This window comes from Chelonoidis abingdonii, chromosome 2, assembly GCF_003597395.2.
Source record: "Chelonoidis abingdonii isolate Lonesome George chromosome 2, CheloAbing_2.0, whole genome shotgun sequence".
Taxonomy (NCBI): Eukaryota; Metazoa; Chordata; order Testudines; family Testudinidae; genus Chelonoidis; species Chelonoidis abingdonii.
In genome coordinates, this window is record NC_133770.1 from 63972062 (window position 1) to 64092286 (window position 120225).

The 120225-nt window shown below is 42.4% G+C and overlaps 1 protein-coding gene across 7 annotated transcripts; it reads right to left on the bottom strand.

Annotated features, from left to right (window-relative positions):
• Positions 1-18131: 18131 nt before the first annotated feature.
• Positions 18132-114277, bottom strand: HYCC1 (hyccin PI4KA lipid kinase complex subunit 1). 7 transcript variants are annotated; one of them, XM_075062401.1, is made up of 15 exons: positions 107851-107914; positions 98831-98910; positions 98478-98574; positions 78996-79075; positions 77006-77094; positions 66981-67082; positions 61484-61663; positions 55173-55253; positions 54631-54746; positions 45485-45580; positions 36466-36582; positions 35527-35614; positions 34683-34842; positions 24157-24371; positions 23060-23159 (listed from the first exon to the last, which is right to left on the bottom strand). In XM_075062401.1, the coding sequence occupies exons 5-15, from the start codon at positions 77054-77056 to the stop codon at positions 23145-23147; spliced, it is 1221 nt and encodes a 406-aa protein (XP_074918502.1). In that variant the 5' UTR covers positions 77057-77094; positions 78996-79075; positions 98478-98574; positions 98831-98910; positions 107851-107914; the 3' UTR covers positions 23060-23144. The 7 variants fall into 7 exon arrangements, with proteins under 7 accessions (XP_074918499.1, XP_032647128.1, XP_032647130.1 ...); XM_075062398.1 differs by lacking the exons at positions 24157-24371; positions 78996-79075; positions 98478-98574; positions 107851-107914 and adding an exon at positions 114117-114201 and having other exon boundaries at positions 18132-23159; XM_032791237.2 differs by lacking the exons at positions 24157-24371; positions 98478-98574; positions 98831-98910; positions 107851-107914 and adding an exon at positions 79415-79465 and having other exon boundaries at positions 18132-23159.
• Between the last annotated feature and the right edge of the window lie 5948 nt (positions 114278-120225).

Consider the following 120225-nt stretch of genomic DNA (forward strand, 5'->3'; position numbering starts at 1 on the left):
GGGGAGTGCAGTGGCTGTAAAAGGGCTCACTTACAGGACAGCAGTGATTCTCAACCAGGGGTATGCGTACCCTGGGGGTATGAGAGGTCTTCCAGGGAGTACCTCAACTCCTCTAGTTTTATAACAGGCTACATAAAAAGCACTAGCGAAGTCAGCACAAACTAAAATTTCATACAGATGACTTGTTTATACTGCTCTCTTATACTATACACTGAAATATAAGTACAATATTTATATTTCAATTGATTTATTTTATCATTATATGGTAAAAATGAGAAAATTCAGTACTAGTGTGCTGTGACACTTCTGTATTTTTATGTTTGATTTTGTAAACAAGTAGTTTTTAAGTGAGGTGAAACTTGGGGGGATACAATACAAATCAGACTCCTGAAGGGGGTGCAGTAATCAGGAAAGGTTGCGAGACCCTGTAGTACAGCAAGACAGATAGGGACTTCCAATAATGCTAAGGAACTCCATTAGGTTTGGCCAAAGCACCAGGGAAAGTGAATGCGATGTGACAGTCAAAGGCAGAAAGGAGACTAAGTACTTACATCAGAATTCACTGCAACGTAGTTCTGCTTGGAAGAGGGAGGCAAAGTCCATGTCTTCATTGGACTGAGAACAATGTTCGCAGAACCACTTTAAAGGAGGTGTTTAAGCAGGTTCACGCTAACTTGATTTTAACAATTTAGTTGAACTTTTAGCTAGGACACAAGAGAATTGCACCACTTATAATGTAGCTGTTTGGACATAAAAACACACAGACATCAAAAAAGCTCAAACAGATGAGAGGCAGGTGCCAAGACAAGACATACCTCTTGACAAACACAGAAGAGATGAAGAGACATTCCATCTCATCTGTCCTCAGGAATGAAGTATACGTAATGAGAGTACTTTAAGCTCTTGCTGCCTTTGCTTGGCTGCTCTGTAGGGTAGGGCACAAGTACCCTACTGGCCCTCCCACTGATGTGAGGAGTTACTGAGAAGACTGGGTGTTTTTGCAATCCCTCCCCATAGCACTAATTCATATGTCTGAAACACATGAACTAAGCCTCAAAATACCTCCATGCAAGAGGAAGCATTACTAGATCCATTTTACAGATAGGTAGAATGAGGCCTAGAGGGGTTAAACAATTTCACAGTTTCATAGATTTTAAGGCCAGAAAGGATCATTAGATCACTTAGTCTGGCCTCCTGCATAAAAGGCTTCCAGTTATTCCTGTACTGAGCCCAATAACTTGTGTTTGACTAAAGCATATAATTTTCTCAAGGTAAGTGAATCAGCTACAGAGCAAGGAATACAACCCAGGAGTCCTGACTCCCAGGGTTCGAATAACTCGGTCCCCTTCATTTAAAAACAAAGGTCCTAATGAAACCACAGTTGGCTGCTGGCTCAGCAGATGAGGTGCCAGCTTTGGAGATCCATCAGAAGTAAAACCTTGTATTTTAAAATGTTTTAATAGTTTATTAGGAGTAACTGTAATTAAAATACCAGTGGGGAATTTTCAAATTGGTTTAATCAATCAATTAAATGAAATGCAAAAATAAGGTGGGTATATTTTATTATTATTAATCTAACTGAATATAAACACCCAACAAGTTTTAGGCACCTCACAAACTCACAATTTTATAGGGTTTTGTTAAAATTATTGGATTTTCTTTTTTCTCCACTTCTCCCCTCCTGCTCTTGCATTCTAATCCTGGCTCTGATACTGATAGGGGAAGGCCTCCAAGCACCAGCTAAGTATACCTCTACACTGCAGTTGGGAACAAGTCTCCCAGCCCAGGTAGACAGCATACTAAAAATAGCAGTATGGATCGTACTAGCCACCTGAGTTCAGACCCAGGGGGTGTCAGGTGGGCCTAAGAGCCTGAACTGACACCTAAGCAGCAGTGTCCACACTTATTTCTAGCATGCTAGTTTGAGCAGAGCTAGTGTGCTGTCCACCAGGCTGGGAGACTCAATCCCAGCTGCAATTTAAGTGCTATGAGAAGTGAAATTTGTGAGTCAGTCACTGGTATTCTGTCCTTTGACCCAGAATTGGACTAACACCCAGCATGGAGTGAGGTGCCATTGTGCTGGTGAAGGTGCCACTGTTCAGATGAGATTAAAAAGAGATCTTGTCCACTTCTGTTAATCAACATTTTCATCTTGCCCTTCCTAAGCACGGGGTTATTATCCCTAGTGTCCTGGCTGAATTCAAATTCAGATAATGACAGCTTGTCTTTCTGAAAACCTCCTGCAGTGGGACACAGTTCACACACATTTTAGTATTTTAACTTCTGCTTACCTGAGATAGATCTATTGCATTTCAGAAAGGTACATGGTTCAGCATTCAAAGCCAGCCTTACATCCTTGTTCTTTTCTATGGCTTCATGAGTTCTTACTATGATTTCACTAACAACTTTACAAAAACATCTTTTTCATCCTGTCGTGGTATGACCCCCACTCTGAACCTTAGAGTCCAAAAGATGGGGTACCCACATGAATTCCTCTAAGCTTAGTTACCAGTTTAGATCTTGTAGTGCTGCCACCAACCAGGACTTGGAGTGCCTGGTACACTCTGGACCCCCAGAACCTTCCCAGGGGACCCCAAGACCAGACCTCCTGGATCTTAACACAAGGAAAGTAAACCCTTTCCCCCACCGTTGCCTCTCCAAGGCTTTCTCTCCCTGGGTTACCCTGGAAGATCACTGTGATTCAAACTCCTTGAATCTTAAAACAGAGAGGAATGCACCTTCTCCCCTCCTCTTTTCCCCTCCCCTCTCTCTCCCTTTCTCCCACAAATTCCCTGGTGAGTACAGACTCAGTGCCCTTGAGCCTTAACAAGGGAAGAAATCAATCAGGTCTTAAAAAAGAAAAAGCTTTTAATAAAAGAAAGAAAAAAAGTAAAAGTTATCTCTGTAATCAAGATGTTAAATGTTACAGGGTCTTTCAGCTTATAGACATTAGAGAGAATCGTCCCCCCAGCATACATACAAATTAAAATCCTTCCAGCAAATTACACATTTGCAAATAAAGAAAACAATCAAAAAGACTAAACCGCCTTTCTACTTGTACTTACTATTTGAACAGAAAATTAGAGAGTCTGTAGGTACGTTTGGTCACTCTCCGATCCCAGAGAGAACAACAGACAAAGAAAAAACACAAAAACAAAGACTTCCCTCCACCGAGATTTGAAAGTATTTTGTCTCCTGATTGGTCCTCTTGTCAGGTGTTCTAGGTTCACTGTTTGTTAACCCTTTACAGGTGAAAGAGACATTAACCCTTAACTATCTGTTTATGACACATCCCAAGGCTGCCTGTACACAGACCATTTTCAGAAATGCTCAGACTAGGTCTTGAAGACAGCAGTAAAAAGCCTGTGGCCAATCTCCATCACTGCTATGTAATACTTGAGGGCTTCCATCACCAAAGTATCTGAGCACTTCACAGACATGAATGAAATCATCCCCACAACATCCCTGTTACAGGATTGTAATCCCCATTTTAACAGATGGGCAACTTCCGTACAGAAAGATTGCATGACTTACTCAAGATCCTAGGAAGTCTGTGGCAGAGCCAGGAATTGACTCCAGATCTGCCCCAGTGTCTTAATCACAAGAGCATCCTTTCTTGGATCTTCACTGATGTTAGACCAATGACAGGAGAATTTCTGAAAACATACAGAGTATACAAGATGAGAGAACAGGTGCAGGAGCAGCACCTCTGTACAATTTATCTAATAACTCAGAGCACTCAGCCACTTGTATAAAAGGGATTTAAAATGTTGGGGAATCAAGCATTATGAATGGTAGGGGCACTAATACATCAGCTACAGAACAGTATATGGCAAAGTGTCTGGTTTTTCCAAGATATTATCAAGTCTTGGGTGTGAGGCAAAATTTATTGCAGCTTTGACCAAACAGAAGAGAAGGAAAAGGGAGAGAGGAGATTTTAAGCTTGTTCCGTCATGCATCATTTATTAGAAACAGAATTTCAAGAATAAGTAGCTTAATTGTCTTAGAGGTTCCTGAAACAGAAAAACTGTTAGAGCAGGATTGTGTTCACACATATTTTGGGGACACCAGGAACCTAGATTCCTCACAGAAACTGTTTAATCTACCAAATTCCCACCAAAAAAACACCCCATCTCCACTATTCATTTTCTGTTATTAAGGGGCTAACTTTAAATTAGACCCTCTCCCAAAACACAAACAAAACATTTAAAGAAATGTTGATTGGTGTTAAAGATGTTCAGAGGACAATTTTGGCTAAGAGTTATTATCTTGGTACTGTTGCAAAGGTCCTTCCATTTGGTTTTAGTCATAAGTAATACTATTTTTGACCAAGAGAAAGTCAAGAATATAGTCAATGGACAAATAAGGTTACAATAGATGTACCCCCTAAGGCTGCTCACAGAAACCTTTTCTTTTTCAATTAATTTATTTATAGATAAGTATCCTAATATCAGTCACAAATGTACATACCACAGTGAGTAGGGTGCTCTCCAATGTGTACAATGCACTCAACAGAGAAAAGAAACCCTAGCCTAAAGAGCTCACAATTTAAAGACATTAACAGACACAATGTCATGAACAATATACATTGGCTTTACAGCTGGAATGTTTTGTGGAAAGGTGCCTTTTCAGTAGGAGGGGATTGAGGAAGTTTAAGCATTCATTGGAATAGTGTTCAAATGTTACGAGTGGCATGAAAGAGACAGAAAAGCTAGAACGAGCAAAGTAGAAAAAGAGAGCAATCAAGAAAGCAGCTTGGCAGAGTGTAGGTTGCTGGAGGTTGTGTAAAAGGAGATAACACTTTTTGTTGAACCTTGTAGCAAACAAGGCTACACTGGGCCAAGCCCAACTGCAAAAAGATGTCTTGTACTACTTGACCCGTCAAGGGCCACTCATGCCTCTGAGACCTGTCTGAGATAATCTGCCAGAATATTTGTCTCCCCTGCTAAATGCTAGGCCACCAGATAGACCTTGTGAAGGATACACTAGTACCGTAGATGGGTTACTTGGCCAGATAACTGGAAGAATGAGCACCCCCATCACGTTTGTTCATGTATTGTCCATTGCTGCCTGAAACAACTTTCCCCTCTCTATGAGAGCATACCATACTTGTATCAACGAATGGTCAAGTCAACCAAATGGCTCTCAACTCCAACACATTCAGATGCATGCTCTTTTCCTGAAAAGCCCAGTGACCTTTGATTGTAAAATGATCCAAATGTGCTCCACATCTATTGTTGGATGCACCTGAAGTTATCATGACCAATGATGAAGGGGATTGAAAAGGACACTTCTGAGAACATTTAATCTGTCTGTTCACCACCTCAACAAATTTAGAATGTTTTGAGATATGGTGACAAACATTTGAACAGTGTCTAGATTGGGTGTGTAGACTTGAGCTCTACTGCTGCATTTGCCTTATTCTGAGAGGAGCAAAAGTGGTAGCGAGCATCAAATACAGGAGACCTGGGAAAACCATCACTTTCCAGGTTTGACGGGTTCAAATTTGAAAAAACAGCATGCTCAACTTTTAGAAACCTGTCCTCTGGAAGAAAGGCTTTCCTTGCTACAAAGTCCAAGTGTTTTGAATAAAAACCCTGACCACACTGATGTTTGGGTTCCCTCTTGACAGTTCCTATTTGGAGTAAATTCTGTACTTCTAAAAGTAGTCATGTGACGGTTCCCTGAAAAGGAAAGGTAGGGGGAAATTGAAAGGGAGCAATTTTTCAAACCTAATAGCATAGTTCTTCTCCATAACTTCTCGGGTCCATAAGTCCAATGTAATACGACCATTTGTTGTTGAATCAGGCTAGCCTGTCTCCAGATAAAGGAAGGGATGAGTCCTCACTGATTGGTCAATGACTCTCCAACCTCAATCAACTCTGAGGCCTGGTGTTCGAGGAAGACAGAGGATGGATCAGGTTGTTTCATCTTAGGGTTTTTTGTTTGGTTTGGTTTTTTTTTCTAACACTAACTATAACTAACTATCTCTATAAGAACTTATCTAAATATTTATCTAAAAGCTAATTCTTAACAGTTTTAGGGAGAAGTGCTAACATTCCCCCTTCCCTCCATCTTCAGCCAAGGATGGTTGAGAGGGAACTGAAGGGCTTGGGTCGTACGCTTGCTACATGGAGCACCAACGGCACTGCAGGATGCCTACTGCACATGAGTGACCCTAACGGACACTGCTACCATAAATCTCCAATAGATTTATGTGATGCACCACCACCTGAAGTGAAGCACCCACAGGGATGGACACTACTAGAAGAAGAGCGGAGGATTGCTGAGCCATTATATCCCTATCAGATAAAACATCTCCTCTCCATCCATGAGGATGATTCAAAAAATTTTGTGGTGGAACCCATTAGGGTCATGGAGACCAGGACAGCCAGTCTCTTCAATAGCTAGGATCTGGAAACATACTCACAGGAGGAGAAGCAAAGGAGTGAGGGAACTCAGGGTGAAGAGGCATGAACCAGGATGAATCAGGTCTCTTAACTCTCCCTTTATCCTTCTCTAAATGACGATCTGACCTCAGAATGTCTATGGACCACACTGACGACAACAATGGTACTGGATGGTGAAGAGAGATAAAAGATCAGAAAGATCTGACAGGGGACCCTGTAGGACAGGGGTTCTCAAACTGGGGGTCAGGACCCCTTGGGGGTTGTGAACTTATTATATGGGGGATCACAAGCTGCCAAACCCCGCTTTTCATCCAGCATTTATAATGGTGTTAAATATATAAAGTGTTTATAATTTATAAGGGGGTGGAGGGGTGTCACACTCAGAGGCTTGCTATGTGAAAGGGATCACCAGTACAAAAGTTTGAGAACCACTGCTGTAGGAGTCTTAGGAAGCATGGATGGATTTTGAGAAAGACAATCTCCTCTACTCTTCTCCCCTCTTCAGGTGAAGATGCAGACCTCAGAACCCACAATGCCAGTCTTTTCCTCAGCACCATCTGCCTCTGACTCAGCTGTAAGGAATGTTCAGACTCATACCAACCACTAATGTAAAAGTCCTCTTTGGATCCAAGGATGTTCCCAGTACAGGAGCAGAGGACTGAGCCAGTCCCACAGACCTGAGAAGTATCAGATCCAGAGAAATATTCAGCTCCACAGCTCCAGTCTTCGAAGTTGAACCCAGAACTGACTTGGGTTTCAGAGTTGGAACCACATAGTCCATGACAGAGTCAGACAGATCCTATAAGTCTGACATAAGGGACCTGGCACTGCAAATGGTAGCTGTCTGCCTTCCCTTGCCTTCTTCCCCAGAACTGATGGAGAACTAATGATGTGATTCTAGGACCTTTAGCAGGGAGACAGCCTTTTCCCACCAACAGTGTTTTCGAAGCCTTGATGGCTTTAACAGAAGGATCTGGAGCCAGAATGGAGCCTAACATCCTGGAACGTTTGGGCGGCTTAGTCTTCCTAGCGGAAGCCACAGGAGCCAAATCCAGTATCTTAGGCTTTGGATCTGACATCCATCAGGAACTGGAGGGTTTAGCAGATAGAGCTTCCTTAAGAAGTATATTCTGCCTCTCTTTCCATGCTTTGAGTGTCCAGCAAATGGGACACCCAGAAATTGAATGACCTTCCCCCAGGCACTTCAGGCACCTAACATAGTTGTCTGATGCCAGGAAAACAGTTGGGCATGAAGCACATCTCTTAAATCCCAGCTTTTTCTTCAGTTCCACCATCCTACCAACTATATCTAAACTTATCAGTATGCTTAAACTATACTACACACTAAGAACTACAACAACTGAAACTATGAAAGGGATTGTCAATGGAAAATAAAGTGTGGATCCAAAGGGACTGGAGCGGTTCACCTCCATATGTTGCAGCAGTTAAAAGGAACTAAGGTGGTAGAAGGCACAGCACCTTGTTATATAGCCTTGCCCTCACAGGGTTACAAAATGCTGAGGGAAGAGGTAACCGTTGGTGTGAGAGTGCTCTAATGGGCACTTCTTGGAGAAGGTTCTACCATTAGATGCCACATGTGGCAATATGCAGAACCACGCAAAGAACTTTCTGTTATGCTGTATAGTGCATGCTTTTATTAGCGTGGGAGGGAGTAATTACAGGGACTGCAAATTTGATACTGAATGTCAAGACATATTCAAGCTATTTTATATCTCAAAATAGAACAAAGATTGTTCTACCTAATGTAGAATTTTCTGCTAAACATGAATTTATGGCATTACATACTTTATAAATGGTCCACATGGTAACTGAATTTGTTATTGCATCAAATCTAGCCTGGTTTTTGGGGAAAAGTGCTTCTTCACTTCTTCAGCATGGCTGGAATAGCACTAAAGCTGTGTTAGGATCCAACCCTTCAAATGCTTTCAGGTAGCTTTACTCACATAGCCTCATTGACTTAAATAGGTCTACTCCCACAAATATAATTACACCAGACCCTTGCTAGAATGCGGGATTTGGGATCCATGGCCACAACTGTGTTATATGCAAATTCACGCTATATAGATGCAAGTTCTAGCGAGGGTCTGGTATATAAGTAAGTATCTGCAGAAGAGGGGTTAAAATGAGTTGCTGAGTAATATTTGCTGAAAGAGTGGAGTGACACCTCTGTTACAATGCATTGACTGTTCACCATTTGTTGAGACAGCTTCAGGTAGACCTACAGAAGAAAAAGCAGTTAGTAACCTCTTGCAACTGTTATTCTTCAAGATGTGTTGCACATGTCCATTCCACTCTGGGGTGTTTGCATGCCACACACATAATCACCAGAAATTTTCCCCTCAGTGGTACCTATTGGGGTGGCTTGAGCACCCTCTGCTGCCACACACTACTGGTGTAGTGTGTATAAAGGGCCCAGCTGATCCCCAGGCCCCTCAGTTCCTTCTTCCCAGAAACTCTGATGTAAAGGGGTAGGAGGGCAGGTCATGGAATGGAGATGTGCTACACATCTAAAAGAACAACAGTAATGAAATCTTAGTAACTGTTTTTCTCCTACAAGTGATTGCACATGTGAACATAAGAATGGCCATAGTGGGTCAGACCAATGGTCCATCTAGCCCAGTATCCTGTCCTCCCACAGTGGCCAAGTCCAGGTGCCCCTGAGGGAATGAGCAGAGCAGGCAATCATTGAGTGATCCATCCTGTTGTCCATTCCCTGCTTCTGGCAAACAGAGGCTAGGGACACTCAGAGAATGAGATTTCATCTCTGACCCACCTTGGCTAATAGCCATTGATGAACCTGTCCTCCATGAATTTATCTAGTTCCTTCCTGAACCCTGTTATAGTCTTGGCCTTCACAGCATCCCCTTGCAACAAGTTCCACAGGTTGACAGTATTGTGTGACAAAATGCTTCCCTTTGTTGGTTTTAAACCCACTGCCTGTTAGTTTCATTCAGTGACCCCTGTTTCTTGTGTTATGTGAAGGTGTAAATAATTACTTATTTACTTTCTCAACACCAGTCAAGATTTTATAGACCTCTATCATAACCCCTCTTAGTCATCTCTTTTCCAAGCTGAAAGGTCCTAGTCTTTTTCATCTCTCCTCTTCTGGAAGCTGCTCCATATCCCTAATCATTTTTGCTGCCATTTTCTGTACCTTTTCCAATTCTGATAAATTTTTTAGATGGAGTGACCAGAACTGCATACAGTATTCAACTCTGTGCATTCCATTCTTGGTGACTCCCAAGCAGTAATATAAGTGGAGTGATCAGAGTTCACATACACAGACTGTAGGACAGCTCAAACAAATTTGGAATCATCTCTAGAGTACTGGGTGATGGCATAATGGGAGGAGAAAGTGTGCACCAACGACCAGGATGCTGCTTGACAAATGTCCTGGATAGGGAATCTGTGCTAGGAACACTTGAGTATGCATGCAATCTTGTGGAGTGAGCAATCAGCTCATCTGATGGCAAAATGCCTGCCAGATCGTAAGTGTGGATACAGGAAGCTAGCCAAGACAAAATTCTCTGTGAGGAGATTGGAAGACCTTTCATTTTGTCCACTATACCTTTGGAAGACCTTTCATTCTGTCCACGAACAGTTGGATGGACCATTGAAACAGTTTGGTCATGTGTAAGTAGAACACCCATGCTCATCTAATGATCAATGCGTGTAAGTGTTGCTCATCTCTATTTGAATGTGGTTTGGGGTAAAAAACAGGCAAGTAAATTGATTGTTATTTGAATCAATCTGAAACTACTTTAGAGAGAAAACTCTGATAAGGGCCTAAGTACACCTTATCTTTAAAGAAGACTGTATGGTAAATCAGATGTGAGAGCACACAGTTCAGGGACCCTTCTCTCAGAAGTGATAGCAATTAGGAAAACCACATTCCAGGAAAGGTGTAATAAGGAGCACATTGGAAAGGTTTAAATGGTGGTCCCATGAATGTAGACAAGACCAAGTTCAAGTCCCAAGGGGGAATGTGCTCCCTTAATTGACTATACAACCTTTCCAGGCCTTTAATTAATCTGATTGTCACATAATTAGGAAAAAAAACCAGAACAGTTATCCATGCAAGAGTGGAAAGCTGGTATTACTGCCAGGTGAACTTTGATAGAGGAAATTGCTAAGCCTTGTCGTTTCAGGTGTAGCAGTTATTCAACTATATGTTAGATGGATGAATGCATCAGTAAGACTCCAGTTTGACAAGTCAAGATAGAAAACCACTTTCATTTTGACAGGTAGATGGCCCTGGTGGAGGGCTTTCTGCTACTTGGTAAGACCTAGCAAACTCGCTCTGAGCAAGCCTGTTCTCTGGGATTCAGCCATGGAGCTTCCAGGTCATTAGATGAAAAGATTGTGGGTTCAGATGCAGCAGCTGACCCTGGTCTGGGGAGATTAGATCTGGGCAATGGTGGCAAGACTGACAATGCCACCTAGAGGTCCAGCAGAGTGGAGAACCAGGGTGGGCGAAACCACACTGGGGCTATTAATATAACCTGAGCATTGTCCCACTGGAATTTTAGAAACATTCTGTGTAGGAGTGGGACTGGGGGGGAAAAAGCATAGTAAAAGCTTCTCTCTCCAGGGTAGCAGGAAGGCATCTGTGATTGAACCTGGACTGTGGCCTTGCAGGGAGCAGAACTGATGATATTTTCACTTAGACTTGTTTGCAAAGAGGTCTATCTGGGGAGTCCCCTGCTTCTGGAAAATGCATCTGGTTACATTCGGGTGAAGACACCACTTGTGGTGACTCAAAAATGACCTGTTCAGGCAGTCTGCTAGGTTGTTCTGCCTCCTTGGAAGATAAGAGGCCACGAGATTGACTGAATGGGCTACACAAAATTCCCACAAGTGAACTACTTCCTGACAAAGGAGGGATGAGCAAACTCCTGTCTGCCTGTTGAGGTAAAAAACATAGCTGCGGTGTTGTCTGTAACAACAAACAAGTTTCTCCCTCTGCTATGAGATAGGAAAGGTGGGTGGGGTAATATCTTTTAAGGGACCAACTGCTGTTAGTCTCTCTCACCAACAGAATTTGGTCCAATAGAATGTATTACCTCACCCACTTTGTCTCTCTAATATTCTGGGACTGACCTGGCTACGGTTACACTGCACACAACAGTAGGAAAGCCTTATAGGCAAGACAAATTAACCTGAGTTCTCTGATGTTGATAGGAAGAAAGAGCTCCCGCAAGGACCAAAGACTCTGAGTTCAGAGGGGCCCCAGGTGAGCTCCCCACTCTAGAGCAGATACGTCTGAGACCAGAGTCATTGATGGTTGGGGTTGGAAACACCCATAAAAATGCTGAAAGGATCCAACCACCAATTCAGCAAAGTTAGAACCTGTAAATGTATTGTGAGCACAGTGTCCAGATGAAGATAGCTTGGCGAGCACACTGAGGCCAGCCACATCTGGAGGAGGTTGAGGTGCAGCCTCATGTGTTGTATTACGAACGTGCACAAGGCCATGTGCCCTAGGAGCCTCAGACCAGTGGTTCTCAAACATTTGTGCTGGTGACCCTTTCACACAGAAAGCTTCTGAGTTCACTTACACCCCCCCCATATTAAAAACACTTTTTAATATATTTAACACCCTATAAATGTGGGAAGCAAAGCAGGGTTTGGGGTGGAGGCTGACAGCTTGCAATCCCCCAGGTAATAGTCTCGCAACCTCCTGAGGTGTCCCAACCCCCAGTTTGAGAACCCTGCCTTAGACCATTTCAGGCCGTTGTGATTGGATGAAAGTTGAGGTCTGTCACTACAGATTGAACAGATTGTGGACTCTTGACTCTGGGAGAAATATTCTGGCCTGGGTAGAGTCCATCACCACCTCTATAAACAGTATCCTCTGTACTGAGCAGAGGGTGGACTGGTTTGCATTGATCAATAGGCCTAGGGCCTTGAATGTTGATTGAATGAGTCAAACACTGGATATAACCTTAGCTTTGGACCAGTAGACCTGCACTCCAATCTTCTCAGGAACGCTGCTACCATGGCCATACATTTTGGGAACAGCAGAGGCGCTGCAGACAGACCAAACTCAAGCACTGTGATCTAGTAATGCAAGTGCTTCACTATGAACCTGAGGCACTTTCTGTACCTTTGGTATATTGGCACATGAAAGTAGGCATCTCATATTGAAGATAGTGTACCAATCTCCAGGATCCAGACAGGGAACAATGGATGCCATGGGGACCATGCAAAACTGCAGCCAAGTCAGGCTCATCCAGAGAAGCTTGCAATGAAGCCCTTGCCACCAATTTTTCCTCATCCACTAGGGAGAACTTCCACCTAACATCTTCTGGCAGCATGTCTTCGAATTTTAGCAGGTCTTTTAAATTTTAGCACATTAAAGTCAGACCTGCCCAAAGTGCACACTGGTTTGCAATCCTGAGTCAGAACCACTGCCCTCTCCCACCAGGTAAAATAAACTTTCCGACTAAATAGGTCTAACTTTTTTGAGTCTTTTGATATTGGGGTTGTGCCCTGCTGCCCCTGCCTTTCCCTCTCCTTGGCAGCAGATGCTACCAGGGACCCAGGGTGGAGGGATAGGAGTAAAGGAACTCATAACCCTGGGCAGATACCTTATACTTGCATTCAGACCTTTTTGCAGTGGGGGAATGGATGCAGGGGTCTCCACAGCTCCTTAACTGGGTCAATAATTGCCTCATTCAGAGGCAGGGCCAATCTGGAAGGACCTGCAGTGGCTAAAATATTGACCAGGCAGCCAGAGGATTCTTTAAACTTCCTCCACCTGTATGCCCAGACTTAAGGCAATCCTCTAACAATTCTTGGTGTGCCTTATAGTTACCTAGGGGAGGTGATGTGCCCCCTCCTGCGACTGCCTTACCAGGGGAGGGGAAGAGGAGGCCAACACTGGCTGCGGATGCTCTTCCTCCATTTCTTGATCTGCAGGGTCCTGTTGAGCTGGCTTTTGATGTCCATTATCAGGCTTGGTGCCAGAGTCAGAAACAAGTAAAGTAAGTACCACACACCTTTTTGATGCCACTGAATAGAAGTACCTGGATTATGATCTGGAAATGGGGGGAAACCTCACTGATTCCAAAAGGGTCACTGAACAGCTATAGGCTCTCAATGACCTTCTGGCCAACCTCTCCATGGTACTTCTGTGACAGGATCCATGGAAGGGTAGAAACACCTAGAGGAGGTGTAGTCAGAGTTGCTCCAAGGATGGGAAATGTAGGACCCAGCCTCTGATTTGGAAGAAGCTGACTTTCCTTCTGCTGACCACAGAGGCACAGTTCTAGAAGGTGCTGGAGATCAGTGCCAAAGCAGAGAGACCTGCAGGGAAGCAAGCATCATGGGTTATCCCTTTGATGGTACTGAAGGACAAGCCTACATGAGGCTGGCAAGGTACCCAGCATTGTAGCAATCCTGCTGGTTCTCTTGTGTCTGCTGGCACTGATAGAATCAACTCTTGCACCGATACTGACACTGACAGAATCAGGATGTCCCTGCAACTGCAAACACCTCCAGTGGGGTTGGTACTGAGATAGTGTTGGTACTGTGTAGTGCTGTGGATGTGGAAGGAGCCCCTTCTGGCTCTGGACTCAACAGAACCTGCCTACGCACGGGATTCAATGGCACCACCTTCTGTGCTACTGAATAGATTGCACTCTACTCTTAACTCCATGCCTAGCAGACTTTGGAGCCAGGGATCTCCTGCTTTGAGTGGACTGCTTTTTGTGCCTCTTGGTAGGCACTGGGGATGGCACACTCCTGACAAACATTGAGGCACTCAGTGTCGAGTCTGACCGACATGGCTCAGATGGAGGTTTCAAGGCTGCCTCCACAAGTAGAAAATTTACCCTGGCTTCTACTCACAATCTTTCTTTGTGTGAGACTTAAAAATCCCTGCAAATTTGGCAACACTCCTCTGTATGAGCTTCCCCAAGGCACTTCAAGCAATTTGATTGTGGGTTGCTCATGGGCATAGCCTTATTGTAGGAAACACAGGGAAGCATCCCTCAGCACCAGGAATCAACCAAAACCCTCAAACAGGATAAAAACCTAACTAACTCAACAAACATTAAACTATTTACAATAAATAACAGGAGAATACAGGCCACTGAGCGCACCTGCAAAAGTAAGAGCAGGAGCTCCAGCAACTCTCACAGGCAGTGAGGCCTTGTCTACACTGTGGGAGGAGATCAATCTAATAACGTGAATAACATAATTGAAGTTGACGTACTAAGATCTCCTTACTGTGGGGTCCATACTATGCTGTGTTGACTGGAGACGCTCTCCTGTCGACTCCCCTTGCGCTTCTTGTTCAGATGGAGTACAGGAATTGACGGGAGACCTGCTAAATTGACCACCAATGCATCGATCCCCCTGTTAAATGTAGACAAGCCCTAAGGTGGCACAGAAGGGGCTCAGGGTTGGATGGGCCTATATACTGATGCCAGTGGCGCATAGCAGCAGAGAGCACTTGAGCTGCCCTGACGGGTAACACTGAGGGAAAATTTTCCGGTGACTGTACACAGGGCACATCCACATCCAAGAAGGGAATGCACATGTGCAATCAAACAGTATAACATGTATGCAACACTCAAATTGCACTGAATTGCTCCTTTGCTTAAAGGCCTTATCTACCTACAGCATGAGCAAGATCTGGAAGCAGCTCAGCAAACTTCCATTGTAGTGAAGTGGCCTTCAACAAGCTGCTGCAACCTGGAAAATGCAACAAGTTAAGCAGCTGCAGATTGTGAAGACTCTTGGGAGCTATTTAATCCAAGATCTATTTATAGATTTAATTATGAAAATCAAAGAGGTTTCTGTCATGTGTATATATATACATGAGTAACAGATTGTAATGTAAAAGTATGAATCCTTCTGGGTTTTAGAAAAGAGCAGCATGGCTGAATAAATTCACTACATCAGGCATGCACAACTCGTAAACAACGAGGGCCATATTACTCCAAAGAAAACAGCTGAGGGCCGAATACACACACACACCCCAGCGCTGCCAATCCACCGCCCAAGCACCGGGAAGGGGAAAGGGGGGAAGTGTGAAGGGACTGGATGCAACTGTCCAACACACAAACACAGGGGCCGTAGGGAGCCCCGAGGGGGGGAGAGAAACAATGTGATAGGGGCCGTGGAGGGGGAAGGTCCCTGGACCAGGGGAGGAGGCAGCAGTTGGGGCAGAATAGATGCAACACACATCTCTGTGTGACTGGCTGCCTACAGACAGTTCAACTGCCCACCCATCCCATCACTACAGAGACTGCCCTGGGAGCAACCAACACAGTAGCCGCCCCCCCCCACGCCCCGCCCCACCCCAACCGAAGGGGGGGGGGGTTGGGGAAAGGTCTTGGCCTAGTTCTCCCCCCCTCCCGTCCGAGATGCGGCTCAACCCCAGGCTGGGCACCCCCCCCCTTGCTCGGCACTTACCGACTCTGCCTCGTGCCTAGTGCTTCCTGCCTGAGCAGGCCCTGGAAGTGACACACCTGCTGTACACCAGGCGGGGGAAGCAGGAGACGGAGACGTGCGCTTCTGGCCATTACGGCGGTTGGAGTGCGACGCACGTGCAGGGCTGTGAGGTGGGGCTCCCCTTGGGCAAGGGGCGAACCCAGGGCTGGTGCAAGAATATTTTGCGCCCTAGGCAAAACTTCCACCTTGCGCCCCCCACCGCTGCGCACATCAGTTCATTGAGGGGCAAATCCCAACAAGACTTTATAGACCCCAGGGGCTGCTCCCCAGACCAGGTTCCCCTCCCACCCTTTGAACTCCCCTGGAGGGTGCACAGCCCCCCCGAGGCCTCTCCACCCCACACAGGTGGCCCCTGCCCCAAGTCCACTAACTGGCTTTGCCAGGCTTGGGCCGCTGCAACAGCTTGGCAGGGAGGAGCTGCTTTCCGGAGGCACCGGAGAGCCAGAGCATCCTGCTTGCGGCAGCAGCGAGCCTCAGCCATGGAGGAGCCGGCATGGTGCAGGGGGGCAGTAGCCCTGCAAAGATGGCAGCGTTGCTAGCGGGGAGCAGCCACGCCCCCCGCCCCTCCTGCCCAGGCTCCTTCAAGCTGCAGCAGATGCATGCAGGTGCCAGCCCCCCATGCCCCCACCCCCCAGCTGTCTCCTCACTGCACTTGGGCTCTGCAGCTCTCAAGAGTCTAAGCCACCACCGCCACTGCCCCTCCTGGAGCAGGCTCAGGGCTCCGCACCCCAGTGGGTCACAAGCCTGGGAGCCACAAAGCCTGAGCATGGTGAGGGGAAAGCCGGGGGTGTGTGCCCATGAGCCGCTGACCGCATGCATCTGCTGCAGCCTGCAGGAGCCCCGGGTGGGGGGGCGCTCTACAGGCTGCAGCCTGGGCAGGAGGGGCAGGGGGCATGGATGCTCCCTGCTAGCTGTGCCATCGCCTTTGCAGGGCTGCTGCCCCCCTGTGCCGCGCCGGCTCCTCCATCGCTGGGGCGCGCTGCCCATGTAAGTCGACACTCTGGCTCTTTGATGCCTCCGAAAGGCAGCTCCTCCCTGCCGAGCCAAGGCACCACTTTTTTAGGGTTACCATATTTCATCAATCAAAAAAAATGGATGGGGGAGAGCCCTGCCCCCACCCACTCCCTCCCACTTCCCACCCCCCTCAGAACCTCCAACCACCCCTGCTCCTTGTCCCCTGATTGCCCCCTCCTGAGACCCCCCCACCCTAACTGCCCCCCTAGGACTCTATCTCCTACCTGTCCCCTGGCTGCCCAAATCCTTATCCACACCCCTGCCCCCAGATAGACCCCTGGGACTCCCATGCCTCATCCAACCACTCCCCATCCCCTGACAGACCCCCCCACCCGAACTCCCGACCCATCCAGCCCTCCCCCTGCCCCGACAGCCTCCCTGAACTCCTACCCCATCCAACCCTCCTCCTGCTCCCTGACTCCCCCCAGGTCCCTTACCACCATGCCACTCCAGCCGCTGTGCTGTGATGCAGGGCTGAGGCAGGGGGAGGGGGCGGAGTGGGGGAGGGACTCTGCCTGCTGGAGGCCAATGGGAGCAGCTAAATCAGGTCCAGGTGCCCAATCAGTTGCACCGCACTCTGCATGAGGAGAAGGGAGGGGAGGAAGGAAAAATCCCAGACCGTTGCACCGGCCCTGGGCAAACCTGACAGCGCCACCATGCCACTTGCACACGGGCCGCACAGTGAGCCCACGCGGGCCACATGTTGTGCATGCCTGCACTACATCATAGTAAAGAAGTGAAGGTAACAAAATATTACATGGAATTATTTGGGTAGCAGCAGCACCTAAAGATTCCCCTCAAAATCAGGACCCCATTGGGATGGGTGCTGTCCAGATATGCAGGAAGCCACATCACACAGCTTCTGGCAGAGAACCACCTTCAGACCTGGGCATCCAGGCAACAACTGCTGCTCTTTGGCCACCCAGTTCTGAAGGAAGCACAGAAATGCATGGCAATACCGTGACACCCCCCCCACTCCAAAATAATTTTGCAACCCCTGCAACTCCCTTTTTGGTCAGGACCCCCAGCTTCAGAAATACTGGTCTCCTCCAACAAAATCTGTATAATATAAGGTAAAAGCAGACCAAAGGCCAGATTTCACGGTCCATGACATTTTTCATGGCCATGAATTTGGTTGGGCTCTAGTAATTGCACAGCTTGTGTGTTTCCTGAACAGTCAAGTGAAAAGTGCAGAGTACTAAAGTATTAATAAATGTATACAACTTGAAAAACAAAATTCCAGTTTGTTTATTCCAATAGCCAAAAATATTAAACACAAAACAATGCAAATTCATGGTTTATACTTTAGGAATATTAACTCTAGAGTACAATTTAAAACATATTTTACTACATAAAAAGTGAAACACTGCATTACCAAAATAGAAGACAGAAAAATAATCAAATAAACTATGCAAAACATTAAAAATATGAGGAAGTGTGGCACTTTCATTTAAACTTAGGCTTTCAAGTTAAGACGGAGAACACCTACAAACGGATGCAGTTATTCCATAGACCTGTGTTACTAAAAATATACATCTAGTCCACTGTTGCAGTCTTTCAGAAATGGAGTTACACAGATACAAAATCCAGTATGTTACACATCTATATACAGCATTTTAAACCTCAAAAATTAAACTATGACTAAAGAAATATTTGACATAATTCCTAAATTTGTAAATGCTAATCAAAAGGAGCCTGGTTCTCTCTAGAAAGGTGTTTTTTTTAAAAAAAGAATTACTTTTTCTAGCAATATGAACTCCAATAAACTTTCATAAATGTCAACAATTTCTCAAAAAAAATCACTACAGAACATAGCTGCACAAAGTGGTTAAAATGTATACAATCTTTGCACAAAACTGTCCTACTTCTAGACAACAGGAAGTAGTTGTTCACTGTTAATCTTTAGGTAATCAAATATTTTTATGTTAGATTTTGCTGTGTTAATGCAGCACTGAAAACATTTCCCTTTGATATAGTGAAATGGAGTTCAAACCTAAGTGTAAGCATTAGCTACTTTTTTCCTTTAGTACCACTTGAGTTTTTTGTTTTTAAATGGAGATTTTTTTTCTTCTGCAGATTATTATACACTTCTACTCCAATATCACGCGACCCGATATAACATGAATTTGGATATAACGTGGTAAAGCAGTGCTCCGTGGGGGCAGGGCTGCGCACTCCGGCAGATCAAAGCAAGTTCAATATGATGCACTTTCACCTATAACACGGTAAGACAGCGTTATATCGGGGTAGAGGTGTATTAAATGGTGGTAACCCCTGAAATGTATTCATTCAAAATTAACTACCATTGTACAATATAAGATGTAATTTCTTAAGACTACACTAACATTTACTTTAAAAAAAGAAAAAAACCATTCTCAATGCAAACGTGATTAATATAAAATTTAAAAACTCTCGAGATTCACTATATAACACTGTCTCCAAGTAGAAGTCTTGATGGGTATTTGGACAGTCTCAGACACGAAGCTAAACATACTTACTCCTAAAACTTTCCTGCAATTGTTTAAGTAATAGTTATAAGTTTAAATACTTATGGTTATAAAAAGGTTGTTAGAATAAAATTTCAGTATTGACAAGACCTAGGTTGTGGCAGTTACAAAAAATGACCTCAATGAACCAACTATATAGGTAGGCTTATAAAGACTTATGTACATAAAAGCTGCATGTGTAAGTAGAAGCAGTAGCCCTTTAGTATTAAGAAATCTTCCCTTTAAAATCACATTTACTTGAAAACCATAAAACCTCACATAAATTCTATTGTATAAGAGGAATGTGGGTTTTATCATTTTGTTTTAACATTTATTTAAGCCCAGGAAGAAATAAAACCAACAGCCAAAGTTAGAATGATTAAACATGCAAGATAAAACCAGTTTACCCTTTTAAAAAATACCATCTGATCTGTAGTTTGGAGAACAGTCAAGTGGCAGCTTTGTAAACATTAAAGTTACTCATTTGTATCCCTGGCATTTTAAATACACCTCTAAAAAAGACAGTTAATTCTGTTACTCTGTAGCTGCAAATTTAAATGGCTGGATCTTCCAGTACAGAAAAATCTTTTCTACCACTATTGAATCAAAAAGGGGTTTAACTACTATGGAGACAATTTAAAAAAATAAATAAATCACAATTTCTCTAGAAAAGAAATGACTTAAAATACTAATTTGTTCTTAAAGCTAATCGATGCTTAATACTGTCATGATAAAAAGTTTGCTGGAATTACAGTTTAAATCGATAAGTTATAAGTCAACTTAAAGGTATAGTTCAAGTAAAAGAATTTTAAAATTGTATTCCCCTCCTGCAAGGAAATCAGAGGAAGGCTGTGTGTTCTGCTTAGTGAGAGCTAGGAAAGGATCTTGTGCGAAACTCTAGTGGACATCCCTTCTTGGCCTCCCAGGAGGAATTTCAAGTTATGTTAAATGCATAATGTCTATTATGTAGACATTACCTAGTAATACCTTTTACCAGTTCCCCAATACTCTTCCACTGCCTGTGGTTTGGATGCTATCAATATGCAATGGCTGGAAATTAATAAAATTTAACACAGCATTGTCACCCCATTCTGAAAGGTGATTAAGAGGCTGCAGACAATGTACAATGAGAGCTTGTTTACATTTATTTGTGCTTTAGTTTTCAGTCAAATCAAATATCAGGGCAAAACTCAACTAGGGAAAGTCTAAAAAAGCGTTAGTCCTTGCTCCGTGTCATGAGGTCCTTTGACATTTTTGGCCTTAAAAAGGAACCTCGCCACAGAGATCAAAATACTCATGAATGGATATACATTAGACCTCTATTTTACTTTCTCCACTTGCCCTGCGAAAAGACCACACAGTTATACTATGTAAAGCACTCCCTCACTTCTCAAGGAGCGGTTATTGCCAGCTTCTCTTCTCCCCATTTGTGTGTAGCTTGCAATCAATAAGCATTGTTAAAGCTATAATCTCAGCTAATAAGATTTTTTAAAAAAACTGCTATAGTAACCGTAAAGAATGTTGATATTTTGTAGTTTCAAACTAGCAAAATAATGACATGACTTACATGTTACAACATAAATGAAAGTTACAACAACATTAAGTTACAACATAAATGAAATTAGTTATAAATCAGTTACAGTACAATTTCTCTTTGTGCTTGCAAGATTCTTGATTTGTACATGTCCTTTTGTAACAGTCTCTTAGTCTCATTCAAGAACAAACCTTATCTTTAAACACATTATTCCATTAAAATGATGTGCTTGATTCAATACAACAGGTGTCAAAATCAGCATAAACATACTGATACTGTAATTATGAACACATTTTCCAAAGAGTGATGAAAAATGCCGATAATGACTTTCTAATTAGTAGCTTTGTGCCTACTTCTGATGACTTAGATAAGAAACCAAAGTCACTGCATGTTCTGACAGAACACAGTGGCTTGGAGTGAGCAGGAGGGCAGCTTGGGAGGAGGACTTGCTCCTTTGTAATTCTGCATCCCTCTGCGCCACAGAAGAAATTGAAAGAAAAATCTATTTACTGTCTCTTTTTCCCAGCAGCTGAGTATCCTGGATCTTCAAATGTGGTTATGGGTAAAAAAATGTGACTAAACAGACTGGTATTACAGTCAATGCAGCTAGGGGAAACAGCAAGAAGCTTTTCTAGCTCACTCATCAGAACTGATCACAGAGTTCCAATTGAAGAATATTTGTTGCCAGTGAAAGCGTGAGCCAGAAAGAATTAAAAAAAGCCTTCCCTTTTAGACTCCACTTTAAGTTAACAGGACTGGTGGGAATTTTTTTTTTCTTTTGAACTGAGCATATCTGGTAACTCAGAATCAAACACAGAATCCAACCAGTGCTATTTTCAGTCACTTTTCTGAGTATTATGGAACTTTCATCACAGAAAACTCCTGTCCCCAGCAGAAGTTTGATCTGCCATTGTATGACTTTTGGAGCTAACTTTTCAACCAAGTGTTTAGAGAGACCTATCGTACACAAAACTCAGTTTGCATATACCCATATACTTACAAGAATATGCAACTCACGTGGTGGGCAAACATATTGGAGTTTGTGAATTAAGTCAGGTACATGCCAAGATTTCCCATTGTTATGAAAGTTTCCATTTAACACGGAACACTGAATTGGTACTTCTAGCTGTAGGTCGATAACAAAGTACATCTCTCACATTAACACATTTTCTCTGGCATGGTCTGCGATGCTGTGATTTTATTGTATGGACCTATTGCAATGTCATCCAAAATTTCTTTCTTGAGTCACAAACTCCTTCTAATAAGTAACTACTTTGAATCAGTGACTGAAATTTTCTAACAGCTACATCCTGAGAAAGAGGATCTCTTTGCTCTGCAGTCTATATTTTACAGACACATTCTGCCAGCCTGGCTAAACAGAGCCTGCCAATATTTGTTAACAATAGGAGGATGTAAATAATAGGAAGTGTAAGTGTAAAATCAAACCACTTAAGGAAAAAAAAAACCCTCTAGGCTATTAATAACAGTTGAAACAATGCAAAATAGTTAAAAATTGTAATCTAGACACACTGTCAAATGCAAGCCAAGCTCTAATGATATCAAGAATGTGGAGGGTTAGATTTTAAAAAGGGAAGATGGGGAGCACAGTGTATAACACTATCAACAGAATCTCCAGATTCCTTTTTCATACTAGGCAGTTTATCAGACATCAATCCGTTGACAGTGTTATGCTGATGCTAGGAGGTCGCTGCTGATTTGATTGTTTGTTTGAAATGGGAAGATCTATTCTTTCTGCTCCAGATATCAATTTTTCCTCTTGAAGACTACATGCTGAAAACCTATTTGCTTCAGTACCATTTCCACCACTACGGTTATTTGGAAGTGTGATACCGCTGACCTGCTCAAAGGATTTACTAAAAGCAGTAGTGGTAGTTCTAGCCAAACTATGACTGCCAGGCTTAGGTAGAGATTGGCTAGTAGTTAATGTCAGTCTCTTTAAAGACAGAAGATCTAAATTCTCACTCATGGCTCTCTGAGTTTGTTTTCGAGAAAAGTCTTCTTTGCAGGATTCCCCAGAAGCTTCTCTTTCTTTCCCCCCAACTTTGCTTCCTCCAGACCTTCGTTGGCTCTTCCCTAAAAGGATCTTGTTGCTGGTGTTGTTGCTGTTTGATAACGCTGATTGGCTTGTGCTAGAAGTAGCTCTAGAGTAAAACCCTTCATCAACCTCAGATACTTCTATCAGTTCTTCTGGAATTGCTAGATCAGTATTATCTATGTAAAGGAACAAGAAAAATGTTAATTAAAAGATGTTATTCATATTGTGATTAATTCAGATGTATACAGTTAGGCTTTGGCATTTTCAAACACGAAGCAATAAAGCAATAGAGTATGGAGCAAAGTAGAAAAATGTAAAACACTTACCTATTGCATTAAATTGTAGAAAATGATTCATTATGATTTAAATTGCATCAAGTTGCGTTTACTAAACCATAAGGCATGCCCGCATAATCTCATTTTGCAGTGATTTTGAAAAAAAGCAGTATTATTCATGCAAAAGATTAGGAACAGATCAGATAGAGACCACACAGAAAACTAAAAAGGTATAAATCCTATGATGTGCAAGTGCTTCTACATACTATTTGCAAAGCAAATCAATCATTAAGGTAGATTATCAATGCCACAAAATACCCATTATGGCTCCTGCAAGTTTAGAAAACCCAACAGTGTTTTAGTTTTACAACTGAAAGGTCACGTCTGCATTATCTGTTTGCCAGTATAACTAGGTTGGAAACTTAACACTGGAGTATGAATGTATCAACGTCATAAGGTGTTTCAAATGGTATAATAGGCGGGGCGGGGGGGGGGGGAATTGGTAAAGCGTACTGAAATGCTTTTTTGCATAAGTTTGAAATACTCCACTTTATTTCCTTGATAACTTTATTTGTAAATCCAACAAATATGCAAAATAAGCTCAAAGTGAAGAATAGGAAAGTATTTTCTGTCCATGTTGAGTCTCACAGTGTGGTTTCCCCAAGTTATGTCATCATTGTATGTGGCACAGACACAATAAGAAATGGTGTGTGCAGTGCATGCATTTGTGTTTTTATTAAATGACAACATGCAAATACAACAACTGCATACTGCAACTCTCCAAACATGCAGCAGTGACCCTTTCAATCAGTGGTACCTGAGAGTGCAGCTACAAAGTGCTCTGCTAAAACTGCACTCTGCCAGATGAGTTTATTCCATCCTCCATCATTTTTCTTACAGATTTTTGCCTCCTGATTTCTGGCATGCCTTTGCTGTCATTTCTAGGATCTGTAGCTGTTTCCTGCACACCCTGTATATGCTGAGAATCATTCTCTGCTAGTGCTCTGCTTTTTTCCCCATTCCCGGTTCTCTCTCCAGCCACATTTGTGACACTAATCTCAGGTATGACAAAGTTTCCCAATTCAGGAGCATCATTACCATTCTCTGGTTGTTCTAGAAATGAAGATGGATAAGGAAAATAAAAAAAAAGATGTCTGAAACAAAATCATGAAACAAACAACAAAACACAGAATTGGATGGCTGAAGCATTATGAAGTAAGCCACATGTTTGCATATTAACTTTTTGTTAATTAGCAGTATAAGTGAGGATGGAAAAGAATTACTCCATTTTTTTTAAAAAATGGACTTTCTTCCATGCTGTGCTATGCTCCCCTCCAATCTCCTTTCAATGTTAAAGCCCTGAAAGATGCTCATGAAACATGAGTTCTTGAAAATTCAGAATTACATGTTATTTTAGACATCAAAATTGAGTTTAGCTTTTTCCCCGTCAATTCACTTCTATGACCAGGTCTACACTACAGACCTGTATCAGCATAAATACATCACTCAGAGGTGTGAAAAATCCCCACTCGAGTGACACGGTTATACCAACTTAATCCCCTGTGTAGACAGCACTATGTTGACAGGAAAGCTCTCCAGGAAGACAAGCCCTATGACAATATTGTATCAACTGTACTAAGATGTAAAGAAAACCTTTGTTTTTAAAGTTACCTTTATAATTATCTCCACGTTAACCTGAAGTACTACCACATAGGAGCAGAGATTATGCTTTCAGTATGCACTGATATAGCACTCTATCTTGAATGTGGTTGAACTGAAACTCGTACTTCTTGAGAGCCAGACCAGCTTAGGTACAATTAGATTGCCACTTTATCTCTGCATTCTTTTTTAAGTCATTTTCAACTGGAACAAGTCTGCATAGTTAGGAAAACTTTCAAGTACATCAACTTAAAATTCATTTAACCTTTATATAAAATCTGCAAAGTAACACCTGCAAAAAGCTATGTAGGTGTAACATGGAATGTTTATTCTATAGACATTTGTATATCACATCCATCTCCATAGCATCTAAGCACTTTCCATTAGCACAATAAACATGTTGACCTCAGCCCAATTTCTGTTCTTATTTGAGGTTACAGTGAAGCTTGATTTATAGTATCCTTATCACTTCCATGTCAGACTGATCTCAAGTACTAGACAATTACATCACTACAGGATCAAACAGGTGAAGGTAGGCTATAAGGGAGAAACAGTTCATTGCAATGCTGGAGAATGATGGAAACAAGCTGAGGCACAAGTGATTATCTTAGTTTCAAGGTACTATAACTTGACTGATGGATGAGGAGGAGAAGAGAGCAAACAATACTAAATGCACAGCAACAGAGAGAGTGGGCCATCATTTAAAAAATAGTATGAGCATACTTTGACATTCCTGGATAGTTGAAGTAATGGTGGCAAAAATCAGTGATTGCTGCAGTTCTTGATACTATACGCATGAATAAAAATAGTACCATTGAACAGGAAAAGTGGTATTCTTCTATAGTAAAAAGGGACAGGAAGATCTTCAAAACCTAAAGTGCAATGGTGCATAAGTAGAGTTGGTCAAGAATTTTGACAAAACAATTTTTCATCAGAAAATGCCAATTTGTTAAAACCAAAATTTTTCACCGGAACTCATCAATTTTTGTGTTCATTCATCGGCAAAGGTTTCTTGAGTCCACGATGGAATTTTTAGGGGGCTTGGGAGAAGGGAAGAGAAAGAAACCCTCCCTAGAATAGCCAATAGCCCAGTGGTTAGGGAACTCACCAAGGATGAGGACAGTTCTTGCCTGATTCAGAGCAAGGACTTGAACTTTCATCTCTCACATTCAAGGTGAGTGCCCTAAACAGACCCACCCCTCCAGTTTTTTGTACAAAATTTTGAAAGGTATTGGTTTCACCTGAATGTAAACATTTTGCAATTGTGAACATTTTTGCAGAATGGAAAAACTGTTTTCCCACCAACCCTACGCACGAGGTACTTTACAGACAAATTCCTTCCCTGGAAAGTTTACTATCTAAAGTTAGATCCCAATAAATGAAGACCCATCAAGAGAGGTTAAGGGCAGAGAGTGAGAGAAATGTGAACCGGGGGGGGGGGGGGGGGGGACGAGGGAGGGAGAGGGAAAAACCTTTCAATCTTTACAATGTATAATGTAACAAACTACACTTCCAGCAACCTATCGGCATTATAAAAATCTTTAAAGAATTAGACCACAGATTTCCAAACTTTAAGACAATAAAAACATTCAGGAGTCAAATGGCTTTTCATCACCAGATCTACTATGAACTAGATTTTGTGATTAGGGGAAGCTACCAGGTCTAAACAGTCATTGGGTATCCATCATGAAAGTTTTTACCATCACATCTGTAACATACAAAAGCAAGCACAGGAAGAGAGAAAAATAATCTCTCCATGTATATAAATAGTAACAAACTTGACGAGAATGAAAAAAATCCAATGAAAGCATAGCAACAGCCAGAAAAGATAGCTCATCCCTACTCTGAAGTGCTTAATTTATTAGTGAAAAAGTTCTTTCAAAATCCTCAGGACTAAGTAAAGAATATCAATATTAAGAGTATTTGAGGTTTTAGAACAGCAAACAACAATTGTCTGTGCTGTAAGGTTTCTTTCAAACTTGTTGATATGAAGCCTACATATGAATATTGAAGGAACACTAATTTAGGGTAAATATATGAGTAAACACTGCAGTTGAAAGGACATGAAACCTGGTAAACATTCAGCTACTACATAGGTCTATTTGACCACAAGAGTCATCTGCTGGAAGGAATGGTTTGAAAGTAAGTCAAGTACCTGACAATTTACTACAATGGTGAAATGTTCCCAAGAACAACAACTTAATAGCCAAAGCCCCCCCCATGCTTCGCATGAGCAAACATCCAAAGGCCCTTTCTAATGGTTTAGGGGTTTGCCTGTATGTCAATGGCCAAAACAGTAACTTTTCCCATACTGCTTAACATGATATTTCACCACAGGCTGCCACTCTAAGGGAAGGGGCTTTAACACAGTACTACTGCAGATTGTGTTTTGGAATTCTCGAGGATGAAAGGGGTGTGTGTGTGTGGTTTATATTTTTTAGTATCTATATAGATATATATGCATGCCTATTGTCAAAATTTCAGCAGTGAAGACAAGTCTGATTTCAACACTTGTGGAAGGGATTAAGTAGGAAAACTTACTGTTCGGTTTCTTAGGAGTATGAGCTGAGGCACAAAGGTTACCTTCAAAGGGTGTGTCATAAACAGATAGTTAACGGTTAATGTCTCTTTTACCTGTAAAGGGTTAAGAAACTCAGTGAACCTGGCTGACACCTGACCAGAGGACCAATCGGGGGACAAGATAATTTCAAATCTCGATGGAGGGAAGTTTTTGTTTGTGCTGTTTTGTGTTGTTCGTTGTTCGCTCTTAGGGCTAAGAGGGATCAGACGTGCAACCAGATCTTTCTCCAATCTTTCTAAAACAGTCTCTCACATTCAAAATAGTAAGTACTAGTTAAAAAGGTGGATTAGGCTTATGTTTGTTTTCTTAACTTGTGAATGTGTATTTTGCTGGAAGGATATTTTTACCTCTGTTTGCTGTAACTTGTATCTTAGGCTGGGGGAGGGAGTCCCTCTAATCTATATAAGCTAAAGACCCTGTAAACATTTTCCATTCTAATTTTACAGAGATAATTTTTACTTTTTTCTTTCTTTAATTAAAAGCTTTCTTTTTAAGAACCTGATTAATTTTTTTCCTTGTTTAAGACCCAAGGGGGTTGGATCTGAACTCACCAGGGATTGGTGGGGGGAAAGCGGGGGGGAAGGTTAATTTCTCTCTGTCTTAAGATCCAAGGAGTTTGGATCAGTGTATCTCTCAGGGTAACCCAGGGCGGGGAAAGTGTGGGAGGGGGAAGGAGGGGGAATGGTTTATTTCTCTCTGTTTTAAGACCCAAGGGGTTTCGGTCTTGGGTCCCCCAGGGAAGGTTTTGGGGGACAGGGAGTATACCAGACACTGGAATTTCTGGTTGGTGGCAGCGCTATCAGATCTAAGCTAGGAATTAAGCTTACAAGGGTACATGCAGGTCCCCACTTTCTGGACGCCAAAGTTTAAAGTGGGAAACATACCTTGACAGGGTGTCTACTGTATTGTGTCTATTTTGGTTAACAAAGTTTTTTGATTAGAGCTAGTAATAATGAGAATAGGGAAGAAAGGTCACAAATGAACACCATATGGTACTAACTAATAAGGTGAACCAACTGCATTTCAACATGGCTTCACACCTCTGTACGTATGTAAAGCAGCAGGGAAGTCAGTTTTTTGCAGAGGCAATGCCTATTTTGGCCACAAAGCTCTGCCACATCTCATCTTTCATAGCTAAAAAACACCTTTAATGGTCTCTAATGGACATAAGGTACCTTAAAATTCTGTTTAAAATTGGCTGCATGTGCATGCTTAAGTATGTAGCCATTATGACAAAGCACTGGAAACACCAATTTAAACACACAGTTAGAATTCATTGATTGCTATAAATGAAAATACCACACATTTTCCAGATTTCAGCTGTGATTTAACAACTTATTTCCCTTCTCCCATCCGACCCAAAAAGCCAATTTTTACAGCTTTGGTTCAAATGACACTATTTAAGTCTATTCATTTGATGCCAAAGGAATTAATACATCTAATTGCCAAGAACATGGGATGAGGGGGGAAAAACACAACCTCTGAAGGATCACTCTGTAGTTTTTGGCATGCTAGATAGTAATTAATATGCCTAAGCATTATAAAACAAAACTGAACAAAAATATATTTAAAGCTACTATAAATTGTTTATTCTGCATCTATGACTCTACGATATGCTAGACAAGTGCTGCCAGAGATTTTATCCCATTTGCTTTCAATTTTCCTTTCTTCCTTAAATAATATATCCCTGTTTAAACAACTTTTAAATCTTACATAAGACATGCAATTTTCCTACTTTTTTTCTCTTCATGGTTGGAGACAGAAAAGCCCCTACATACCTGTAAGGACTGGTAATGCAAGACATTCTTTTGCCTTTAGGCTGATTATTTACAGGAAAACCAAGTCAATAGCAACAACAATAAAAAGCCAGACATGATCTGATGAACAGACGGTGGACTATGTCAGACAAAGATCAAGATATCTGTCTCCCAGAGGACAGGCTGATTAAGAGACCTTTAAGCTAGATACTCAGGGAAGATGGTTGGGAGATTTAATAATCTCCATGCCTCATTCTAATATTGAGCAGAAGGAAAAATCAAGTAAAAGAGAATGAACAGCAATGGAAAACAGAACAGAGGGTAGAAGAATGGACAACAAGAGAAAAGAGAGTGCCAATACCATTGACAGTAACAGTCAGATAGGCAACAGTGGCAGTAAAATGACTACCTATTCAGGTGAGGAATCTGGGTGAAGGCAAAAAGGAACAACTGAGATGGCTGTACACCACTGCAAGGAGTCTAAATAACAAAATGGAGGAACTAGAACTACTGGTGGAGGAAGTGAAACCACATATTATAGGGATAATGGAAACACTAGAATAATAGTAATGACTGGAAAACAGATATTGAAGGGCATATGCTATTCAGGAAAGACAGCTAAGAACAATGATATTTTTCTTCAATAAAGTAACATATAAATGTGACAATTATAATGAAAACTATTCACTAGATCTTCAGTGTCAATACAGAGATTGGGGTAATATTTCCAAGCCTGTTAAACAATATGCAGATCTTTCTCAAAAGACAGATTTTATTTATAGCACAGCAGTAAGTTATATTTTATACTGAAATTGGTATAGACAGGTTTACTTCAATGCAAATTTTCCACATTAGGCAACAATGCATTTTATTTTGAAATTTCACCCTGAGCCAGCTGAATTATGTAGCATAATTATTTTAAACTACACAGCTTTTCAGATGGTCTTATGTATCTCCATACGGTTTTCCCAGTTTTGGGGTTTAAGTGGTTTAACACATTATTCCCCACTGCTTTTCTCTTGTTTTAGTTTTGGAGTTGACTCTAATTCCAGTAAATCATTACATTATACATATCAACCTTCAGGTTACTTTTTTTTTTTTTTTTTTTTTTTTTTGTCAGAAGTCCATAATTCTCCAACTAAACTACTGTACTTGAATGCTCCCAGAAGTTTGTGAAGATTAGTCTGTACTAAAAGACATCATAATACCGTACTTCCATTCTAAGATTTCAAATTATTCCAAAATGTCTCCAGAGAACAGATCTTTCAGATCCTAACTGCATTTTCTTTTTAACTCATATGTTGGTAAGTTTTCCCTACAAGTATTCCAAAAACTGAAAGTTTTCATAAGATGGTGCACCTAACTATTGGTATTAGGAAGTTTGAGATGTCAGAAGTCAACCCATTTTCACAGAATCAGGGCCTGTGCTTTCAGTGTAAAGTGTTCATTGTGTAATGCATTTGACATCAGGAGCTAATAGCTGTAAACATCAGGAAATCCCCATCCTCTTGGATTCCTGCATAGAGAAAATTTTACTGGAGAGTCAAAGCCATTCTCCTCAAACAAATATAAAAGTAATTCACTGAAGTTCTTAGAACCATTTATCAGAATCTATATGATGCAGCCACCAGCAAGAACAAGATTTGGGGTAAATAGCACATTTTGATTAACTTACTCCACACACACTCACCCATAAATGGTCTACAGCAAAGAATAAATTTTCTTGAGATAGCAGCTTGTCAAAGTGTGTCATTTGTATTCCAAATACTTTTATACTGTGCAGTCCATTTAAATCCCTATTTTCTGCACCAAGACATCTAGCTTGTCAGTGTTTCTACTAAACAACAATAAACTAATCTCAAAACTCCTTTAATTTTTAAAAAACTGATATCAAGTTTCAGCTAAGACTTAACTTTGTATTCATGTCATGAGCAGGGATTCTCTGCATATTCTAGTAAGAGCCCCCAGACTAATATAAACAAGAGATGATGAATTCTAACAATATAGTCAATAAAGTAGCTTTCACTAACCCTCCCACTTCTTGCCACCAACTCAGATGTTCATCCTCGTTCAGACCATTCTCTCTCCACAACACATGTCCCTAAAGAAGGGCATTCTCATTTTCTCTCCCCACCTTCAGTATCTCTGATGACTTACTACATCTGCAGGTAGTTCATAAAACAAACAGCAGCCACCGCCTCCTACTCCCACGGGTGGGGCAGGTGGCTGCCTCTTCACATGTTGCTTCCATGGCTGAATATTCCAGGGGCAGCTGACAGAATGAGAGGGAGCAGGTAGACAGATGAATAGGTGATTTCAAAGCAGCTGCTATCCATCCCCGCACCACAAGAGAGAGACACTTCATGATAGTAAAGGGTAGGAGGTAGCAAGGTAGGAGATACGGCACATCCAATTCCTGACTGATGTTCTTGTTCTTACCTTCTACCCACAGGTCAGGAAAAAGTGAGGAAGCCCTTGGAGCCCTACTATTCCAAGTGTAATAGTAATATCTTTTTCAGGATTCTCTGGTCTATAAGCTCCTAATCACTGTAGGAGCTGTTGGTTCAAGATTTATGTCCAAAACCCAAACCTTATTCACCTCCTCAGAAGAAATTCATCAGGAATTAATAAGTCAGTTCCCACTGCAACACTACAGTTACTTCACAGTATTTTGATCTGTATAATGAGTTTGTCTACATCAAATTTGGAGAACGGTTCAAGCAAGTCTTTCCTCCACCCTCCTCCCAGAAAAGTACACTCCGACCCCTCAGAAAAAGCAGCAGCTGTAACGTTTGAGGGGTTTTTTTCCACTCTATATATTACATTTAATGGCCTGTTAAGAAAGCCTGCCCAGCCTGGATTTATGATTCAGGAAGAAATTCATGCTGTCCAATAGTCAGGGTTTTTGCTAGAATTTTTATAAATAACATTTTGGAAGTGAAGCTGACTGAAATTGGTATAATGCACAGAGCCTTTTCCATTTATAACCCCCCAAAAGCCTTGTCAGTCACTGAGCAGATATTTCAGATTCACTTTTGGCATACTGGAATGAGAGATGTCTAATGACAGGATATTAGGGACAACTAATCATTTTTGGCTGAAAAGTTTTGGCTACACAAGTTTATTCCAGGAGTGCAATTTTTCCTGTTAAATCATTTGGTGCCACCATCCAAAGTCTTAGTTTGTAGTTCCCTCCCTGAATCAAATGGAATCTTGGAAAGAATTTTTTTTTTTTTAAAGCCCTTATTTTTCTCCCAAGAGTTACCCATCATTCCTTGCTTGGGTCGCACTAGTTACTTAGAATTAGATTAATATTATGCTTCTCTCTATTAACTGTCACACCATCTCTCTTCATAAGTGAATAGCTTTTTCCATGTTTTACAGGAGTCTGTTTTTCTACTAACACTATCAAACCTCTTGCCTTACTGTTATCTGCTGCAGCAAATACTTGTCCCACCCAATGCCTCTTGAACTTCGCCATCTGTATGAAGCATGATCCCTGCAAGAAGGCAATACCAAAGCATGATTTTTGTAAGGACTGCAAGACCTTTATCTTTGCTGGATAGTCAGCACCTTTAAAATGCATGAAATAAGAATTATTAGTATTGGCCCATTATAATCCATGTTTTTATTTTGTGTTATCGAAAGTGATAAAGTAGAAGCAACAGGGGAGAGTTAAATTTGCCTTTAATTTCTCTCAGAAGGAATAACAGATCTACTGTCTGTGCTCTATGCTTCCCTGTATCAGTGAGTTTGAATTTGCAATATCAAAGCCACACAGAGGAGCAAGATTAAAGATAGCGTGACAACTGGCTAAACCATGCTCAGAGATGGTTTCTTGCTTAAAACACTGAGCCACGATTTGCTTGAGAGCTGCTGGCAAGCCCTTACTGATTTCAAGGAGATTCTGACAAGTCTTAGGCAGCAGCAGATCCTGCCTTACTTTCTTCCACTAATTAGAAAGGGCCAGTAGCCATTTTGCACACTGTAGGCTGATATACTACCTTGCATTACTATGACTTTAGTTAGTAATAACTATTGGAACTTATCTAAGCACGTGTCACCTCCACCACTAGCTATGACCCATAAATAGCCATGTCTTAGGACCATTGCACTCAACCTGTTTTCATTGATACTTTAACATTTTTCATGAAGAGGTTGATATAAAGTGGGCATTATTGTATGTCAAGGTAAATAAGCAAGAGTTATGTAGATTTAATCTTGCTTTAAAAACTAAACACCCCTACAAATTTGGATGTTATAATTTTTTTAAAAATCAGCACTTATCCAAGATCACTAGGTCATTTATCATTTTTTAAATAGCCTTGTAGTAATTTTGTTGCTAATTATACTGCCTATATAATAATGATACCTATTACAGTAATATACCAACACTGAGCCCATCCCAAAACAGTCAAAACAGCAATTAAAGATAAAGGATGACCATATTGTATAAGAGCCAATATTGATGATCTTCACCGGCTCTCAACCCAAGGCGGTAGTTACAAGGCCTTAGGCACAGCAAGTGATCAAGAGCACAGATCTGTGCTGGACTTGCTCTTCCTTCTCAGACTGGAGAAGAGGAATGCAGATAATGGACTACGGCAAAAACAGAAGCCTTAACACGCTGTTTTCTGCCAGCCCAGACTGGGCCTGATTAAAGACCTCTGATGAAGTTTTTTTTTAGCTTCTATTCTTTCATATTGATGATAATTAATACAATTGTAACATGACCATCTTCTCCCACTCTATACCCTGCCCAGCTTTCTTTGAACATTTTGCATGAAGGTTCTATGGGGAAAACATTACCTCTTTTAAATTACTTTGGTTATTGCAACTAATAATTGCTTCATTTTGGACACAAATCTGGGACACCCTGTAACAGATATTTGATATACTAATGCTTCCAGTTAAATAAATGGTATGTGTAACTTCTTTAGCTACAGATTCAAGAATTTTGTACAGTTCTACATTTCAAAATAAAAACAAAATTTTGAAGAACTGAATAGCTAAGGAGTGAAACAGATCAAATGTTCACTCAGAGCTACAGCAAGGAAACCTTTATTCCCCAGTCGGGAAAAAGGAATCTGTTACTGGCAGTTAAGTCTCAGTATATAATAGCTCACTCAATAGCACAGTGGCTCAAACATCCTACTGGGCAATACTCAATATCTAGTCAAATTCATAACACAGACCCAAGTGAGCTGCTAAGGCTGCTCTGTTCATACTCTTCAGAGAAAGATCCATGATATTGGATTTTTAAAGAGACTAATATATAGCAGCTTTCACCTCACTAACCAGAGACATTTTGGTTAAGATTAAATTAAATAGAAGATGTGTGCATTAGTGTTAGAATTTCAACTTTTTTTAAAAAAAATAGCTTTAATAAAAAAACATAACCTTTAATGTGTACAGTGTGTTTCTTACCATGTCTCTTCCATCTATGCCCCCTGATGGACATACTAGTCACAGCATTTCTTGATATTCTAGATGAAGTGGGGGTAATTTCAACCTGAATGCATCTTGTACCTTCTTTACTAGATTTCATGGCACCTTGAGGCAGTGAGGCCTTTATTGCATTAGCAACCTAGGGAGGAAAAATCTGGGTGAAGTTCTTATCAAGGTTTGAATTCTAACAGAAGTATTATTTACAGTAATTAGCAGGGATTTGGAGCATTCAAATTTTTGAATTGCTCTGCTCTGGCTCCACTCCAGCTCCGGGCAAAAACCTACTGGTCCATGCTCCAGCTCCAGGCTCCGCTTCAAAGCCCTGGTAATTAGAATATTTTTACAACTCTGGGAAAAATATAATACCACATGCCATCTGAGATCAGCTATGATGATAAGGTTCAAAGTAAGTATCAAAGATTAGACTAAAATCTGTTTGCAATTATGCCTTTATTTCCTGGTGGTTTGAAGTCTTAAATTAAGCAACCAGCACAATGCTTTAAACAGCTACTTTGATGGTAGTCTCCATTTAAAACAATGACTACTTACCACATACTTCATGGTGCTTTTGAGCCTCCCCCAAGGCTTTAAATTCTACTTTTCCATTGTTTGAGTGCACAAAGTAAAATTACTTTTTTGTGGGTGGGGGTGGGGGGAGGAGGAGTATTAAAAATGCATGCTTCCAAGCATCTTTAGCATAAGTAGGACACTGATGATTCCCTGTGGGCCTATGGTTCATTATAATGCTGCATCACCAGCATGATTTACAGTTTAGTAACTTTGTATCTAGATTTGTATAGAAAAATCCCAACATAATACCTACCAGCAGTGGTTCTGGATACAACTCCAGCTGAGCTCTATATAAAATGTCATCCATTGCTTTACGAGCTAGATCCCATTCTCCATTATAACTAGAAAAATTATAATTAAGTATGATTACCAAGTTTTATAAACTGCACCCTCATTTTTATATCAAGTAATAGCTGTCTCTTTCTCTCCTTGGTCACATTACCTTCAAACATTAACAATAACCTCATTTCTAAATAAGTTCAGGTGAATCATTAAACTTACTATTAATAAGAACAAAAAGTACAGGGAAAAAATTCTCTTATAAACAGATAGTTTTGACTTTTTAATTAAAGAAAAAAGAAATGCAAGTTTAAAAGCAGTTTGTTTATCCTACACTCCTGAGTGTTTAATTTTAGATAAACAGTCAACTAGTTGTTGCATTTTTGTCATGGAATTTCAATAGAAGTTGCACAGCTAATGTGCTGTCTGCTGTTCCACATTTTGAAAATTTACTAATGTTGTGAACAAGTCTATGGGATCAGTTATTTCAGTTAATACAACGTCATCAAAATTCAGTTAGTTTACCTGTGAACATTACTGGATGATAAGAGTGCTGAAGACAAAAGAAGCAATAATGTGGATGTGGCAAGAAAAAATTAAGATTGAAATAAATTCTCCAAAACTGGACCCCCATTTGTCACTTCTAAACATGAACATGTATGTGAGTAAGAATGGATATGGGATGAATAGATACACTTGTTGCAAATGGTTATTAAAAATATTCTGATATTAGTTCAATTTGCCAAGTGGAATTTTCCCCCTCAAATGGCATGCTTTATTGCAGCGTACAGAATTATTCTATTAGGAGAATATACTCCTAAACATAATTCTGCCAGTCATGAATTAACAGGTATGAAAGGACATCTGCGATAGAGTATACAAGTTAAGCTGTCATATGTTTTGGTAAACTTACAAGGCATAGTAAATCCCAGTTAGCATTTGCACCATGAATTCAGAAGAAACTGGAATCCTGCTATTTACTCCTTTATATTTTCTTACTTGTTGCCGAGGATATCCACAGACACAGATTCTAGAGAAACCATGCATTTGGCATTAGTACAGCTGTTAATTTAGATGACTCCATATCTAAAATATTACAACACTAAGAAGAGTTTACTATATGCCACAGCCAGAAATGCAAACCACAAAGTGAATCCATCCAGCAATCAATTTTTCTGAATTAAATCACTCTTACATATCCATTTTGAAAAATATATGCAAAATAAGCGTTCAAAATGCCCTCTACTGGTAGAGTATGAGCCCTTCATACTTCATTACACAAAAAAGAAATTTAAGTCACTCATGCTACAAGCATATAGCAAACAAAATACACAAGTATCAGATTACTCAGGATACTACACTTCTCAAAACACACACTAGTGAATCTACCATATGTTGCTCCTCATAAAATGAAATTACCTTTGCCAGTAGTGCAGCATATTACATGCTCTAAATTTACAAAGTTACTCTAAAAATGGTAAAAATCTTTTCTGCGTTGATGCAAGTTTTCAGTTAGATTCCATCACAGATTGTAACTTATGTGGCTTTTGTAGATCAAAAATGACAAACTTGACACACATAGTAAATCAATGAATATACATTAATAGACTTTTTTCAAAGACTAAAGGAATATAATATAATTTAACTGCAGTATTTTGTTCAAGTTTTGTTATGATGTCTTCCTCAAGGTGGAAACTGGAAGATATTAAAGATCAGAAACTAATTTTGAATTGTAATAATGAAATACTCTCTTAGCAGATACTTTATCCTTGTAACACTCCTCTGGTTTCTGTTTGCAGTTTACAGTAACTAGTACATCCATCTAACCTTTACTGCCAAAAACATAAGAAATGAATCAGACTGAGTCCAAAGATCTTCTATTCTTCAAGTGCCAATAGTTCTTTATAGATAGGAGGTCCTATGTTTTAATCCTAGTTCTGCCACTGACTTGCTGTGCATTCTTGGATATATCATTTCATCTCTCCGTGCCTCATTCTGCCACCTAGTATTTGTCATGCCTATTTGAAATTGTAAATTCTTTAGATGAAAAACTTCTCTCTCTCTCTGTATGTGATTGGGTTTCGAGGTACTACTGTCATACAACTATTGACTGAATGTTTCCCCTCAATCCTTAGAAAATGTGGAGATGTAGCAAAAAGATTCAATCTTATTCTTGTACAACCATCCCATCTTTACAAATCTCTATTCTTCAGACATCAATATTTTCTTCTTATGTTATAATTTTTTCTATGTTTACATAAAAATAATTCTAGCACCAGGCTCCCTGACATGGTCCATGGATATCCACAGATATAAAGCAGATATCCACAGATTCGCAGGACTCTAGATATAAAATTTGGATCCACATCCATCCACGATCCACAGACATGGTCCGTGGATATCCGCAGATTTGTGGGGCTCTAATTATGTGGCAGGAGTGATTGCATGCTGCATGAATTTTTACAGGTCTCCTACATGTCTGAAGAGGATTTTTGATCGTTTTGTTGGGGAATGAAGCTAATTTTACATTTAGTTATCCTTAAGTGTGTGGTGTCATGCCCCAAGTTTGTCTTGACATTGGTGATTATGAAAATTCATTTTGCTTTATAAGTGATCTGAGCAGTGTCTGGATCCACAGAGTTTCTATTTGGATTTTATGTGATTTAACAGATAGTCAATGAAGAGAAACAGTCAGAATGTGAACCCATAAATTAAACTGTATTTCTAAGTTCAGCAAACAGTCATGAGTTTTACTTCATGCTTCACAAAGTAAGAGACAGTCTTCTCATTTGAAGGGTATCCAACTGGCTGTGTTTTTCTGCATGTCTTCATCACTAGTAAACTTGACCCAACTAAGGTCTATAATACAATTACAACTAAACTAGTACACTGTAACACAGGTACATTGGGTCAACATTACTGGTGATAATGCATAAGTAGCAAAGAACACAACTTAGCCTTTAGATCCCAGGTGATTTAGCAAATAGAAAAAAAACAAAACATTTTTTCCTTAAAGTGCTCAACCATAGTGAAAAAACAATGCCAGGTTTAGTTATGCAGTTTAGTCTTACACATTCTACTTTTAGACAAATGCTGACTAGAAAATTTCCAAACAGGCAGTAATACAAATATTGTTAAAAAGTGTTTATGGGTTCCAGAAAAAAAAAATCCCACTTTTATAGTCCTATTTTCATCTTTGCAGGGCATAACCTAGAGTATTTTTCTGGTAACCTGAAAGTTTTCTTAACCAATAAATTCTTGCCTCTGATACTGGATACTCTAGATAAATAGCAATGAGGATAAGAGATGTAGAATTAGGAAAACTGAACTTTTCTTGTATATTTAAGGGTGTTTTCCTAGTCTCTATAGTTTATGAAATGGAAGACGTTGTAGGCTATAAGATATTCAGGGACTGGAGAAAAGGATTATGGAGTTGTTTTGTGGACTAAGTTATATGAGTATGCTAGCTAGATTTTCCACATTAGTGCTCTCAGTTACTACAGCAGAGGCATTTGTCATTTCTTCTGGATCCATTTTCCACCTCCTCTTTTGTTCCAGAAACTGAGTTTCCTTGGTAACAATGCTTGCTCTATTCTGGATCGGGCACTTCCTCGTGTCACTCACTCTGCCTTTCCATGTTCTTTTAAGGTTGCAAAGTCAAGCACTCAAAAGTTAGGAAATGACAGAATTTAGGCTGCCCTGAAACTTTAATTTGGTCCCTCATGTGTATAGATTAAAAACAGTCTAATTACATGACCCTGCTTCATTCTGTGCACAGGGAATGAAGTAGCTGTTCAACATTTTTATCATTATCCAGTCAATGGCCCATCTCCTTCTTACTACATGCCAGCCAAAGCCTGCAAAGAATGGTGAATGCTTGGGAAGATGGGCTACTGAGATCATATGCTGGGCCTGCGATAGGGGTTTGTCAGGAGAGCCTGACCCAGTTTCTCTCCCCTCTTGCCTCTGGAGTTCCACATGCAATGTGTTTTGCAGCTGCAGGAGAGACATGGGCCTGGCCTTAGATGAGAACCTGTTGCAAAATTTTGGCAGTATGCCAAAATAACTGAACCACCACAAGTGACAGAAGAGGAAAAATTATTTTCAAAAGTTTGTCTCAATTAAACCTGAAAGGAATTAAATGGGACAAAGCAGCAGCACTTCCCTGGTCTCGGTTTATCCCTGCCCAATTTCAAAAGTTTGCAGCAAACAGTGATATCTGAGCTTCTCAAACAAATGATGCAACCACTTATGATAGAATATGTTAGACACCACTTGGGGGTGATGCTCCCCCTATAATTAAGAGTCTGATTCAAGTAGCCTTGAGCTGTCAACTCTTGTTTGTTCAACTTACATAAAAATTAGTTCCCAGAGAACTAGATCCTGGTGTTGGGTTAAAAAATAACTGCACCACAGATCACTGCAAATGCTGTGGAATTTGCTTTAAACAAACTAGCACTCAAACTCAAAGCCAGGAATTCCAGAATGTCTGGAACTCAAGATTGAGAGAGGTCTATTTTCACTCTCTTGCATAAAGAGAGAATAAGATCTCTAAATCCTTGAGTAAGTTAGAGAGTTAAGTTGTTTTCAGGGGAGTACCCACAATCTGATAGCTCCCTCTTTCTTAAAGTTTGATTGCCTCATGCCCAGAGAAAGGCCTGAAGCAAGAGGGACTCTGAGGAAATCCTCTGACTCACTGTCTGTTCAAGTCCATGGTTTAATCATGGACAGCTTTATTAGATATGGGCACAATGGCCTTAGATCAGTCTGGAGCTAGGAGGATTAACTTCCATGCAAATATGGCAACGTTCTGCTAGACTGCCTAGAAAAAGCCCATATCAAGTCATGTGTTTGCCCCAGATTTCTTAAACCTTCCTGAACTACCTCCTTGCTTTTGTGTTTGTTTTGGAGGTCCATAGAAAGTCAAAGTTTGTCTTGTTTTCTATACATCTCCTTGTCTACCACAAGATTTCACATTTCCCCAGGCTCACCAGCAGGTTACTTTATTCAAACCACTGTACTTTTGATGCTTCCTGCTCTCCCATCGGTCAGTAATTCACAGAAGTTGTTTATTGCTGCCCCTTTATCTAAGTCCACAATGATTTCACTGTTGAAAAGGTTAGGTCAGTGCAACAAATAAAGTCAGTTAAAAATGAAATCCTCCATCAGATACTTGTCTGCCATAGCATACAACCCCCCAGTGGTCTATTTCTGTTGAGGCTCATGCATGGAATAGTTTTAAATGTTTTGCTTCTGACTGCATTCTGTGAACGGTCTGGATCTTCATGTCAACCTTCCTTTGAACAAAGATTTATTCCAGTCAAGTCTGCTTCTTCTCTTGAGTGCCAATTTTGGTATCTCTGCCTTGTCAACAAGCTCTAGTATTTTTGGATGTTCCTACGTATTGGAACTCGAGACACACTGAATGTCTCACCCATGAAGAGTATCTTTTTAAATCAGTGACAAACTTTTTAAAAGCCACATATATTTTCTTGAAATGAGAGATCTGACAGCTTGGTTTTGAAGGACAGTTCTGTGGAATTTTGATTTAGTTGGTGGGGAGGAACAGTGGACACACCTACCTTCTCCCTCCTCTTCACTGATACTATGCTCATCATTATAGCATCTCCATGCTTAATTCACATGCTCTCCTTCTAGCAGAGGCTTATGAGGCTATCGAACTTTAAGACAAACTGCTAATATTTTACATGACATCACAGAAGAGGCAGACGAACAAGACATTTTTGGCTAAGATCTTGCTCAAACTACTTGTTTCTGTTGCTGCAGAAACCAAAATAATCTCTGGCTCCCAGATGAAGCCTGCAGAAAAAGCCCCAAAGACTAACATTCATTTCAGAGAAGGAGGAAAGTATCAGTTTTTCTGTGTTAGGGGACTTTCAGTGTTGCCAGAGCTTCTCAGGCATGGTAGCTTCATTTCTTTGTGATCTTCCCATAATCTTGCATCTCTGTCAAAAGAACACATCAGGACTGGCAAGTACTAATTTTCCACCACGACCCACTAACTGCTCAACTCCATGTCTTCTGTATGTTGGTGCAAGGACTGAGCTAGCTCATGTGTCCCTATGATCAGTTCTTACTTCTGATGAGGATATAGTGGCCCAGTGACTACACATGATAGCGCCAGAGTGGTATTTTAGGTTCCCCGATGGTGCTTTTCTGCAGTGACATGCATAATGGCTGGAGTGGTGCTGGTGCTTCTCGCTGTTGCAGAGGTCCCACTTGAAGGCAATGTGTGTGTAGGGAGGGAGAAGGAATGCCTTTATATCAGGCTGTATGCATTATGGGCACTATGTAGGAGCAAGAGAAATATAGCTGATTGATTTACTCAATCAGTCTCCCTTATCTGAAGGTACAATCTTGGTGGTGGACTTTTTTCTCCCTCACAATCTCTCTTTTCCATCAAAATACATTGGTGACTGTTCCTTCCTTTATAGTTCAGGTAGCAGGGACCTTTAATATTTGGCTTCATTAAACCCTGGTTGCAGGAGCAAATACTGGCCTGGAGCTCTTGCAGATGTGAGCCATGTGATATACCTGGAAAGGCTAGACAGTCGCACATGAGATAATGAGTCCACAGGCTCAGATTTCAAGAGATGCCACCAACCCTCTGAGACCCAAGACCTATTTCATCTTTGCTCAGGACTCTCTCTGCCATGAAGTGTACTGATATTCCACTTGAGATAGAGTTGAGAGTCAGCAAGTCCCTTATATATAAAGATGACATCACAATACTTACACTCTATCTGATCTGGAACTTATGCTTGTTTGTTTTCCTTCAGTGCTTTTCCTAGATCAAGGCCTAGGGACTTCAGACAGACTTAAAAAGCATTCATTACCCACACTGTCCAATAAATGGTTTTAGAGTACATGTGACTGGGGTCCAGGGCTGTGAAATTAGATATACACTCTTTAGAGCAAGAACCACATCCAATTTTATTTATACAGCAGAGAAAATGGGGTCATAATCCCATAGGGGCCTCTGAGCGCCACAGCTGCCTCAGTGTGCATTCTCTAGCATACCCATAACTAATTTTTTAGTGGCTAGATGGTGACAGAACCATAGACAAGACTGATATCCATGGAGAGGATAAAGATGGAAACAATCTCCTTTTCTGAAGCATGACCTGTAGGATTGAGGTAGATTAGCAGGTTATTGTGGGAAAGTCTGTATTGCCATCATCCATCTTTCACATTTTTCTTGATCTAAAAAAGGTATATTTTGGAGACAAATATAAACGTACAATAACTGCAATGGCTATCACTTGCACTCTGCATGACACTTTGCATGTTGATTTCAGTATGCATTCAACAAGAAAGAAACCCAAAAGAGACTGTATCTTTGGATCATCAGAGCAAAAGATGAAAAAAGAGTCATGCTGAGACTCATGTACTCCTACTAGAACCAGCATTTGAGACAGGGAGTGGAGATTATGAAATAAGTTTCAGTGAACAATATGCTTATTTACCACTCAATAGCAGATGGCTGCTTGGTAACTCTAGAGTAGCAGTCTGAGACTAGACATATAGAAAGCTAACCAAATATGGTTAAAAGCAGAGATATTTGGTTAGAATGATTGGGATCATTAGCTTTATTGCAACACCAACTACCTATATTTTTTTAACTGGGAATAGCTTCCTTAGTATGCATACATCTATTTTATGGAATGATTACTGGTAATACATGAGTAAGCATAAGACCCTTACTCTGGAAAAATAACCAGACATTTGCTCTGATTTTCAACTACACTTATTTTTTTTTAAAAAGGTGTATTAGATTGAAAATAGAAATCTGTGATGCACTGTAACTGCTAAAATCATGAAAAGGCTTCCCAATCTAGCCACACATCTGATGCCAATATCACTCAGAACTCTAAATAGGTACCCTAGGCCAAGTTATTTTCTACCAAAAAAAATCGGCTAAAATGGAAAGAGCGGAGTAGCATTCCTCTGCTACGCAGGCCCAAAATAGAATAAAGATAATGAAAACAGAGGCATTCATTTCTGCTTCCACTATTACTAAAGGTATCTAAATAGAGAATTCTGTATATATAATAAAATCAAAGATTAGGTAAATTCACATAATTGATGTGCTGTCAGTGTTCTCTCTAATCTTGAGTTTGACCTTTGTAAACTGATATTGTTAAAGGTTTGTCATGGTGAATAGCAACAGTGTTACATTTCCAAATCTCTGATAAAAATAATTAACCTTTCTAAAATGGCTGTTCAGTGTAACTCAGACTTTTACCTTTATTTGGGCAGATCCTTCAGCAGAACCATATGAAATGGAAATGCCTAAGATATCCTGCTGATTCACTTAAAATGAGGGGAAAGGGAAGATTCTTTAGAGGGAATCCCACTACCTCTTCCACAGATCCTCCTCAGACCTAGATCATTACCAGATCCACATCCACAGACTTAAATGCACTGAAACATATCCTGGACCTCTTGTGTAAATCTCTTCCATTCCCCTGGTTACCTAAATTGCTTTCAGCCAGGAGATCTTTGGAAAGATTTATGGACTTGGAAGGTAGACTCTATGAGGGACTGAGAGAATTTAAGTCCTGCTATTACATAGTTCATGTTTATAGTTTTATAAGCATCAAAATGGACCATCATTCAGTACCCAAACTCACAGTGTTTATTCTGAAATGAACTTCGGTTTGCACCTTGCATCTGCAGCCACTCTATTTAGTTAACCTCAAGATAACTATCAAAACTTAATGAAGCAGGATAATCAATGCCTCACTTTCCTATGCAACTCTTAACTGCTACACATTTCTGAAACCTCCTCCTCAGGTCTCCCAGATACCACTACCATCTAGCAAGATGTCAGGTATACTTCTCCGAGTATAAAAGGATTTTTTATGGTACTTACAAAAAAGAAAAAGCATCCTAATCTTATTCCCTCAGGATAAAAACAGAACAAAAAAAACACAGAAACTCAAACCTTACAGCAATAGCTGCCCTTTTGAAGTTTGTGTGACAGTGCTTGAGATCTTTCAGTTAGTGACTAGTGGAAAAAATTGTTGTGTTATTGTTTATGGAATTTCAGGATTCTGGTTCTTGTTTTTAGCTGCACAAGAGAGTCACCCTATCCTTAACATCACCTCACTTCAAAGTTAGCCACAAGAAAAATTTGCAGGATTTGAGACAGGATGTTTGGATTTTACGAGAGTCATGTTGTTCATTGCATCTTCTTCACTGAGTTGTATATTTATTGTGGGGGAAAATGCAGGGCATTTCTTACACTTGAGCAAATATGTCTCAAGAGTTTTCAGGTGAATGACTGATTTAAGGTAAATATTTGAGTAACAAATTTATGAAGCAGGTTATCATTAAGCTTATACTACAAACATTCATAAAATGAGAAACAAGAAATAAAAAAAATTCAAAGAACTAATACACATTTGTCACATGTATTGCCACTTTCAATATCATGATAATTATAAGTTTTTTAGACTTCCCAAATCTTAGTAAAACAGACAGTCGAGTTCTCAGCTGTATAGCAACAAAACTGTAAAGCATCAAAACTCAGTTTAACAAACCTTGCAATAGGATACTAGTATTAAAGGAATATCAAAAAATAAATCACTTCTGACAATTTGTACCCAGTGCTTCAACAAAAAGTTACTACTATAACTAAGATTAGAAAAAAAAAATCTAGATTGTTTCATTGTTTCTCCTATTGATGAGTCTCATATAGTAAGAAGCGAAAGAAAAGCCATTTTAAAGTATAAACAATGTGACCATAAACCAAAACAATTTACAGAATGTTTCAGGGACTACAGGTGTTCTATATAACTGTTGTATTTTCAGGTATACTAGATGACAGTTTTAACTTCTTGTTTAAAACTGTCTGGACTTTACATTGCCTGTGTCCATTTAATATATTCAGTCTAAAGAAAGTTTACCTTGAGCAAATTTGACACAATGATTGAAGAGAGACTGCAGGCATGTAGCTTAAGGCAGCATTATAACACAGCAGGAGGAATGTCAGCACTTCAAACCTAAAGAAAAAAATATTCAAAATGATCAAAAACATAAGTTTAAAGTATCAACATATTTTAGTACTTTTCCCGTTTTAAAAGTGAATATAGAGAATAAGTTAAAATATGCCATGCCAGGAACCATACAAGAGATTCTACTATAAATAATACAAATTTACAGTATCGTAGAATCACAGAAACATAGGTTTAGAAGGGACATCAAGATGTGCTAAGGCAGAATCAAGTAAACATAGCACAACCCTGACAACTGTTTGTCCAACCTGTTATTAAAAATCTCCAGTGATGGGGATTCCACAACCTCCCTTGGAAGTCTATTCCAGAGCCTCACTATTGATCTAGTTTGACAGTTTTTCTTAATATCTAATTTAAATCTTCCTTGCTGAAGTTTCCATGACTGTTTATCCTATCTTCAGTTGACATGGAGAACAATTGATCACTGTCCTCCTTATACCAGCCCTAAATATATTTAAAGACTTATCAGGTCCCACCCCCATCTTCTATTCTCAAGACTAAACATGACCAGTTTTTTGTTTGGTTGGTTGGTTGGGGGGGTTTTTTTTGGTTTGGTTTTTTTTAAATAAACCTTTCCTCATAGATCAGGTTTTCTAAATGTTTTATAATTTTTGTTGCTCTTCTCCGGACTCTCTCCAGCTTTCCCATATTTTTCCCAAAGGGTGGCACCCAGAATTGGACACTATATTCCAGCTGAGGCCTCATCAGTGCCACATAGAGTGGGACAATTACCTCCTGTTTCTTACATACAACACTCCTGTTAATACACCCAGAATGATATTAGCCTTTTTCACAACTACAACATATGACTGATTCATTGAATTTGGGACCTACTCTAACCCCCAAGTCCTTCTCAGCAGCAGTATCAGCTATCAGTTATTCCCCATTTTGTAGATGTGCATTTGATTTTTCTTTAAGTGAAGTACTTTGCACTTCTATTAACTGAATTTCACCTTGTTGAATTCAGACTACAGTAGAACTTCAGAGTTACAGACACGTTGGTAATGGCACTTATCCATAACTCTGAAATGTTTGTAACTCTGAACAAAGTGCAGTTCGGGCTCCAGATCCACAGCTGATACTCCAGGCCAGGCTTCAGCAGCAGCTGAGCTCCCTATTCAGTGTGGACATGAGTTTGCAAACTTGTCTCCCTCCTCACCAGGGCTGTGGGTGAATACAGTGCGTCCCTCTCCCAACCAGGGGAAGGAGGTAAAAACAGCACATCCCTCTCCCAGCCAGGGGAGGGATAATGGGTGAAAATAGCACAGACACCAGCGCTGCTCCTGCTTTGCTGGTTCCAGCTGCATTTTGCTGGCAGCCAGCGTCTGCAGTAAGTGGCTGTCCTGCACATGGGTGTGGGATGGAGACAGGCAGCCCAGATGTGCCTATCTTTAAGATGCAATACAGGCACAATACAGTATTTGCTTCCTTCTCAACTCCCCCCGGCTGCTGCCTGATTGGTTACTTCCAGTTTCACATGGTGTCCAGTTGACCGGTCAGTCCATAAGAGAAAGTTACTCACCTTGCAGTAACTGAGGTTCTTTGAGATGTGTGTCCCTGTGGGTGTTCCACTCTAGGTGACGGTGCGTCCCAGCGCTGTCGATCAGAGATTTTTGACAGCAGTGCCTGGTTGGGGCGCACGCACCCAGATGGTATCTCCCGTCTAGTTGGAATCTTCCTGAGTGCTTGCACCCCACAACCTCCTCAGTTCCTTCTCTACTGTGGAGAGTCATCTCTGTACTCCAAAGTAGAGGGGAGGAGGGCGGGGAGTGGAGCACCCACAGGGACACACATCTCGAAGAACCTCAGTTACTGCAAGATGAGTAACTTTCTCTTCTTCTTCGAGTGCTGTCCCTGTGGGTGCTCCACTCTAGGTGAATGTGCAGCAGTACCCACTATGGTTGGTGGGACTTTGGAGATGCGGCAGGGAGTACTGAAGATAGTACTGTATGGCCTACTATTGCGACTGCCGTGGTGTCTTGCGTGAGAGCATAGTGTTTAGCAAAGGTGTGTTCAGATGACCATGTAGCCGCCTTGCAGATATCAGGGATGGGAACGTTGTGTAAGAAGGCAATGGATGCCGACATGGCTCTAGTGGAATGAGTTCTAATGTTGTCGGGCAGTTGAAGATTCTTCGCACGGTAACAGGATCTGATGCAGTCAGAGATCCACTTGGATAGACGTTGTTTAGAGATAGCCGTGTTCTTTGATCTCTCGGCAATGGAAACAAAGAGTCGTGGAGACCTGTGAAATGGTTTAGTCAGTTCTAAATAAAAGGCAATTGCTCTCCTCACGTCGAGAGTATGCAGGGTTGCATCCTGCGGAGTTTTGTGAGGTTTGGGATAGAAAGTAGGTAAGTATATAGGTTAGTTGAGGTGGAAGGTCGACACCACCTTAGGAAGAAATTTAGGATGTTGTCTCAAAGTGACTTTATCTTTGGAGAAGATTGTGTAGGGAGGGTGGGCCATGAGGGCACTCATTTCACCAACTCTCCTTGCTGATGTTATGGCAACTCAGAAAGCCACCTTCATGAACATATGGAGGTGAGAGGAGGTAGCCAACGGCTCAAATGGAGGTTTCATGACAGTATGAAGAACGAGGTTAAGATTTCATGTAGCCACTGTTGGATGAATTTCAGGGTAAAGATTTTGCAGGCCAGAGAGAAAGCGTTTAAAGGTGGGGTGTGTAAAGAGTGAGTACCCATCCAACAGGTCATGGAAGATGGTCAGCGCCGCCAGGTGCACTTTGATGGAGCTGAGCGAGAGTCTGTCCTGTTTTAGTTTCAGGAGGTAGTCTAGAATGTTAGGGAGGGTCACATTATTGGGTGCTAAACGTTTATGCGATCACCAAAGAGCGAAATGTCTCCACTTCTGAAGGTAGGTTTTATGAGTGGAGTCTCTCCTACTGTGCAAGAGGACATATTGGACCTGCTCGGAACAGGCCAATTCATGGGTTGGAACCATGAAGGAACCAGGCTGTGAGGTGGAGCTTTTGGAGCTGGGGGTGAAGGACTCGTCCTTTGTCCTGGTAAAGGAAGTCTGGGCTGTTGGGGAGAGCCCCTGGGTGACAGGAGGACATGTGGAGAAGGTAGGGGTACCCTGTCTGTCTTGGCCAAGCCGGGGCAATAAGGATGACCTGGGCCTTGTTGTCCGCGATCTTCCGAAGAACCCTGTGTAGTAGAGGGATAGGTGGGAAGGCGTACAGGAGGTAGTTGTTCCATGGGATGAAGAATGCATCCCCTAAGGATGCAGTCCCGAGTCCAGCCCTGGAGCAAAACAGGGGGTATTTTCGGTTTCGGGTCGTGGCGAAGAGATCTACCGACGGCGTGCCCCAGTGGGAGAAAAGCTGTTGGAGTACTGCGGGGTGCAGTTCCCATTCGTGTTCTGTCGAGAAGTGTCTGCTGAGTGTGTCCGCAGTAGTGTTGTGACAGCCTGGTAGGTAGGAAGCGATGATCTGTATTCGATGTCGTATGCACCAATTCCATAGTCGAATGGCTTCCATGCAGAGGGAATGTGATTGGGCACCCCCTTGTCTGTTTATGTAATACATACATGCTATGTTGTCTGTTAAAACTCGCAGGTATTTGTTCTTTATGAGGAGAAAAAAGTGAAGGCATGCTCTCCTCACTGCTCTGAGCTCTAAGAAATTTATGTGCAGATGTGTCTCTGATGCAGACCACCGGCCTTGTGCTCTGTGTTCCCCTAGATGTGCTCCCCAACCAATCAGGGAGGCGTCCATGGTGAACATGAGCGTTGGGGATCGTTGCTGGAAGGAAAACCCTGTGCAGAGGTTTTCTGGACTTGTCCACCATTGTAGGGAAGTTACAACATGGGGTGGAGGAGTTAGCAGCATCCCTAAGGGGTGTCTGCTGGGTTTGAAACTGGAGTTGAGCCAGCCCTGGAGGCATCTCATATGTAGCCTGACGTGTTGAACCATGAAGGTGGTAGCTGCCATGTGACCAAGGAGCTGTAGGCAGATTCTTGCTTGCGTCCTCGGACAAACAGAGAGCGTACGTATGAGCTGCGTGATAACGAGGAATCTGTTGTATGGGAGCGAGGCTCTGCTCTGGGTTGAGTCGAGATGAGCTCCAATGAATTCGATCTGTTGCGTGGGTATCAGGGTAGATTTTTGGATGTTTATTTGGAGGCCCAGGCTGTGAAAAAGGGAGATGGCGAAGCGCGTGGCTTGAAGTGTCTCGGCATAGGAGTCGCCCCTGATGAGACAATTGTCCAGGTAGGGGAAAAGTGTGACCCTGTGTTTGCAGAGGTGAGCCACAACCACGGCTAGGGTCTTGGAAAAAACTCTTGGAGCTGTGGAGAGTCCGAAAGGGAGAACTCTGTATTGGAAATGATCCTGACCGACTGTGAATTGGAGGAAGCGTCTGTGAGCTGGATGTATTATATATGGAAGTAAGCGTCTTGTAGGTCGAGGGCTGTGAACCAGTCCCCTTGATCCAATGCAGGTATTATTGTGCCCAGTGTGACCATCCTGAATCTTTGTGTCCTCACAAATTTGTTCAGTTGGTGTAGGTCTCATATAGCCCTCCATCCCCCGGTTTTCTTCTGCGTTAGAAAGTAATGGGAGTAGAACCCAGTCCCTTGATGTTGCGTCGGCACAGGTTCCACTGCGCCTAGTTGCAGAAGGTGTGCCACTTCTGTGCGAAGTAACTGCTCGTGAGAGGGGTCCCTGAAGAGGGACGGGGAAGGGGAAAGGGTAGGAGGGTAGGATATGAACGGGATGGAGTAACCGGTCTGAACTATTTTGAGGACCCAGCGGTCCTGTGTAATCCGCTGCCAAGCATGTTGGAAATACTGGAGGCGGTGGCCAAATGGACAAGTGGTGGAATCAAGGGGTGGTCATGTAGATCCTCGACCAAAGCTTCAAAACTGCTGTTTATTGTCTGGTGGACGGAAGGTGGTGGCTTGATTTTGATTTTGTCTGCGTTTGGGAGGTCTAGTATGATTCCTAGTTGTGTCGTATGGTCTGGATTGAGGACGATAGTACTGATGTGTGCGTGGTCTTTGGTAGGGTTGGTATCGTTGTCTCCTGGGAAGAGATGGATGAATGCCCAGGGTGCGCAGTGTCGCTCTCGAATCTTTCATGGTGTGGAGGAGTTCATCAGTTTTTTTCGAAAAGAGTTTGTCCTTATCAAAGGGGAGATCCTTCACTTTCGTCTGGAGCTCTTTAGGAATGCCTGACGCAGAGAGCTATGAGGATCTGCGCATAACCACAGCAGTTGCAGTGGTACGGGCTGCTGTGTCTGCCGTGTCTAAGGACGCCTGTAAGGCCGTTCTGGAGATCAGTTGTCCCTCAGACAGGATTGATTTGAAGTCTGCTCTTCTGTCCTCTGGGATGTATGAGGCAAATTCGAAAAGCTTATTGAAATCACAGCTGGCGAGGAGAGCAGAATAGTTTGCAATCCTGAATTGTAGTGTCGAGGATGTATAAACCTTGTGGCCCAGAACATCAAGGCATCTAAGGTCTTTGTCTTGCGGGGTAGGTCGATATTGTGACTGTTTGGTCCGCTGTGCAACTGCATCAATGACAAGAGAGTTCAGTGGTGGATGAGAAAATAGGAAGCTGCGTCCTTTGCAGGAACGTAGTATTTACGTTCGATCTTCTTACAAGTTGGTACTAGAGAAACTGAGGTTTGCCAGAGAATGTCAGCTGGCTCCATGAGTGCTTCGTTTATAGGGAGCGCGATTTTTGAGGGCGCACGGTTGAAGGATTTTGAGGAGTTTGTGCTGAGTCTCCTGAACCTCTTCTAAGGGGATATCCTGACTGAGTGCGACCCTCCTAAAAAGTTCTTGAAATTGTTTGCAGTCGTCCACGGTCTGTGGAGGTGGAGGGAGGATGGCTTCATCTGAGGCTAATGGAGAGTTAGGGTTAGGCAAGTCAGGATATGGTGCATAGCTCCCAGGCTGAGAAGGGGGCTCAGGCACCCTGGAAGTGGATGGAGCAGGAGATTGAGGCACCGAAGGAAGATGATTGGTAGGAGGATTCTGCCATGGGTACCACTGAGGCCAAGGCATGGGGTAGGAGGACCCAGGCATCGCCCACGGGGGACGGCAACGTAGGGAAACTGAGGCTGCTGAGCTTGAGCCGTAACCTGAGGCGGTAAAGGTGCCTATGGAGGAGAAGCAGGAGGGGAGAACTCCGCTTGCTGCTGTTGCTCAAGGTCACCGTCAGTGAAAGCCAGTTCAGGTGGAAAAAGTGGCATGTCAAGAAAGGAGTCTCCTGTATCTAGGAGCGGAGAGTGAGGCTCGAGTGGCACTAAAAGATCACTGAGTGAGAAGCTGTTGTTCCTGCTCCCTAGGTTGAGCTAAGCCTGCTCTCTGCTCTAGCTCTTTAGTAGGAGAGAGTGACAGAGTGTGTCCTGCTGTATTGAGCCTAGAGGTGCCCTGCAGGGGTCTGCTGCTGGTGCGCAGGCAGAAGAGTGGCTGGGTGCCGACGCTCTTCTCGGTGCCGAGGCTGATCGCGCTGTCGGCACCGCAGCTATTTTTGTTGCTGAGGCAGAGCATGCTGGCGGGACCGCGGCCGCTTTTGGCGCTGAAACTGACCAGGCTGCGAGTATTGCAGCCGTTTTGGGTGTCGGTGCCGAACGCGCTGCCGGCACCACAGCCGTTGCCGGTGCCAAGGAAGAATGTGGTGCCGGTGTTGAAGCCCCTCTCGGTGCCGAAGAGGAGTGAGTTGTCTGTGCCACAGTCATTTGCGGCGCTGAGGGGACCGAGTCAACAGATGCCTCGCCCGCGCGGGAGGTCTGGTCCCTGCCTCTAAGCTCTGTCAGAGCAGTTGCTGAGGCGTTAGAAGAGGTTGACGCAGCTGTCTTTCGTGCTGTCAGCACAGGAGGTAGGGATCTCGCCGGAGACCCCCTATCCCTGTTAGAGTCTCATTTGTGAGACTGCTGAGCTTCTTGCCTCCGCTCCAAGGAGGGTGAAGCAACACTCCCCACCAGTTCTGATCTGGCTGGGGAGCGTGTGGGAGTGGATTCTACCTTTCCCATCTCTGACAGCGGCTGCAGGGATTTTTCCATCATAATGATCTTGAGGAGCAGATCCCTGTCACGACGAGCTCTTGACTTGAGGCTCACACAATGGAGGCACTTCGCGGGGATATGGGTGTCCCCGAGGCACTTGACACAATGAGAGTGGCCATCTGACTGTGGCATGGAGTCCTGACAGGAGATGCATCTTTTGAAACCTGAAGCTCCTGGCATTATGAGTTAGAGATGGCCGAGGAGAGTGTCTCAGTGGGAGACAAGCCTGAGGGTTGGTTTTGTTTTTGTTTTTTTTGTAAACTAAGTAACTAACTATGTAACTATACTAAAGGAAGGGAAACAACTGGGAAGTAATTAATAATTATTTCTATGTTCTTTGTTACTGTTTCCTATAGAGATCAGGGAAGAGAAGGTTGCACTGCCCTGAGTCCCGTCTTCAGCCAAGGACGGTTGAGAAGGAACTGAGGAGGGTGTGGGGTGCATGCACTCAGGAAGATTCCAACTAGACGGGAGATACCATCTGGGTGCGTGCGCCCCAACCAGGCACTGCTACCGAAAATCTCCGATCGACTGCGCCAGGACGCACTGTCACCTAGAGTGGAGCACCCACAAGGACAGCACTCGAAGAAGAACTCTGGCATTCATATCTTTGAGGTTCTACTGTAATTCTCCAATTTGTCAAGGTTTATTTTTGTTTTTTAATTCTAATCCTGTTCTCCAAAGTGTTTGCAACCCCTCCTAGCTTGGCGTCATCTACAAGTTTTAGAAATTTACTCACCCCTCCAATATTAACAAAAATATTGGGTAGTACCAGACCCAGGACTGACCCTGAAGGACCTCACTAGATACATCCTTCCAGTTTGACAGAAAACCATTGATAACTGTACACTGAAAGTACAATCTTTCAACCATTTATGCACCTACCTATGGTAATTTAATCTAAACCACATTGCTCTAGTTTTCTTACGAGAATGTCATGTGGGACTGTCAAAAAAAATTACTAAAAATCAAAATATACTGCTTCTCTCCATTCATTAGGCCAGGAACCTTGTTAAAGAAGGAAATTAGATTGGTTTGGCATGACTTGTTCATGACAAATCCATGCTAATTCCTTACAAACATATTATTCCTCTAGGTGGTTACTAACTGATTTCTTCATAATTTGTTCCAGTATCTTTCCAGGTATCAAAGTCAGAGTGACTAACATAATTCCCTAAATCCTTTTTGCTCCCCTTTTTAAAGATTGGTTATTATGTTTGCCCTTCTCTAGACCTCTTGAACCTCACCTGTCCTCCATGAGTTTGCAAAGTAATTCTTAACAATTCCGAGATTGCTTCAGCTAGTTTCTTAAGTATCCTAGGATGAATTTCATCAGGCCCTGCCAACTTGACTACTCCTAATTCATCTAAATAATCTTTAATATGTTCTTTCCCTATTTTGTCTGAGTTTCTTCCTCCTTGTTAATATTAACTTTTGACTATCTGGTCACCAGTAACCTTTTTAGTGAAGACTGAAGCAAAATAAATACCTCAGTCTTCTTGATGTCATCAGTTATTAGCTCTCCTTCCCACTAAGTAGAGGACCTAAACTTTACTTCATCTTTCTCTTAATGTATTTAAATAATCTCTTCTTATTGCCTTTTTATGTCCCTTGCTAGGTGTAACTCATTTTGTGCCTTACTCTTTCTGATTTTATCACATAGTGACTTAGTAACATATATCATTAAAGCTGTAGACAGAAGCCATTAAATGGTTTAAAACTGCAAGTCAACGTTCTCTTCTTGTTGTGAAATGCAATACAAGTAGTATTTGCAAATCTAGATTAAGATGTTATTTTAAAAATATGCCTCCTGAAAGTATTTTAAACACATATGTCTAGTAACTAATTCCTGAGATTCTAAATTACCAAGATACCTATGTACTACAACTGTAAACTTAGACAATATTAGATGAAAAAGATGCCAGGATAACAAAACCAAAAATAATGAAGCTACTTTAACCATTTTTATGGATTTTCATGCAAGATCTTACTATAGTTTTACCTGTTTTGTGCTGTTAACATCTCTCTTTGAGGATGAGGTCCACTGTACACGACTCTGGACAAACCATGCTGGGATAAAGCTCCCTCCGTAAGAGCCATGGAACCAATGCTGGAAGGCTAAAGTAAACAGGTATTTGAATAAAGGATTCCAAACATTTGTCCTGTTAAAGTCTCATTACAAAGTGGAGTGAAAAACAGACAAAAAAGATGGAAAGTTGTACCTGTGCATACATTTTGAACCTACATAAATCTATCTGGCTGCTTTCTTATGTTATGTAATATAGCAACTGCCCTGAGATTAGGAGAAAAAGTTAGGAAACAAAGCTATGAAAAAGTTGGCACTTAAAATTGTTTTAAAAACAAGTTTAAATGTCCTCACTAGAAGACAATAGCCACAAAAGCTAAGCTTTGAAAAGTCAAGTGTGTTACTACATCATCATGTATAACAAACTGTTCACATTGCCTTCTTTAACTGGCCTCAGCATAAAAGGAAGCTATGCAGTCCATCTGGTAACAGCCATGCATTTGAGTAATTTCACTCACTTCATGATACACTGAAGGTTTGGACAAGGACGGAATTGTGAAACTCAGCACTTTACTATGCCCCTGTTTGTCAACTATTTCCTGTAAAACACAAAAGACATCAAGGGTTACAATATTAAAATGTTTATTGTGAAAATTAGAAGAGCTCAGTTAGCATGCAAGAAATGTTATATTCTAGGCGAAAACTCTGAATTAAATATCCTTATCGCACGGGTTCTCAAATGGGGGGTCGGGATCCCTCAGGGGGTCACGAGGTCATTACATGGGGGATCGCGAGCTGTCAACCTCCACCCCAAACTCCACTTGCTTCCAGCATTTATAATGGTGTTAAATATATTGAACAGTGTATTTAATTTATTAGGGGGGTTGCACTCAGAGGCTTGCAATGTGAAAGTGGTTGCCAGTAAAAAAAGTTTGAGACCCACTGCATTATCGGCTCTAGAATGCAAATAGTCAGCTAGAAGCTTAACGTAGCCTTGATATTTACCCAAAACTAAGTGTTCTTGGCTATTTTTGAATTCACTTAAAATAAAGACATTTGTTGGTATTTGTTAATTGATACATACTGGACATTCTTAATAGTGTACAAAAGAAATATACATTTCTATAAAGTCTGTTGCAAAATATTTGTCTTGAAATAGACATATAATTTTTTGATTTAACAGTATTATCCATTATTTTTAAAAGCTATACTGTACCTATTCTTTCCTACTATTGAGGAGTAAAGGCTGAAGGTGTCTAAACCTGCTAATAAAACCCCCTCCTCCACAGCATAATGATGGCTAATTGCATATTTAAAACACACTTTTAATAAGTTTTAAATCCAACTCCAGCCTAACATGATCTAACACTATGTGATAAATTATCTCTCAGAACATTTGCATAAGAAACCCAAAGTTTATTAGTACATATCTACACATGGGTGAGGGGGAAGGATCCTATAGAAACTATATCCATGGACACAAGGGTTCAAAGGGAATTACTTTCCTGCAAGATAAGACTTTCAGAGTAACAGGCATTTTATCCCTGCATCTTAGTGCATGATTAACAGAATGAGCAAAAAAGACGTGTTAACAATGCCACAAAGGAGCACTGGTCCACAGCACTTCAAAGCAAAGGCTTCAGAAATGGGAAACGTTGACGCAAACCTGACTGGAAGAGTGGGGGCAGAATCAACAAATGATACCCAACTGTGCTGTTGAAATCCACAGGAAAGAGAGAGCAATAGAGAATATAGCACAGCCAATATGATCATGAAGGACCTGGGACATTCAGGATGCAACAACATGTATACTCAGCAAGCAGTAATCTGGGACTGCCAGTCAGAGGCAGGCCTGACTTACATTCTACCCCAACTACTGCTCTCCTCAAGGGTCAAACACATCTAGGACTAGGGGATTTCAGTTTCACGTTAAGGTGCTAACATCCAGGAGTTAAAATTCTGCATAGATGGTATACTTAGAAAAAATATTTTCAGTTATGAACAATTTACCCCAACTTTTAGCTTTATATCTACGGATTCAGTCAGTAACATGGAATTCAGGACACAGAAGGCTGCTTAAAGCATGGAACATTTTCTAGATAATGGAATCCTTCAACATCAGAATTTATATCTCCAAAGACAGGAGCAGAGAGAAAGTTTAAGGAGAACTGGATTTTAAGATGGACAGATGGTTAGATTGGAGCAGATGAAACCTTACAGGTACACCGTTCTTTGGCCAGAATATAGCTACACAGCCCATCATTCTCCATGTCACCATGAATCCTTCAACTGTTGGCATTTCCTCATTCCCTGGCCAGGAGGCAAGAGTAATTGACTAGGAGTCTGGTCTCCACAAGCTTCCAATGGACCCATAATCATCTCAAGAAAGAGGCAGATGATTACGGCTCCCATAGTCAAACTGGTCCAGAGATAGAGTGGGGTGGAAACGGGAACCAGTCTCTGTGGCCAGAATAAGTAAAGCACCTCCTGCCAGACAAGTGTCACCTGAATTGTCTTTTCCAAGTACCCTACTTAGGACTGTCTGGGAAAGAGATAAAAGAAAACATACAAGAGAAGAACAGACTATTTGGGAGAATGCCTAGTACTTTGCTGTGCTCTCTCTGCCTGTACAGCATTATATGACCAAACTGATTATGCTAAAACCAGAATATCGATTGCGGTGCAATGTCTGCCTAGGATATACAAGAGCCTTTGGGTGCCAAAACTGTTTTAGTGAGCTTTTCCATGAGTGCTGGTAGACATGGTTATCCAATTGTCCACTTCTAGATTGATACTTCCTGTCTGAGAAAAAATTACCAGAGCCACTGAGATACTCCTCTGAAGCATTCATCCCCTTCTTGTTGCCCCAGAAATTTAGAACAGATAGACAAAGCCAGAAAGGAGTAACCATGAATAGATACAGTTTGACTACGGGAGCATCAAAGAATTCTTATCAGCCTTCCACAGTAGCAGTTGCTAAATCAGACACCACTGAACTATTCAGGACCTTGAATCACTTTTATATGCCCCGTGTGCCTCTACTCAACTCCAGTACCTAGTTCTTCTCAATGTGAGATGATATCAGTTTATTTTTCAGTTAACGTCACCTACATTTAAGACAATATTTCACGATACCAAGTACCATACAGATGCAGGCCTGGCCACACAATTTCCCTATCTGAATTGGGCCCATTCACACCAGAAAAAGGCCCAGAAGCACAGCAGGAAAACTGAACAATGAACTAAAACTCTGATCTATGAACTTTTTAACAAAATGAGGCAAGTGCACTAGCTCCTTAAGGAAGGAATTTACTTTCTCTCAACTTCTAAGGCATGTAAGCAATTGTCCAGGACTTAAATCACTGCTCAGTGTAACAGATGATGCACTTGCCTTTACACAACCCAAATCCTCATCTGTAGCAGTCCCATAGGGATCCATCATCTCCCCACATCCCATTCCATCTATATGAAGCCTTGAGGAGGGATTGTGAAACAGCCTGGTCTAAAATGTCTGCAAAATGCAGATCTTACCGACTTGTAATTCAAAAGCAAACAGCACCATTCTCCAGCTATAAAAAGGCTTGGCTGAGATCAGCCCCTGAAAGAGGAGCGGCTAGACTAAGCTAATTTGGAAAGACTGAGGTGATTTGGGATAGAGAAACATTTTGAAGAATTTTCTGTCTCTCACATATAACCCTCAGTTGAAGACATTTGTCTGCAGTGTGTTAAACAGTCAACACCCATTTTGTTCCCGCAGAACAGCCCATGGTGGGCCGGGCCGGGTTGTTTACCTGCTGCATCCACAGGTTCGGCCGAAAGCATCTCTCACTGGCCGCAGTTCGCTGCCCCAGGCCAATGGGAGCTGCTGGAAGCGGTGCAGCAGGTAAACAAACCAGACCGGCCTACGAGGGATTTTCGCTAAACAAGCAGCGTCCCAAGTTTGGGAAACACTGCCTCAGAAAATAGGAATTGTAATGTTGCCCAGGGTCTTGCCTGACAGTGACTAGTATCAGACACTTCGGAGGAAGGTATATGAAACGCTGGAGAATTACAGAGTAACATTTCCATAGGGGAAAATTCATCCTAGTCCCTGCCCCATCAGCTAATGGTGGGTTTATGCTGTAAAGCATGAGAGATTATCCCCTAGTTTATTTTATCTAGATGTTCTCATCCACATAAACAAAATCTTTCAATACTTCCTGAGTTTTTTTCTCAATAATATCTTGTGGCAATAAGTTCCACAGGTTCATTATGTAAAAATGAATGCCTCCCTTTCTAGAATTTTATGTTTGTAGCCTTTCAATTTCACCAAAAGAATACCTTTTCTTTATAATAAAAGGAGTGTGTGGATTTCTCTCTTCTCTATACCATGTATTATACCTTTATGTCTTCACTCTACATTAAAACAGTCTCAGTTTTTTCTAGTCTGACCCACATGGAAGTCTTTTCATAACTCTCATTTTTTTCACTCATCAGTAGACCCCTTTTATTTCTGCTTTACTTAAGATAGGTCAACTTGACCATTGTAAGGGTATAAAAAGGGATGACAGTTTCAGTACGTTCTATCCTATCCTTTGCACGTGTTGAAAATAAGGTTTTTTTGGACTACTGCTATAAGCATGAGTGGATGTTTCCATTTAAATGTCCACATGAACGTCCACATCTCATTCTTGAGTAGCTGCAGCTAGTTTAGAACCCAACAACACGTATGAGTAATTAAAGTCATTCCTTCCCGCATGCATTACCTTTCATTTGTCAACGCTTTCATCTGACATTCTGCCATCCACTCACCTAGCTGCTAGGTCTTTAAGTCTTGGTTACGGGTAACCAATTGGTCTAGTTATATGAATTTTAATGAAAATGATTCCCTGTACTACAGATAATTCTGTAAATTAAATATAAAACTAAGTTGGAAGCCAATAAGAATTGCTCACCTGAGGAGACTGATATTACCACTCCTTTGGTGAGGAAATTTTCAAGTGTTTTCAAGAAGTTCATTCCCCCCTCCCAAGAAATGAGAGCACTTAATACATAGGGATCATCAATGTTTGCATTACCCTACATGTCTTTTTTCCTGGCATTTTTTGAGAGCTTTAAAAAAATTAGCTGAAAGGACAAAAACAAGTGTCTAACAGCTCATTTCAATTATCTTTTGAACCACAGGATGCAGAGAAATATCCTGTTTGTTTTTAAAACACTACACAATACTTATGGCTCCATGAGTAACTGTGTGGGAGAGGGAGGAATAAGAAGTCAGCATCTGTAGGTTAGTGTTATTTCAGAATGTCTTGGGAAAAAATTTGGCAGACTCTCTCTCTTGGAGATTTATCTACCTTATCCTAATCCTTATTGCACCAAGCAGCTGGAAGATAGATGGAAACAGCAGACAGGGTTATATTAATAATTGAGAAACCTCTCTTAACTGACTATTCTAAAGAGATACGGTTGTGGATACAGCTTCAGGTTTTTCTTTCTGAAATGCAAGTGAGTGACGTTATCCTAGCAGGAGAACACAAAGCGTTATCCAGCTACACACCCTGGATGCCTGTGTTATCAGGGAAGCTAGTTCAAAATGAATCACAATTAAAGGCACAAACCCCGTGCAAGAGTCAATGATCCTGTCTGTGCAGGAGATTGTCTAGGAATGTTGTCCTCTTTTCAGCTGCAGTTAAGTCTGTGGAGATGCATGCATGCATTTAGCCTATTAGAGAGACAGCTGCACAAAACTCTCTAGAAGTTTGCATGAAAAAAACTCTTGAGCTGAACTTGTTTCACTACTTTCCCACAAAATGGGCACATCTATGCTTTCTTTTCGCCTCCCCTAATTTATCAGAATTTTAAATAAGCTCCCTTTCACAAAGCTGTCCTCTCCCTCATTGCACTGGTCTCTCTCCTAGAAAGTACAAGGAATTAGACTGGAGAAAATCCTGGAAGAGAAAACACTATGCTTTTAGACTACACACTCAGTGCAAGGCAGAGAAAGACTAGAAATAACAGGATAGGGAAGCAACCAGTGTATGTACTCCAAGTTCTGGTCCAAGTTCTGGGTGTGATGCAAGCAAAAAAAAAAAAAAATCGATTTGGATAGAGATAGGAATTGTTCATTGAAAAATAAGTTACTATTCTCATATTAGATATGAATAAGATCTCCACGTAAAAGTTCACAGCATAAAAAGAGATCAATGTAAGTCCCCAAGTGTCAACAATTTGACAATTTTCAGGTCCTTTATTTTTAAGAGCAACAGCACAGCTCCCCAAAGTAATCAGACCATCCTTAGAAACAAAAAACTGTCTCAAATACAGTGCCTCTGAAATACTTCCTGCTAAAAAGATTTGGCTAACCACGTTCTTTATCTGAATGTGAGGAAATTGGTTCTTTTCGCGTATCCCAACAACGATAGTTTAAAGTGTGAAGAGGAGACTGCTGGCAATTCCAAGACACATCTTTCAAAGAAAGAGGGAGGGAGGGAGACAGAAAACTGAAGACAACGATGTGATGACAAAAGGAGAGTTGATATGGAGCAGATTAAAGAAGGCATCTTCAGTGTGGATTTCAGGCTCTCAGCCTTTGCCCTAGGGTGCCAAATGGAGAGGGTGTAGCTTCTATAATTATAGGACTGGACTTGCTGATAATATATAAAGTTGCATTTTCAGCTGCATATAAGCGACATATATACGATTCCTAGAATAGAAACACACAGGCTCTTCATTTTTGTCTTGAAGGAAACCTTAGCTTGTTTACTCTCCACTCCAATATGAGAGTTCATCTGCTATCAAAAAAAGCCCACTACCATTTTAGGTATTTGAATAATTATATGCATATACAAACCAAGTTGTAAACTCCTAGGAGAAGTGCCTCTATGCAGCCACTGCTCTGCAGATCTCTGCTGGCTGAGACTGCCAGGTAACACCACATCAATTCTGGCAGAAACTGTAGGGTGAATCGTAGTAGTCGTTCCTCTCCACTCCGATAGAACTCAAAAAGCTGGTGACAAACTGGCTCTAGCAACTGGAATAATATAAAATGTGACTGTCAATAGAATAAAACCTGATCACAAGCTTTGTCTCCCTCTGCTCAGTAAGTATGAGGCCAAAATGTTAATTTTCAAAGCAGAAGTAACTGAACTTTTAACACATTATACATTAATTTCATGTGTTATGAAGCGACTGATAGAAGCTGGCTGAATCTTCCCTATACTCGCCTTCACCCTCCAGTCTGGCCCACTGAATAGGACAGAAGATTATACTTTTACCTGCAGGAGAATTCCAGTGGCTCCTTTCCTTCCTCCTTTGTTCCTCTCCAATCCCATAAAAGGGTTGGATGAAGGAGGATCTTGGTGAATATTTCCTATTCATCAGTGAGTAGTAGTAGTAGCAGCACAACAACAGGTAAAAACTTTCAAAACAATAGAAACCTAAGTATGAATACAGTACAGAATTCTCACTGAGTCAGCATATACAACTTTACTGCACAATCTAAGGAAAAGACTACAAAGAATTTCCTCCCCTACCCCCAAAATGATTAAAATTAGCACCATATGAAACAGACAGGGACTAAATTTTAAGAGGGCTGAGTCCTACACACAAAAAGTAAAAGATTCTGAATCTCTTATCTATGAGTAACGAGAGAAGAGGCTCTTCTCCTGGCTATAAAATAAAGATGCCTGTCCATCCTAAAGGAAACTGATTAGAAAATAGGTCCCTGATGCACCATATTAGTAGGCTTTGCACTACTGAGACTCTCCATGCAATTTATAACTCATTTTAACCAATTCCAGTTAGTACTTTTAACTAAACCAAGACAATTGCCATGATCACATTTGAGCAAGTTACTCATTCCTTAACTCTTGTAGGACAGAACAACCCCTGAGCAAATACTGCTGAGTTACTGAGCACCCACATACTTGGAGCATTAGTGTTTTCCCGGTCTCATGGGACCTTGTCTTTGGTGTATCTTACTGCAACGGAATGAACAATACACAATTCTATACACAATGCACAATAGTATATAAAAACTACACTACACATGCACAACCCAACAGTATTGGATTTAGATAGCCATGTGTTAAGGAAGTGTAGAGCCCAAGTTGTTACACATTCTAGTCCTCCTTGCCCAGTGGTGTAAATTCTGTCTGTAAGTTACTTGACAACTTTTTACTGTATATGATACTATTCCACTTTCTATCTTCAGAACATGGTCTCATGTGGAAAGGGTATCTGCCACAGAAAGGAGATTTTTGCACAGTTACTTCCCTGGGCTAAGACCAGAACAAAAGTAGTGAGTGTTAATTAGCTGCATGTTTCCTACACCACTATTCCATTCAGCGTTGAAACTATTTGCCATATCAAGCATCACTTCTGCAATATTCAATATTTAAATCAAAGACACGTTTCCATGTCGAGAAGCTGGCAATTATAGCAGGTTTCATTTTTCAGTGAATACATAACACAGTATGCAAGCTTCATGGCAGGATCAATTCCTTTAGTGGCACTGAATTTCCAATCCTCCATTTTTAAAAAGGAGATCCACTGCAGAGCACAAAATAACTACTGAAGATGAAAGAATGAATTTACTCAAATCATGCAATGCACAAAAAAACTGCAACATACCGCAGTTTTGTTTTACAGGATGAGATTTCCAAAAGCTTAAGGGAGTTAGGCATCCAATTCCCACTGAAAGTCAATAGAAGCTAAGTACCTAATTCCCGTGTGCGATTTTGAAAACCTCACCACTCATAATAGTTTGACTGATTAATTCCAATGCACAAAAATGGAAGTTTATTGGGTTTTCTATTGGAATGAAGGAATCTCACTGCTGATAATAACCAGGTAACTAGGCCATATAATATTCTGAAGTTATTATTAATATGCTGGACTCTTGGGAAAATGTTGAATATGGAGACTGATGCTGGTAGACCAGGTGACAGCTCTCGCCAAGGTTGTAGATCCCCCAGGTTCAACCTAGGTTAGTCCAAAAATGACAGTCAGTGCTGACAGATTACTACATCTGTCACCTTTTGGAACCATAGACTGTAACTCCTGTGTGTATATATGTTGCCTGCTTTAACCTGTAAATAAGTCTCTCATTCCTAGTTAATAAATCATTAGTTTACTATAGGAGTGGCTGCAAGCATCGTCTTTGGTGTGAGATCGGAGGTACAAACTGACCTGAGGTAAGTGACTGGTCTCTTGGGACTGGAAGCAACCTGAATATTTTGTGATTTTGGGAGTACAGCAACTCTTCATCACCGAGTCCAGCTTGCCTGGGTTGCAATATAGATTGGACTGACTGTGACTCCGTAGTAAAATGGTCAGAGTGCTTCAGGAGTTACATTTGTTACGTTCTATAAATAGATTTCACCAACTCAGCACCAGCAGTTTGGGGTGTCTGCCCTATTTTATGACAATCTGCCCTGAGGTCGGCACTCAACATTGTGAACCACTCCAGACACCGTGGAAGAGACCTTCTATTAACATTGTTGCACACAAATCAAAAACTGAAAACGTTCACCTGATTGACTGTCAGAAATGGATTCCAAGTCACCTAACTTCTGATTCTATATCATATTTGGCCACTACCGCAGCTTTGCTGGCATTCATTCACACACAAAAATACAAAAGTTATAATAACCCTAGAAAATGATGGGACCAAAATAATGCTGGGTATGAGACAGGGTGGTATTAGATTTCTATTGAGAAAGTAAATTCATCAGTAAAGTCACCACTGCATTACACACAGAGTCAGTCTTATAAACTCTGTCTCATCATAAGTCAGCTGCCTAAGTATTATTGAACATTTTTTTAACTCTGTCAAACACTGTGACAGAGATTCAGGATTACTGTAACTGTAATATGTGTAAACTGTGTACAGTCCATTGAAAATTACTTCTGCCTCTACCACTTAATTTCCATGTGATCTTCCTACTTTATAACGTCAGTGTGCTTGTAGAAGAGACTGCTGAGGAACCAGGCAGTATTTCTCTCCTCATTTAGCTATAGCCAAGGAAGAGGACACCACTGGACACGGAATACAAATCACCTCTGGTACAGATGATCTGTCAGAATCTAGAGTAGGGTGAGCACCAACAGATATTAGAAAATGAGGCCAAATTTCCAATCAATTTGGAAGCAGAATATTTATCTGAAGTTCCTGGGAACCTTGTCTTCTTCTCCAGCACATTAGTCCATGGTAAACCCCATTGTATTAGGTGAATAATGGAGGGAAAAAGAACTTATCTTACAGTAACTGTGGTTGAAGATGTTCTGTAACACATGGATCCCACTCTGTGCACATTCACCCCATGCACAGGAGATCGGAGTTTATTTAGCTAGCAGTACCTGTTGGGGGTGAGTATGCTCCCTGCGTGACCTCATGCTATCCCTCCCAAGGGCATAAATGCCAAAGCATTCAACTGCAAGTCATTTCCTTTGCTACCCAGAATCCCAGTAAGATTCAAGAGCTGCAGGAAAAGCTAGTGAGTATGGGATCCATGCATACAGAACAAAGAACAATCATGGTTACTGAAATGTAAGTAACAGTTCTCTGAGTATCTGTACACGTGGATCCCATCTTGGCGATTACCCAGCAATTAACTCCTCCAGGAGGTGGCAGCTAGGAGCTCATATAAACAATGACAGGCATACTAGAACTACTGAACAACTACTTGACAATCAAGAGACAATACAGTATCTAAGAAAACACAGGTTTTTCCATTTCACTGCCACAGGCAGTAAGAAAGAACTCTGTGACAGTTGAGGACGCTCCACTCTTTATACCAGGGGTTGGCAACCTTTCAGAAGTGGTGCGTCGAGTCTTAATTTATTCACTCTAATTTAAGGTTTTGTGTGCCAGTAACACATTTTAACGTTTTTAGAAGGTCTCCTTCTATAAATCTGTAATATATAACTAAAGTATGGTGGTATGTAAAGTAAATAAGGTTTTTAAAATGTTTAAGAAGCTTCATTTAAAATTAAATTAAAATGCAGAGGCCCCCGGACTGGTGGCCAGGACCCAGTCAGTGTGAGTGCCACTGAAAATCAGCTCACGTGCGGCCTTTGGCACGCGTGCCATAGGTTGCCTAAACCTGCTTTATACCCTCGGGAGGGATAGCATGATGGTATATAGGGATGTTTGACTGGCTCCAAGAACCACAGAGTGCTAAAATTTTAATGTTACATGAACCACAAAGATGTTTGTGTCTCACAGCACAGACCCAAGAAATTGTCATATTGGTATGCAAGTTGCCTGGAAGCACATACACACTGAAACACAGTCTCTCTTGCTTCAAGGAACTGCTTTGCATGAGAGCAGCCCTAAAAACACCAATTGCAAGCTGGACTAAGATGCAAGTTCAACAACCAGAACAAAAGGGTCCAAGGCGAGTTGATCCCTCATTCTTCCAAATTATATCCAGGGACATGGCTAAAGACCTCTCCAACTCCCAAGGATGTGTTTGTGACACTGTCTTTCCTTGTGCCACTATCAACTACAAGCATATTATTTTTTAGGATTCACGACTCCTAATTCCCTCGGGCCATTAGTTTCTTTCAAGAAGTCCAATGAGGAGTTTCTTTCCGAATTACAAGCTGCTTGAGATCTTCATTCTTATTGGAGAGTCCTTTTCTTTTACCCCACTCCTACTGAGTACCACATATTAATCCACTTTTATAGTAACACGATAAACTATAATTTTAGAGATTGCCATGCACTCAAGTGCATGGCAGTTAGATAAATGTCAAGCTCAATATTCAAAAGCTTTGGTAATTGAAACTTAAGGTCATATTTTAAAAAGTAAATTAACCAGAAGGAAGCTGCACAATCCTGAATGTAAACAAACACTTCCAATACATATTTTTATTTTTTGTTTAAGTCAATCACTGATGTTCTCACCTAAATTAAAAACTATGGAAACACCACAGCCAGTCACAGGCTTTAATATTCAATTGACTTTGAATCATGCCAGATTCTGAGATTATACAATTTGCCAATTCACTTTTTAATCCTATGACTGAGTCCTGAAGCACAGAAATGTGAACTATAAGACTATATATGGTCTGTGAGTAGTGAGACTGAAAAACTAATTGCATGGTATTATATCACTGCCAAAGAATGGATCATACCCATATTTTAACATTTTATTATGAGAGAACAGAGTCCTACTCAGATTCTAATCATAACTATTTGTATCATAAATAGTATTTGAACAACAAATGCGGCATGTGTGTGCGCTTTCGTGTGTGTGCGCTTTCGTATGTACGTGTTTTCATCCATGCATTCGTGGTCTGCTGCCACACCAAACTAAAATCTTAGAGATATGTGCACCTACCTCGCTCTGTGGCTCCCGGATAACTTTGTATAAAGATGAAACCAGAGAACTCTTGTCTTTCAAATTTGTAGCATAGTTAGAGATAGAAGCTTCTGGAAGGGTCTGAAACCAAACAAAAATATTTTTTTCTTTTAGATCATAACTGCAATATTTTATTGCCTGTGCATCGAAAGAAAGCCATTTTATTATGTCAGCTGGCTTTTCTGTTTTTACAACATTCTTTCAACTGCAATAGTATCCATTCACTAGTGTTTACTTTAGGAGACAATATGTTCCATGTACAAAAACAACATTTCTATATAATCTTTACAGTTTAATAAAATCCCAGTATTTAAGACAAACTGCTGGAAGGCAAGTTATTAAAAGTTACATTTTACCATTCCACAGCTTTGTACAGAATTTAATTGAATTGGGTGGAAAATACAGCTAACGGGCCACAATTTCATCACACGTTTACCCATCCTGAACAATGTCGAAAAAGAATAATCGGTTTAAAAGAGCAACAGGAACTGCAATTTTGAGATTGGGATAAGCATACAATCAGATGTGGTTTTTTGTTTTTGTTTTTTTTGTCTGCAATCAGCTATGGGTCCTCTGTTCCAGAGGATCAGAATATCTACAGCCATATGGAAGCTACAGGGTGCTCCGCCTTTTTTGGGGGGAAGGAGGGGGCGCACCAAATATGGGTCATTTGAGCATGCATGTCACCCTCTTTCCAGCACCAACCAGAGTTCTGACTGGCAAAGCTTACAAAGGTCTCTATTATGTTTTCAATAGTTTACTAACTTTTTCTGATAGAGCTGTTACACTTAAACTCATCATTCCTAGCTCTCATATAGTGCTTTCCATCCACAAAGCTCAAAGTCCTTCACAAAGGATGCAATCATAATCCTCATTTTACAGATGCGGAAACAGGCACAGAAATGATGTGATTTGTCCAAGATTACCCAGCAGGCAACAGAAAGAACCAGGAACAGAACTCAAATCTACTAAGTCCTAGTCTATTTCTCTGCCCATTAGGCAATAATGCCTCTCTAAACTGCAAAATAAGGAGTGTTGTTATAGAAAAAGACATTACAAATATGACCAAAACTATAGCTATATCTGAAACCATTTCTGGAAAAATACAGAAAAGCCAAGATTTTCAAAAATAGAAGTCTAAAGCTGCTCTTCTAAAAGACATATTTAGGCACCTAAATGAATGGCCTGATTTTCCAAAAGCAATGGATCTCCCAGAACCTTACATTTGATGCTCAGTACTTTTCAAAAATAAGGCCTCTAATTTAGGTGTCTAAATTTGGCTTTTAGGAGACTAGCTTTAGATTCGTGAAGATCTTATCATTGGAATATTACAAATTATACGATAAATAGACTGTTGAGAAGATTCAAGCAAGATATTTCATTTATGTACAGGGCGCCAATTCTCCAGAAGTGGTGTGTCCAAATCAAGTTAATCTACACTACCCATAAAAATAAGTCTGCAAACCTAGTTTCTTCCCTCCACTTCTCGTTTCAATGGAAAATTGCAACAACCATCTTGGTTTGAGGCATTATTCTAAGAATTACTAGAAAGTAGCAGTTAACAATCAAGGATGTTGTGTATTTACTGCCTTGGATTTGTTGGATACAAAATCTCAGCAAAATGAGGCCTAATACTAATCTACGTTGCTCCATAGTGCAGTAAAACATGACATTTCTGAACAGTATATAGCAGGGTTCAACTCCCCACTAGAAATATGCATATATTCAGGACAACTGAGGGACTTGCATTTTCTCCATGATACATAATATATATATAGTCTCATGGCAGGTGGTGGGAATAGTTGTGAATTTTCTGGACTACATCTGGAAGAATGCGTCTCCAGGCCATTACTTCACCCAGACCAGAAGATCAGATTTGGTTTAGTCTGAAAAGATAAGTAGTTGCCAACTGTAGGGTTTTGGTTTTGATAGATTTGTATAACAAAGGCCACCATAAAAATGTCAACAACTAATTCCTGATCCCCCTTTTTTGGGCTCTCCATGAGACTAGGGTCCTGAAAGCAAGTCAGAGTACCTCTTAGCATGGTGATGCCATTCAGTTACCCCATTGAAGCTGCAGCTTTTGTGGTACACCTCTACCTCAATATAACGCTGTTCTCAGGAGCCAAAAAATTTTACCACATTATAGGTGAAACCGCGTTATATCCAACTTGCTTTGATCCACCTGAGTGAGCAGCCCGGCCCCCCTGGAGCACTGCTTTACCGCGTTAAATCCAAATTTGTGTGATATCGGGTCACGTTATATCGAGGTAGAGGTGTAATTGTGACACTGGTCCTGGGTCATGGTGCACCACCTCATCAGAATAATTGGACTCATTTACTATTTTCAATTTATTATGTGTTCCCTGCGTCTGTTTACTACCTGAAACTTAACAGCAATACTTTACAGCCTGGTGGCATGTTACAAGGGGTTTGCCCTGAAGTTCTGACTACAGGAATTCTGATGTCTTCCCTGAAGGTACATCCAGACTACCCACCGTATCGGTGGGTAGCGATCAATTTTTTGGGGATCGATATATCGCGTCTCATCCAGACACGACATATCAATGCCCAAAAGCGCTCCCGTCGACTCCGGAATTCCAACGGAGCGAGCGGTGGTAGCGGAGTCGACGGGGGATCCGCGGACGTCAATCCCACACGGTGAGGACTAGAGGTAAGTCGATCTAAGATACTTCAACTTCAGCTACACTATTCACGTAGCTGAAGTCGTGTATCTTAGATCGATACCCCCCCCAGTGTAAACCAGCCCTGATGTGCGCACACGGCTTACCCATTTGCTGGAGTACCGGCTGAACAACGGTCTGCATGTGGTGCTCTCAGATGGGAGTGGTAAAATGGCAGCTCTTTGGTTAGCCATTGAAGCTGCTTTTACAACCGCTGGAGGCAAAGCTAATGAGGAAATAGTTGGTTTTAAGGGAATCTCGTGGCGGCCATTGTTCCCTTCAAAGGCATATTCTCCATAGTAAGGTCAGGTAGAGACAGTGAAAATACATGTAGGGAAGAAATTTTCAGAAAAACAGCACAAGAGGAAATTGCTGCTTCCCTCAAATACAGCACTGGGTCTGACACAAGACACTGCAATGTGCCAACAGGTAAAGCAGGAAACAGCAAAGGGATGGAGAGAAGTTAGCAGCTGCCTCTAAATCAATGATTTGAGCAAAAAAAAACCCTGAACGTCACCCCAGAATAAGACCACAAATATGAGAAGAGGATAATACTTGTTAAGTAAGTGAGGATAATACTTGTTAAGTAAGTAAGGTTCTTCTTCGAGTGATTGCTCATATCCATTCCAGGTAGGTGTGTGCGCGCCGCGTGCACAGCCATCGGAGAAACTTTTACCCTAGCAACACTCGGCGGGTCGGCTGGGCGCCCCCTGGAGTGGCGCCACCACGGCGCCGCATAAATACCCCAGCCGACCGGCCACCCTTCAGTTCCTTCTTACCGCCCGTGTCGGTCGTTGGAACAGTGGAGTGCAGTTTACCTGACCTCCGCATTTTCCCTAGCTAATCGCTCGTTTTCGTTCTTTGTTACTTAATCGTTCTTGTTTTGCATAGTTAATTAGTTTAGTGACAGTTTAAAGTTATAGTTGTTAGTGTATTTGTTAGTAATAGTTTTCGCGGGGTCTGGGGCTCTTCCCCTACCCCGCGCCCGGTACCGTAGCCATGCCTGGCTCGCCGGGCTTTAAGCAGTGTTCGGCCTGCAATAGGCCAATGCCGACAGGGATCCCCACGACTCCTGTCTTAAGTGCCTTGGGGAATCGCACTTATCTTCTAAGTGCCCCATTTGCAAGGCATTTAAGCCGCGCACGAAGAAGGAGCGGGACGCTAGACTCCGGCAGCTCCTTATGGAAGCGGCATTAGCTCCCTCGCCGGCACCGAGTACAAGCCAGCAAGTGAGTGACGCCGCCCCCTCGGCACCGAGCACGGTCAGCACCGCGAAGGCTCCTCGGCACCGGCCGCAGCCGACGCCGAAGGAAACCCCACGCCGCTCCCTCTCTCCGAGGTCGAAGTCGGCTAAGCCTCGGACGGGCTCCTCTACGCCCGCACCGCAGGCAGAGACTGCAACCAAGGCAGACCGCCCGGCACCGGCCCCGGTTGCGGCGCCGCCTAAACCGGCCCCGTTGACTCCAGCCCCACGAGGGCCGTCGAGTCCGGCGCCTGGAAGCTCCCCGGCACGGCCGTGGTCGAGCTAACCTTGCCTTCGACGCGGAGACTTTTTCAGCGGCAAGAGACCTCATTGCCCTGACGGACCCGGCACCTGCCCGTGCCTCGGCACCGCCGGTCCCTGTGACTCTCTCCAGAGGCAAGCCGCTCTTACCACGGCCGCCCTCTGTCACCGCTCCGGACGGCCGCCGCTCGAGGTCCCGCTCCCGTCGCCGCTCCACATCTCGGCGTCGCTCCCCTCCCGCCACAGCTCGCTTCGCACGGCACGCTCGCCTCGGCACCGCTCGCCATCGCGCGGCACCGCTCGCTCGCACCGCTCACCGTCGCGGCACCGCGCTCACCACGACGCCGGTCCGTCTCTCGCTCCCCGTCCCGCTATTCGCGGCACCGGTCGAGCTCCCGGCACCGCTACAGGGACCGTCGTTGTTCACGGAGCCGATCTCGCCATAAGGGCTCGAGGTCCCGGTCGACCCTCTGACCTCCCGGCACCGAGCTGGTCGCAGGTCCCGGTCAGGCTCGCGGGTACCGATACCCGTACCGGCACCGGTCCCCAAGACCCAGAGCTGCTCGATCTATTGGCACTTCGGTGCCCCACGTTTGCGGCTCCTCCGTGGCCGGCCGGTCAGGAGTCTGCCTCCTCGCAGGCCGGTAGTTACTATAGCCGGGACCGAGATACTGACATGGCGCGGGACTGTTTCAAGATGCACGTCCCCGGATGCAGGACAGCAGCAATGGCCTTTGGACACCCTGGGCATACCATCAAGCCCAGGTGCTCCCCTGGTCCCGGCCCCTACACTTTGCTTCGGAGCGCAGGGCGCTGGAAGCCACCGTGTCCCGCCCCTCCTCCGGCAGAGTCAGAGGACCATGTCATCCATCCTCCAGACTCCCCGGAGCATCTCGAGCAGGAACGGCCACAGGAGAGCACAGTGCCATTCAGGACCCACTCGTTCCCGGGATATCCTCCTCCTCTTCCCGGATGAGGCCGTGGCAGGGTCCTCTTCTTCGGGCCGCCGCCAATAGATCTGAGAGCCCACCAGGACCTTCTTCGCCGGGTAGCTCTCAACATAAACCTCCCGGTAGAGGAAGTGCCGGAGGTGGACGATCCGGTGGTCAGCATCCTGGCCGCTGACACCCCGACGCGTGTGGCCCTGCCATTTATCAGGACCATCCAGGCTGCTACTGATACCCTGTGGCAGACTCCAGCCTCGATTCCGCCAACGGCTAAAAGGGTGGAGAGGAGGTACATGGTGCCCTCCCGGGGGTACGAACACTTGTACGTCCACCCCTCCCCCTCCTCTTTAGTTGTACAATCTGTCAACGAAGGGAGCGCCACGGCCAACAGGCGCCTGCCCCGAAATCCAAAGAGGCTAGGCGGATGGACCTGCTAGGCCGTAAGGTGTACTCGGCAGGTGCCTTACAGCTCCGAGTGGCCAACCAGCAGGCTCTGTTGAGCCGCTACAACTTTAACACCTGGACGGAGGTTGGCCGCTTTACTGAGTTGCTGCCCCCGACTCGCGCCAGGAGTTCGCAGCTTTGTGGAGGAAGGCAAAAAGGTTGGCAGGACCTCCCTCCAAGCTTCCCTTGACGCGGCCGATTCGGCTGCCAGGACTGTAGCCTCAGGTATCACAATGAGGCGAATCTCCTGGCTCCAGGCCTCCAACCTGCCACCGGAGCTGCAGTACACCCTACAGGACTTACCCTTTGAGGGCCGGGGTTTGTTCTCGGACAAAACGGACCCTCGGCTGCAAAGCCTAAAAGACAACAGGGTGATCATGAGGTCCCTCGGGATGCACACCCCGTGACCCAACGTAGGACCCTTTAGGCCCCAACCCCGCCGCCCGTACTTTCCGCCTCGAAACCGGCAGGACTTCAACAGAGGCGAGGCCGGGGTGGGCGAAGGCGCCAGTCTGGCCCCACATGCGGGGCAGTCTCAAGGTCCCTCTAAGGCCCCACCCGGGCCCAAGGGCAATTTTTGAAGGTACGCCCCGGGGACGGTCTACCAGACTCAGTTCAGGATCCTTTTCCCCCTTTTCCAACCGCCTTTCCTACTTCCTTCCGGCGTGGTCACATCTTACTTCCGACCAGTGGGTGCTACGCACGGTGAAGCAAGGATACCACCTCCAGTTTGCTTCATCCCCGCCTTCCCACCCCCTTCCCGGTCCCTCTTCAGGGACCCCTCTCACGAGCAAATCCTCTGGCACGAGGTGCAATCTCTCCTCACGCAGGAGCCATAGAGGAAGTTCCGCTACCGAGAGGGGGAAGGGATTTTACTCCCGCTATTTCCTCATCCCAAGTCCAAGGGAGGCCTCCGACCGATTCTGGACTTGCGGGGACTCAACAAGTGGCTACGCAAGTTGAAGTTCCGCATGGTCTCCCTGGGAACTATTATCCCGTCTTGGATCCTGGAGACTGGTACGCCGCCCTCGACATGAAGGACGCGTACTTCCACATAGCGATTTCCCCCGCACAGGAAGTACCTTCGGTTCACAATCAACCAACACCACTTTCAATTCGCTGTCCTCCCTTTGGCCTGTCTACGGCCCAAGGGTCTTTACAAATGCATGGCAGTCGTCGCCGCCCACCTTCGCAGGCAGCAGATACATGTCTACCCGTATCTGGACGACTGGCTCATCAAAGGCGCGCCTCGCAAGCCCAAGTCCGTCATCACGTTTCCGTGATCACGGACCTCTTCGGCCGCTTGGGCCTCCTCCTCAATGCGGAGAAGTCCACTCTCATTCCAACACAGAGACTGGACTTCATAGGAGCGACCCTGGACTCCTCCCTCGCCAGAGCCTACTTACCGCAAGCCCGCTTCCTGGCGATCACTTCACTCATACGGCGCTTGCAAGCCGCTCATCTAACCTCAGCTCGCACCTGCCTCGCTCTTCTGGGCATATGGCTGCTGCATGCACTTATGTCACCAAGTACGCCAGGCTCCGCATGCGGCCCTTTCAGACGTGGCTCCACTCGGTCTTCCGCCCGCGCAGGACTCCATGGACGTGCTGCTCACGATCCCTCAGGTCCCCTACGCTCCCTCGACTGGTGGTTGGACCCGTCTCTGGTTTGTGCGGGATGCCATTTCATCCGCAGCAACCGTCACTAACCCTTACGACGGACGCGTCATCCCTCGGCTGGGGGCCCATCTAGGTCGCTTGCAGACCCAGGGCCGTTGGTCAGCCGACGAGCTCAACCTCATATCAACGTCCGGGAGAGCTGAGAGCCGTTCGTCTAGCCTGCCAGACATTCCAACAGCACCTTCGTGGCCGTTGTGTCTCCGTCTTTACGGACAACACAACGGCCATGTACTACATCAACAAGCAGGAGGGACCCGCTCGTCTCCCCTGTGTCTGGAGGCTATTCAACTGTGGGACTTCTGCATAGCCCTCCAGGTGGACCTGGTGGCATCCTTCCTCCAGGAGTCCGGAACACCCTGGCGGATCGGCTGAGCAGGTCCTTCCTCTGCCACGAGTGGTCGATCCGGCCGGACATCATTTACTCCGTCTTCCAGAGGTGGGGTTTCCCCTCGTAGACCTCTTCGCCTCCCACTCGAACAGGAAGTGCCAGGAGTTCTGCTCATTCCAGGGCCTCTCCCCCGGATCGCTGACGGACGCGTTCCTCCTGCCCTGGAACCACCGCCTGCTTTATGCCTTCCCTCCGTTTCCCTTGGTGCACAGGGTCCTGCTCAAGCTCCGCAGGGACAGTGCGCATCTTATCTTGATCGCGCCTGCGTGGCCCAGGCAACCCTGGTACACCACGCTCCTGGATCTGTCGGTAGCCGCTCCGATTCCCCTCCCCTGTGTCCCAGACCTGATCACACAGGACCACGGAGAGACTTCGTCACCCAGACCTGCGATCCCTCCACCTCACGGCGTGGCTCCTGCATGGCTGAACGCTGACGAGTTGCGCTGTTCCAATTCGGTGCAGCGCATCCTCCTTAGTAGCAGGAAGCCTTCCACCCGCCGGACGTATGTGGCCAAATGGACGCGCTTCACGGCCTGGTGCGCATCGCACGATGCTTCTCCCTTACAGGCGTCAATCCCGACAATCCTCGACTACCTCTGGCACCTTAAGCAGGAGGGGCCTGGCGACTTCCTCCTTAAGGTGCACCTGGCAGCGATATCCACCTTCCATCCGGGAGAGGGTGGTTACTCGTGTTTTCTCACCCAGTAGTCTCTCGCTTCATGAAGGGCCTGGAGCGTACTTATCCCCCCCGCTCGTCACCCAGCCCCCTCCTGGGACCTGAACTTGGTCCTAAACAGACTTATGTTACGCCCTTTGAGCCGCTTGCGACTTGTTCGCTTCTCTACCTTTCGTGGAAGACGGTGTTCTTGGTGGCGATCACCTCAGCACGCAGGGTCTCGGAGATCAGAGCCCTCACTGTGGACCCTCCGTACACTGTCTTCCATAAAGACAAGGTACAACTGCGACCTCATCCGGCATTCCTCCCTAAGGTGGTGTCTGCCTTCCATACTAGCCAGGACATCTTTCTCCCGTTTTCTTCCGAAGCCTCATGCTTCTCGGCGGGAACAGCAGCTTCACACCTTGGATGTGCGCAGAGCGCTAGCTTTCTATGTGGAAAGGACCAAGCCCTTCCGGAAGTCTCCGCAGCTCTTTGTGGCCGTTGCGGAGCGGATGAAAGGTCTGCCAGTCTCCTCCCAGAGGATTTCCTCTTGGGTCACGGCCTGTATTCGCACGTGCTACGCGCTAGCTCATGTTCCCCTCGGACGCCTTACAGCGCATTCCACCAGGGCGCAAGCTTCCTCAGCGGCCTTCCTGGCGCACGTGCCCATCCAAGAGATTTGCCGTGCTGCGACCTGGTCATCGGTCCATACTTTCGCCTCGCACTATGCGTTGGTACAACAGTCTCGAGACGACGCAGCCTTTGGAGTGGCGGTACTCCAGGCTGCCACGTCTCACTCCGACCCCTCCGCCTAGGTAAGGCTTGGGAATCACCTAACTGGAATGGATATGAGCAATCACTCGAAGAAGAAAACAAGGTTACTCACCTTTGTAACTGTTGTTCTTCGAGATGTGTTGCTCATATCCATTCCACACCCACCCTCCTTCCCCACTGTCGGAGTAGCCGGCAAGAAGGAACTGAAGGGTGGCCGGGTCGGCTGGGGTATTTATGCGGCGCCATGGTGGCGCCACTCTAGGGGGCGCCCAGCCGACCCGCTGAGTGTTGCTAGGGTAAAAGTTTCTCCGACGGCTGTGCACGCGGCGCGCACACAGCTATCTGGAATGGATATGAGCAACACATCTCGAAGAACAACAGTTACAAAGGTGAGTAACCCTGTTTTATCTTGCATAACACACAGCATTAAAATCTATAGCTAAAACCTTAGGTGAATCTTTGGGAGTTACTTTACATTCCAAACAGTAAGTGCTGTTGGTACATTCAAGAAGAGGGGTAAATTAAAATAAAATGCCTGGTATGGTAAGAACTTGATAAAAAATATACCGTTTTGGTGTAACACGAAAGCCTAGAGCTCTTCAGCTAAGAGTATTTAGTTGGTACACTAACATCAGATTTTTTAATCAGATTTTATCTATTTTATCTTACTGCATTGAAAGGTTATTCCTTTGTCCAAGCATGAATTTCATGGGGCTGTCATGTGCCAAACATAGCAGACAGTCCTGAATATGGCAAGAAAGGAAATTCAAGTCATACAGACTGAAATTCAACTGTCTTAAATTTATCTTGGGATTTTCTATAGCACCCATTTCAGCAGCAAGCACGAGCTTATCAGGTACTACTACTACTAAATAATACAATGCTTAAAAACGAAGTTTATTTCTAATGATCACACAATATATTACCTTGAACTCTGATAACCACTCCTCCACAACTCCTGTGTCCACAGCCAACATCTTTCCACATCTGATCTGAAACCTTCAACCTTAAATACCTGAACAAGAGACAAATGCTTGTTAAAAAGTGACAATTTAGGCATAGCATAAATCATTAAGTTGTTATTGCATTATAGAACACTTAGTCAGCTACCATAATTATAGAAGTGTTAATCTGGTATCTTGCTTTTTTAGCTCACTAACCTATCATATGTCAACATCAGCCCCAATATTTTTTACTCTGCCTCACAGATGCCAGCTGCTGAACACAAAATGGGAATATTCACCAGCAGCAGTTTACTGGATTCCAAAAAATTATGCACTGAGACGGGAAGTTTAATGAGTAATGACCATGGTCGATAAAAATCATTAAAAATGGATTTCAGATTTAAATCAGATATTTATTGCTTGAAGATGATATACTTCATTCTTTGGACTACTGTAAATAGATATGAAATGAAAGTTTCAAACTTTAAAGTATAAAGCTGTTTTCCTAACAACATTTAGGTTTACAGAAAAAAAAAAAAAAGAAGAGATTGGTTTAAATTTGTACATTATTCTTGTTTTGGATTTGTTCAAAGTCAGGACCTACACTAAGAATAACCTTTTCAAGGTTGTCTGACAGAGGTCCAAAGTAATTTACTCTTCAAGGTGATAACTACAGCACAAAGAAAATTTATTCAGCGACGCTCTTTCTACAGGATCTAGGGTGAGAAAACAAAAATGGTTTTGCAAAGATCTGTAGAAGCACATTCTATTTGCACAACTATGTGCCAATAAATATGTGTGAGAAGGCTGGTACCAGATCTCTTAAATTAATAACCCAAAGGACATAAGACCATTATCTTTAGGTAACTAAGACTTACCCTAATGGAGGTCTCCCATGAGAAAAATGAAGATTTGATAGATATTTGAAGCCAATTTTGGCAAAGGCCTGCATAACAATGTGAAGAAGTTTCCTAAAACCTTATAAACCATTATAATCAGAGAACATAAGACAGATATCAGAGGGGTAGCCATGTTAGTCACTCACGAAAGCTTATGCTCCAATACATCTGTTAGTCCATAAGGTGCCACCAGACTCTTTGTTGCTTTTTATAAGACAGATAGAAATTCAACTCATTCCTAAGAGCATTCATGTTGTTGGAGGTTCAGACTAGTTTCAGGCTGTAAACCCAAATCAGTGACTAAGAAAGTCATCAGGAATAAAGGAGATAGTTGAAAAACTGAGAACCTCGAGCCCTTTCAGTCTGCCATTTTTAATCCTAGAAAATAGTTGTCTGTGAAGCCAATACGGCATGACAGTATTACAGATGTTCTGTCTAGTCTTATTTTCTGAACTATTTTAGAAAATAAAGGAAACTAAATAATCACACATTAGTACAGTGATCTGTTTTCCACAGTCAGGAATGCTATTGTTGAGAGTGAGATATTTTACTTTCCAGTTCTAAACTACAAATTTAGCGAAAAAGTCATCTGGTGGAGAGATGATCATCCAATTTGTCTGCTGCCTGCCCATAACAACTGAACCAGCTGACATATGCCTTGAGCCGGGTACATTTTTTACCCTGACAGACAGGTCCTACTTCTCCATGATGAAAAGATTCTGAAGACCTTGTTGCTCATATTCATGTTCTTTGTTACTCCCTGACAGTTTATGTACATTTTTGTTGTCCACGTGTCGGTATCATTGTTGAACACAAGATGCATTGAATTCAACCATATGGAGTGTTTTGTGAAGCAGTGTTTCAACGTCATTACTAAGTGCTTTGGAGTCTTAAGAATCTCACGTTATCACCAAGGATGAAGAGTTATGGAGTGCTACATTTCTCATTAAATCTATATATGCATAATACCAATCAAGTAGTATGGACAACAAATATTTTAAGGAGACCACCTGAGAGAAAGAAAAAAGGATTAAAACTTACAATTTTAGGAATTAGAACAATGGGAGAATTACCAGATTATGTATCTCAATGACCTCCAAGATGGACAATACCAAGGATTTGTTCAGTAAAATGCTGATGAAGTTATTGGACTCTATAGAAAGAGAAATATTTTTAGAAGACACATTCATCAGAAGGGCATTCAATTAAAGAAAGATAAACCTAAAAGCCCAGATGGAAAAAGAGGGCAATCAAAGTTACATAACCTTGGACAACACTATAGGAAGTGATATGCCAAATGACATATGAATAGACAATGTTTCCCATTAATTACAGGGCAATTTCCCTTAGGAGATTTCTGACCCCCATTAAGGGCAGCACAACGAATTTGGGAGAGAATCCAATTTGCCCTGACTCAGAAGAGGCTTTTAGGTAATGACAGCAATAATCTTCTAAATCCACATCAGATTACAACATTCTGAAACGGCATTACCTCAGGATTCCTAAGGCTTTGAAGGAGCAGAGTGTTAGTAGCTGCAGAAATGGAGTTCTCTCTTTGAAGAGACTCAGGGCTGCTCTGGCTCACATGAAACACCTGAGAGGAGAAAAACTTTTTCCCTACAGATGCCAGCTATGTGGATAGTCTGCTGTGCTACTAAAGATAGCTGACAGAATGTGGTAGAGTGGTAAGCTAAGGCAGAACTCACTGATGGGTGCACAGGTCCAGCACACAGGTTAAGGTTGCCCTGAAGGGAAGATCAACAGGTTCTAGTTATTAACAGGCCAAGTCATCTGAAGTTTCCAGGAGATATACAGTGTGAATTTCCTCTTACAAAGTTCTCTGTGGGATGTATAAACTTCACTAGCTAACAATAAATAACTCAAAGCTTGGGCCTAAATTACAATGTTCCTTTAAAATGTTTATTGAAAGTCATTTATTGAAAGTCTGGTAAATTTACATGTCTATTTCCTCTGTGGCTACAATCACATGGATACAACTGCAGGATATGAGCTATAGTAAATACTTGAAGTTCTACATGCCTTATAAGCAAAAGAAATATTAAGTGGATAAGAAATTACGTACTACATTAAGAGAGTAATTTATCAAACTGAGTAAATTCTTAACTATGAAAGTTGGCTTAAAAGCAATTATTCAGAACAGTATGTATATTTTGAATAATATGGCAGAGCACTAGAAAGCATTCGAGAAGAAAAGGATGCTTCCAAGTTCAGCATACTTGATATTGATATTGTTATCAATATTCAGGAGCTACAGGAGTCTAGAAGTCCTGTAACTTATTAACGTAGCCTTCCAAGAGAAAGAACTTTGAGAACTGTCTTGAGAATTCAATATAAGCTACATGCTCTGCTCAGTTAATGCTTCAGAAGTCAAACCTCACTTTGATTAGAATCCCTTCAATGAGTGTGTGTGGAGGTGGGGGTTAGGGAGGAGAGGCATTTCTTTGTGCCAGATCTATTTTAGTTAAACAGATAAGGTGGGTGAGGTAATATCTTTTATTGGACCAGCCTGGTGACAGACGCACACTTTTGAGCTTACACAGAACTCTTCCTCAGGTCTGGGAAATTTACCTCAGAATGTCACAGCTAAATACATGGTGGAACAGATTGTTTGGCATAAGTAATTAACACATATTTCAAGGGATCATTCAAGGTGAAGTGACCTTTTAAAACCCCTCCAGTCATAGGGAGAAAAGGTGGGGGAGCAGCTGGGGACGGAGGTTATTAGTGGGTTATAGATTGTTATAAGCCATAAATCCAGTGTCTCTACTCAGTCCATGATTTAGTGTCTAGCAAAGTTATGAATTTAAATTTCCCATCCTCATCTTTTGAAAGTGTTGAGTAAGTTTCCTTTGAGGATGAGGACTGGTAAGTCAGATATAGAGTGATCACTTTGTAAAAAGTGTTCACCCACAGGTGATGTGGTGTTTGTGTCTCATCATTTTTCTGTGTTAGTTAATTCATAAGCATAGCGACTATCTGGTTTCACCCATGCAGTTGCTATCCGGGCATTTAGTGCACTGAATGAGGTACACCACATGCTGCGATAGGCATGTGTACAACCCTTGGATCTGGAAAGGTGTATTGACGGGGATGTTGGTCATTGTAATTAGAGGTGGATTGATGCACAGGCCCATGGGACCCATGCCAACTTGGGGGCACCACTAAGGAGCACCAGAACTTTTGAAAAGAAGTGGGAGGGGCCAACAATGCCAGAACTGTGGCTCTACCCATGCTCCTCTTCTTCCTCTCAGGGCCTTGCCCCCTAGCCAGGACAGAAGCCGGAGCTGGGCAATGGTAAGGCCACCCAGGAAGCCAGGGAAGGGTGAAAGAGGAGCCCCTGGTCAATGTCCCCACCCTGCAGTACAGGTCACTGCTGGTGGGACCCAGGGGCAGGGGCTCTGATCCAGCCTCCTGCCCCCTCCCTGCGACCTGCAGACATACTCTGCAGGGAGAAGAGGTCCTGCCCTGGCTGGGAGTCAGTGCAGGCAGTGAGGAGCTGGGCAGAAGGGCTCCTCTGGCAACGCTCCAGTTGCTATTGGCCCAGCCTCAACACCCACCACACTCTGCCCAGGCTTGCTCAGTGTCTCGCCCAGCTCCTGCTGCCCCCACTGGGTCCCATTGCTGCTAGGCTGCCCCCACTAGTCCCTCCTGCTCCCAGTCACAGCCCACCCCCACCACTGCCTAGGCTTTGTGCCCGAGTCAGCAATCCTGTGTAGACTACTGCTCCTGTCACCTCTGGCCAGAGGCCTGCAGTTTGCAGGGGGGGGGGGTGAGGGGGAGGCAATGCCTCTGCCTCACCCTCAAACTATGCTCATGCTGCCACCATTATACACCTGCCCGAGGCTACTGCACCCAAGTTAAAAAGTGGACAGCCATGCCAGCTCCACCCCTGACTCTGGTGTTCCTAGGCCCCCCGTGTGGGGGGGATCCAAATGTTTTGTGCCCATAGCCCCAGTAAATATTAATCTGCCTTTGATTGTAATATGTGTCAGCAGGTTTTGCATCTATTGTTCTGGCAAGGCCTGTTTACTGTTTAAGTTTACTAAGAGAAAAGCAAGAACTACACCAACTCTTCAAAATTCTTTGTGACTTTTATTATTAAATATTATATGCAGTTGTAATTCTTACATTTTTCAGCCTGATCCTTGACTCCCATCAAGCAGCACATTTTCACAGCTGAGGAGGAGCTTTCAGCCAGCCTTGCACTGCCCCAATCCTGGGGTCACTCTGTACCAGGCTGCAGACTGTTCTAATTTTTGATGGCTGTCAACAACCCCAATGAGCCAACCCAGTTATGCCACTTGCAAGGACAGGTGTGACGTTGCACTCCATATGATTTTATGAAGATATGCTAAGGAGTGTGAATATAACATAACTGGAATATGCTTCATGCAAAAGGTCTCTTGTAAGGTATCATTACAAAGTTTATACTCTAATGAGTGTGGTCATCCTATTTGTATAAATGTAGCATTCTTGTATCTGAAACTAGAAGTATGAAATATAACTGAGGTCCTATTGTAATTATGCAAAGTGTGGGCCATTAATGGCAGTCTGGAATTTTGGCTCCTATTAACCAGGACAACTGGCTGTAGATGGATCTGTTTACTTGCAAGCCTTCCTGTGAGTCAGGCCGGTAAGAATGAAGGTTTGGGGTCTCACAGGACACGTGACCATGTCACCTGGTACTGGAATCTGTCTTAAACCTGGTGCTTTTCCATTTAGAAGGAGAGGTGGGGACCCAGAGAAACAAAAGATTCCCGCCTTGTGCCAAAGCTATAAAAGGGGGTGGAACAGAATGAAGGGGCGGCAGTCATGAGAAATCCCCTAGCTACCACCTGAGCTAACAAGAACTGTACTAGGGGAAAGGACTGGGCCAAACTAGGAAGGAGTCTAGACTGTAAAAGAAGGATATTGGAACATCTCTGAGGGTAACTTTTTATCTGTATTCAGTTTCCTACTGTATTAGGCTTAGACTTTGCTTTATGCTTTGTTTTGCTTGGTAACTTACTTTGTTCTGTCTGTTACTCCTTGGAACCACTTAAATCCTACTTTTTATATTAAGCAAAAATGATTTTGTTAATTAATTGACCCACAGTAAGTAATTAATTCCTGGTGCAGCAAACAGCAGTGCATCTCTCTCTCTCTCAGTGTTACAGAGGGCAGACAATTTATGAGTCTATCCTATATAAGCTTTATACAGAGTACAATGGATTCATTTGGGGTTTGGATCTGGGTATCTGGGTGCTAGAAACAGGAGCACTTTCTAAGCCATTTTCAGTTAAGTCTGCAGTTTTTGGGGGATGTGGTTCAGACCCTGGGTCTGTGTTGGAGCAGACTGGCGTGTCTGGCTCAAGGCAGGGTTCTGAAGTCCCAAGATGCCAGGGAAAACAGGCTCAGAGGTAGTCTCAGCACATCAGGTGGCAGGCCCAAGGGGATCTCTGAGACTCAACCCGTCACAACAGGGAAAGCAATTGACTCACATAGTTGCTTCTCCACCATCTGAAGACTCCCCTAATGCTGATGTGATACTTGTTTGGCTAGTAAGCCAGTCTTGCATTGTTAGAGCACCACAAGACTGCCCTAATGCAGGGAGAATCTGGCCCTCAATGCCCCAATGGGAGTAAAAGTATTATAATAATTGATTTGAATGATAAAGCAGTATTTGCCCTCACAATCCCTTTGTAAATATATTCTCACTTTACCTTTTATCACCCTGTCTTTGCTGCTTTTTCTTGTTCCATAAGTGAGACCACGATATCAGTGGCTACAAGCTCAGTTAGTGCTGGCTACCTACAATTCCACTTAGCCTGATCATGTCCCACAGAACAACCTCTATCTCAGAGGCCTTATTCCATTCCAAATGTGCTGAGCCATTCCAGTTGCAATGAGTCTTGTAGTTTTTAACATGTACAATGCAGTGAAAATGTTTGAATATTGCACATACCAGGCTGTAAGAGGGAACAGCTATTTTAATGCTTCAAACGTTGTTTGTTTTTTGTGGTTCATTAGCTTCCGTATGCTTCACTCTATATATACGTGCCAATTTAACAAAAAAAGTTTCTTTATGCTTGCTGTTCCTTCAAACAAAAAAAAAGGGGGGGAGGGAGGGACAACTAATCTATTTACAAATATTGATCAAAGCTGTGTATGTTGCCCAGTCCTTCTAAGGAATGATGTAAGTAAATGTCAAAAGTAAACAACAAAACTCTAGCTAAACACTTTATTTTTAACACCATTAAGTGATCACTACACAGTGCTGAAGTTGCCAACTGAAGGGACACTTCATTGGTCTCTGCCTCTTTGATTTTCATTCCAAGGCATGTGGACTCAAAGTAACTTGTTCCATAAAGCTGGTCCCTAGTGAGCTAGTACTCTTATGAGAGAGCTTATGAGAGCTGTGGTTAAAAACTGTCTCCATTTTGCATGTACTAGCTCTCCCCTTAGCTGAAATATGTCTAGAGCTGCCAACCACATCCCCACGTGACTCATCTAAAAGTACTCTTAACCCTTTCTTCATATAAGGGAACTTGTACCACTGGATCTGCAAAGTTTAGCAATGTGGAGCCCATATGTTTTCCAGCATATTTCTATTCTTTGAGATACTTTAAGATACTGTTTCAGTGGTATCTCTCACACCAGTCAGGTGTGATTACAGAATATGATAACAAATTGCTTAAAGAAATTTTTTTTTTATTGTGTTACAGACTGAGGTTGTCAGTCCTCTTTTCCAGATCAAACCCCACTCCTTTGGGATAATTTGTCTATCCACATCCTTTTCCCAGCATGTCATATACGGACACATTTTAGTTAGGAAAGCTGTCTGTAAAGATCGATAAATTAGTTATAATTTTGTTTCCTAATTGACCAGATGCCATTGCTTTTATTTGAAAGTTAACTTCTTTTGTACAGAAAGCTTTCTAGAAAGTTGAGAAACAGTGCCTGACTTGAAAGTATTGGTATCAAGGGAGACTGGGCCAGTTAAAGTTTGTTTTGATTTCTAAATAAGTTAAAGAAGTTTCTTTATTGAATAGCTCACCAACTGTGTGTATTCCATGGCTCCCCCAATCGTTGAAGCTCTCTGATTTGTGATTTGGGTTAAAAATCTGGATTATTTGCAATGGGTGTCACTGGTGAGGGAAAAGAACTGATCATATCTCTAAGATCAGTGTTTCCCAAACTTGGGATGCCCTTGTGTAGGCAAAGCCCCTGGCGGGTGGACTGGTTTGTTTACCTGCCCCATCCACAAGTTCAGCCGATCATGGCTCCCACTGGCCGTGGTTTGCTGCTCTACCATCTACCATCACAGTTAGGGAATCCCATTGCAGCAAAGCCATCCACTATGGCCTGCACATTTCCCAGAGTCACTACCCTTGATAGCAGAAGCTCAGTGATCGCATGGGCTACTTGGATCACAGTAGCCCCCACAGTAGATTTGCCCAGTCCAAATTGATTCCTGACTGACCGGTAGCTGTCTGGCATTGCAAGCTTCCAGAGGGCTATCGCCACTCGCTTCTCAACTGTGAGGGCTGCTCTCATCTTGGTACTCTTGCACTTCAGGGCAGGGGAAAGCAAATCACAAAGTTCCATGAAAGTTCCCATACCCATGCGAAAGTTTCGCAGCCACTGTGAATCATACCAGACCTGCAACACTATGTGGTCCCATCAGTTTCTGCTTGTTTCCCAGGCACAGAATCAGCGTTCCATGGCATGAGCCTGCCCCATTGTCACGAGGATGGACAAATTGCTGTGGCCCGTGTTTTTAGAAAAGTCTGTGTCCATGTCCTCATCACTCTCGCTGTTGTCACCTCCTTGCCCGCCTTTGCGGGTTCTGGTGATGCATATACTGCAGGATAATGCGCATGCTGTTTACAGTGCTCTTAACTGCTGCAGCGACCTGAGCAGGCTCCATGCTTGCCGTGCTATGGCGTCGGCATAGAAAAAAGGCACAAAACGTTTCTTAGCCATTGCTGTCAATGAGAGAGGGGCGACTGACGACTGTAGCTATCCCACAGTTCCTGCAGTCTCCGCCAACCATTTGAATTCTGGGTTGGGCTCCCAATGCCTGATGGGTCAAAAATATTGTCACGGGTGAGTCTGGGTACATGTCATCAGCCCCCCCAGTAAAAGCAATGACAAAAAATCATTTCTCGCCTTTTTTTTCTGTCACCATATGTCTCCTGGGTGCTGCAGGCAGATGCGGTACTGCAGTGCTACACAGAAGCATCCCATTGCCTTGCCTTGCCGATGGCAGACAGTGCAGCATGACTGGTAGCCCTCATCGTTGTCCCGTGGGTGCTCCTGGCCAGCCTCGATGAGCTCGGTCGGGGGCAACTGGGCAGGTATGGGAATGACTTCAGGTCATTCTCTTCTTTAAGTTTTGTGTAATGGAGATTCAGTCCTGCACTACACTAGTTAATATTTTTGCTAAAATACTTGTGTCATAATTCAACATAGATATAGGCCCATAGGACCAAGATTAGGTAAAATCCTTTCCATCTTTAGAGAGAGAACCACTGTAGCTTCTCTCATAGGTTGTGCAAGTTCCTCCCATAACAGAGTGGTACTTGAGGTACCTCTCAAGAAACCCACTAATACCTTCTTAAATACCTTGTAAAATTCAGCTGGAAAGCCATCAGGTCCTAGAGTTTTACCACTTTTCATACTTGCTATTGCCACTAGCATTTCTTCTGTTATTTCTTTATCTAAAGTTTCTTTAGAAATTTTGCTTTTCTTTGGCAAGCTTGCTACTTTGGTATTTTTCACTAACTTCAGAGCTTGGAGTAACTGAAATACAGCAGCAAAAGTAGCACATATTTCATCAGAGTGTGTAACTATCTTTTGCCGATTGTTCTTAACTGGAGGAATAATACACTGCTCTTGAATCTCTAAGTTTCTGAGCCAATATACTATCACTGTTAGTTCCTTTATCATAAAACTTCTGCTTCATATACCTATTAGCTTTTTCAGTGGCATCTGTCATCAACATATTCAACTTCCCCCTAATATTAGTTAATTGTTTGGTTTTTTTTATGAACCTGTGTTTTTATGAATGTCTTGTAATGCATCTCCTGTTATAGTTCTATTTTTTCTTGAGTTTTCTTTTTAGATTGAGAGGCTCCGCTTATCAGCTGAAACCCTAAATACTGCTTTACCTGCCTCCCAGCGAAAGACTCTTTTTATATATTGTCCATTATCATTTATTTATAAATGTTGAACAGTGTCCTCTTTAATTGCTGTAAACCAAGCTTTATCTTGGAGAAGCAAGCAGTTCACTTTCAAATATAGTGGTCTTTGGAACCCATCCCAGTCATCAAATATTACTGCCACTGGTTCATGATCTGACCATAATGTTGCCAATTTCAGCAGATCTTGTCTGCTTAATTAAGGATTTAGTCATTAATATTAAATCTATTTTAATATATAACTGATGAAGGTGCGAATAAAACACTCTCTTTCAATTGTGTACAATTCTTTGTAACAGGTCTTTCAAATTGTGATAGAGACATCAGTGCTGTACCTGATTACCTATTCCCCAGGTCTTTTTTTTAACAGATCTGTCCCATTATAGAATAGGGGTGTAACTGAAGTCTCCAAGTATAATTTCCCTTTCCCCAAAATGTTGCAGTGTTTAAAGACCTTAAAGTTTTTTTTGCTTTTGCTTGGGTGCATGATGTATTGATAGTTATTAATAACTCGGTGATTGTGACCTTCAAGAGTATAAATCGTTCCACCTTATCCTTCAATTGATCTGTAATCTGAAAAGGTACATGTTTAGCAAATATTATATTCACTCCTCTCTTCTTTTCTTTAGCTGAAGCAAAATATGTCTGCTCAAATTGGTTACCTTTCATACCCATAGTTTTGCCCCTACTGAAAATGAGTTTCTTGAAATAGAATAGTGTGTGTGGGGGAGGGAGGTGTTTACGTTCTGCCAGGGCTTTTTTCCTTTTAATCGACATTATTTAGCCTTTCGACATTCAAAAATGCTACTTTAAAAGGAAGAGACATTGAGACTAACTCTTATTGAAAAATTTGAAATTGTGATTTTTTTTATTTTTTTTTTTAACTGTGTGATGACATGAATCTTTCTGTTGCCAATGTCTCTCTTGTTTCTAATTAAGTTGCATTCACTATTGTTTGCCCGAATATGGCTTAGTTTCTGTTTGGAAACTTCCATATCCATTTTTTGGAATTAATTCCCCCCTGCCTTCCCTGTTCCCTCTCCTCTTTTGTATTCCCCTTACTCTAAATCCACAAATAAAATATCAACATAATGTGTAAAATCCTCAAACAACTGTGCTTCACTGAACCCTGAACCCCTGTACATTCCTGATCAGCAACTGGGCTGCTTCACTTGCAATACAAAGGAGGTACATTCTCCATCTATGGGACTTTGATCCTCACCCGTAGAAACAGATTGTCATCTAACATTTGGGTTATGTGGAGGGTTTACACAAAACCCCTAATGGCTCCTTCCCATCCCCTCTCCATTTTTTTCAATCTTCTCCAGCCAGGGGCAGCTGCAGGCACCAGGGCAGCAAGCACGTACCTGGGGTGGCAAGCCGCGGAAGGGCGGCATACCAGTCGCCGTGAGGCGGCAGTCATGCAGCCTTCGGGAGGTCTGCTGGTCCCGTGCAGAAACGCTGCTGAAGCCACGTGACCAGCAGACCAGCAACAGGCATGCTGCTGAAGACCGCCTGAGTCCAATGCTTGGGGCGGCAAAAACACAGAGCCGCCCCTGTCTCCAGTCCTGAAATCCTTTCCCCACTCCCTTCTTATTCTCCTTTGTTTCCTCTACATTTTAAAATTCAAAAATACAGCTATTACTGACAACTCTGTACTATTTTCTTTATAACATTAACTGAGTTACTGTTCAGCTGTTCATTCCTGGTGACTCCCAAGAAGTCTCTTCAGATTGAAAACTCTAATTATTATTCAGTATCTGAGTTCTCTTGTTCAACTTCATTTCTTCCATTGCCAGTATGGTCTCCAGTCTTCTGTCTTCTTTTCCTGTCTTCTTTTTCCTGTGTTTCATCACTTTTCCAAGAATTTTTAGTACGCTCATCTGAAGTTACCACCTCTGGAAAGTCTTCTTGTACATCTGAAATTTGGATTTCTATCCAAAAGTGACTAGAGTGTATTTTTCCTTGTTTACAGTCTTAATTGTATTACACTGCTATTTACATTGTCATTCAAAGTCAGTCTGTAGCAGATATCTGTCCTTCTGAGTGCTACTCTATTTTTCCCAGCTCTCTCTCTCTCTTTTTTTTTTTTTTTTTTTTTAAAGTTAGGGTAGAGACGTCAGGAAAAAGGCAGTCAACTTTGCAGCTTGTGATGAGCGCTGAATGTGCTCTGCCTTTTTTCATAATTAATTTTTTCTGCTGATAATCATGGCATTTCACAATTAGGCATCTGGGTTTATTTATTATTATTACAAGGCCCAGGCAAGTGCTCCATGTCCTCTCTCCACTTTTGCCTCTTCCAGAGAACTAAGATGTAATATCTCCCACAATTAAAGTTTTTACATACTAGATTAGGTTTCCTCCTTATACGTTTTCAGGCAGTCCCTTAATTCTGATGATGTTCCTTGTTCATCTGTTTTCTGTATCATCCAATTTAAGCTGCATCTTTTTCTCTTTGCTTCATCACTGACATGAAGCTCTGTTTCTCTCTCACCTGCTTCTTTTAAGTCAGCAGATTTAAAAACAAACAAAAGGAAGTATGGAACTCTGCCAGAGTATGTTGTAAAGGCCAAGACTATAATAGGGTTCAAAAAAAGAACTAGATACATTTATGGAAGATAGAGGCTAACAGCCATTGATGGACCTGTTTGCCAGAAGCTGGGAATGGGCAACAGCAGATGGATCACTTGATGATTACCTGTTCTGTTCATTCCCTCTGGAATACCTGGCATTGGCCACTTTCAGCAGACACGATCCTGGGCTAGATGGACCTTTGGACTGACGCAGTATGGCTGTTATGTTCTTAGTCTCTAGCACTGAGTATATCCAAGCTGCAAGTAAAAATCCACACCAGCTAGCTCGGGCTAAGGGTAAACGCTGTTTAACTGTAATGCAGATGTTCAGGCTTGAGCTCAGGCTCTAGGACCCTGCAAGGTGGGAGAGTCTCAGTCATCGGGCTGCAGCCCAAGCTCAAAACATCTACACCACAATCAAACAGCCCCTTAAGCTTATGGGGTTCAGGCTGAGTCAGCTGGCACGGGCCAGCTGCAGGCGTCTAACTCCTGTGTAGGCATATACACAGACACTTTCTCTCAAGTTAGCAACTTCTTTCTTTACTGTGAGAAGCTTGATTGTCAGATCATTTCTAATGGCCTTAATAAACTCAGATCATCTGCAGAATGGCGTCTTTGGTAGGCATTTGATCTTCTTCAGCTCTGGCATTTCTGATTCATCTGGCTGCCATGTGTTCACTTGGAGTCAGAGGGTTTTCCATGCTGTCAGCCAGAAACATTCTTCTTAGTGAGATATCTTTTTAAAAACTTTCAGATTTTCTTGGAGAATCCATCCTTTGCTACTTTGTGCTTTGTTTTTTGGGGAGGAAGTTTAGTAGATTTTGTGGGCTGACAAAGGCAGATTGCTTTACTATTCGCTCAGACTTCAGGCAGCCATGTTATCCCTGTTCCTGAAACATCTACAAGTGCACCACTAACAGGTATCTGGACTGGGGACTGACATGTCAGAGGGCAGACTTAACCACTAGAGTCCAGGAGACTGAGTGATTGTATAAAGTGACCAAAAAAAGAAGTTTATGGCATCCTCTATCGATGTTTTTAGTAATACATACATACATACATTTTTTATATATATATATATATATATATATATATATATAGGCTGCTGATTAATCACAGTTAACTCACACGGTTAGCTCAAAAAAATGAATCATGATTAATTAGTTTTAATCGCACTGTTAAGCGATAGAATACCAAGTGAAATGTATTGACTATTCTTGGATGTTTTTCTACATTTTCAAACATATTGATTTACAGTACAAACGCAGAATAAAAAGCATATAGTGTGCACTTAATATTTTTTATTATTAATATTTGTACTCTAAAAATGATGAGAAATAGTATTCATCAATTCACCTCATACAAGTACTGTATTGCAAACTGTCATGAAAGTGCAATTTACAAATGTAGATTTTTTTGTTACATAACTTGCAAAACAGAACAATGTAAAACTTCAGAGCCTACAAATCCATTCAGTCCTACTTCTTGTTCAGCCAATCACTAAGACAAACAAGTCTGTTTACATTTATAGGAGATAAAGCTGCCCTCTTCTTATTTGCAATGTGACCAGAAAGTGAGAATAGGCATTGGCATGGCACTTTTGTTACTGGCATTTCAAGGTATTTATGTGCCAGATATGCTAAACATTCATATACCCCTTCATGCTTCAGCCACCATGCCAGAGGACATGCTTCCACACTGGATGATGATTCACATTTAAAAAAAAAAAAAAAAAGAAAAAAAAAGTCATTAAATTGTGAAATGAAACTCTTGGGGAAGAATTGTATGCCCCCGTTGCTTCTGTTTCCTGCATTCTGTCCATATAGATTCATGTTATAGCGTCATTGGATTGATGACCCAGCACCTGTTTTTTAAGAACAACTTTCACAGCAGATTTTGACAAAGAAGGTATTCAATGTGAGATTTCTATAAAATGAGCTATGGCTACAGCCCAAGCGTTTAAGATTCTGAAGTGCCTTCCACATCTGAGAGGGAAAGGTAGAACATGCCTTTCAGACTTAGTTTCTTAAAAGACCAACACTCCCGATGTGGAAAACTACAGATCCAAAAACCACCAAAAAGAAAATCAACCCTTCTGCTGGTGGCATCTGGACTCAGATGATGAAACAAATGTTGTCAGTCCGCACTGCTTGGATTGTTACCGAGCAGAAGCGTATCATCGGCAACGGACGCAATGTCCTCTGGACATGGTGGCCTGAAGAATGACAAGACATATGAATCTTTAGGGACATCCTGGCACGTAAATATCTTGCAATGCCAGCTACAACAGTGTCGTGTGAATGTCTGTCTCCACTTTTCAGCGTGACATTGAAACAAGAAAGCGAGCAGCTTATGGTAAACAATTTATAAAGTAATAGACAAACAAGTTTGTTTACATGAGGATTGGCTGGACAAAGTATGACTGAGGGCTTGCTACACTCACACTTTACAGCGCTGCAACTTTCGCGCTCAGGGTTGTGAAAAAACACCCCCCTGAGCGCTGCAAGATGCAGCGCTGTAAAGCTTCAGTGTAATCAGGGTGGCAGCGCTGGAAGCGCGGCTCCCAGTGCTGCACGCTACACCCGTAAAGGATGTGGTTTACGTGCAGCGCTGGGAGAGCTCTCTCCCAGCGCTGCTGCTCTGACCACACTCACACTTCACAGTGCTCCCACAGCGCTGCCGCAGCAGCGCTTTGAAATTCCAAGTGTAGCCATACTCTCAGTGGACTTGCAGGCTCTAAAGTATTACACTTTTATTTTTGAGTGCAGGGTTGGGGTTTTGTTTGTTTGTTTACACACAATTCTACATTTGTAAATTCAACATTCAAGATAAGAGATTGCATTACAGTACTTGCAATTGGGGAATTGAAAAAATACTATTTCTTTTGTTTCTTACAGTGCAAATATTTGTAATGAAAAATAAATATGAACTGAGCACTGTACACTTTGTAGTCTGTGTTGCAACTGAAATTAATATATTTGAAAATATAGAACACATCCAAAAATATTTAAATAAATGGTACTCCATTGATTCATTGTGTGACCGCCCTAATATGTATGTACATATGCATTCATTTTAGATCTAGCCATATTCATACATATTTATTTAGCATAACTGGTTCTTTGTATTTTTTTTGTTTACATAAAATAGAAATTATGAAGTTTGACTCGTTTGGTAATTTGAGAATTATGTACTTATTTATGAAGAGAGTACAGTTTCCACTGTTAGGGTGAATGACCCATTTTTTCCCAGTAGACACTACCATTAGAGTAGCAGTTCAAGTAATTCAGATCACCAGTGGAAGATGTCTTGAGTTCAACAGAGAGATCCATGTTGGCAAAAGGACCCAGGAAGCAAAGCCCCACTACAGACCTCCTGATTTTGAGCCCTAAGAGGCACCAGGAAGGTTACAAAAGCAATCAACTTTTGTTAACCTGAAACAAACATGAGACTGCACCAGGAATACAACTTACATCTTATCTACACTTAAAATGCTACAGTGGTACAACGGTGCCACTGCAGCACTTCAGTCTAGACACTACTTATGCCAATGGAAGGGATTGTCCTGTCAGCATAGGTAACAATCCACCTCCCCAAGAGGTAGTAGCTAGGTCGATGGAAGAATTCTTCTGTTCTGTCAGCCCAGAGCTGTCTACCGGGGGAGGGGGCGGGGGACTAAGTTCAACCTAACTATGGTTCTCTGGAGTGTGGATTTTTCTAGTGTAGACCACGCTTCAGTCATCAGGATGTCACTATAATTAGTATGCTGCAAAAATAAATGTCAATCAGCAATTAACACTGGTAGTACTGCATAAATACAAGCAATAGATCCAGTTTTAGAACTAGTGGGGAAAAATTGTAATTCTAGATTAATAAAATGGAGGAGACTGAGAATGATCAAGGAAAAGAGAAGACACATTAGATTACATGTGAATCCAAAATACTCTAATTAGCTCTAGTCACATACGTCATTACTGTTTTGCCTACGCTCACTTTTCCCCCTAGAACTCAGACACATTAGTCCTTTTCCCAATCAATTTTGGGCAATGATTTTCATTTTGACCCTTATTTTGCCACAGCCATATTTCATATTTCTAAAATGAACATTCTGCCAACTCCATATCACCAAATGTCTGTTGCTTATTCACAGAATTGTTCTCCTTGAATAATTTTATACATGAGCAATGCAGTCTTTCCATTGCAGCACTTCTCCCAAAGAACATATGTGAAGAAGGCAAGGATAATGGAGATGTTCCCCAATATGAGCATTCTACCGCTTTTTCCAATCTAGAATTGTGAGAAAGTTTTGAGGTGATCTATCACACAGCCTGTGTTTTGGTAGCCCAGTAAAATGATATACCAAAATAAACTTCTTCTACGTTAGACAGAGATAAGCTTTGTCAACATAGGGGGACAGCTCTATTAAAAAAACATTAGGTTGGGGAATCCTTAGATTTCTCAGTATTTCCTTTTGCTCTTTGCACTAATTTGACAGAACTTACCATTAGCCTCTCAAAGTGAAGGGGAAGAGGCAGAGATGAGCACTGCCATGCTGCCTACTGGTACATAAATGACAACAGTTTTTCCTTTAAAAGGTGGTTAAACAACCCCCTTATTGCTTTCATGGTGCCCTTCTAAGCTTCTTCACAAGTTTAGAGACTGAGGCTTACTCACCTGACTGGCTTCTCACCAATACAAAAAGCATTTCCAAACGTTAAAAGTCATCTCTTTATATAAGCAAGAATCTGCTACCCACACATTTGAAAACTGATCTCTTCCTTCTCATGAACTACAACTATTTTTTTAAAAGAGCTATACTGCACAGAAATCATTTATAGCTTGTTACCGTCTTCCATTCAAATTTTAACAACAACAGAATCTATACACTTGGGGACATAATATTTAACAACATGTACAGATAATTCAGTGATCTATTCCGGAAACCATCAGGACAAAGTCCTAGACAAGCAAATTACAATCCCACATTTCTCATTATCCACTTCACACTAATTTCAATGAGCCCGTCTACTAAATTTAGCAGCGTTAGATCGATTTAACCCTGCACCCATCCTCGTGATGAAGCCATTTTTGTCAACTTAAAGGGCTCTTAAAATTGATTTCTGTACTCCTCCCCGATGGGGGGGATTAGCACTGAAATCGTCCCTGCTGGGTCGAATTTGGGGTAGCTGGACGCAATTTGATGGTATTCGTCTCTGGGACGAATCCAGAGTGCTCTATTGTGACAGCTCCGGACAGCACTCTCAAGTCAGATGCACTAGCCAGGTAGAAAGGAAAAGCCCCACAAGCTTTTGAATTTCATTTCTTGTTTGACTACTGTGGCGAGCTGATCAGCACAGGTGACCATGGAATCCCAGAATCGCAAAAGAGCTCCAGCATGGACCAAATGGGAGCTACTGGATCTGATCGCTGTATGGGGAGATGAATCTGTGCTATCAGAACTCTGTTTTAAAAGATGAAATACCAAAACATTTGAAAAAAAATCTCCAAGGGCATGAAAGACAGAGGCTATAACAGGGACCTGCAGCAGTGCCACGTGAAACTTCAGGAGCTGAGGCAAGCCTACCAAAACACCAGAGAGGCAAACGGCCGCTCCGGGGCAGAGCCCCAGACATGCTGCTTCTATGATGAGCTGCATGCCATTCTAGGGAGGCCCCTACAACTACCCCAGCCCTGTGCATGGACTCCGTCAATGAAGTCTCACGCAACAGGGATGAGAATTTTGGGGAAGAGGAAGATGAGGAGGAGGTTGAAGATAGCGCACAGCAAGCAAGCAGAAGAAACCATTTTCCCCACCCCTACAACTACCCCACCCCTAGGCTTCCCTCCTCCTCCACCCCTATCTGTGAGAGTAAGGGGGAGACGTTTATGGCAGGATGGGAGGTTGAGGCAAAATCGCCTGGCTGCTAATTATGCACAGCTAGACACCAGGGCAGTTAGAAGAGTGCAGCATCAAAGAAGCTTTGAAAACCAGTTTCACAACTGGCCAGGCTATGGTGTGAAAGTTCTATTTGTTTCTCCTTGATGAAAACCCACCCACTTGGTTCACTCTACTTCCCTATAAGCCAACCATCCTCCCCCCACCCCTTAGATCTCAGACTGCAGAGGCAATAAAGTCATTGTTTCAATTCATCACACAAACGGAGGGATAACTGCCAAGGTAGCCCAGGAGGGTGGGGGAGGAGGGAAAGCCCAGAGGTAGGGTAGTTGTAGGGGCACCCCCTAGAATGGCATACAGCTCATCATAGAAGCAGAATGTCTGGAGCTCTGACCCAGAGCGGCTGTTTGCCTCTCTGGTTCTTTAGTAGGCTTGCCTGATTTTCCAAGCAGGACTGAAACTCCCATTAGATGAAACTTAAAGAAGGGAATGACCTGGAGTCACTCCCATTTATGTCCAGGCGCCCCCGACCAACCTCACCGAGGCTGGCCAGGAGCACCCATGTCTGCCCAGCCGCCCTCAACCAACCTCACCAAGGCCAGACAGGAGAAACCAGGAGACAGAAGCAGGTGGTACAAGATGGTACAATACGACTGCTAACCATCTTCGCTAACTTGCAAAGGCAAGGAGCCGCTGCTGTGTAGCACTGCAGTACCACATCTGCCAGCAGCACCCAGGAGACATACAGCGACAGTGAGCTGAGCGGGCTCCATGCTTGCCATGGTATGTCGTCTGCATGGGTAAGATTTTTTGCCATTGCTTTCATGGCAGGGGGTGGGGAGAGTCTGACGACATGTACCCAGAACCACATCAGGCTTTAGGAACTCATCCCAGAATTCCAATGGGCTACGGAGACTGTGGGAATTTTGGGATAGCTACTCACAATGCAATGCTTCAAAAGTCGACACTAGCTTTGGTACTGTGGACACACACTGCTGACTTAATAGTCTTAGGTGGGGACACACAATCGACTATATCAAATCAATTTCTAAAAAAATTGACCTAATTTTGTAGTGTAGCTATACCCTGGGGCACAAAACACCAACTCTTGAGGACAGGAAATAAAATCCCTCTAGTGGCACAAGAGAGTGGTAAATTGCTATCTGGACTATAGGAACTTGAAGCTGGATTTAACATTCATGCATTTTACAAAAAGTTCCTGAGGTGCAAAGGAAACCCTCCTCACTTTAGGGAGTACACAGGAGCTCTCCCTCAACCCTTTAAAAAGAAATTATATAAATACATACCTTGCAACCTGAAGTTGCATTAATTACTACTCGCTCTAAAAGAGCTCATCTTTTTGATTTGGACAAGTCAGATACACTTTTACACAAAAGGATGAAGGGAGGTTGTCACCTTCTAGCAGTCTGTAATGCAGCCATCACAAAGTCTATGACAGTTAAGTGAATCTTTCAGGAATATTCACATTATAAAAATTAAGCTATTGGTAAAGTTTGCTAGAACAGGAAGCCTTTTTAGATTCAAAAGCATGTGTAAGTTAGCCATATTCCATTTTCTAGCTTGTCTTGTTTTTCCTTTAATAACTGTATCGGTTCTCAAAATTTCCTCTCCCACACTCCATATAATACTCTCAGCATAAGCATGAATTTGCAGGCAATTTGATGGTCTACTTTGAATTGCCAAATGTTTCTAACATGAACACAAAGCTCCTTACAACTGTTTCGTGCTTAAGAATTCAGAGCCCTACGTTTATGTAACAAACACTAGGATTTTTGACACTGTGGTGAACATTTTAATGAAAGACTCGAGAACAGAGCAGTTCATTACGGCAACACAGCACTTATTTATTCAATTATTTGAAAAATAATACAGTGTATTAAAGATCCAAGTTCTCAGCTTACCATTAGTAAGCATAACATGCGTGATCACTGGAACTGTGTGCAATATCCTTGACCGAGGATTAAAAATCAGACTGGGCCAAGGAATGATACTTTGGCTCAGATCAGCACACCACCACTATTCATTTAAGGAATTATTGTTGCAAACCACTAAAGACACTAAAAATCCAGGACTTCCCCTTTTCTAGCAATAAACAGCATGCCTTTACATTCCTGAAAAATCACGAGATAGGTGACTGGTTCTACCACTGTTAGGCCAGGTCTACATTACCACTTTTGTCAGTATAACTTATGTCACTCAGGGGGATGAAAACAACACCCCTCTGAGCGACATAAGTTACCCCAGTAGAAGCACTGGTGTGATCAGCGCTATATCAGCAGGAGGTCTTCTCCTGCCAACATAGCTACCACTGCTTGTGGAGGTGGTTTTAGTCTGTCAATGGGAGAGCTCTTTCACCGGCACAGAGTAGCTACACGAGCGATCTCACAGTGGCGCAGCTGCATCAGGACAGCTGTGCCGCTATAAGTTCACTACTGTAGACAGAGCCTCACTCACACCAAATAGTACCTTACTCCTCAATCATATTAATTTCAACTCCTTAAAAAGAGTTAAGAGTGGCAAAATCTGGTATTTTATAGTGTTATCACCTAATTAACATCTTGTTCATATTCCCCAGTTTGACTGAGGCTAGCTTGACTGCTAAAGATAGAAACCAATAATTTCTATTGTCTAACAGCAGAAATTAATTCCAACCAAAGGGTATAAAAATAGCTAGTGTTAGTAGTTTGTGAGGTAGAAGCTAAATTCAGTCTGCATCTAAAGTAGAGGAAAAGGGAAACAGCAAGATAGTAATAAGAACTGATCCAGTTTCATTTAAATACTTCCCTCCCCCCAATGTCTGAATTTAACATTTATACATTACACTATACCACTAAAAAAGGTTAAATATGCACTCCATTTTACCTTCTGAGGTTCCTTCTTCATGTGAAATCAAAAAGCATCTGAATCCTGTGCTGCTTCTAAGTTCATATATCATTTTTGTTACTACATTCAGGAGGCTCTACAATGGTTCAATTAAATGAAGGGGAAACAAGCATAAGTTTCTCTACTTAACTTCCTTGGACACAGCTTCACAAACACAGATGAACTGTGAATGCTCTCCATACCTCTGTCAATACAAGATAAGTTCTAGACCATCTCTGGTTTATAAATACTGTTAGTGCTCTATAAACATTTTTTATGTATGAATACATTAGTAGGCTTGAGTTAAACATATTTTAAACTAAAATAGCTAAGAAAATACTTTATTTACTTACAAGAGCTAAGTTGCAGGAAAAAGAATCCCTGAATAGTTGATAAATGCTGCTCCCCGTGTGCTTCAAAGGGATACTGTTATCTGTTGCAAACAGAAGAAACAGTACCTTGAACTCAGACCTTAGCGCACAAAAAGCTTTTCAGTTTTTTTAAGTTGTCTTAACCTCTGAAGGACACTGGATGTTAACAGTAGTGTTCCCATACTAAAAGAACATTGGCAATATTTTTACAAGATAGTTGTTTCCTTTTTTATATAGGCCACAAAGAAACACGAGCCACCAAAAATTTCTCTGGACTTCAGACAATGCAAGCTATGTTCCAAAATATTAAAATAATTTGGTTAAAAAAAAAGTTAATTGTATTTACAATGTCCACTGAAAGGACATTTTGGGAATAACAAATTCCTTCTCAGACTTATGCAGTCTGCAAGGTATATTATCTGTATCTAAATGCCTACTCCAAGGAAGATAGTAGAGGGCATATTTCATGACCTTTATCATCATCAGAGGAAACTACTCAGTCAAAAATGAGTTGCTACACCTAAATGGTAAAGCAGATTCTAAATTATCTCATCACTAGCATGTACTCCCAAATTACTGTAAGAACTGGTGAAGTGCCCAACTTTCAGTCTTGTGCTTAAGAAAGAATGGAAGGATGACGCACTATCTATTTCTCTACCTCACATCCTCTCCCCCTTGCCACACCCCTCAAACCTCTAATCCCAGCTCAGAATGTTTGATGTTGCAACCTAATCATATGACCCATTTTCTCCCTTGATGTTTACTGTATAGTGGCTTTCTGTTAAACTACCACTAGGAAGGAAGGGTTACTAAGAAGTAGTTACTAAAAAAGTTCTCATTTGTATACAAAAAAACAAAAAAAACAAAAACTACTTTTACAAGAGACACTTCCACTGCCCAAGGTCTATATTAATAAAGCATAACTATTGTGCTTCTGAGATTCACTGACATTTGAAAATATCTGTAGCTCTTCAATAATTCAAATCTCCTTTCCGCTCCACATGTTCGGAAGAGAGAATTTTCACATTAAAAAAGAATTAAAATCGGAAATGCTCAAACAGTTTCCTTATATTGGAAGTATTTCAAAACCATGTTTTATTAGGTCAGTTTAAAACTAAAAAGCTAAGCTAACTTTTAAAGTTTTGAATGCCAAATAATACTCTACCAGTTCTCTTTTGAAACTGAAAACAGATGAAGTCAAAATGAAGAAAATGGGGTTTTTTGCATTACTCTGACATAGGAATTAGAGTTTCATTTAACTCTCAACTGTTTGTGTTACTCGAAATGGTTTTAAATTATTTTAAAAGTGCAAATTTTTAAAATAAATTAATTACAGAATGTGTGTTACGTTTAAGGGATTTTATACTATTGCTGTAAATGAAATTCTCCAGTAGGGAAATTATAGTTTCTACTTTCCGTATATTGAAATAAAAGTAATTAAGTGGTTTTGTGTTAAAGTGGGACTTGCTGTAAGATTCCCTAAAGGCTTCCTGTTTTGTGTAATAATCCTAAATGCCACTATTAATTTTACAAGCTGAAGCTGTTTTTTATGGACAATCCATCATCAGGATGAAGTTAATGCCTTGGTGAAGCACAAACATTTATCCAGTGCACACAACAGGAAGCTATAAGAGACAGCATGGTTTTATCATTGAAGTGAATTAATTAGTATTGCGCACTGCTTCAAACCATACTGTGCTGTTTAAAACTAGAAGTTAACCTTTTAATTGAAAGAAAAAAGCCACCTTACTTCTTATGCAGAATAAATGTATGTCCACAAAAAAACAAAGGAAGCTAGTATATACAAAAATGCTGTTTTGCTGTTCAGCCAATATTACTTTTGTTTTAATTTCTCTGCCATGCTTTCCATGAAGCATTTTTTCAGAGGGTCAAATAGGGAGGAAAATGTCTTCCTGAGAGATAACCAACTTCAATCTTCCTTTCGCTAGGTCCTGGCCTCCACAACAGTGACCATTTAGTTCCCATTAGTGCCTTCATCCACCATCTCAATCCATAAAGTGTAATATGATTAAAAGATTTTCTACTTTTCACATGCTACCTTGGGGGCTCTGCCTTCGAGAGACTGTTACTATGAGTAAGGTTGCAAGTCTGTCATGGAGGTCATGGATTCCATGGCTGTCCATGACCTCTGACTTCTGCAGCTGCTGATGCTAGCTCAGGGCTAGCAGTTAGGGTCTCAGACAATCCTTACCTCAGGGTGGGTGGGCTCCTCGGCTCCCACTGCAACTCCTAGGCAGAGGGGCCAGGTGGCTTCATGCGCTGTGGTTCCCAGCCAATGGGAACTGTGCAGCCAGCACTTGGGGTGGGAGCAGCACACAGAGCCTCTGGCCCCTTCACCGCCTAGGAGCTGCAGGGACATGCTGAGACGGGTAGAGAGTCTGCTAGCCCTGCCTGCCCACCTCCCCCTCCCACCCCCAACAACACCTGCCTCCTCCACCCTAAGAGCCCATGACCCCCCAGACCAACCGACCCTGAGCAGCCATGGCCCCCCTGCACAAGTTTTAGTTAGGCGTATATAGTAAGAGTCATGGACAGGTCACTAACTTGACAAACAACCTATTCTACTGCCAGTAATCTTATAGTAACATATAACCAGCACAGAAAGTCACTGAAACAGAACCCATCATTAGGCATGGTGAAGCATACAAACAGAAATTAACCTATTCTTTGCCACTACTATGATGACTACAACAGGCTGTATCCTAGATGTTAACATTTGTTTCCTTATAAAATTCATTTTCAATCCAAGACACATTATTTTTGGTCACTCTTTCCAGTTGCAATGCTTCAGGCAATCAAGTGCACATTAATTAACATGGTGATGAATGCGAAGAAATGCCTGTAAAAGATCAAAACTAAAAACACAGCAACTTTACCAGACTTTAAGAATGCCTACTATTTTTATGCCTTTGGTTCTGACTGCAATTCTAATTAGGGCAGATACTGCACAGCAGATTTAAAAAATAAAAAAATGCAAGAAAAAAAATTCTATTCTAGTAGAGCAGCATCCAGGACATTGTCAATTACAATAAACTTTCATTTCATGTCATGTTAGAGTACATCCAGAATATTTCACTGGTTTTAAATGTTGCACAATAGATGCTCAAGTTTTTGGGTTTTGTTTTTTTTTTTAAAAGGTCACACACAACCAGGCCAATTAAACATGAGGCAATTCTCCAAAAAAGGGTCATATTTCTGGAGTTTAATGTGCACACCCTAACACACACCCACATTGTGTGTGTGTATATAATCTATCACATCATTTGAGAGTTTAATTTTATGTACGTTTTGATCAGGTCTGATGTGGGGCTGTCAAGTGATGCTATAAGCTGTAGGGTAGATGAAACAATGGTCCCCAAAATGAGAAAGTCATTTTTTGCACAGTTCCAGAAATACTGCAACATGGCTATGACTACAGTTTTTACTGTTTAAATTAATTTCAACACGTTGAAGTGTCATTTATTGGTGAAAGTTACCAAAATGACAATGTATTAAAAGAATTTTATTGCTTTGCATGGGCAAGTATTTTTCCCAGAAATTACGCTGTTTAGCACGTGGCAAAAATGGCAAATATCAACATTTTGTGATACACTAATACGAAATGTTTTCACATCACATTCTTAATTGCCAAAGTATCTCATGAGACTAATAATTTTCTATATTTTCAGTTGAAATTTGCTGATCAGATCAGTCTCACGTTGAAGATTGTGCAACAGTAGTAGACTGCATGCCCATAGTCTGTTCTGCATAATGAGTAGATACAAATGTATATGAATTCTTAATATAAATGCTCTTCCATTTATAACAGGCCTGCACAACATATGGCCCACGGCCCACGGGGTGGGGGGGGGAGGGTGAGTAGGCAAGCGGCAGGTGAGGGGGAGGCTAAGGAGGCGGGCAGTGGCGGGGGGGGCAGGTGAGCCAGCGGCTGGCCCCAGCTCACCACCACTCAGCTTCCGTCTCCTCCCCTGAACACTCCGCTCTGTTTCTCCCCCTCCTCCCTGCTTCCCGCGAATCAGCTGTTTGCGCGTGAAGCCTGGGAGGGCAGAGAAGCAGTGCGGCGGCTTCGCGCTCAAGCCCAGCAGTCAGGGGACAGGGAGAAGAGGTGGTCAGATGGGGCAGGGGTCCCGGGGGGCCATCAGGAATGAGAGGAGGGGTTGGATGGGGTGGTAGGGGGCAGTAAGGGGACAGGGAAGGGGAGTGGATGGGACAGGGGTCCCGGGGGGGTGTCAAGGAACACGGGAGGTTGGATGGGGCAGGAATCCCAGGGGGCAGGGGCAGGCCATGACACCCTTGTGGAGTGAAGGGGGAAACCAATTGTTAAGATTTTGGCAGCTCATCACTGGCCAAGGGGATAGAAGGCTGAGGAAGCGAGAAGACGGGTAGTGGTGGAGGGTGAGTATGTGAGCCGGGGGAGTGGGGGCTGAGGAGGCAAGCGGGCAGGTATTGGTGGGGGGGCAGGTGAGCTGGCAGCGGGAAGGAGGGCTGAGGAGGCAAGCGGGAGGGGGGGGGCAGGTGAGCCAGCAGTGAGGGAGGAGGGCTGAGGAGACAAGCTACGAGTTGGTGGCTGACCTTTTCTATTGATCTGGTCTGGCTCCCATCCCCTCTCCAAGGGTTGCAGCTGTCTGGAGGTGCCTGCCTTCCACAGTCACGCCTCATTCATTCAACAGGGCAACTGATTACAAAGTTGGGGGGAAGATCTGATTCTACTTCTAGCAAAAAAGAGTTTTTTCTTTTACCTTAATTATACTACCTTAGGGCCTCGCTATAACATATTACCAAGGTTCAATACCACTGTTTCAGCAGGGTGGCGCTGGGGAAGGAGGGTTTGTTTCCGCGGGGCAGCTGGTGCTGGGGGGGAGGGTGTTTCGGCAGCGCTGGGGGGGGGAGGGAGTTCGGCCCTCAGCTGTTTTCTTTGGAGTAATATGGCCCTCGCCACTTTGAGTTGTGCAGGCCTGATTTATAAGCTGTTGTACACACAAAATGTAGAATCTAGTCTGCCTGGTAGAACATTTTAATCTGTAATTGCCTATGCCTGCAGTACTAGCCTTTGAAATATTCTAAAGTTAGGTTTTTAATTCAGTGACTCTTATGCACAGGTCAGTATTAGTGTCAAAAGATGACAATATACAACTTCATATTACGAATATTCAAAAGCGATGAAAGAAAGAAATGACCCAAGTAGTAATGAAGACAAAGTCCACAAACAAGTCCTTGCCTCTGCACAGAAGAAGGATGAAATGCACATTACTGCTCTTACCGACCACGTCACTAACAATATGACAAATTCATCTCACCCTGAGTCACATCCAGAGGTTCTTAACATATTTACTGGACTGCATGCAACATCAGATGTACAAGAGTCTCAACTGAAAATAGCAGATTTGGTGAAAAACAAAATGGAGATTTGCGAGAGGTGCCCTTGATTCTGATGGGGAAGACCGCTTCCTCAGTGGTCAAAAAATCTGGCATTAAAACATCTGCTGACACAGCCAAGACGACTTCACAGAAGACAGCCACAGAAGCTATCAGTCCAGAAGTTGTTTTCTGCAGAGCCCTGTCCTTAGCGAGATGTAGAAAAGATGCTTCAAAGGCAACTATTCTTAGTTACTCAATAGGACTTGTGTCTATGTCCTTCTTCCATGCTGATGGATCAATAAGAAGAATAGACAAGGCTGAATTAGCTTATTAGCTGGATTATTTCAGCTTGAGCTTCCATGAGCTACCAGCATGCAACGAAGAAACCACAGTGTACATCAGAGATGCATGGCAGTTATACAAAGGATGACTGGAGACTTAATTCCTCACATTTGATGAGTTGGCTGCTGAGTACTTGAAGCAGGTCCTAAAAGGATTTGACAAAGCTAATTCCGTAATCAAAGTATTTGACAGGTATGATAACAGTAACTCTGTGAAAACAGCAAGACAGCGCCAGGCAGCATTAAGGCTGAATGCAAGATATGCCAAGTGACTGGTGAACATCAGTGCCTGTGTCTCCATGGCAAATGTTGCTAAAGGTAGCATCTAACAAGCACTTACTTCTATAATACCTCTGAATGCATGGTTCAAAATGCAGCAAGTGTAGGAGCACACCCAACACAAACACTTCTCCTTGTTGGAGACTTTTCTAGTGGCAAAATAGCAAAGTCCATTACCAGCAGAGGTTTTGAATAAGCCTAAGACTTGTACAATACTCAGGAAGTAGACACAAAGAAGCTTCTGCATCTTATCTATGCCAATATGTTTTTGGGCCTCTTGCTGTCAAAGAAACCATAATAGTTAGATCACCTGGTACAAATGTTTGGTCCTTGCTGTTCACCACTTTCCAAAAATGGCACACACAGATAACATGTGGATCGAAAAAGGCACCATTCCCAGTGCAACTGATAAGTGTTGCTTCAGACATGCAACATTATGTCTGCAAAATGCTTCCAGCTGTACATGCATTAACAGAATGTGACTGTCATCTTTATTTGGTATTGGGAAAACAAAGTTTAATGCTGTCAAAGAGAACTTACCACTCAGAAACCTTGCCAAATTGGTAGTGTGTGATGGACAAGCTGCAATTTCTGCAGCAAAGAAGTTGGTACCAGTGCTGTATGACCAGAGCAAGAAAGAAAAAGGGGACCCAGAGACCCAAGTTGCTTGCACACTAATTTAGCCATCAAAAAGGCTAAGTCAGTGGCAAAACTTCCACCACATGAGGATAGTTTTGAAGAGCATGTTGAAAGATCATCTTGGCAAACGAAGATTTGGATGTCTTCACACATAGGTAAACCAGGTACTGAATCACCATTACAATACAGATGAAAAACATGAATGATGAACTATTTTCCTCTATTCAAAGGACTGATGGCATCTGAGCTTCTACAAGACCTTGTGCCTGAACCATTAAGGGTTGCTCACAATCAAGTGTCTATAGTCAGAACAATCCTCCTTGTGCAGAACTGGGTACATGCCAACACAATGAAGACTGTGGTAACCCACACATTCTGGACAGAGATCATAATGATGAACAAGACTATGATACTGATGTTGACTACAAGTGTCACCACTGCAATTACATTTCAATTATACCTGTACAAATGTATTGTTATATTTTGCTTTACCCTTTAGATTGTTATTGCATTCCTTTGAAATCACGAGGAAATCCAGTTTTATGTTTTGAGAGAATACATTGTTTAATGACTAACAGCAATGAATGCAAATATTTCAAAGTAGTCATTTTAACGTCTTGATGGGGGTCACTGTTTATCCCTGTTTCTACAGTAATGGCATCACTTTAAGACCAAGCATGATGTAAAGCTGTAAAGTAGACTTAATAGGCTTTCAAATGATGCGTGCGCAGAGAGGGTACATTAAGTTGACCAAATCGGTGGTGTCTGCCACTCGCCTAAATGCCAGTAACCAGATTATCTAGGGCAGTGATCACATCAGAATTCATTAGATAAACTGTGTCTAGGTGTAACACTTCCAAGAAAAATCTAGATGCTGCAGAAGTGCTGTTGCCAATTCTGTGGGTGAGTCTTCTTTCCAAATGAGCACAAACAGTGCCCCAGTATGGTAATAAAAGGTAACATTGATCAAAGTGGAGTCAGATGAAATGTAAAATAGATGCTAACCACTTCTAACCATATATCCAAATAGCACCCTTTACAAGAATAAAGGTGTGTCATAGGGCAGCCCCACCTGGGACATCCCTCTTCAGAAGGCTGCAGCACAAGTACACCTGCTTTGGCTTCCCCTTTCTATGGCCCATGCAAAGGAACACTATTATCAGATACTGAGTGACAGACTAAGCCCACCTCTAGGCTTAATTTATTCACATGCACCATTGTAGTACTTCCCCAAAAACCTTGGAGCAAAACCATTTTCAACAAACCCTCAGCAGGATTTCCCATTCCCCTCTCCAGAGAGATCAGCAGCAAGTCACCCACACAAAAGTCAATAGCAGCTCTCTCTCAGTTCCTTTGGCCCCTGATTCAGAGGTCCCCTCTCCAGACCTCCCTGCCCGATAGCAATCAAGCTTCCCACACCCCTTCACTCAGTTCTTTGCCCTGAGGGCTCCCTCTCTTGCAGTGTTCACTTTCTCCAGGCCTCTTAGTCTGGGAATCCCAATCCTACTCAGTGGATCCATCCTTACACAATAAAACTTTTTCATTCTGGTTGCCTTCCCCTGTCCAAGCTGGATCATCATCTTTTTCCTAGGGGCCACTGTCCAAGCCTTCTGCTCATTAAGCATCCCCAGCTTTGATCATTTCCCACTAACAACTTTGTTCTAGTTCTCTCTACTGGATTTCCTGAAATTCAGTCCTAAGGAACACCTTTCTTGCTGCTTCCTGTCTCAGACTGCCCTCTCCTACACCTCTGATGCCTGACTCCAACTTTCCAGGTCTTAGATAGCTCTGACCTTCTAATTCGCCTCTCTCAAGGCCCAGGTACCTTCCTTTAAGCCTAACAAGGGGTCCTCTGATTAGTCACAACTACACAGGTCTCTTCCCTCAGTTACAAAATGCTATTTGGGGATAGTTTGTCAATGTCTCTTTAGTTCCAATACCTAATACCTGCTGAAAAGAGGTTTTTATATGATTCAGCACTCCACTCCTTCAATTCAGGTAACAACTCACAATAAACCTTCATAAGAGCCTTTCGCAGAGAAGGGCCTCACTCCAGCAAAACCAGAAAAGACCAGAGATGACATCCCTAATATTTCTAAAGTAAGACAGTCTACACACAAAAGTTGTGCCAATTTCACTAAATTAGGCCACCAAAGAAAAGACGGACTCCAATCACCCATACAAGAGAACACTACGCACACACACTGTACAAAAACAAAGAAAATTCCATACAAAGATCTTGGAAGAAGAAAAAAAAAGCAGGCAAAATACAGAGCTTAAATTTTAATGTCACTGAAGTCCAGGCTATGTTGTTTATACTGATAAACATTTAAATTAGTTTGCCCACAAACAGCTAGTGCATACCTGTTACCGTTTACTGAAGTCTTAAAAATGGCTTTACACCTCTCTCCACATCCTCGCCTACGGAAAAAAGTATGTAAAACTTTAAAAAGAGTCTCTCTGACATTATATAAATTAAGGCAGAAACAGTGGATTATGACGCTTAAAAAACCCAATCACTGTCATTCTACAATGCTGGTTTAGAGTCACCAGTTACATCTTGATTATTTTGGCAGTCCCTACTTAAAACAGTTCATAGTCTTTTACATATGTTTGTATATCACTGAGCACAAGGGAGCCCTGATTTTAATTATAGCCTGTGGATATCACCATAAACAAGTGCAATGGCATTAACAAGTCAAAAACCACAATTTAGCTGAGCAGTGGAGACAGTATCAGATTACAATATGTTAAGAAATAATTTTCCAAAACACAGCACCGGGAGAATCAAGTCATATTTGTTTTTCACCCACATCCTCATCGTGTATTGGAAATAGTCTTTTATATAATATCACTTAAATCATTGTGAATTACTTTATGCTCATTGGTTGAGCCAGTTTTCCAAATTTAAGGGGTAAAAATCAAAGCAATTATAATTTGGACCCTGCCTTCTAGATTCCAATAAAATGCTAGAAGCAGCATGTACAGTATAAAGATTTAGATGACTTTATCAATATGAAGTACCATGATATCATTTGATAATATCTTATTTAAACTTTATGCATATTACTTCTGGAAGATGGAGTGCTTGACAACTAATGCCAATCTTTGAATTATTCTCCTTCCAGTGCACAGTGATTCACATGTTACCTGCATAAACTCCCACAGCACATAACGTATTTTGGGCCCAATCTTGTGGTCCTGAGACTGACAAAATTCCACATTGACTCCAGTGGGTGCTATCTTGTATAAAGATCAATCCATTAACGATGGTCAGCTGATCAATTAAACTAAATTGTAAATTGTTCAGGACAATAGCAATGTCTTCATGTTTTTGCAGAGTGTCTAGTGTAATCCTGATAGGTGCCTGAGTTCTAGTGTACTTAATACATCCAGCAATTTTAACATTCAAGTCTCAATTAAAAATTTAGATTTTACTTTAAAAGCTCAAGTATCAAGTATGCTCCCAATACCTTAACTTTTATAGAAAAGCTCTGCTTTAAAGTTACTGTTTTTCCTGTTATAATTCATGCAAATTCCTCAAAACTACGCATCTGCTATTATGGGAGGCATAACTGGTAAATATATTCTATACATTTAGGCCTCATCTTAACTAGGAAAAAAGATGCATTTTTACCATGGGTTAATTACCATGTCTACACTACAGCACCTACAGCTGCATAGCTACAATGCTCTAACGTAGATGCTTCCTGCAATTTACGGCATTTTTTCCCATTGATGTAGGTAATCCATCTCTTAGAGTCAGTAGCTAGGTTGATGGAAGAATTCACCTAAGTTTAGGAGTAGATCAGGCCTAGTACAAAAGTAAAATCATAGTGCGGACAATGTTGCTATGGCCATGTCAGTCCCAGGATATTAGAGAGACATCTTTTATTGCACCAATTTCTGTTGGCGAGACTCACCGACTCAGACTTTAAGGCCAGAAAAGACCATCATAATCATCCAATCTGAGCCCTCGCACATTGCAGGCCACAGAACCTTACCCACCCACTCCTGTAATAGACCAATAACTTCTGGCTGAGTTATGGAAATCCTCAAATTATGATTTAAAGACTTCAAGTTACACTAGTTTAAACCTGCAAGTGACCATGGCTGCAGAGGAAGATGAAAAACTCCAAGGGTCTCTGCGAATCTATAACAGGACTGTAACAGGGTTCAAAAAAGGACTAGATAAATGAATAGAGGATAGGTCCATCAATGGCTATTAGCCAGGATGGGCAGGGATCGTGTCCCTAGCCTCTCTTTGCCAGAAGCTGGGAATGGGCAACAGGGGATGGATCACTTGATTACCTGTTCTGTTCATTCCCTCTGGGGCATCTGGCATTGGCCACTGCCAGAAGACATGATACTGGGCTAGATAGATCTTTGGTCTGATCCAGTATAGCCGTTCTTATATACGTAATCTGACTATGGGGAAATTCCTTCCCGAGCCCAAATATGGTGATCAGTTACACAGTGAGCACATGAGCAAGACCCAGCAGTCAGACAGACACCTGGGAAAAACTGTCTGTAGTAATTCAGTTCCCTCTCTATTGTTCCATCACTGGCCACTGGAGAGATTTGCTACTAGCAATTGCAGATCAGTTACATGCCATTGTAAGCAGTCTAATTATCAGATCCTCTCCATAAACTTATCAAGCTCAGTCTCTAAACTAGTTACGTTTTTTGCCCCACTTCCTCTCCCTAATAGTGCGAGCAACACAGCTGAAATTTTGACATGTGTTAGCAGGTCAAGGAAAACACTAAGCTCTCTCCTAACCCACTAGCCAACATTATAAAAATATACTTTTTCCCTAGCATGGACATTCCTATAGGTTTCAGACCAGTGCTGAATGTTCTTGACAAGCCACTGAATTAAAGCATGATTTTTAGTAGACAATTGTGATACTTCCCAGGGTACCCAGGGTTGTGAGGCACCTCACTACCACATGCCCTTAGCATGAGGAATCTTTGTGCCTTTCATGGGTCATATCCCCAAATGCAATGGCCATGGGCAACACAAGCACTCCTCTCTAGGCCTCACCAGCTCCAGTTCTACAGGTTAGCAATAGGCACGCTCTAACCCTCGAAGGAGATACTCAGTGTCCAGCCTCTGTTCTACGGAACACTCACAATATTAACCAATTTCTTGCTTCTAAAGAAACAGTACACCCCAACTTACCAGTTCCACTTCAGATTCTCTCTCCACTTAACACACAACACTTTAATACATTTATATTGAAATCAAGTATAAGTTTATTTAACACAGCACAAAGATTCAAGTAACAGCAAGTAGTAGGATTGAAAACAAATGTTTACATATAAAACAAAATCCTAACACACATTCTAGAACCTAGACTTAACTAACTAGATACTTTGGTGTCTTGTAGAGTAGAGTAATGCTCACCCAAAGGTCCTGCAGCATTTTACTGACAGGCTAGGCTGTGATTCTCCTTTCACGAGGCAGACACGCTGTCAACTTGTCTCCCAATATATACAAACCCCATCCTTTGACTTCATTCATAAGCAGGCTGCCACTCCCCACCCCTCTATTGTTTTGTTTCTTCCTGTAGATTTTGCAACCTTTCAACTGGCACCTGGCTCAGTATCCAAATAATGTTTTGTTGCGATGCAGACAGCATACAACACACAACTGACCAGACAGAGGCATAAGCGTCTGTTACCACCTGCCTGAAAGGAACTTGTCCAAGGCATGCACATATCACAACAATGTTGTTCAATTCTGTACACAAAGAAAACAGTTCTATTATTAATAATTTGTATTGCAGTAACAATGAGAGGGGCCCCCAATCATGGGTTTTGGCCAGTCCCATTATGTTAAGCACAGTGCAAACAAGATGCAGTCTAAGTCCCTGATCTTACAACAACTTAAGCACATGGGTTGCTTAACTTTATATACTGTTAAAAGTTTAGAAGTCTTTGCAAGGTTGGGGCTTAAGAGAGTTAGTATCCAGCTGTTCCTGATTATTTGTCAATCTTCCTGTGGCATAATCTCTTGATAGACACAAAAGAAATGGGGGAGGGGAGCCAACAGACAGACCAGAAATATATCACCACCACCAGTGAAAGTTTAACACAGGAGAAAAAGATATTCCTTTACCAGTTTAGTGTGATCTATAAAAATGCACCTCAATACTGAAATCAAAAGAACTACTACAATTAGAAATACAGCCAACAAAACACTATAGATGAAAATTGCCATTAGTTTTGTTAAAAAAAAAAACTTATCTTATGACTGGTATTTTTGGTACCACACACAAAATAAAATCATAATTTTGGAAGAAAGATTTACGCTGTGTTTTCTTACAATGAAGGAAAGTATGCCAAAGAAATTAAGACAAAGAAACTGTCCCCCTCAAATTACACTTAAAGTATTTTACTATTAATAAAATTTCGTCTTAGGAATTAAAATGCCCTGAAACTTAAACCAAGCTTTATAGTGGTATTTCCCACCGTCATAGCAACAAAACTGAAGAAAGATTTCTCTTGCAAAACAATAGAGAATTAAACCTGATATGTTAGAGGAAAGATATTCTATGAAGAGTGGACTAAAGCGGTGGTTCTCAACCCGCAGCCCACTTGCAACCCATTCGGCACAGAGGTGTGGCCCACATGACACATTCAGTTCCATAGAGGTAATATATATATTGTATGGATGTGACCCACATAACACAAAGAGCTGCATATGTGGCCCACAATGGTGAATAGGCTGAGAAATACTGGATTAAAGCATATTCCAAATGTATTCATTTGTTAAAATCAGCTTGTAACCCAAAAATAGACCACTAATCTGTAAGAAGAAAAACCTTCTAGAGGGGTCAGTTTCCACCATCCTGTTTTATAATAAAAATGTTTGTCAGATCTCACTAAAATAACTACCAATGTTACAACAGTCTGCTTCACAAATATTCTTTGACATACAGTTTGTTTGCACCTATTTTGAAGTCTGAACTTGCAACTATCAAGACTACTCAAAAGTAGCCATTAAACAGGCACCTGCATCTTTTACTCATCCATTTCCATCTTCTCAAAGGACAAACTCCCAAAACACTGATTTCATTATGAACAATCTAAATTGTGAAAGTTCGTATCAAATCGGAGAAGTCACACAAACCCTCCAAATGTGTGAAAATATAGCAGTCAGCCATCTGACACTTCTGAATGGAAAATCCTTCCAAAGGCTTTTCAAGGCAGACATAAAATTAGATGAAAAGAGAGACAAGTGCAATGGTTTCCAGGGTTAGAGACTTTAAAAAAGTCTACTGACATTGATCTCTGCCTTTCAAAAAATGTTAAGTACACACAGCACAAAATGTAAGTTACCTGAATTTAATGTGCAAGCAACTGGATAAGGAAATCTGCATAGAAGCAAACCCAGCCACCAACTACAGCTCTTTCTGCTACCTTCACATACCTGCCTGAGTGGACTGAAATCGATGCAGAAGAGGAAGTGTGCTGGAAAATTAGTGAAAATTAATCTGCTTTCATTCATGTAACCAGCACAGCACCAGATTGGTTTTTAAATCTTTCCGTAAAAAGTTATAATTGCAAGATGCTTAAACAAAAACAGAAACAGAAGTGACAGAAGAAGGAGAGACTAATAATTGAGTATAAGAAGCAGAAATTCTACAAGTAACAGCACGTCGTAAGTGGCATTTGAAACACTCATCCTAGTGTAACAGAAGAGATAAATAGCAACAGAGTCTTTGTCTTGTCTGTAGCTGACTGCAAGCCAGGCACAAGCTGTCTTTTCTACGTTTTGTGAAGCCAGATGGATATGTATAGCTATTTATTAATAAGCAGTCTCAGCAAGATCATCCCCTATCTCTCTGGTCTTCCCTATGACTCCACCTCTGTGTGAAAGGAGACCAAGAGACTCGGGGACTCTCAACCTGTGAAGATGTGAACAAGAGATCAGAGTCACCAGTGCTAATAACCAAAGTGCCCCAAGGCAACACACACACACTCCACAAGCCCGCTCCTAAAGAGAAACACGCGCAGGCCGCTGCGCCAGACTCCTTGTGAGACGATGGGCAAGTAGCTTAGGCTGCCTGTGCCTCCGCTTTCCCATCTGTCAAGCGCGAGCGGAGGGGGTCCCTGGCTGCCTGTCGGGGCGCTGTGCGGGCACATCGCGGGGGCAGCGCTCCCAGCCCCAGGCGCCCGGCAAACGCCTTGGGGCAGAGCCTGAGACCCTCTATCGCCTCACTGCGAGGGCGCCGGGACCACGCCGCCCCAAGCGCGGCTCGAGCGATAGGCTCAGTCCTCGCCGCTGTGATGACCCAGGCCAGCCGGGCTCGGCAGCTCCGCAGACTGACCCCTGCCGCCGGCTTAGAGCCGGGCAGCGCCCCCGCCGCCTCGGGTCAGGGCGCCCCAACCCAGGGCCATGCCGGAGCAGCAGCAGCACGGGGCACCCGCACTCTGAAGCCCGTCGGGCAGGGACATCCTAGGCGCGGCGGCGGGGAAGAGGGGGGACCCCGCTGCAGGGAGCGCCTAACAGCTCTCGGACCCGGGACCTCCCCAAGCTGCCGTTACCCGGCGGTTCTAACAGTCCCAACGGCCAAAGACTCTCAGCCCCGCCAAGAAAAGTTCCCTCAGCTACTCAGACTCACCCCTCCCGCCCAACGGCGCCGCCGCTCCGGAGTCCGCCGCTCCCTCACCCCAAAACGCCACCTCTCCTCAGCTCACTGACTTACTAGCTTCGGGGAGTGCCTGGCGGCGAGGGGGAAAAGTGAGAGGCCGACCCCGCCCAGCCTGTCCCTGCCTGGCTGCGGTGTCAGCCAATGCTGAGGCGAAGAGCATCACGCTAGCCTATGGGATGGCACAGAGGGTGGGATTTAGAACGGGCTCCTCCCTCCTTTTTCCACTGGTTGGATCTGTCCTGTTGAGGGGGGCAAGAGGGACGGGGTGGGGTGTGTGGGCGGGGACAGGCTGTGGGCGTGGTCTCCAGACTTCTTTCGACATCTGATTGACAGCAGAGGGTCCATTCAGCCCCTAATGTTCTGGGGTCAGGGGTAGTGAGTGTGTCCTTCTCCTCCTCCTGCTGGTGCAGCTGCTCTGTTCTCTCGTGACACTGGGACCTAGTGCCTTGACAGTGACACGGGAATGTGATCCTGTGAGATGCTGAGCTGCCTGGATGGCTGGGAGTGGAGGGGCTCAGCATCTTGCAGCAGGGGTTCAGCACTTCTGATGATGGAGCCCATAAAAATTAGAGGCCTCAACAACCTTAAGGCATGGATTGCAGGGGAACTAATGGAAGCAAATCCATTACCTTAGCCTCACTCTTAATCAGAGATAGGCCCAAACCACAAGATGGGATCCAAACCACCAAGGATCCTGCGCTTAACTGCCAGGTTCTATATCTGTACAATACATACCAGCTCCTCCTTTAATAACCATTCTTAAAGCTAGCTAGTCTATGTAGTATAGCAACTGTAGTGGCCACACACCCATTCCTATATGTTCTGTTTTGCCTAGTTCTCTTATTTTTTGTTGTGCATTTAAATCAGGGCAAGTACACTGGCTACCAAACGATGTGAACCGTGTACACTTAAATTGTAACCTAAATTATTAACAATAACCAATTAGCTCTACACTCCCTGATTTCATTCACCACAGGTTCAGGAAACATTTCTTACTCAGGCAACATATTATTGTAATGAAATTTCAGGAAGAAAGAGTTTGATCCACTTTAAGGACTGATGCTTTCATTTTAGGATAAAACTTGGCAAAAACAAAATCTTAACTCAAGATAAAAAAAATGATCTCAGATTTGGAGCTCAAAAAAGGGTGGAAAATTTCCATGAATTAAAAAAACCCACTAACAACCAATAGGCCTGAAATGTGTTAATTTCAACTTTCAGTCAGCATTCAGGCACATTGGTGTCGTAGCATGAAAAGACATATATACTTGTTTTACTGTTCTCTATATCTCAACCAGTTTTGATAATTGTTCAGAAATAAAAATAGGGTTGACAATGTAGGCAATTTATTACTTAAAGTGATGTGAAGTACGAGTTACACAGCCCTGACAAATAGATGCTTAAAATGGAAGTGCTGACTGACCCTTACATGGTACATTCAAAAGCCTTAATGAGAACACCTCACCTTTAATCTCTTCCATTTATAAAGAATAAATGTTAAGTATTGATCAGCATTTTCAACTTTTTTGTACATACGTAGTGTCTTCTTACCAACCCTTGGAAATGAAACAACTGTGATGGAGGATTTCAACTTTGCATCGATCATAAATGAGGCTTTCTTCTATCACAGACACTCTGTACTTCCAAAACCTACACTGTAAAAAGAAAAGATACTTCACTTTTAAAAAGCTAAAATTAAGTGATAAGGTCAAATGTATGCTGTTACAGTGGTGAGGAACAAGACAAAATTAATTTTTTTTGCACAGTCATTTTGTTTTATGAGTAACCATTTGGATTATCATAAAGAACTAATTTAAAATAAAATTAAAAGTGTTATGAAGATTATGTATTAATCATGAAAAATACATCTACATAGTAGTTTCAAGGATTAATAAGGATTTAATGAGTCACTGTTATTAATGCAATTTTACACATAATGAAACTAAGGCATAGAGATTTTTGACTTGCCAAAAGTTAAATGATAATCAGTGTCAGATCCAGCACTAGAATTCAGGATTGGACCCTTTGACACTTACTTTATAACAGGGGTTCTCAAAGTGGGAGTCAGGACCCTTCAGAGGGTCGCAAGCTTTTTACGTGGGAGGTTGCAAGCTGTCAGCTTCCACCCTAAGCCCCGCTTTGCCTCCAACATTTATAATGGTGTTAAATATATTTAAAAAGCATTTTTAATTGATCGAGAGGTCGCACTCAAAGGCTTGCTATGTGAAAGGGGTCACTAATAAAAAAGTTTGAGAATCACTGCTCTATAATGCTGTTTTCTCAAACAATTATTCATTTCAAAGCCCTGCCCTTATATATCATATGGACAATATTAACAGGTGAAGTACACCCTATTGTCCTGCACTAGTAGATACCTATACTCACACAAAACTGTTGACTTCAACATATGTCTATGATGTGTGGATCTCGTTGCAGAATTGAGGCCTTAGCCAGGTCTCTGTATTTACCTATTCATATCTTACTTGCTGAACTGGATGTATACTTGGATGTCTTGACATAGATCAGGGTGGCCAACCTGTGGCTCCAGAGCCACATGCGGCTCTTCCGAAGTTAATATGCAGCTTCTTGTATAGGCGCTGACTCCAGGGCTGGAGCTACAGGTGCCAATTTTCCAATGCACTCCTCAATCCCTGGCTCTGCCACAGGCCCTGCCCCCACTCTACCCCTTCCTGCCCCCTCCCCTGAGCCTGCAGTGCCTTCACTTGTCCCTTCTTCCCCTCTGAGCCTCCTGCATGCCATGAAACAGCTGATTGGGTTGTGCGGGGAGGTGCTGATCAGCAGGGCTGCCAGTGCGTGGGAGGTGCTGGGAGCTACTGACGTATTACTGTGGTTCTTTGGCAATGTACATTGGTAAATTCTGGCTCCTTCTCAGGATCAAGCTGGCTGCCCCTGACATAGATGCATGTAGAAGTATATAATCCAATGTGTATTATTTTGTTTACAATAAAATCTATGATTACTTTTAAAGACCTGTCCATTTATAATTACTTATGCCTCCATTGCTCAGTTATTCATCTCTGCCACACTCTAGTGTGTTACCACTGAAAAGTCTTAATTTAATAGGGTGGTAGTTTCTTGTGACATGGGATAAACATGCAAAGTGATTTTCCTTACTCAGGCTGGCAGCCGGAAGAGGTGGGGCTTATCAACCCTAACACTTCATGGTAAAGAGGAATGGGCACTGTTAGAGAGAATAATTGTAGAAACAACAACTTGGTTGTTTATGTTTAGTTAAGCTAAAAATAAAATAAAGGCTAATCTTAGGAAGAAGATAAAATTGAATAACTCCAGCAGGGCTTGTCTCTTCTGATTTAGACATATGTAAGTGAGATGAGATTCAGATGCAAGGAGCACGGTAGGTACTTCACCTGCATACAGTAAGGTAAGAAAGAGACTTTTGATTTATTTTTAATTCTATAGCTTGAAAGTGACCTAGAAGCAGCAACCGTCCTGATTGAATCTATTAATTGCAAGAGTGGTATAGTGTGATCATAATCCTAAATGCTGCTAATCAGTTATTAGTTTTATTGTTAGTGAAGAGTTATGATTGTAATAGTTGTTAACACAAGTAATGGTGTTATGAGTCTCATAGAATGATAAGAAGGTGAATACCTCACACTGACAACGCTGAGATTTTAGGTCATAAATTAGTTTGCCTTGTATTATCTTAACTGGTTTTAACACTGTTTAAACTATTTTGGTGCTTTAAGTATTTTAAATGGCTTTTCTAGCTATAGTGGCTTTGTAATGTTATTAATGGTCCACATACTTTCCCAGGAATGTGTGGATTCTTATTTCAGTAATCATATTTTTATTACTGTGTGCGCATGTGAACCAAATTTATTACCTATTTTTTTTCTTTTATTCGTTGCAGCTCTCTTATCGCTAGCAAAGGGCCATTTCAAATTACCTAGCAAGAGTTCTTTTCAGGCTGATAAGGACTACAAGGAATAAAAACTTCAGTTGCACTTCCACTGACAATTGGTGATACTCAGTGCTGCCTTTAAAATAAGTGTTCCAGAAAGTTGTTTCATTATAGGTTTCAAAAAAAATTTTTGTTCCCCAGGAAAATAATTTCTAACCCTCATCTTCACTTGTTTTGTTAGCAGTTCATTCGGCACTAAAATAAATTTAGTTTTAATTTTAATTTCATATATTTAGGTTATAAATGCACAGTAGTTTGCAAGCTTCTTTAAAAAGCAGAAATCCTTGATAACTAAATACTTAACTGTAATCTGGGGTCATATGATTAGGTACCCAGAGCTCAATTCAACTAGTAACATTATTAAAATAACAAATCTGAGCCTTTGCTATGGAAAATCTGAAGTTATTTCTGTTATATTATCTTATATCAAATCTATAGCATATGAGACATTATAGAGGACACTATTTAGAACGGGGTACTGAAATTGGGACTCTTAAGATTTTTTGTTCCTGGGTCACAGTTCAAATCTAGGTCAGGTCAGTTGCAGCTGGAAGTCATTACCATCTGATGTCCATTGGTGGCCTGTGTGAATGGAGTAGTCATTCTTCAGTTCCTAGCAGAAACTTATCCAAATCTCAGAACCAGATTTGAGGTGGACACCCATTGGAACCTTGGTTAGCAGTCTCAAAGAGATCAAGGACTTGAGGCCCCAACCATGCAGACACTTAAACCTTTAAGTGGTTCCATTAAATAGAACTATTCATGTGTGAAGTTAGTTTCATGCAAAGCAGTTGACTGAAGGACACTGAAGTCAATAGAATGACTTCCATTGAATTCAATTAACTTTGGATAACTAAGGGTATGGCTACACTGAGTTTTGCAGCGCTGGTAGTTACAGCTGTGCTCGTACAGCTGTGTATGGCCAGCGCTGCAGTGTGTCCACACTGACAGCGACCAGCGCTGCAGTGTGTCCACACTTGCACCAGTTGCAGCGCTGTTGTGAGTGGTGCATTGTGGGCAGCTATCCCACAGAGCACCTCGTCCCAACTTGCTGAGCAGCGCTGATCATCAGGTGTGGAACATCACCAGCGCTTTTATTGCCTCGGGTATTAGGACTTATCCAGCATACCTTTTCAGCCTCTCTGGTCATCACTTAGCACTCCACTGCCCTGGGCTCAGGTGACCCGCCCTTTAAATGTCCCGGGAATTTTAAAATTCCCTTCCTGTTTGCTCAGCCAGGTGTGGAGTGCAATCAATCAATCAATCACTAGTGACCATGCTCCACGCCCCAAACGAGCCCCCAGATGGGAGCACTGCCAGCTGCAGGATCTCATCAGTATTTGGATGAGGAAGCCAGTTGCAGCCCTGGGGCTTGGTAGTGAGAACCAGCAGAGGAGCCTGTTCCCGGTAAGAAAGCTTTATTATAAGGATGGAAATGTTTTGGGAGCAGGGGGCTATGCTGCCTGCAAGCATGCTAGATTGTGGAATAGCCCATTGATTCCCTGTAGCTGCTCTTTGCTTTCCCAAGTCACAGAAACCCATGGATTGCAGAGACAAGCAGCACCCCTTCCCTTCCCAGAGTGAGCCGTGTGTGCAAGATGGCTCTGAGTACCTGCTGTTGGCAGATTGGTGGAGGGTTACTCTATTTCCTGTAGCTGCTCTCTGCTTTCCCAAGTCACAGAAACCCCATGGATTGCAGAGACAAAGCAGCCCCACCCCCTTCCCTGTGAGCCGTGTGTGCAAGATGCCTCTGAGATACCTGCTGTGGCAATGTGGGTGGAGGGTTCACTCTATTTCCCTGTAGCTGCTCTCTGCTTCCCCAAGTCACCGAAACCCCATGGATTGCAGAGACAAGCAGCCCCCCCTTCCCCTTCCCCTTCCCCTTCCCAGGTGAGCCGCGTGTGCAAGATGGCTCTTGTTATTTCCCTGTAGCTGATCTTAGCTTTCCAACAACTCACAGAAACCCCATGGCTTCAGAGTCAATCATTCCTCCCCCTCCCTTCCCAGGTGTGTGCGTATGCAAGATGGCTGTGTTATTTCCTGTAGCAGAACCAATCAGACCCCCCTTCCCCTTGAGCAGCGTGTGTCGAAACTCACCATGTCAATTGTATCAGCAGCCGCATCCAGTCTGTG

What these genes read in the sequence shown, in the direction of transcription:
- HYCC1 (XM_032791239.2), bottom strand. Translation starts at nt 77,056, where the DNA reads ATGTTGGCTGTGGACACAGGAGTTGTGGAGGAGTGGTTATCAGAGTTC. An exon ending in TCCTAGGAGTTTACAACTTG is followed by an intron (nt 55,254 to 61,483) that starts GTTTGTATATGC and finishes TGTGTTTTACAG; the next exon opens with GAAATAGTTGACAAACAGGG. An exon ending in ATGTTAACAGCACAAAACAG is followed by an intron (nt 45,581 to 54,630) that starts GTAAAACTATAG and finishes TTTTTTCTTTAG; the next exon opens with GTTTGAAGTGCTGACATTCC.